The following is a 144,179-nucleotide window of genomic DNA, read 5'->3' as shown; positions in this document are numbered from 1 at the left end:
TTTCTTAATTGGGTATGCTTTGCTTATAGATCATTTTGGGTGCTGTTATAAAAATATTTCAAGTTGGTTTTGGTACTTTTTAGAATTTCTATGGGGAAAATTAATATTTTATTTTGACATTTTTATCTTATTATTTTCTACATGGGAAAACATATCTCTAACAATAGCCATATATTATCATTGCATATATAAGTACAATTTACCTCATGTTAAAAATAGCTAATACAGTTTTGTGATACTATATGTCCTTCTACCAGTATAATAACATACTTCAACCCTGGCAAAAGGGATAACAAACTTCGTATCATTATCAACAAGTTACAGTTCATGCTGTACTAGGAGAGATATGCCTTTCATTTCAGTCTATCTCAGAGGTCAGAAAACTCTGACATACTGTTTATTCATCTATTTGGGTAAATAAAATTGATACTAACATTCAGCAACGTATTGTCTTAGGTTGCTTTCATTTTATCCTGGAAAGGTGAGTGTTTATTACAGTGATTGCAGGGCTGGAAAGGTGTATTTGTTCTCTGCCTTTTGAAAGAAATACTGTCCCTAGTCTACTTCATGGGAAATCCTGTTCCAGAATCATATCTTAGCTTGTACATTCTTATTACAAGTTTATATCATATGTTGTAAATTGAATTTTTAGTCTATACTCTCTGAGATGATTATATTGCAGAAATTTATGAAAAACTATACATATATTTATTATTTACTTCAGGGGAATATAAAGCAAGTGGATAACAAGAGAGATATGTTGGAATATGACTGAATAAAAACATTAAATGTCAAAAGTAGTTGGGAAGCTCAGATGGCTTGTGTCATTTCAAACTGAAGCTAAGGGAAGCATCTATCACTGGATGCAAGCTTCCCTGGGAAACAAGTGTACTTTTGGAGGAAATGGTTCAATAAGCCAAGAGCAATTTGTGATGAAGGTAAGCATTTCATGGCTCTGGAATCCCTGGCAGCTCCTGAGAATAGGCACTTTAATCTTGAAGGTAGGTGTCAGAGACACATCACAGAATTCATCAAAGTAACTTTTAACATCTCAATGCATTTTGCATTTTTTTGTTCCCTATGTATACAGCAATTTTGTAAAGCTGACTGGTGCAATTTAAAGAAAATTACATGTACGTGAATAAATAATATATTTAAAAGAATTTATCGCCAGATTTTTCACAACAGTTCATTTTAAATGTTTAGGATGAAATTCTATCACATATCTTATTATTGAACTTTATTATTAAATAAGTTGAAATATAGCTTTTGTAAAAATCATCTGAGGTAACAGATAATAAAAATTAAATATAGTACATGAGAATGTTTCCTATTTTATACATTCAACTTCAGTATCTTTATTAAGTTACAAAGTTATGTCATAAATGAAAACTGTATTTTTGCATTGTATTGTATTACCAACTATCAATGACTACAGAAAAGTGATGTTGGACTGATGTACAAGCGTATAAAATTTCATACAAAATTTAAGTAGTTTTCTAATTATACAGTATGTTGAAAATGAAGTATAGAATTTTGGGGTGAGACAGGAGGGAAAAACTTGGAGAAAGCAAGTGTAGGGGTTACATTATTCACCAAGAAATGTACCCTTTATCTGATTGTGTATCTCTAACATCTCTGTACATCATTATTACAATAACAATAAACAAATTTTTAAAAAGAACAACATAAGATCACAATATATTTATATGACTATTTCCTTGATTAAATGATCACTTTTTTCATATGTACATTAATATAATTTTGAAGACATTTTATCCTACCCTTTCATGTCTTAAATATACAACATTTATGAAAAATTTACTTAAAGCTATGTGTGGTAACACATGCCTATAATCCCAGACTCAGGAGGCTGAAGTGGGAACAACACAAGTTCAAGAATGGCCTGGTGAATGTGAACTATCTTGACTCAAAAAAAGAAAAATAAAAAGATCGTTTGAACAATAAAAACAGCAAAACACAAATAGTAAGCTAGTACCATATCTCAGAGAAATTAAGACACATTTTCACTGAAAACTAATGAACCAAATGTCCAGTGTTTTAAGTCTTAATACTTGAAAAGAAAACAATCCTCATGACCTTAAAATGGTAAATAGTTATTATACATATATTCTATAAAACTATTATTCAACAATGAAAATGAACAAATAATAAATTCAAAAAGTAAATAAGATGAATATATAAAGAATTATGCTAAAGGAACCAATAATAAGGAATTTGAATATTAGTTGCTAAGTACTGGAAGAATGAGTAAATCACTGGCATTTTTAGATAATGCTAAGGAAAAAGAGTTCTTTGTTGTTGTAGTACTGTAGTGTTAATATCCTTGTTATAATATTATAATACAGTTTACGAGATATTACCATTAAATTAAATTGACTAAGGAGTACATATGATCTCTATATTATTTGGAAGAGCTTTCTATTTTACTATTATATGGACATATTATATAGAGTACAATACTAGAAGCAGTTAGAAACTAATTGTAAGAAGGCCTTGAGCTTTGGTCACATCTAAAGTAGTTTAAGAAGCAATCATTTAAGGATATACTCAGCAAGTTGTACTTAAAGGGTTTGTTGGTAGACTGATAAAAAGCATGAGGAAAAGTGTCAAAGAGAATCCTGATGTACCTGGATACCATTTTTAAGATTGAGTATCCTAGGAAGAAGTAAGATTTAGAATTGATATTATCTAGAGTTTAATTTTCTATGCATTTTCATAGAGATGCTTCCCAGATATACTAGTGGAGATAACAGTTAAATATATGACACCATCATTCACCTAGAATTAAACATATAAGCAGATAGATATATGAGAGTCTAATTCTGAATGGAGATTTGACTTGTAGATCAAAAATTTAGGAGGTTTTAGTGCATAATTAGCATTTACATCAGGACTGATGTCATGACTGAATGTTTTAGTAAGGCTGATCTTTAGGAATTCTTTGCAATCAGATTTCATAAGGTATTTTTTAATTAAAGGAATAAGTGACAATAAAGGAAGAAAACTCATTAGTTGATTTTCAACAGCGAAATAGTAGAGCATCATGGTAAACATAATCTGAAGAAGTTTCCCTAAGAAGGAGAGAGGGATAAAATAATCCCAGTGCTTATGAGTTAATAAGTAGGATAAAAACTGAGATGTGGCCTCAGAATTTGATCCTTGTAGGAGACCTTTGTCAGTAAAATTATTGCCATGATCAGTACCACAAAAGGCTAATTGAGTTGGTTTAATTGTCATACGAAGAAACTAGTAAGTTAAACAGAGAAATAGATTAAATCGTCAAGGTTAGGGATGAATGAACATTTTATTTTTAGATGGTTATATTAACATCAAGTCATTACATTTGGGAGAGGGTGAATGTAGTGCAGAGGATTAATTTTGTATGAGAAAAGAGAAATAATAATACAAGTGTTATTGGGTATAAGAAGTGGAGTTGTGACCTAGTACAGAGGTGGTTTGGGAGTAATAAGATAGATATAAAGATGACTCTTTTTCTTAGAGAAACAAAGAGAAGAGAGTGTTTCCACAGATGTACAATGTAGTAGCTGCTGTAGTGGGAAAATGAGAATCTGTCTTCTAAATTTCTATTTTCTCTGTGAATAAAAAGTAATCTCATCAATAGAAACTAAAAACCTTGGAATAGTTGGAAGTCTCAGAATAGAGGGAAAGATAATGAAGAAATTATTTCAGATACTGAGAGAATAAATTATACAGAAATAGTGAAAACTGCATATGACTATTATGTGGACACAGACTGTAGGAAAATCAAAGACAAGTTTTAAGAGAAGTTTTACCCAGCTTTATACAAGTATGGATGTAGTAGGTGCTATCTTGAAAAGACAAGCAAGGCACCAGTGGTTCATGCCTATAATCATAGCTACTTGTGTGGCTGCGACCAGGAGGATAGCAGGTCAAGGAATAACTGGGAATATATGTGACTACACTTTTCAATGAATAGCTGGGCACAGTGGCACACTCCTGTCTTCACAGTTATGTGGGAGCTTACAGTCAGTCTGATCAGAGCTGAATACTAGCCCATACAGAAAATGTAATGAGATTTCATCTCACCAGAAATAAACAGGGTATGGTGCTGTAAACCTAGCACCAGAGCTTTTAAAAAAAGCCTAAATTGGGCAAATCGTGATCCAGGCACACACTCAAGAAGCAAGTGTATATTCTCCAAAGTAACCAGTGCAAGAAAGAGCTGTATGCATCGCTCAACAGGAAAGTATCTTCCTGGCAATCATGAGGACTCAAGTTCGACTAATAAAAATGGACAAAATCTTGATGGATGTTCAGATTAAATGAATTTACAAATTTTGATCTTAGGTATGTGGGCACATACCTGTAAATACTAACACTGAGGAAACTGAGGCAGAAGACTCACAAATTTAAAGTTAGCCTGGGTGGTTCAGTAGGAACTTTGTCTCTAAACAAAAACAATATATCTTTCATAAAGATTTTGTTGTTGCCTATTCTGGACGCTGTCCTTGAGCTTTCTTTCTCAAGGCTACCTCTCTAACACTTGAGCCATAGCTCCACTTCGGTCTTTTTGGCGATTAACTGCAGGTAAGAGTCTCATAGAAAGAAATTATATAGGATTCAAGATATTCATACAGTGCGACCAAAGGCACACGTTCTTAGAAAACAATCACAGAATTTCAATAGCTATGTGCATATGATCCTATAAAATGATAATTATTGAAATGAACTCTAAGACATGGAGACAACAGCTTTTTCCTCAATTTTTTCCTTTGTCAATGGAAAATGTTGAAATACAGAAAAAATGATACTGACCCTCTTTGTGTCATAAATATGATGTGTCGCTGCTGTCATAAACTATTGTTAATCAATCCCATTAATAACATTTTAGTTAAAAGTGGCATCTGGTTTGAATTATTCATGATTTATTCATCTTTCCTGCTATAGGGTAAATATGATTATAAAAAGAAGAATTACAAGGCTTTGCCATGCAGAAGCTCTGCATCTTCATGCAATCCTATTGGTCCAAACTTTCTTTGAATTATGGTGTTTCTGTGTCTGTATTAAGAAGAATTCGGCCTGTGCCAAGGAGCCCTAGAGTTTCTCCTATTACTTCCTATAATGTTGTCAGGTGGGCTGCTTTGACTTTGAGGACTTTGATCCATTTGGAGTTAATTCTAGTGCAGGGTGATATATAAGGATCTAGCTTTAGTTTTCTGTAGATGTTTAACCAATTTTTGCCAGCATCATATAATGAAGAGGCTATCTTTCTTCCATTCTATTTTTTTAGCTCCCTTATCAAAGATTAGGTGGCTATAGGTTGGTGGGTTCATTTCTGGGTTTTCAGTTCTATTCCATTAGTCCTGAGGTCTGTTATTGTGCCAGTACCAAGCTGTTTTGATTACTGTAGCCTTGTAGTAGAGTTTGAGATTTGGTATTGATATTCCTCCAGCACTGTTCTTTCTGTTAACGATGGTTTTTGCTATTCGGGGTCTTTTATTGTTCCATATGAATTTTGGGTTGCTTCTTTTATTTCATTGGAGGTTGTAATATGGATAGGTATCACATTGAATTAGTAGATAGTCTTTGGAAGTATTGCCATTTTCATGATGTTGATTCTTCCAATCCAGGATCATGGGAGATTTTTCCACTTCCTAAGTTCTGCTTTGATTTCCTTTTTCAGGTTTTAGAAAGCCCACAGATTGGGAGAAGATCTTCACTAGCCATACAATGGACAAGGGTCTCATATCTAAAATATACTTGAAACTCAAAAAACTAAATCCTCCAACAACAAATACTCAAAGAAACAACTGCCCGATAAATAAGTGGGCTAAAGACTTAAAGAGTAACTTCTCTGAAGAGGAAATAAGAATGATCAATAGACACATGAAGAAATGTTCAACCTCTCTAGCTATAAAATAAATGCAAATCAAAACACCATTGAGATTCTACCTCACCCCAGTTAGAATGGCTATAATCAAGAACTCTAATAACAACAGATGCTGGAAGGGATGTGGACAGAAGGGAACCCTACTGCATCGTTAGTGGGAGTGTAATCTTGTTCAACCACTTTGGAAAACAGTATGGAGGTTTCTCAAAAGACTCCACATAGAGCTCTCCTATGACCCAGCAATCCCACTTTTGGGCATCTACCCAAATGATTACAAACAAGGCCATACTAAAGCTACCTGCACCACTACATTTATTACATCATTATTTAGCATAGCTAAGACATGGAACCAACCCAGATACCCCTCAGTAGATGAATGGATCAAGAAAATGTGATATATGGATCAAGAAAATGTGATATATATATATATATATATATATATATATATATATATATATATATATATATATAATGGAATTCTATGCCTGCATCAGAAAAGATGAAATTGCCCCATTTGTTAGGAAATGGAAAGACATGGAAAAGATATTAAGTGAAATGAGCCAGGCCCAAAGAAACATAGATTCTCTGGTTTCCCTTATTTGCAATAACTAGTACGTGTCTAGGACAAGCTGAAAGGCCAAAAGCTATGTACATATGATCATGTAAGATGATGTTAAGAGAAATGAATTCCAAAATAGTGACACAAATATCCTTATTCTTTCTTGTTATTGTCTCTAACGCATTTATTATGTGCCATGTGAGTTTTTTGTTTCTTTGTATGTTCCTCCCCCACGGTATAACCCCTGTTTTCACTGTATGTGATGTCGGTGCCCTGCATTTTGTATATAGGCTTCTCTAATTCAGGAAATGGAAGGAAAAAAAAAACAAAATGCTTAAATAAGGATACAGATTGATCCATTGTAACAATGAGATATACAAAACTCTGTTGAAAACGAACTTTACAAATTCGGTGGGGGAGGGGGTAGTTGTGGAGGTGGGAGGGAAGGGATGGGAGGGGGAAAACAAAGAAGCAGGCAACAGTCTCAACATGAAATGTACTCATTACCTTGGTCATGTAACTGTAACCTCTCTGTACAGCATTTTTACAGTAAAAATGTAACAAATGCATTACAATTCACGCAATTGCATTATTTCAAAAATAAAATGCATTCTACTTATTTTATCCAGCAAGCAGCAATGTTTCAGAATACAATATTACATATGGAAATTTTCAAGTCAAACAAGAGTCAGCATTTGCTATTCACTGATCCACCAAGTCATTCAGAGCAAACATGGTAGACAAAGATTCATATGTCCTGCTGAGTTAGTAGGATCTTACTGTTAGACTTCGCCAGAAAACCATACAAACATCCAGGCACAAAGGGACCCCCAAGACACCTTCTCACAAGCAAGGAGAAGTGTCTGGTATTGACTGAGGTGAATTATATAACCTACCAGGTTAGCATACAGAGACCTCAGTGTCGATGTTTGGACCAGGGGCTTCATCATGGCAGGTTAGGATTTATGGCTGCTTCCCAAGTGTCAGATAAGTGTCTTGCAGCTGCCCAGAATCGACGGTCACTCTAAGAGGATCTTGTTGCCTTGTATGGTTGTAACTGCCCCAAAGGAGTTCCATGTCAAGGTGAAGTGGGGTAGCTAATTATACTGCCTTTAACAAATGGACCCAGTGTTGCCTAAGAGAAGAACATGGAAAGCGAAGGGTATTGGGCTAACACTTAATTTGTTTTATACCAATGCAAGTGATACCATAATAGGGTGATCAGGCTGTGTAATTAACCCCAGTCTCTTATTTGAGCAGGCTGTACCTTGTTATTGCATAATGACCTACTTAGCTGAAGACATGCCTGTATTTCTGGCTTAATATTGCTCACTCAACACTCAGTACTTACAATAGCAATGATACTGTTAGCACAACCAGAAAATTACAATGTTTTCAGTACTGTGATGAAGCCTTTGCATTTCTTATATTTCTTATCTCATTAAATTCATTTTAAATTACTTTTTGGAAGGCATGTAGCTATCAATGTCAATTTATTTATCCACAATGCTGCTGGTCAATGTATTTAATTGTTAGACTTTTCAGATAAGTATGCTGTTATATACCAGGTGTAATGGTATAAAAAGAATGAACCAACAAGGTACTTTACAGAATACAGAATGGAAATTAACTTGGCATACCAGAACATTAGAACTTGGTGCTCAAATGGAGAAAATGAAATTTAAGTGGCAGGAACTAAGATCTTATTTTGAGATTATAGTTAAAGAATGAACAATAACTTGTTAAATTGGAAAACTTGAAACAGGAAATTGTGGTGAACAAGGTTTCATTTGCAAATAAACCAGGTGATATAAACAGAAAAAAAGCTAACAAAGATCTTTCACTAGGCCACTTGAATTCTATTTCTTCTTGCAGTCTCTGATGATCTGACACATTGTATTCAATTCCTGGCATTGAAATACCAAAAAGAGCATGGTTATTCTTGAGAGGAGGCTTTGTGTTATGGTGCTCACATACATGATAATCTAGGATCGATTCTGTGCACCACAAGAAAATAGAAGTTCAAAAAACCAAGTTAAGAGTACACAGATTTCCAATCTGAGCAAATCTACCATAATTTTTTTAAATTAAAGTACTAGAATACAACCATAATTGCAGATATTTTATTATTATCTAGGACGTATTTGACATGACCTTAAATAGCTGTGACACAAATCCTATGAACCAAAAAAAAAAAAACACCCTAAATTTGTGTTGCTTTAAATGATGGCACATATTTGTATTTCCAGGTATCATGGGTGTTGGGACAAGAGGATTGTAATTTGAAACCAGTCTGGAGCCTCATTTGTTAAAGGATGGGTTGCCTGCTAGTAGGCTTTGGAGAAGTGATTGGAGAAGGAGTATTCTAACATTATCAGTAGAGTAATTCATTAGTAAGTTAATATTGTGCTAGTATTACTAAAAGGTGGTAGAAGCCTATTAAGAGGAATTAGGTCACTGGGGATTTGTTCAAAAATTTTGTTGCAAGAAAACTTCTTTACTCTCTATTTGTGGACTGCCACAAGATTAGCAATTTTCCTCTTCCATGCTCTTATACCACAAAATGCTGGCTCATTGGTACATGAAACATGAAACAAAATAACAAGTATCTAAATGACTATGGACAGGAACTTCTGAAACTGTGAGACAAAATAAACTTTTCTTCATTTAGGTTTGTTTCTTCCAGGTATCTTGCTTTTGTGTCAAGGAGCTTGATCTTTGGAACTGAGTGCTGTCTCTGAGCATTTTAGTTCATGGCTTGCATTCTAACACTTGAGTTACAGCTTCATTTCCAGCTGTTTGATGGATATGAGTCTTATGCCCTTACCTGACTAGGCTGGCTTTGAACCATGTCTAACTATGAGTACAAGTGTGTGAGCTGTTGGTACCTAGATGTCTCAAGTATTTTGTGATAGCATTCAAAATCAAAATAACACAAGTATATTGAAGTATGGCAGGTGCCATATTGGCCACATGATAGGATCTGGTATCTTGTCTTCATGATGGAGGAGGGAAATTTCCCCAATCATCACTTGCCTCTTAGGTGATGTACATGCTCGGGGCCCTCGAGGCAGGAGCAGGCACTTGGCTGATATGTTACTGAACCTGTCAGTCCAGTGCCTGGGATTAGGAATTTCCTGTGGATCTGCCCCCTGCTTGGGCCCTAGATTATGCCATGCTACCCGTGTCTCTGTGATCATCTCCTATATCATGTCTCCTGGCTCGTCTCCAGTTATCATGATGTCCCAATTCAGCTTTCTATTAAAGCTGAATTGGATTGTTTGTATTGTTGGTATTGTTTTTGTTCTTTCTTTCCTCCTTAGCCTGTTTCCTAGCTGTGTTCTGTGTATTTGGGGGCTTCAGGCCTTTTTAACAACTGGCTGCCTGTAGCTTGCTAACTGTATAATAAAGACTCCAATATTCTATATTCCAAAATGTGGTTTCTAGGATGATTCACTTTACAAAAATATCTTCCAGGGCTGGGAAGGTGGCTCAGTGGTAGAGCGCTTTCCTTGCACGCATGAGGCCTTGGGTTCGATTCCTCAGCACCACTTAAGCATAAAGAAAAAAGCTGGAATTGGTACTGTGGCTCAAGTGGTATAGCACTAGCCTTGAGCTGAAGAGCTGAGGGACAGCGCCCAAGCCCAGAGTTCAGGCCCCATGACTGGACCCAAAAAACAAACAAACAAACAAAACAATATCTTCCTTGTTAGTATTTGATTTCAATATAGAGAGATACATCAGAATATTTGTAGGAAGTTGTAGACATTTTTGCAAGTAGACAAAGGTGTAGGAAAAATATTGTCACTGATAATAGAACAGAGAAAGCCACATCATTATGCTAAATTAACTATACTGTTTTAACGTGAACCTAAGAGAACTTTTGTCATATGTGTGTGCATGTACCAGGGACTGAACTCTAGGCCTTGCACTCTCACTTTGCTTTCTTGCTTAGAGCTGGAACACTAGCAGTTGAGCCATGGCTACAGTCTGACATTCTTACTTTTTCCTGGTTAGTTTAAATGGAGTCTTATAGACACATGCAGGTTTTGAACATCAATTTTTCTGTACTTACCTTACTGACTAGCTAAGATTTCAGGACTAAACACCACCAGTGTCCAGCCTAAGTAAACTTTTAAGGCTACTCTAAAAAAGATAGGAGGAAAATTTGTTTGCTGCAGTTTACTCATCAGTGTAATTTATGAAAGAACTAAATTTGTCAAAGAAGAAATAGGACATACATTTGTTTTCTAAGTCATACATAGTTTATGAGACTTATAATCCCTAAAGTTGAGTAATGAACCGCATGTACAGACTTGCTTGCCATACCATATAAATATAACAGCTAGAAACTGTATTTGCCTTTAGGCTAAAACAACAATAGCAACCACAAAAATGTTTTTCTAAAGAAAGTATATAATCATTTGAGGGGGAAGCATATCAAATTCCAAAAAGGTAAAAGAAGGAATAGACTGACTTACAAGTACACACTATTCTACAATCAAATTGATAGAAAAAAATGTAAGTAAGGCAGGAATATTTAAATCCTCCAAGTATTTTGCCCAACAGAATTGTTGAATTCCCCCTCCTGCACCAGCTTACTGATTTCTCTTTAGTCACCAATTTAAATGCTTTTCCTACCTAAATGTAACTCAGAGAGAGGCAAAGGACTTTATACATACATAATAAAATATACAAAACAACATTGAAATCTCTTATTTACGTCAACACGAATGGAACTCAAGGATAATGCTAAGTGAAATGAAGTAGAAACATAAAGACATACAACATCTTTTTTATATTCAAGGTGATGTACAGAGGGGTTTCAGTTACATAAAGTAAGGTAATGAGTACATTTCTTGTCATCTTATCATGACTCAGTTGTCAAAAGCAAATAATATCTATCTGACTCAAGAACAATTTGAAAATTGATCATAACAGCCTAAGACTCCAGAGGAAGGGAGAGAGAAGTGAAATGGAAATTAGACTATGAAGAACTTCTGGTTAGATAAAACTAGTTCTTATTTTTCTGTAGAACAGTGTGCTAATTGTAGTTCCAAATAATTTATAGTACATTTCAAAATACTTAGAAATATCCAAACATTTCCAACACATACAACTGTCTGAAGAGATGGAAATTCTATTTACATTGGTTCAATCATTATACATCATATAAAATTCTTATTATATATTACATTGAATGACTAGAATTATCACACTATACCTCTTAATTATATATGAGTATTACATTATTAACAATTTCAAAATTAAAACATAAGTAAATAAAAATTGAATGCTACAGAAAATCATCATAGTAAATGGATAAAGGTGAAATACATGCAATCACTGGAAAATAGTAAAGAACCAGATACTACATGTCTCCTAATGGTACTCAGTAACAAGTTGATAATATCATGTGCAAAGTACTATTGTCCCAAACTGGACTGAGTGAAATTGTTGTTTTATAGGTATTTGAATGTTAAACAACAGTAAGCATCTTTAGCTATCAAAATGAACAAATGTAGGAAAGAACTAGAGGTCAAGCAATATGATTTCTTCAGAACATATGGCTCAAAGAATAAGATAAAATTAAATACAGAATTTCACTTATTTTAAATGTACAGTGGTGAAAGGGACTATGTGGCTTTTCTTGTTCAGGGAAATCAACCATGAAAAGAAATGAGTCAGAGAAGTCAATAAATGTGAAAATTGTTGTGCCTTGAAACATGTTCCAACAAAACATGTTAAAGGACTTATTGTGAAACAGAATCTTTTCATATGAATGAGTTCTTTACAATGAATCCTAATATATGTCATAGTTTAAAAAGAGAAATTTAGATACAGGACGCACACAGAATGAAGATGCCATGGGATATATGGAGTCATACCGTCACAAATCAAGGAGATGTCAGGAGTAGGAGATTCCAATACATTGCTCATAGTGCCTTAATAGTCAGTGTGGCTCTTCCAATGCTCGCTTTGTATCTAATCTCAAAAAATACATGATATGACATTACAATTTATAGTTTAAGATGCACAGTTTATGATACTTAAAGCACTCTGAAGCAAATGACATAAATATTAACTAAAACTTTGATAATACTAAGAAATGATTTGTGGAACATGGTGGTGTGTGTCTGGTATTAATAATGCCCTTTTAGTCAAACAAATAAAAGCCTTCACTTTATGGCAATTCATGTTGAATTATTTCTAGATAGGCCCATCTAATGAATAGTTTTTTAATAACATTTATATGAGCATACATTCATCATACAAAGGGATTCCATTGTTACATTTCCACCCACATATTTAATATAAATTTGTCAATTTACTCCATTTAAGATAAATGTAGTCATTAAAACGAATGACAGGAATGTACAACTGGTTTTGCTAGGAGGTAAGTATTAATGAGAAGAAAGAGGGCAAAAGGAGAAAGTGAGGGTGTGAATATACTCAAAGTATACATAAGTATCAAAATAGAACAATGAAAACTGTTGGCTTTGTTTAAGAGGGAAGAATGGCAAGAGAATGGGTAGGCTTAATTTTAAAATAATTAAAATACAAAAAGGGTTTCATTCATGTGGTATTAAGTAGTGATTATTAATCCAAGTAATGGGTACCTAAACCTTTAATATACAATCGTATTTCCTTTGCCTTATTTTTAACACTTTCACAATACAATTAGAGAACATAAAGGTGATTTTGATGTAAAAATAGCCTCCTGCCATTAATATTGTTTCTATAGTATAAGGGATCTAAATAATCAAATGATATTCACTAATAACTAGGTTTTGTATTTTAGAATCCCTTTGATAATGTACCTAAAAATAATCATCATTGTAGAGAAGAACATAAATATGGTCCATGACCATGTAAGAATAATACTATAACAAAGTTTAGATGAGGAAGAGAGTAGAAAAGAAGTGTTCATGTGTCAATTGTTATATCATGGAAGTAATTGGCAGTGTGTGACAGAAAATAAACCATAGCATAAAGGTAAGATGCTTATTATTAGTGTGAACCCACATCTTGCTCATCTCTAACTCAGTTCTATAGAAAGTTATGTGTCCCAGACTTCTGGAATTATATGTAGCAGACAGTAAGTAAAGAGGATTGATATGTGTCAGAGTTGGGTTGGTGGATTTAATTAACAATCTTCCCTGATTTCTTTCTCTTTTATGGTGGGTTCTGAGGCTCTATATTAGAATAATTGTTATCTAAAATAGTAATATGTCCTTGATTGATTATAATTAATACAAACTTCATGAACTCTAATAGACATATAGAAGGAGTTACAAATAAATCTGTAATATTTTGAGTTACTGAGATTATGGACTAAGTTTTTTATTTTTTTTTAAATTCTAAGTAGTTATATAAAGGTGAATCCAATGTGTCAATTTATATGTACAATGTATCTTAATCAATATCATCCATTTGATTATTCTTCATCTCTCCCAACCAATTCAAACCCTCAAGTTAACTCATTCCAATTTGAAGTGTATTTTTACAGGCAGGTTCTATGCTAACACTGGCTTACAATAAGAGATACAAGTATTTTCTTCAATTCACCACCTAGACCACCAGAAGGACTCAAAAGATGGAAATTGTTCCTAGTGGTTGCATGCTCAGAGAATAGTTGGCAGAGTAAGGTTTGTAAATTGAGTATTTTTCATATTATTTAATACATTCTCCACAATTTCTTGTTTATATGTCTCTTTTTTGTGCCAGTACTAGGGCTTGAACTCAGGGAAGGGATACTGTCCTGGAACTCTCATGCTCTAGTTTTGTGCTGTAGCACTTGAACCACAGCCCCACTTTCAACTTTTTGGTACTTAATTGGAGATAACGACTCTCCTTCCCAAGCTGATTTTGAACCGTGATTGTCACATCTCAGCTTCTTGAATAGTATTACAGGCATGAGCCATCAACACCCAGCTTTATTTTTGTTTCTAATCCTCTTTCTTTCTTCTTATCATCCTTCTTCAACCTCTTTATAGTACGAGATTTATTATCCAAAAGAACCAGCAAAAAACATAACCAGAAGCATGATTTAAGGCATGGCTCAAGTACTAAGCACCAGCCAAACAATCAAGGAAGCCCAGTAAGCACAAAACCATGAGTTCACATTCTGATACTAGCAAAAGAAAAGAAGAAGAAGAAGAAACTGAAGTTCACAAATTCTACTAACCAGAAAATTACTTATGGACAAATTTAATTCTGCCTGTTCAAAAGCTCTAGTAATTTTTTTTACTATAATACACTATAGTACTTTAATATTTTTTGTTGGTAGTGGGGCCTGAACTCTGGACCTAGGTACGTCCCTTAGCTCTTCAGCTCAAGGCTAACGCCCTACCACTTGAGCCACAGCACCACTTCCAGCTTTTTCTGCTTATGTGGTGCTGAGGAATCAAATCCAGTGCCTCATGCATGTGAAGCAAGAACACTACCACTGATCCATCTTCTAAGCCCCTACCATAGTACTTTTGTGGTACCCTGAAATGCTAGTATGTGACTATAACTGTCTGTCATTGTCAGATAAAGTCATTTAATGTAAGTCTCTTAGTTTCTCTAGCCTCACTTTCCACATTTGGGTTACTAAAATGAGTAATTCATTGTGAGTAGTAATTCACTATCAACCTTGGCTTGGTGCTATCTCAAAATATGGAAATAAATGTAATTAGATTATCTTGTTGAGTGGAAATGAAATATACAAAAACAAGTATAAATGCATGGCAATAAGTCATGTTTATTTGTATCAAGCCCCTAAACAGTAATAAGATTTAAAGAATATAGACCTGATTTTACAAGCCCACTTGAAAAATGGGTTCTAATCAGAAGCCTCGTCTTTGTTATAGCTCTTATCAATATAATAGTGTCCAATGATGCTATTCCACATTGCTAGCATTTTTTTATTATCCACAATTAGTTAACTATAACTGTCATATAAAACATTCTTGGTCTCAAATTCAAGGAAGCCCTGAAAATATTTTACTTAGACTTTCTTCAAGGAGTTGATATGAAAATTTTTTGTCAAGATCCCCTTTGTCAAGGATGTATTCCCATTCAAAAAAGCTAGTAATATAATCTAATCAAAAAGAAATTATTTTCTCAATCTATAATAGATTCATATGGAAGTACAATGATGCTAGAAAGCTACAGAATTAAATCAACCTCAATATAGATCACTTAAAATATTTTTAACAATATACCAAGTAGCATAAGCAGTTAAGATGTCTAATTCAAATCTAAAATATTAGTACAGAACAAGTCACTTTTTAAAGATATAATAAAATCATTTTATAAAGAATTAGTTCTATCTATATTCACAGGGTGATAGAGAAGAATTTCCAGGAATAAGAAATTTTATGCCTGTTCTATGCATCTGCAAAATGTCAGAAATTTCTAGCCTGCCCACAAGCATATTCCAGCCAAGTTTTTCTCCACACTTTTTATGTTCTATGAATGAATAACAGATAAAATTTCCAAATGTCACCAAGCAGACTATCATTATGTATCAACATCCTCAAGCTAGGTTTTGGCAATAAATGTCAGGAGATATTTTTACGGGTTTAAAGCTTATCTGCAATCTGTAATGAGCTCATTGAAAGACCCATTATTTCATTATGTGAGAAGTATGGAGAGGAATTTTATTTCCACATGCCCACCTGTTAAAGACTGTGTCCTCCAGGGTTTGTGTCTCTGATATGGGGACATAAATATGAGAATGTACTATGCAAAACATTACTTTTTAACTTTATAAATTAATAACTTAATTTAAATTTCCAATTATCTCTTTTGTTTTAGTAGAGAACCCTGATAAGGTCGGAGTTTATAGATGTATAGACAAAGAAAATACATGTGTTAACAAGTAATTTTGCCGTAGGCAGCTCTAGCTATGATTTTCAAGTTGAGCCAATATCTATGTAGATTATATGTCATGAGAAATCTTAAAAATTAAAATTTAAAACACAAGAAAAAAATTTGATACCCACTCCAAATATTTCAATACCCTGTGGACTTTTCCCTATTAATCAATTAATATATTATATTAAAATGGAATGTGTAAAAAATTTTTTCATGATCCAGAAAAGAGAAATATAAATGCTTCAGAACATTTCATTATGATTGTTATTTTGCCATAGTATTTTAAAAGATATAATGCAAATTAAAGCTTTGGAACTTATTCTTTAAATACTCAATTCTCTGTTTTGTGTAATTTGAAATAGACCTATTTCAGACTATTATAGCCTGATATATATTATTTCATGGAAAAAAATGTTAAATCTCAGAAACATAGTTTCCCTTTGAACAAAAGTATTGTATACATTTCCTGGTATTATTGCTCTGCTTTTTTCTTATACAAATATTCTTTTTATATTAATATATTTTTATTGTAAAGATACTGTACAGAGGGGTTAGAGTTACATGAGTAAGGTAATGAGTATATTTGCTATCAAGAACTGCCACCTCTCCTTTGTTTTTCAGATACCATCCTTTCTCTCCCCACCTCCCAAACTCCACCCTCCCCTCCAAGTTGTAAAGTTTGTACTCAGCATAGTGTCTTGTACATATCATTGCTAACATGAGTCAACCTGTATCCTTATTTCAGCATTGTGTTATTTCGCTTCCTCTACTCAAATGAGACAAATATAGATACAAGATGCAGGGCACTAACATCAAATACAGTGAAAACAGGAGTAAAACAATAGGGGTGGAATATACAAAAGAAACAAAAAAATCACATAGTGCATTATAAGTATATTAAAACCAATAGCAAGAAAGATAACAGCTCTTGCATCCCTATCTTGGGGTTCATTTCACTTAACCTCATCTTATATGGTCATATGTACATAGCTTTTGTACTTTTCTCCTTGTCCTAGACATATACAAATTATTACAAACAAGGGAAACCATGGGACCTATGTTTCTTTGGGCCTGGCTTACTTCACTTAATATAATTTTTTCCAAATCTTTCCATTTCCTAACAAATGGGCGATGTCAATCTTTCTGATGGAGGCATAGAAATCATATATATATATATATATATATATATATATATATATATATATATATATATATATTACATTTTCTTGATCCATTCATCTACTGAGGGGCATATGGGTTGTTTGCATTTCTTAGCTATGGTAAATAAGGCTGTGATAAACATAGTTGGGCTGGTAGCTTTAGTAAGACCTTGTTTGTGATCACTTGGGTAAATATCCAGAAGTGGGATTGCTGCTGGATCATAGGGGAGCTCTATGTGAAGTCTTTTGAGAAACCTCCATACTGCTTTCCAGAGTGGTTGAGCAAGTTTACATTCCCACCAACAATGCAATAAAGTTCCCTTTTGGCCACATCCCTTCCAGTAACTGTTGTTATTAGATTTCTTAATTATAGCCACTCTAACTGGGGTGAGGTGGAATCTTAATGTTTTTTGATATGATTTTCTTTTATGGAAGTTGAACATTTCCTCATGTTTGTGTTGGCCATTCTTATTTCGTCTTCAGAGAAGTTTGTCTTTGTCTTTAGCTCACTTATTAATTGGGTGGTTGTTTCTTTGAGCATTGGTTTTTTGGTGACTTATTTTTTTGAGTTCTAAGTATATTTTAGATATGAGACCCTTGTCTGTTCTATGGCTATTGAAGATCTCCCAATTTGTGAGATTTCAATTGATCTCACTAGATATGTCCGTTGCCATGCAGAAGCTCTGCAGTTTCATGCAATCCCATTTGTCTAACCTTTCTTTGATTTTTTGTGTTTCTGGGTTTTATTAAGAAAATTTTGTCCTGTGCCAAGGAGCCCTTAAGTTTCTCCTATTCATTCCTGCAATGTTTTCATGCTATCAGCTTTTGCTTTGAGGTCTTTGATCAACGTGGAGTTGATTCTGGTTCAGGATGACATATAAGGATCTAGCTTTCTACAGGTGTTTAACCAATTTTTCCAGCACCATTTATCGAAATGACTTTCTAATATTTGAATTTTTTAGCTCCCCTATTGAAGATTAAGTGGCTATTGGTCTGTGAGTTAATTTCTGGGTCTTCAGTTCTAGGTCTGTTCTTATGCCAGTACCAAGCTACTTTGATTACTATGTCTTTGTAGTAGACTTTGAAATTTGGTATTGATATTCCTTCAGCACTGTTCTTTTTGCTAAGGATTGTTTTTGATATTCAGAGTCTTTTATTGTTCCTACATGAACTTTTGGATTGCTTCTTTTATTTCATTGAAGAATATGGTTGGGATATTGATGGGTATTGCATTGAATTTGTAGATACCTTTGGCAGTATTGCCATTTTCATGATGTTAATCTGCCATATAACAGAGCATGAGAGATTTTTCCACTTCATTAGTTCTGCTTTAATTTCCTTTTTAGGTTTATAAAGTTGTCATCATAGAGGTCTTTCACTTGTACAGTTAAGTTACCTCCTAGGTATTTTATTTTGGGGGAGCTATTTTAAAAGTACTTGCTTTCCTGATCTCATCCTTGCTCTTCTCATTGGCATATAGAAAAGGAATTGATTTGGGGGGTTAAATTTTATACTCTTAATTTTCCAGAGTTTCAGCTTGAGTAACTTTGGAAAGGAGTCCAAGGGGATCTTTAAATACAAGATAATGTCATTGGCAAAGAGGGAGAGTTTTACTTCATCTTTCCCTGTTTTCATCACCTTTATGTTTACATCTTGTATTATTGCTCTAGCTAGGCATTCCAATACTAAATTGAAGTCAAGTTGAGAGAGTGTAGATCCTTGTCTCATTCCTGAATTTGGAGGGAATGGCTTTAGCTATTTGGCATTATGTATAATGGGGGCTGTAGGTTTGTCATACACAGCCTTTTTTATATTGAGGAATGTTCCATTGATTCCTAATTTCTCCACAGCTTTCATCATACAAGGGTGTTGGATCTTGTCAAATGTTTTTTCTGCATCTATGGAGATAATCATGTGGTTCTTATCCTTGCTCTTGTTGATGTGATGAATTATATTAATTGACTTGTGTATATTGAACCAGCTTTGCATCCCTGAAATGAATTGTGTTTGATTGTGGTATATATATATATTTTTTAATCAGTTGTTGAAGTCGATTGGCCAGAATTTTATTGAGAAGTTTTGCATCGATGTTCATCAAAGAAATGGGTCTATAGTACACTTTCTTTGATAAGTTTCTGCCTGGTTTTGTGATGAGGTTTATGGTGGCTTCATAGAGTTTGTTAGTGAATTTTCAATTTCAATTTCATTGAAGAGTTGGAGGAGTATTGGAGGGAGTTCTGCTTTGAATGCCTTGTTGAATTGAGCTGAAAATCCAACCGGTCCTGGGCTTTTTTTGGGTGGAGATATCTTATTGCAATTTCTATTTCGATGCTCGATATGGGTTTGTTAAGTTGGTTTAAATCATCTTAGTTTAGTTTGGGCCTGCCAATATTTTCTAGAAATTCATCTATTTCTTCGCGATTCTCAAACTTATTAGCATAAAGGTTTATTTCCTTATAATGTTGTGAATCTTTGTTGTTTCTGTGGTGATGTTTCGTTTCTCATCTCTGAGTTTGTGTATTTGGGTGTGTTCTCTTCTTTTTCTGATAAGATTTGCTAACGGTTTGTCAATTTTGTTAATGTTTTTGAAGAACCAACTCTTTTTGTTGATTCTTGCTATGTTTCATTTGGACTCTAATTCATTTAATTCTGATTTAATTTTAATTATTTCTTTCTGGCTATTGGATTGGGATTTAGCTTGTTGCTTTTTTGCAAGGAGCTTTAGAGATCTCATTAAGTTGTAAATTTCAGATCTCTCCAATTTGTTGATGTAGGAACTAACAGCTATAAACTTCCCTCTAAGAAATGACTTTGCTGTGTCCCAGAAGATCTGGTAATTTGTTCATTTCTGTTAAATATCATGAATATTTGAATTTCCTTTTTCATCTCTTCCATGACACATTGGTGGTTCAACAGTGTTTTTCAGCCTCCATGTGTTACAGGGTTTTCCTTAATGACTTTTGGTGTTGAATTCTAATTTTATTCCTTTTGTGGCCTGAGAGAGTGTTTCTGAATTTGGACAGATTTGCTTTGTGACCTAATATGTGTTCTATTTTGGAGAATGCTTTGTGTGCCTCTGAGGCGAATGTGTATTCTGATGCTGCTGGGTATAATATTCGGTAAATATCTGTTAAGTCTAGTTGATCATCATATCTAGTTGTTTAGATCTGAGTTTTCTTTTTCGAGTTTTTGCCAGGTTGATCTATCCAGCAGGAATAGTGGGGTGTTAAAGTCCTCAACAGTTAATGTCTTTGGATCTATGTGCGATTTGAGGGAAGTAGTGTTTGTTGGATAAATTTGGGTGCTCTGTTATTTGCTAAATAGATATTTGAATTGTAAGATCTTCCTGAAGAACAGTTCCCATACTTAGTAAATAATGCCCTTCTGTATCTCTTCTTGTTAACTTTAATATGAAGTCTATTTTATCTGATATTAGGATTGCAACTCTCACCTGTTTATGGGGCCATTTGCTTGGTAGATTTTATTCCAGCCTTTCACTTTCAGAATATGTTTGTGTGGGAAGGCATGTCTCTTGAAGGCAGCAGATAGAAGGGTCTTGCTTTTTGATTCAACTAGACAATCTATATCATCTAATAGGTGACTTAAGTCCATTCATATTGAGAGTAAGGACTGAGAGGTGTTTGGTAGTTCCTGACATGGTATCCACCTCTTTGGGGTCTGTTTCTTGGGCTTTATTGTGCTCTTGTTGCTTTTCTACATGTAGGACATCTTAATTATCTTTTGTAGGGCTGGTTTGGTGGAGAAACATTGTTTCTTTTTTTTTTTTTTTTGCTGTGGAAGTTTTTATTTTTCTTCCATTATGAAGGAGTGTTTCGCTGAGTACAGTATTCTTGGTGATAGTTGTTAGTCCTTGACTGCTCTAAGGATCCTTTCCTCGGTCTCAATTGTTCCTTTGGGGATTACAATGTGACAGTGGGATGTCCTGTCATGGTCTCATCTAGTTGGGTTTCTACAGGATTTTTTTATCTGAATGAGCATATCTTTTTGCATGTTTGGGAAGTTCTCTGCTAGGATCATGTTAAATAAATTTCCAGGACTTTTAATTGCTGTCTTGGGGCCTTCCTCTACACCCATTAACCTGAAATTTGGCCTTTGAATGGTGTCTCCTAAATGTTGAATAGATCTATCATATTTCTTGGATTTGTCTTGAATACTTATCTGTTCTTTCTCTATAATGTATAGGATGTCTAAAACACCAGAGATTCCCTTTTCTACATGGTCTAACCTACTCTTAACTCTTTCTACTTTGATTTTTATTTCTGTTCCTTGTAATTGATAAGATTTGATGGCTTCAAGTTCTTTGTTGGAGCTTTGTTTTTGATCTTGTATGGACTTCTTTACCTCTTTAATGTGGTTTTCATTGTTCATTCTTAAATCACTTAGCTGATTGGTTATAATTTCATTGGATTCCCTTACCTACTGTTGGGCTTCATTCAGCATTGCTTTTGTGGCCTCCCTGGATTACTCCAGGTGTCTGAGTGCCTCTATTAATCTTTATTAATTCCATCCTGCTTGTACAATTCCTCTAATAATCTTTGATTAACCTTCTCATACTCATGATATTCTTGTATTAATCTTTGTTTGGCCTCATCATGCTCACGCATTTCCCTATCACACTCACACATTTCCCTATCTTGGTCACACAGAATCCTTTGCAGAGTTTCAGTCTTTTCATTCAGCACGTTTACCAGTAGTGTTTGTAGAGCATTTTGGGAATTCTCCTCTAGATTATTCATTAACTGCTCTGTTGCCAGATTATCAAGAGTGGGAAATGAGATACCTGGACTGGCCATTTTTTCTTGTGTTTTTCCAGCTTATTCTGCCCATTTGTCCAATGAAGCAAAGTCAATCCCAAGTTAGAACATTATTTTAAGGCAGGCATCAACCAGAGCCCTGTAGTTACACCGATTGTTTGACAAAGTCAAAATGAGTACAGATACAATCTAGTTTAACATATACAATCTAGTTCAACAACAAATATCTAGGGATCAATGGAATAAGAAAATCAAAGAAGGAGTTAGCAGACCAAAAATTAATAGGTTTAGGGAGAATTGTGAGGAGAAAATGAGATTAGAAGAATGAGGGTTGGGATAGGGAGAAAGGGATTATAACCAAGACCTAAATTCAGGTAAAGAAATAGGATAGAAGGAAGGAGAAGAGAGATACCAAAAAAGGAAAAATTAAAAATAAAAAATTTAAAAATCAAACACTTAAAAATTATATAAGTATAAATAAATAATACTAAAGTTAAAGGAGTTAAGGATGAAAATTTGTGAACTGAGTAATTGATATTTAAATAATGTGTGCACACAAAGAAGGGTAAGGTCTAATAATAGAAGATGGGTATATATCTGGGAATGAACAGAATAGCAATTAAGTAAAGGAAAAAAAGACCCAAAGGGAAAAGAGTAAAAAGAGAATTAAAGAATATCCTATAATGAAAAATGGGTGGAAAAAAAAATAGTTCTTTGATTTGTGTGTGTGTGTGGGGGGGGGATCCCCTGTGTCCATAACCAGTCTCTTGTTGTAGTCTCTGGTTTGCTTCTGGTGTTAGTTTTTCCTGTGGCTTGACTGGTTTCTTAAATCAGTTTGTTTTAGCAAGCAGAAGGACCCTCTCCCTTACCAGGGACTTTATGACCCTTCTCTCAGTCTAGTTCAGTGGGAGGGCAATATGTTTTGAGTATCACAAAAGAGGAAAATGACTGTTTCCTCTATCTATGAGTTGCTGTAATGGGGCTAAGTTGTGGGTAGGCTTGAGGCCAATTAGCAATCAGTAGCTTTCCCCTGAGGGGTTATCTACTAAGACACTCACACAGCCCAGACTAGAGCCATTCTCAAGATTTATGTGTATCGAGTTTTCAATTGTTTTTCTTTTACCTTCCAGGTCAGCTGTCTGTGCTACAGTGGAGTGGGGAAACCTCTGGCTGTTTACCTAGTGAAGAAAGTCACTCCTCTGTGGGGGTTGCTACCTCTGCCTAGGAAGGACAACTTTCCCCTGGGTGGAGCTGAGCCCTCCCAGTTCTGGTTCCTTTGACTTGTTGAATAGCTCCTATAGTCTTCTGGGCTAGCTGCTCTGGCTGGTTCTTTGTCAGTATTAAAGATGGAGTTCTCTGGTGGTGGGGGAGTTGCTACCTTCCCACCACTACACCTTGAGAAGGAATGAGATGTCTTGGGTGTACATATGCCTTTCTCTTGGTTTCTAGGATGTCCACCTTCTGTGGCTATCTGTGGTAAACAGGATGAAGATTTCTGCTCCTTATCAGTTCTTGCTGGCAGTGAGTAGAATCCACTCACAACGTCCTCTGGTGCCTTTGTCTTGGAGTTTCTCCGTTGATACAGTGCCTCAACAGCAGCCGCTGCTGCCAGAACCGTGGACACTGGCAAGTGTTCTTTTCTGTCTTAAGCAAGCTGCCTGAATTTTTCCTATCTGGCCAAACTCTCTGTACTGTGATGGCACACTTGATGTGACTCTTTATCTTTGGACTTTTCACTGGAACACTAAAACTGGTTTCTACATGAGAGCTTGTTTAGACCCCAGCTTCTGCCCCATCCTCTTACTCTGGTCTTTACTTACTGCTCTGCTTAAGTTTTAGAATTTGCAGCTTTATAATATAAATTATAAGGTAGCCTTTATTGATAGAACATTATTTATGTCAAAAATGTGCAAATACAGTTTCACCCTTGATTGCTTCAGATAATAAACTTGTGAATCTAAATAATTATCATTAGAAATATTCGTAGATAGCCAGGTGCTGGTGGCTTATGCCTGTAATCCTAGCTACTCTGGAGGCTGAGATCTGAGGATCATTGTATGAAGTCAGTCTAGGCAGGAAAGTCTGTGAGAGGTTTATCTCCACTAGAAGCAGATCTGTGTCTGATTTGATAGAGCATGCTAGACTTGAGCAAAGGAAGCTCAGAGACAGTGCCCAGGTCCTGTGTTCAAGCTCCAGGATTGCCACAAATAAGACAACTACTTTGATTCAAATTACTCTTTTTTATATAGCAACTTATATTAATTAAAATGCAAATTATATTAATTAAAATCTTACTTCTGATTTGTGATGTGCTACCTTTTAATACACAGCTAATTTTGATCAAACTAAAACAGAGAAATTTATTTGCAAACATTCAAATACAGGCTACAGCTGAGTGCCAGTGACTCACACCTGTAATTCTAGACCTCAGGAAGCTGAGATCTGAGGATCATGGTTCAAAGCCAGCCCAGGCAGGAAAGTTGGTGAGACTCTTATCTCCAATAAACCACCAGAAAACCAGAAGTGGCTCCATGGATCAAGTGGTAATGTGCTCACCTTGAGCTGAAGAGTTGAGGGACAGCACCCAGACTCAGAGTTGAAGCCCATGACCTACATGGGGGAACAAATAGGCTAAAAGATTTTAACTCCTGATGAAATTCGTTATAAAACAAAATAAACTGGTGAATTATATATGACGCTTCATACATCATAAGAGCATATTACTTTAGTAAGTGACATATCTCTAAGTACTCGTTTCCTTTGCATTTATGTTATATTCTCACAGCAAATAAAATCATAAACACAGTCTAAACTTTTCTATTATGGTAATATTTTTATAAATTTTATAATATTTTTGGTCAAGCATGGGCCTTGAACTCTGGGTCTGGGCTCTGTTCCTGAGTTCTTCAGCTCAAGTTGATAACTCTACCACTTCAGTCACAGTGCTACTCCCAGTTTTCTGGTGATTTATTGAAGACTCTCAAGGACGTTCCTGCCTAAGCTGGCTTCAAACCGTAATCCACAGATCTCAACTCCCTCAGTAGCTAGAATTACAGGCATGAGCCACCGGCTTGGCTAAATTTTATAATTTTATGTAATTTTAATGCTTTGAGTTTCACAGGTTGCTCACAGCAAAAAGTCAAATATTGATAAAACAACTTATTACTCAATGTAGACCTATCTCTTGTCTCATTGTTAATATAAATAATTTTCTCCCTTAGACTAGGAATAATAAATGTTAACATCAAAAGTTAAAGGTATCTTTTTGAATGGGTGACTATTTTGAAATGTTCTTTGAAAACTAAACTGAGATACATACACAAACAATTAGGAATGTGTGCATTTCCCAAATTAGTGTTTGCTACACAACTAATTGAAGATATAAGTATTTTAGCAATTTAATTGAATTATATGCATCAATTTATGTATGAATTTAAATATACACAAATATAAAAATAGATTTTTATTGTTATTGTAAAGGTGATGTACACAGGGTTGCAGTAGTGAAGTAATGAGTACATTACTTTTTGAACAGTGTTACCTCTTCCCTCATTTTAAAATTGCCTTTTCATTGGAGAAAAATAAAGGTGTTGGAAGATATTGATTATATTTTAGATGTACTCTCTAATTTTAAAATCTTAGTTAACATTATAAATTCTCCACTCAAGTTTGCTACTCAATTTTGAGAGAATCATATATTAATAGCTACATAGAATTCACATGATTCTGGATGCATGCTTAAGTACATTATGTAAAAATATAAATTGCACAGATAAATTCTAGTGCAAGTAGTAACAACAAATAAAATAGATGTGTTCTAGATCATTTATGATTATTATTATTATCAGTGTGCTACATATTTCAGCCTTTAAAATGAATTAAAATGAAATCTTGCTGGGTGCTGTTGGGTCACACCTGCAATCCCATCCATTCAGATGGCTGAGACCTTAGGATTGAAGATCAAAGCGAGCCCCAGTAGGAAAGTCTTTTTTTGGGGGGGAGGGGGTGTCAGGTCATGGGGCCTGAACTCTGGGCCTGGGTGCTGTCCCTCAGGTCTTCAGCTCAAAGCTAGCACTCTACTACTTGGGCCACAGCGCCACTTTTGGCTTTTTATTTTTCCGCTTCTGTGGTGTTGAGGAATCAAACCCAGGGCCTCATGCACGCAAGGCAAGCACTCTATCACTGAGCTACCTTCCCAGCCCAGCAGGAAAATCTTATTTCCAATTATGCACCAGAATATGTAGAAAAGGAGCTATGACTGAAGTGGTGTAGCACTAGTCTTGTGCAAGAGCAGGTCAGGGACTTAGCCCGCTATTGAGCTCAAACCCCAGGACTAACATCAATAACAACAAAAATTTTCTAATTGTTGAGTAGGAGATTATTAAGAAACTTATTTGAAATATCTAGTATATGTCTGAGTCAAGCAGAAAAGGTCAGATAAGTTGATGTTAGGGAAATGAACCCTAAGATATGTATTCAAATGTTTTTTTTTTCTTTCATGCGATTATTTCTAACACATTTATAAGATTATTTCTTTGTTGCTTTGTATGTCCCTCTCCCACAGTATAACCCTGCTTTCACTGTATTTGATGTTGGTATAATTTGTGGAGAGAAAGGGGAAAAACAAATCGTTTAAATAGGGATACAAGTGGACCCATTGCAACAAAGAGATGTGCAAGTCATTATGTCGAAAACGAACTTTACAACTTTGTTGGGGGGAGGGGAGGATTGGGTGGGAGGGTGGAGGGAGGATGGGAATGGATGAGAAGGGGAAACAAAAGAGGAGGCTACAATGCTTGATAAGAAATGTACTCATTATCTTTCCCATGTAATTGTACCCCCTCTGTACAGTATTTTCACAATAAAAAAAAGAAGTAGCAGAAAGCTTAATATTTTAAATTTAAAAAAAAATATTCGGACATGGGGTTAGCCTCTGGTTAAAACAACTAAAATGCTAGTATCACCAAATCAATCACTTTAATTTACATTTGCAACTTTTTTGATAATGTCAAAGTTAGATTCTTTTCCATTAATTTTTAAAGTAAATACTTTAAGACAAAGTCACATTTCTTTTCTTTTGACCATTTTAATTTCTTCCTACTTTGTGGTCACTGTTTGTGATGTTGCCTTAAGGCTACCTTACTGCTAAGGAAAAATGGGTAACATTTGGGTAGATTCCTGTCAATCTTGTCCCCAATTGACTAGTATTCTAAGTCAGACCTTCCTCACCAAAGGGTTTAATGCATTCCTTTTGCATAGTGTATGGTGTCTTAGGAACAAAAATTTGGACAGAAAGTTGAGTAATCAGAGAGCATTCATTATCTGCTTTTCCAAATATAAGTACCTCTAAGAATCTGAAAATTTGAGGCAAGAAAATTCAATGTTAACAACTCAAAACTAAGAAACATTTTCTGACTAAAATAGTCTTTGTCTGAAACAATGCAATTTGGAAACTTCATTGGTGGATAATACTTTATTATTTCTACCCTATAGAAAAATCATCTTTTAAAATTTCACCCTCAGGGGGCTGGGAAGGTGGCTCAGTGGTAGAGCCCTTGCCTTGCATGCATGAGGCCCTGGGTTCGATTCCTCAACTCCACATAAACAAAAAGAAAAAAGCTGGAAGTGGCATTGTGACTCAAGTGGTAGAGCATTAGCCTTGAGCTGAAGACCTGAGGGACAGTGCCCAGGCCCAGAGTTCAGGCCCCACGACCGGACCCCCCCCAAAAAAAATCACCCTCAGTATGTATCATCAAAAAATATTGTCTCGCAAAATAACCAATAGAACCAAAAGAACAAGGAAAATCATAAGTTTGGTATATAATTATCTGAAAATTTTTAAGTCTTCAAAGCCTCTTATTGGTGCTGGAATTACAATGTCTCTTGGAAAGCATCTAAAATTGCCATATTTGAAAATTTGACATTAACAGGGAAACAGTGTTGATCTAACAGTAGGGTTATTTTTCTTGTTATACATCATAACACAAAAGGGGAATGTTGATTGTCTTCTGGTAAGAAAGAATAACACTTAGGGGAAATATAAAAAAAAAACCTGCTAAATCTCACTTTTGTTTTGGTAGATTTGGAGATGAAGAAAGATATACTGTTAGTAGTAAATATTTAGTTATTTATATACCCACACTTCTTCTTTCTTGAACAAAATCCCAAAGAGAAGAAATATTTGTTAATAGGGTAAACAGGAAGCAAAACTTACACTATTCCAAACCCAAGGAACTATATATACAGTATTCAGAGAGTAGATACATAGGTTTCCAGAAACTTTGGTGTAATACAAACATATGGATCAAAACTGAAGAGGACAAAAGCCAAATATTATAATTTTTAAGGTACTATGTTCACCCCAGCAATACAGAAATGGCTAAATTACACAAGAAAACTGACCATGACAAGAGTAGCATTCACTAGTCTTTTTTAAAGAAAGCTGTACATGCCAAACAAATACACAAATATGGGTCTAAATCAATAATACCTCATTTAGACTAAAAATGATACCAGCTACTCTACAGGAGATATCAACTGAGGAATCTACATCGGCATTATAATAAGGATCACCTGAGCATTTATATTCATTCGCACAATAACAAAAGAAAGAAAATGAAGACAGGTAATTGAAATCTTATTAAATTACTTAAGTATTAATAGTAAACTGAAAATGTAATGAATATTAATTCCAGCATCCTAAACTAGCACAGACCCAATCTTATTTTTGTATCTACAGAAAATATTCATATGATTCTCTAAAATTACAGCTTTATTAGAAAATTTTGCTAAGTCTTGGTACAGAATTCCTTCTTGCCAATCAAGGGAAAAGGGAAACTTTTGTCCGATCTACATGATTACAAGCAGCTAGTCTTCCAAAGAATACTTAGAGATGGAAGATCTACATCCTGAATAGCAAGCAGACACTGAAGAAAAGGCTCATTATACTTCCAAGCTTGCTTGATTACTAGTGCCATGGAGGGGCTCCATATTAGAAAACTTACATTAAACCTGTTCAGCAGGAATTCAGAAGTTTCTATAATTTTATATACCCAAGGGCCAAAGATCCATCTCTCCTCTAAATTAAGGATTAGGATATCTTGAAAATTTGTGTGATCCCAGGAAACTAATTGTGACTTTGACTCAAATTCATGACCACAGATATATTTTGAGGTGAACATTGAAACCCACTTCAGAGGGAATAGAAAGGTGTTTACAATGTGGCAGCTTAGAGGTTGAGTTCTAGTAAGATGTAAACTGTGGGGAATGCAAACAGTGATGCAAGTACAGATAACTGCAAATAAAAGATGGCACATCAACATATACCTAAGTAAACTCTTTCAGACTTCTTTGGTCTAACAGGCTGGGAATGCGGTTTAGTGGTAGAGTGCTTGTCTATAATACATGAAGCCCCAGGTTTGATTCCTCAGTACCACATAAACAGAAAAAGCCAAAAGTGGCACTGTGTTCAAGTGGTCGAGTTCTAGACTGGAGTAAACAAGCTGAGGGACAGTGTCCAGGCCCTGAGTTCAAGCCCCAGGACTGCAAAAAATATATAGTTCTATAATTTAGGAGAGATTTATTAGAAAACACTGATACTGGTCTGGGAAGTGGGTTCAGTGGTTGAGTGCTTGCCTTGCACGCATGAGGTCTTGGATTCAATTCCTCAGTACTGTATAAACAGAAAAAGCCAGAAGTGGCACTGCCTCAAGTGGTAGAGTGTTAGACTTGAGCTGAAGAGCTGAGGGACAGTGCCCAGGCCCAGAGTTCAAGCCCCATGACCGACAAATAAAATAAAATAAAAAGTAAAGAAAAGGCTGATAGATCTTTCACCTTTCATATTGTACAGGCAATACATATCACGTGCCAGGAGATAAAGAGCTGGTAGGTTTACTCCGTACAAATAGTTTGATGGTAGCTTCTCCACTCATAGCTCTGGCAAGTCAAAATATGGGAAATAATTGACAGAAGTTCAGTACTTGAAGAAAGGCAGATTCAACCTCATCCTGAAAAATCCCCCACCCTCTTTTTTTTTCTATTTTGAGTTTCATATAGAAATCCTACTACTTGCTACATCAATAAAACTGCAAAAGAGAAGAATGCAGGGGATTAATGAAACAGCTTCACCTTCTTTCTTTCGAACAGTGAAGAAAATTTGATTTTTTGCCCATTTTATCATTATTTCATTGTAAATTTTGACTCAGTCTTTAATATCTTAAATCCATTTTCTTTAATTTTATTTTTTGGCAGTACTGGTGTTTTTACTCAGGGTTTCACATTTGCTTGGCTAGCTTGCTCTGCTGGCTCTCTATCAGTTGAAATACATATACAGCCTGGATTTTGGCTTTTTATTTTGAAAATAGATTCTACCTAACTTTACTGCCTTATCTAGCAGAATACTTTAACTCATGCTAGGAGGCCATTACCACTTTGACAACAAAAACAAAAAACAAAAAACGATTGCAAAATGAAAACCTAAATACTAATCTGCATATGCTGGAATCTTCCCATAAATTTTGTAATAGTGTTGGTGAAGTCTAGGACAACTTGGCTTACATAGTAAGAATAACAATAAAAAAAAGAAATAAACACTACTTCTTTATGAAAACATTCTAATTCACAACCCTGAAAAACACCAGCAATTCAAATTTAGAAGTTCATAGAAAGGGTTATATTCCACAATCAAGTTTATCAGAATGATAAATTGACTTAATATACTAAAAGTTAATATACAACAGCATGGGGAAAATACAGAAAAAATAAACCTACTGAGGTGATACAAAAAAAGGAGAAAACACCTCTCATGACTATCAGTAAGAGTGAGCTTAACTTAATAGTATTCTTAAAAAATTCATAGCTAACATACTAATTACTTGTGATAGAATTAAAGGCTTTTTACCTAAAATATGGTTAATTTCAGCAATATAAGCTCTCTCTACTGCAGTTGAACAATGTAGTCATTAAGGAATTAGATAACAAATGAAGCAAAATACTCAAGATTTAGAAAGAAAGATATAAAACTCTAGTTATTGATTAAATCTTGTACTTAGATAATCCTACCAGTTTGTTATAAAATACAAGAAACAAATGTTTTGTTCTTAGATTAGAAAATGTAATGTTTTAGGGCTGGGAAGGTGGCTCAGTAGTAGAGTGCTTGCCTTGTATGCATGAGGCCCTGGGTTCAATTCCTCAGCACCACATAAACAAAAAAAAAGAAAGAAAAAAGCCAGAAGTGGCGCTAGTGGTAGAGTGCTAGCCTTGAGCTGAAAAGCTGAGGGACAGCACCCAGGCCCAGAGTTCAGGCCCTATGACCAGACTCAAAAAAAAGAAAATGTAATGTTTTAAATGGTTTACTTTTCAAAATAATCTGAAGATTCAATAAACTGTGCGTTAAAACCTAGTTGTTATCATGGCAGAAAACATGAAAATGTACTTAAAATATAGGGAAATCCCGAACACTGGGTGATACGCAAACAATTACAAATGAATTAATAGAAGTCTAATAGACAACATGGAGAGTTCAGATAGTGTAATTCTTTCGAAAAAATGAAGTCTAAGCCTAACAAAATGAGTGTCAGGAAATGGCTACTTGGAGGAGGTGGGAGTGGGGCCAAGGGGTGGTACAGAAGAATCAAGAAGAGAAAGAAAAAGAAGACAAGATTTCATTATACACATCAGAAAATTAATCAAAATAATGGAAGAGGTGTGTCAAAGAATGTGAAAATGTTGAAGGGATGACATAGATAAATACATATATGCGTATGCTGCTTTGTTAAATGGTAAAAAATAATTCAATACAGATCCTATAAAATTAGGAAAAGTGAGGAGAGTGGGTTGGCATGTTTGGGTAAGAATATTGAAAGGGGTGACATTGAGATGGAATGTATTCATAAACTGCTTTGTTGAATTGCAACTCCTTTTACAACTACTTAAGGATAATAAAAATATTTTTAAAGAAGGAAGGAAAAATATGAAAATCCAGGGAATCCAAAATAGACACAACTTCCACAATGAAAAAGATAAGCTTACTTCACTTAATATATTTTTTTCTGTCTTTCTATTTCCTAACAAATGGAGCTATGTCATTCTTTCTGATGGAGGCATAAAATTCCATTGTGTATATATACCACATTTTCTCGTTCCATTCATCTACTGAGGGGTGTCTGGGTTGGTTCCATATCTTAGCTATGGTATATAATGCTGCAATAAACATAATCGTGCTAGTAGCTTTAGTGTGGAAAAGGTCAGATAAGTTGATGTTAGGGAAATGAACCCTAAGATATGTATTCAAATGTTTTTTTTTTGTCTTTCAGGTGATTGTTTCTAACACATTTATAAGATTATTTCTTTGTTGCTTTGTATGTCCCTTCCCAATGGTATAACCCCTGAGGTTGGTATAATTTGTAGAGGGGAAGGGAAAAAACAAATCATTTAAATAGGGATACAGGTGGATCCATTGCAACAATGAGATGTACAAGTCATTATGTGGAAAAACGAACTTTACAACTTTGGTGGGGGGGAGAAGCTTGGGTGGGGGGGCAGGAAGAGGATGGGAAGGGAAGGGAAAGGGAAACAAAGGAGGAGGCTACAATGCTTGATAAGAAATGTACTCATTATCTTGCCCATATAATTGTAACCCTTCTGTACAGTATTTTCACAATAAAAATAAAAATTTGAAAAATAGAAAAAAATAAGCAGGGATGAGAACTCATATATGTATAACAGAATCCTGAGTGATGTTGCCATATTCTATGTGAGTTGTAAACCTTAAAACATGTCATCAAATGCTGTGGAAAAAATAAAAGATAGCCTTGTATTTCTCTGTTTTCTATGGTTATTATACAGAAAAAAAAGACAGATTTAAAAATTTATTCATAAAGATTTAGTAGTGGCATAGATAGATGGATGATAGGTCCCTTTTTGTATGATTAAAGTTCATTTTGGCATGGGTGCCATGATATTTGAACAATAAAAATATTTTTGACAGATTATTATTTGAACCTGTTATTCATATATTAAAGACTGAGACAGATTTTTGTCATGTATCACATGAACAGTTAATTCAGAATGTTTCAATGAATTTAGCATAAAAGTAACAAGCATAAATGTGTTATTTAGAAATTTCTTTTAAAAATAAATCATTGTGTCTTTGGATTAAGGCAATATTTTCTCTAATATAACACCAAAACCATAAGCCACAAAAATTGATTAATTGGAGTTATCAAAGTTAAAATATATGTGTCTGGAAAAATGGCTTAGTGCTAGAGTGCTTACTAAGCATGAATGAGGCCCTGGGGTCAATTCCTCTGTACTATATAAACAAAAACAACAAAAAACAACAAGAAAAAATAAATATACATATATAACTTGGATGCACTCCCATGAAAGGGAAAATATGATCAACGTATTTGAGAAAATACTTGCAAATCAAATATAGATAAGGATCTAATATCTACAATGCCTTCAAATTCTTACATATCAAAAACAAAAGAAAACGCAATTGAAAAACAAATATTTGTATAGACATTTTTCCAAAGAATATAATATAGGCTATGAAACATGAATAATTTAGTTATACAATTTGTGGATCTATGGTAAAATACATAAATTCACATCCTTTGGTAAGTCATTATTAAGCATCTTAAGATTTCAAAAAGCATAGCAAGCATCTTTTCACAACGTTGTCCTAAGAAACTGTGCAATTACATATCAGTGAAGTTGGATTTCTGAATAGAATACTGAAAGACATCACTGGAATGAGAAAATAATTGTCTTTTTATTCAGTGAAATATACTTTGCTCAGAAGCAAGAGAGAAGTCTCTCTCATAATTCCTTGGTTAATATTGTACTCTACACCCTGTTCTGCCGAACAGCAGAATGCATTATCTTTAAATCAATCAGGACTAATTAGTCTAATTGGGTTTATAGTGTAGTTATTTTTCCTTAAGATACCTGTATGAGTTTGGTTAGGGAGATAGTTACTAATTAAGAATAAAGAAAGGATAATGGAACCTAGGACTGAAACTAACACTATCAGCTTGTTATTAGCTCCCTTTATCTCAAGATAGAGGAAATAGAAAATTGTCTGTATATATTTCTATATAATGACAAGGAAGGTGCTTAAGAATAATGATTTAAAAACAGATCTGGGAATTCATGGAATCAAATTTACTCTTTTTTTCGTTATATGTAAAACAGATTGTATAAAAGTTGAATACATTTTTACCTTTTCTGTAATAGAGAAACTCCTTCAAATGGAATCGATGAAAAAGTCAGTAATCTCATGAGACTGAAGGCCAACGTTTACAACTTGAGTAAAGGTGGAAACTGGAAAAGAAGATGTTCATTTCTAATGATTCTTTCTTCAAGCCGTCATACATTTGTCTTCATGTCTTCATGTCTGATTAATATAATATTCTCTCTAATACAACACCAAAAGCATAAGCCACAAAAATTAAGTTAATTAATTAATCAATCAATTAATTAATTGATTAATTAATGTATTTGAAGTGGGGCTTAAACTCAAGGCCTGGATGCTGCAGTCTTTGAGCTCTGTTGCTTACCAGTTTGAGCCCCATTTCCACTTCTTGTTTTTGAGTGGTTAATTGAGGTAAGAGTCTCATAAGGACATCTCTGACAGGACTGGCTTTGATCCATAATCCTGAATATGTAGGATTATAGGTGTGAGTCTCTGGTGCCCAGCTCTGCCATTTGTTTTTTTTTATTATTATTATTTTAGTTTTTCTCTTTACTTGTAGATGAGTATTTACCAGTATGTATTTGGAAATACCTTTGTTATACCCTAAAACCATCTCTAAGTTTAATTCTATATGATTTTTTAGTTTATATAGTGGTTGCATTTAGCTGCGAACTAGATTAAGAAATAGCTGAAAATGTGGTAACCACAATCTGTGAGTATGTTTGAAAGACTTCTTCCAAGGAAATTGGCATGAGTTGGTGGGCTGAGAGAAGAATTCAAAATTGTGAAATATGATGATATCCAATTGCTGGTGGCCTGAGAAAGGCAAAGGAATTCCACCTATCTACCCATCTCTCTATTTTATCTTTCAATCTATCTTGGACACTTAGAACTGAGATAGTCTTCACTTTCTGTCCTTGGACATCAGAACTCAACTTTTCTGACCTATGTACTCCAGGATTTATATTAGTATATCCCAAAGTGTTTTCTTTTTGTTTTTTGCTTGTTTTTGTTGATTTTAATAATACTGGGAATTGGACCTAGAGCTTGTATGCTAGAAAAAAATGTGTTACCACTTGTTCTATACCTCAGCCTATTTTTATTCTACATTTTTGACAACAATCATACATTTTTTTGCTTAGAATACAATCAAATTTATGATTCTCCTACCTCCACCATCTAAGTAGGTAGGATTATAGCTCTGACATCCCTATTCCTCAATTCTAGGCCCTGAGAATTTTCACATATTTTGGTAAGTTTCACATATTTAGACAGTTATATTGTCAATTTGCTTGTTTCTGAGGCCTTTGGATTTGAACCTAGGCGTGCTCTCTGATACCTTCTTTTTCTGGCTAGCAAATGATTAATTACTGGACTTCCCTATCTATAGCTATATGACTGCAAGACAGAATTTGCCTAATAAATCCTTTTTTAATTACTTACCTACCTATCTATATTCTAGTGGTTCCACCTTTTTGGAAAATCTTGAGTAATGAAAATATTTCCTACCCGTTTATTAAATTTTATGTTTAAATTATTGAAAAATAAGTGAAGTAGTTACTGTTTATTTGATTCTCTGAGGTCTTAAGAGTCATATTTCAAGCTAAATTATTTCTATTAGTATTTTAGTAATACAATTTTGAAAAGGTCTAGGGTGAGCATAAAGTTCCATCTGGATAGGATATATAATCAAAGACGTATTTAAAAATTGTTGGTATCATTTCAATGACTAAGTTCTTAATGAATTGCTTTATAATTCATTCCAATTAATTTTCAGTTGTCATTAGCTTCATTATATTTACTATTCTCTCTATAAAGTGCTTAATGATCTATAAACATTCACTGAAAATTATTAAGATGACTTTTAAAATAAACCCAAGTAAATAGGTATAAATCTTCTGTAGTAATTTACTCTTTCCCAATTGCTGTATATATAGATATATAGACATACATATGTGTGTAGCAATTTGCATATATATTTTCATATATATATATATATATATATATATATATGGTTCAACTTGGGTAATTGTCTCATGCTGTGTAGACATCTTTATAATATGAACAATTTGCAAATCTATAAATATATATTAACTATCCAATATACATATAAGATTCATTCTGGCCTTTTTTTGCCAACTTTATTCACTGGTAAATATATTTTAACCAATGTGAACAAATGTGCATGTGTTCTTGTAAGTATATAGAAATTGTAAGGAACTAGTAATGGGGAGTATAGCTAGGACTAACATGTCTATATTCTATATCTTCCATAGATATTGTAGCCCTTATGCAGAATTATTGTACCCTATTTAGTAGAAGATATGCATTTAGTTTTTATAGAAAACAATTTATCATATTTCATATTTCATTTATTACAGGCCTAAAGCGAACCTACTTAAAGTAGGAAGATCAATTTACATCCTTCATGTTTTCATTTTCTATCTTTCTCAGCAAAAAAATAAATTCCTGTGTAGAGTTATTAATGTCCTATTATTCTTTCAAGCCCTTTAAACAAATTTATTACACTGTAAAAAAATTATCTGGCATAATTTACTTTTTCTTGAAAGTAGACGCATACACAGCTAATTATTCTATGTATTCTTTATTTGACGTAGTTGTGCACAAGATTACAAACTATAGTTCATATATATATGAATTATGACTTAATTTCACTTCCCTTGTTACAGGAAATATTTCACTTCTATGGGAAACATAGTAAGCTTTTTATTGATTTGCACTACTGGAAGTAATGCCACCAAAGTGTATATTCAGTCCTGTCCAATACAGATTCATACACTAGCAAAACTTAGTAAAGTAAGAAAAATGTGATGGAAGTATGAGATTGCATAGAAGAGAGAGGAGTTACTTTGATTGATCTTACTAAATTTAGACAATTTCAGTTGAAACAGTGACAGAAAAAATGTTTTTTATTTATCAACTCAACGTAAAGTTCTCTCAAAGAACTCACCAGGGGAAAATATATCCCTCTGTCTTTTTTTACTGCATTATTTTATCCTCTACTCATCATTCTTCTCAAAGCAGAATATATTCATATCTTAATACATATATGAAATTATAATAGTCATTTGTTTCCTTTTTTTAACTTTGAAACTTTTGTTTTCATTGTTTTTTATCTTGTTCCATGTGGTATCAATTCCACATATGGCTTGTACAAATATACAATATTTACCCCAAATAATCAAAAGTGTAACTACTTTAGTTTAAAAATTATGTGCTTTGTATTATTTAATTAGTAATAATTTTGTATTAATAATTTATCTGTTTTAACACGTATATGTATACATACACACACACATCTATTCTAGATAGCTATAATTGGTTTGATTTCATGGTCTGGTTTACCATCCCTGTTATTTAGGCTACTTAGATTTTAGGAATTGTTTTATGCTTTTCAGATTACCAAGTATGTTTTTATGAGTTTTTCAAATAATCCTTTGTATAATACAATTTAATCTATTCTAGGCCTTTGTGCAAGTAAGATGATTAATTAGTTTCTTTCACCTCTTTCTGCTTTCAGTCTTGATTTTGATTATAATCCTTTTGAATAAATCGCAATATTGCAAGATTAAATTGCTCCGTGATTAGCGTTTGAGTGCAATATTATTAATGGTTTTTTTTTATAGTCTCTTTAAATAAGTCCACTTCTTTCCTTAAATTTTAGTTCGCAGGAGTATTCTCAGCACTAGGGACAGGCTGTCAGAGACTAATTTAAGAATGGAAAACAGGTAAGCTAGGAGGAAATAAGGAAAGGGAAAATGTAGGAAAGAGTTAAAGTAGGAGAAAGAAAGAGACCTAAAAGATGATTTGATGAAATTTAGGAGAAGGCACACATGAGTTGGTAATTAAGAGAACTTAAAAAAAAAGACAGGTAAATAATGGAAATAGAACTGTTTACAAGAAAGTGATGACAGATTCATTTACATATTTTGAGACATTATTTTAATTTCTAACAGAAAAAAACAAATACCCATTTAATTTATGGTATATTACAACCAGTAGGGAGAATACAAAGAGATGTTTTCAATGTCATTTGTATAAATATTATAAACTTTAACCTTTTCAGTAAAGAATTACCATTTTAAAAATTATCGTCAAGTTGATGTTCAGGGGGTTACATAGGTGAGGTAGTGAGTGCATTTCCTTTTTCTTTCTTTCTTTTTTTTTTTTTAATTGTGAGAATAACATACAGAGGGGTTGCAATTACATGGACAAGGTAATGAGTACATTTATCAAGCATTTTTGGCTCCTCCTCTGTTTCCCCTTCCCATCACTTACCATCTTCCCCCCTTCCCACTTCCCTTTTCCCCACCCCTCCACCGCCAAAGTTGTAAAGTTCGTTTTTCAACATAACCTCTTGTATATCTCATTTTGAAAATGAGTTCACCTGTGCCCCCTATTTGAATTTTTTTATTCCCCTCCACAAAGTATACCAGCATGAAATACAGTAAAAACAGGGGTTATATCGTGGGGGAGGGACATACAAAGCAACTAAGAAATCATCTTACAAATGTGTTAGAAACAATCTCAAGAACAAATCTTTGAATCTTTATCGTGGGGTTCATTTCGCCTAACATCAAATTATCTAACCATTCCTGCTTGTCTCAGACATATACTAGTTATTGCAAATAAGGGAAACCATGGGACCTATGTTTCTTTGAGCCTGGCTTAATTCACTTAATATTTTTTCCAAGTCTTTCCATTTCCTAACAAATGGGACAATGTCATTCTTTCTGATGGAGGCATAGAATTCCCATATATATATATATATATATATATATATATATATATATATATATATATATATATATCCCATTTTCTTGATCCATTCATCTACTGAGGGGCATTTGGGTTGGTTCCATATCTTAGCAATGTATATAATGCTGCAGTAAACACTGTTCTGCCGGTTGCTTTAGTATGGTCTTGTTTGTGAACATTTGGGTAAATGCCCAAAAGTGGGATTCCTAGGTCATAGGGGAGCTCTATGTGGAATCTTCTGAGGAACCTCCATACTACTTTCCAAAGTGGTTGAACAAGATTACACTCCCACCAAAAATGCAGTAAGGTTCCCTTCTGTCCACATCCCCGCCAGCATCTGGATTATAGTCATCCTAAGTGGGCTGAGGTGGTATCTCAATCTTGTTTTTATTTGCATTCCTTTTATTGCTAAGGAGGTTGAACAATTCTTCATGTATCTATTGGTGATCCTTCTTTCCTCTTCAGGGAAGTTTCTCTTTAAGTCTTTAGCCCACTTATTTATTGGGCAGTTGTTTCTTTGAGAATTTCTTGTTGGGGGATTCAACTTTTTGAGTTCCAGGTATATTTTAGATATGTGACCCTTGTCCATTTTGTGGCTAGTGAAGATCTTCTCCCAATCTGTTGGGTTTCTATTGATCATGCTAGCTATGTTTTTTTGCCATGCAGAAGCTCTGCAATTTCATGCAATCCCGTTTGTTCAACCTTTCTTTGATTTCCTGTGTTTCTGGGTCTCTATTAGGAAAATTTTGGCCTGTGCCAAGGAGACCTAGGGTTTCTCCTATTCCATTCTTTAATGTTTTCAGAGTGTCTATTTTGACTCCGAGGTCTTTGATACATTTGGAGTTGATTCTGGTGCAAGGATCTAGATTTGGTTTTCTACAAGTAGTTAACCAATTTTGCCAGCACTGTTTACTGAAGAGGCTGGCTTTCTTACATTCTATGTTTTTAGCTCCCTTATCGAATATTAGATGGCTATAGGTCTGTGGGTTCATTTCTGGGTTTTCAATTCTATTCCATTGGTCCTGAGGTCTGTTCTTGTGCCAGTACCAAGCTGTTTAGATTACTATGGCTATGTAGTAGAGTTTGAAATTGGGTATTGATATTCCTCCAACACTGTTCTTTCTGTTAAGAATTGTTTTTCTATTAAGGGGTCTTTTATTATTCAATATGAATTTTTGGATTGCCTCTTCTATTTCCGTGAAGAATGAGGATGGAATATTGATAGGTATAGCATTGAATTTGTAGAAAGCCTTGGGAAGTATTGACACTTTCACGATATTGATCCTTCCAATCCAAGAGCATGGGAGTTTTTGCCACTTTCTAAATTCTGTTTTGATTTCCTTTTTCAGGTTTGTAAAGTTTTCATCATAGAAGTCCTTCCGTTTTTTGGTTAAGTTAATTCCTAGGTATTTTATTTTTTGTGGGACTATTACAAATGGAGTTGCTTTCCTGATTTCAGCCACGATTTTCTCATTGTTGGCATACAGAAAAGCAATTGATTTTTGAGGATTAATTTTATACCCTGCTATTGCCAAAGTTTTGAATCAGCTTGAGTAATTTGGTTGAGGAGTCAGTGGGATTCTTTAAATATAAGATAGTGTCATCTACAAAGAAGGAGAGTTTTACTGCATCTTTCCCTATTTGGATCCCTTTTACATTTGCATTTTGTCTTCTTGCTGTAGGTAGTCCTTCTAATACTAGATTGAAGAGAAGTGGAGAGAGTCGACAACCTTGAGTCATTCCTGAGTTTAGAGAAATGGTTTTAGTTTTTCACCATTAAGTATAATGCTGGCTGTAAATTTGTCATATACAGCCTTTATTGCATTGAGGAATATTCCCTGGATTCCTAATTTTTCCAGAACCTTCATCAAAAAGGGGTGTTGGATCTTGTCAAATGCTTTTTCTGCATCTATTGAGACAATCATGTGGTTCTTATCCTTGCTCTTGTTGATGTGATGAATTATATTAATAGATTTTCATATATTGAACCAGCTTTGCATCTCTGAAATGAATCCTGTTTGATCGTGGTGTATGATTTTTTGGATGAATTGTTGAAGTCGATTAGCCAAAATTGTGTTGAGAAGTTTTGCATAGATATTCATCAAAGAAATGGGTCAATAGTTCTCTTTCTTTGATGAGTCCCTGCCTGGTTTTGGAATGAGGGTTATGATGGCTTCATGAAAAGAGTTAGGTAGTGAACTTTCTGTTTCAATATCATTGAAGAGTTAAAGGAGTATTGGTGTGAGTTCTGCATTGAAGGCCTTGTAGAATTCTGCTGTAAATCCATATGGTCCTGGGCTTTTCTTAGATGGGAGGTCTCTTACTGCTGTTTCTATTTCAGTGCTTGATATGGGCTTGTTAAGATGGTTTAACTCATCATGGTTTAGTTTGGCATGGCGATATTTGCTAGGAAAAGGTCCACTTCTGCCAAGTTCTCAAACTTATCAGCATGAAGGTTTGAGAATTATTCCCTTATAATGTTTTCAATCTTGGTTGTTTCTGTGGTGATGTTTCCATTCTCCTCTCTGAGTTTATTTATTTGGGTGTGTTCTCTTCTTTTTCTGATAAGATTTGCTAAGGGTCTGTCAATTTTGCTAATTTTTTAGAAGAACCAACTCTTTGTTTTGTTGACTCTTTCTATGGATTTTTTTTGGATTATAATTCATTTAATTTTGATTTAATTTTAATGATTTTTTTCCATCTACTGGATTGGGGTTTGTATTGCTGTTCTTTTTCAAGGAATTTAAGATGTCTCATTAAATTGTTGGTTTCAGATCTCTCTAATTTGTTGCTGTAGGAACTCAGAGCTATAAACTTGCCTCTGAATACTGCCATTGCTGTGCCCCAGAAGAGCTGGCAATTTGTGTGTTCATTTTTTCTTGACTGTCATGAACATTTGAATTTCCTTTCTAATCTCTTCCTTGACTCACTGGTGATTCAACAGTGTGTTGTTCAGCCTCCATGTGTTACAGGAATTTCTTTGGTGGCTTTTGGTGTTGAGTTCGAATTTCATTCCCTTGTGGTCTGAGAGAATGCAAGGTATAACATCAATGTTTCTGAATTTGGACAAGATTGCTTTGTGACCTAAAATGTGGTCTATTTTGTTAAATGTTCTGTGTGCTGCTGAGAAAAACGTGTATTCTGATACTCCTGGGTGAAATATTGGTTAGCTGCCTATTAAATCTAGTTGATCTATGCATTTGTTTAGATCTGCGGTTTCTATATTGAGTTTTTGCTGAGTTGATCTATCTAGTGGGAACAATGGTGTGTTAAATTCCCCAACAATTAGTGTCTTTGTATCTATGTGAACTTTGAGGGAAAGTAGTATTTCTTGGATAAATTTGGGTGTTCCTTTGTTTGGCAAATAGATATTTAGAATTGTAATATCCTCCTGAAGGAGAGATCCCTTAATTAGTATGTAACGACCTTCTCTAGCTCTTCTCAGGAATTTTAATTTGAAGTCTATTTTATCTGACGTTAGGATTGCAACTCCTACCTGTTTATGGGGGCTATTTGCTTGGTAGATTTTGTTCTAGCCTTTCACTTTCAAAATGTGTTTATTTTTATGGGCAAGGTGTGACTCCTGAAGGCAGCAGATAGAAGGATTTTGCTTTTTAATCCAACTATAGAGCCTATGTCGATTAATGGGAGAGTTAAGTCCGTTAATGTTTAGAGTTTGAACTGAGAGGTATTTGGGAGTTCCTGCCATGTTGTACACCTTCTTGGGGGCCTGAGGCAACTGGGTTCTTCCTATGGTTCTTGAATTCTCAGTTTGGGTGCAGTTTCTTGGCATTTATTGTGCTCTTGTTGGTTTTCTATAGGGAGGACAACTTTAAGTATCTTTTGTGGGGCTGGTTTGGTGGATATATACTGTTTCAGTTTTTCTTTGCTATGGAAAGTTTTTATTTTACCTTCGGTTATGAAGGAGACTTAGGCTGAGTACAGTATTCGTGGTTGATAGTTTTTGCCTTTAGAGCATGACATACATCATTTCAGGCTCTTCTTGGCTTTGTCTCTGCTGAGAAATCTGAGGTGATTCTAACTGGTTTCCTTTTATAGGTGTTTGATATTTTCTGCTTGACATCTTCAAGGGTCTTTTCCTTGGTCTGAATTGATCCTGTGTGGATTGTAATGTGATGGTGGGATGTCCTGTTCTGCTCTGGTGTATTTGGGGTTCTAAAAGCTTCTTGTATCTGAATAGGCCTATCTTTTTAAACATTTTGGAAGTTCTGTGCTAGGATCCTGGTAAACAAGTTTCCTAGACCATTAACCTTTGTCTCTAGGTGCTCTTCTACACCCAATATCATCAGATTAGGCCTTCTAATGGTGTCTTCTAAATGTTGAATAGATCTATCATATTTCTTGGATTTGTCTTGGATAGTTGTATGTTCTTTCTATATAATATATAAGCTGTCTTCAGTCTCTGAGTTTCGATCTTCTGCATGGTCTAACCTACTGTCAAAACTTTCTACTTTGTTTTTTATTTCTTTTCCTTCTAATTGGTCAGCTTTGATTGCTTCAAATTCTTTGTTGGAGCTTTGTTTTAGATCTTGTATGAACTTTATTTCCTTAATTTGGTGTTCAGTGTTTATTCGCAAATCTATTAGTTGATTGGTTATGGCTTCCTTGGACTCCCATTCCTTCTGTTGGGCTCCATTCAGCATTCCTTTGTGGTCTCCCTGAATTCTTTCAGCTATCTGTTTACGGGTTCCATGAATTCTTTTTTGATCTTTGTCTAGTTCCATCCTGCTCTCGCAATTCCTGTATTACCCTTCGATTAGCTTCCTCTTGTTCACGCAATTCCTGTAATTCTGACTGTTCACAACCTGCTAACACCATTCCACTCTTTCTCTTTGACTGTTCTCAACCTGCTCACCGAAGTCCTGTATCAATCTTTGAGTAGCTTCCTCACACTCATGAGATTCCTGTATTAATCTTTGGTTTGCTTCCTCTCGTTCCCTATCATGCTTACACTGAGTCTTTTGCAAGTTTTCAATCTTTTCATTCACCACGTTTACCATTAGTGTGCGTAGAGCTTTTTGGGACCTCTCCTCTGGATTATTCATTAACTGTTCTTTCACAGGTTTATCATGAGTGGGAGTTGAGATATCTGGACTTGCCATTTTTCTGGCTTGTTCTGCCCATTTGGTATGAAAGTAACATCAATTTTGTGCTAGAACACAATTTTAAGGCAAGCATCTACCAAAGTCCTGTAGTTGCACAATCAAAATGGCTGCAGATACAACCTAGTTCAACAAACATGATCTAGTCAACATCAAACAACTAGGGATTAATAGGCTAAGAACAGCAAAGAAGAATTTGGCAAATCAGAAATTATTAAGTTTATGGAGAAATGTGGGAAAAAATAGGATTAGAGGGATGTGGAGAGGTAAAAAGATGTGAATTTAACCAAGTCCTAATCTCAGAGAGGGAAATGGATTGGACATAATGATAGGAGAGAGATTTTAAAAATGAGAAAAATGGAAAAAGAAAAAATTTAAATTTAAAAAGTGAAACTCTTAAAAATTATGTGAGTTTAGAAAAGTGATATTGAGAGAAGGATAGGATGAGAGTAAGGGAGGAGACATGAAAAAGAAAAAAATATTCTTAAAATTAGTTAATTGAACATTATATATGTATAAAGATATAATAGTGCTATTAAAGAAGTTAAGCCTAAGAGGTTGTGAATTGAGTAATAAATTTCTGGATTGAACTTGTACACATGGGAGATAAGGTTTAATAATCAACGATGGGTATATATCTGGGAATGAGCAGAACAGAAATTAAGTCACACAAAAAAGAAAGAAAGAGAAAAATTAAAAGAATCAAAAAATAAATAAAAAGTACCAAAAGCTCAAAAGTGATAAAAAAGCACACACGCGTGCGTGCGCGCGCGCAAGTGTGTGCGCGCGCGCACACACACACACACACACACCCCTAAAATAAAGATTATGAAAGGAAAAAAGACAAAAAAGAAAAAAGAAACAGAAAACAATTTTTAAAAAAGTTAAAATTAAAAAATGGTACCAAAATTAGTATTTTGATTTTTTTTTTTTGGGGGGGTGGAATGGGAAGATCCTTTATCTCCCTTGTGTCTGTAACCAGTCTCTTGGTGGAGTCTCTTGTCTGCTTGTGGTGTTTTGTTTTCCTGTGGCTTGATTGCTTTCTTAAGTCAGGTTGTTTGAGCAGGCAGAAAAATGCTCTGATTGACCCAGGATTTTGTGATCCTCCTCCCAGGCTAGTTCAATGCGAGGGAGATCTGCTTTTAGTATCACAAAAGAGGGAGATGGCTGTTTCCTCTAGTTTGGAGATGCTGTGATGAGGCTAGATTCTGGGTAGAGTTGAGGCCTTTTGGCAAACAGTAGCTTTTCCCTGAGGGGCTAGCTCCTGAGTCACTCACAGAGCCCAGCCTAGAGCCATTCTCAGGGGTTATGTTTACTGAATTTCAATTGATTGTCTAGGATGCTGTAGGGAGGGGCAACCTCTGGCTCTGTTTACCCAGTGAAGAATGTCACTCCTCCGGGGGTGGAGCTTGACCTGCATGGGCTGGGTGACTTTTCTCTGTGTGGAGCTGAGCCTGGCAGGTCAGATCAGGTTCCTGTGACCTGCTAAATGACTCTTTTGTTTTCTTCCAAGGCCTTAGTTGGAACTAGCTGCTCAGCAGGGCCTTTGTCAGTATCAAAGATGGAGATCACCCTTGGTGGCTGGGAGGGGTGGCCTTCCCTCCTCTGCTCCTTGAGGAGTGAGGATGTCAGGGTTCTACTCACACCAGAATCTTGGTTCCTGGGCTTTCTCTGATCTGTGATCTGCAGGATGAAGATATCTGTTCCTTCTCAGTTCTTGTTGGTGTTGAGTCAAATCTGCTCATGTGCTGCATCTGGTGCCTTTGTCCTGGACTCTCTCTGTTGTAGGTATGGTGGCTATGGCTGCTGCTGCTGCAGCCGTATCTACCACAGACGCAGCTACCAGCAAATGCTCAGATCTGTCTCCTTTCCTGGATTTTCCCTCTCTGGCCAAACTCTCTGTACAGTGATTGCACACTTGTTGTGATTCTCTAGGCTAGGACTGTTCACTAGAACATTGAAACTGCTTTCTATGGGAGAGCTTGTTTAGCCTCTAGCTTCTCCTCTGCCATTTTCCTCCCACTCCCGTGAGTACATATCTTTACAAGCTTGTTACACCTTCCCTCATCTTTCTCCCTCATAATTACCATTAAAAACATTAAAGATTCTTCTTTGCTATAAATATACTATTTAACATCTGCATGTTCAACTGAATTTGAAAACAATTTATAACTTGTAGACATCTTCCATACCCATAAACTTTAAATTATAAATTGATTTTCTAATGTAGATTTTTGAAATTTTAATGAAAACTCTATTCTCTGAAAATGAAAATATGTACAGCCAACAATGACAAAGGAACTATTTATATTTATGAAAATAATATATGCTAGCATTTGAATAGATCTAGAAAGATACAAATAAACTTATTTGTAGAAACTGGCAAGAAGAAGATGAACCAAAATAAAAATCTTAGCAGAGAATTATTTGTTAAGGGAAAGGCTATGGAGGGACAAAGGGTGAAAAAGGCAGCAGTTGTACTCAGTAGAAACTTTATTGGAAATTAACTGTACAACAACTGTAGGCACAGAGATAAGAGGGAGAAACTAGGAAAAAATGAAGGAAAGGGTGACAAAAAAGAAGTTATACATTACCTGAATCATGAAATGGTAACATCTCTATACATCACCTTGATAATGACAACATCCCTTTTTGAAAACTATAAGAACTATGAAAACTTTAAAAAGTTAAAGAAAGAAATTGCAGAAGACACTAGGAAATGGAAAGACCTCCCATGCTCTTGGATAGGCAGACAATATAGTAAAGATGGTAATACTTCCAAAACTAATATACAAATTCAATGCAATTCCTATTAAAATCCCAAGGACGTACATCACTGAAATACAGAAAACAGTCCAAATATTCATATGGAACAAAAGACCTATAATAGCTAAAGCAATTCTAGGGGATAAAGACAATATGGGAGTGCTATCCATGCCGAACTTCAAACTCTACTACAGAGCTATAATAACAAAGACAGCATGGTACTGGCACAAAAACAGACCTGAAGAACAATGGAACAGAATAGAAGATCCAGAAATAAATCCACAGGCCTACAGCCAGCTGATATTCGACAAAGGAGCCAAAGACATACAATGGAAGAAACACAGCCTCTTCAACCGCTGGTGCTGGGAAAACTGGGCGGCCACATGCAGAAAACTAAAAGTGGACCCCAGTCTATCACCATGCACCAACATCAACTCAAAATGGATTAAAGACCTTAACATTAAACCTGAATCTCTGAAACTACTGCAGGACAGAGTAGGAGAAACACTTGAACTAATAGGCACAGGAAGGAACTTCCTGAACAGAGTCCCAGGGTCACAATAAGTTGGAGAGAGACTCGAGAAATGGAACGACCTTAAAATAAAAAAGGTTCTGCACAGCTAAATCTATTGCAACCAAGCTAGAAAAACAACCAACTAATTGGGAAAAAATATTTACCAGCTATATATCAGACAAGGGGTTAACATCCTGTATATACAGGGAACTCAAGAAACTAATCCCTCCCAAACCTAACAAACCAATTACTAAATGGGAAAGGGAACTAAAGAGGGACTTCTCAGATGAAGAAATAAAAATGGCAAAGAAACACATGAGGAAATGTTCATCATCCCTGGTGGTGAAGGAAATGCAAATAAAGACAACCCTGAGATACCACCTTACCCCAGTCAGAATGTCCCACATCCACAAAACAGCCAACGACAAATGCTGGAGGGGATGTGGAGAAAGAGGAACCCTATTATACTCCTGGTGGGAATGTACACTTATACAACCACTTTGGAAAGCAGTCTGGAGGGTCCTTAGAAAGCTAAAGATTGACCTCCCTTACGACCCAGTCATACCACTTCTAGGCATCTACCCTGAACAACAGGAACCAATATACAAGGACACGTGCACCTCCATGTTTATTGCAGCACTGTTCACAATAGCTAGGATATGGAAACAACCCAGATGCCCCACCACAGATGAATGGATCCAAAAATTGTGGTATCTATACACAATGGAAAATTGTGCAGCCATCAGAAATGACAAAATAATGGCATTTGCTGGGAAATGGATGTAGCTAGAAGGAATCATGTTGAGCGAGGTAATCCAATAGCAAAGAGACAAACCGTACATGGTCTCTCTGATAAGTGGATGATAAATCCAAAATGTTAGGTGATACGACAAAACTAACAGGACTTAAGAAACAAAGAACTCCCACTCATCTGGTTGAACCACTACTAAATATCCCCATGCTGCTGATCACATGTATTGTGTATAACATGTGAACACCATTATATGGTACAGACTGTGATAGACAATTTGCTCCAAGAAAGTTAGAATGAACTTGTGACTTTAAATGAGCATCATTATTCCACAATACTGTGAAATTCCAGAAATTATGTAATCACTTAATCACAATAAAAAAAAAAAGAACCTTGGGGAAGGTAGGGAGGGAGGGGATGGTAGGGGAAAAACAATGGAGGGGGTAACAATGTTCAAGAGGAAGTGTACTCATTACCTCACTCATGTAACTGTAACCCTCTGTATAGTATCTTTACAATAAAAAATCTACAAAAAATTAAAAAATAAAAATCAAGCGTGGTATCTTAAAAAGTAAGCTTACCTAATTATGCTAATTACGGTTTGTAAAAGGAAAATTTCACCAAATAATACATAATAGAAAGCTAACTTTCATGATTCTTGTTATAATTTTTAATTTTTAAGTAGTTATATAAAAGAGGTGCCATATAACAAACCAGTTTATGAATACAATGCATTTTTATCAGTGGCATGCCCTTCCACATTCTCACCCCTATTGACCCACCCCTTTCCTTACTTTTCTTAATTTTGTGGTATATGCAATGAATTGTTCCCCATCTCTTTCATTCTTCTAACCTTATTTCCTTTGCCTCTACTACTACCATCTTGAATGCATCCATTTCCTCGTGTTGATTTTTTTGGACTTTGAGTTAGTTTTTCTAAAAGATTATATTATTTGAGCTGTCCATAGAGTCATTTTAGTTAATATATTTGTAACCACTTACATACTGTCCACCTTTAAAAAACTATGTTTAGAGGGACGTTCTGTCTACCACAACTGAGGGAAACCATGCAAGTATCTGGCTTACTTAAAATATTTTTCTAAGTCTTTCCATTTCCTTAAAACAATAAAAAAGAAAGCATGTTGAAACGGCAACACTGATCAAGAATTAGTATATTCATAAACTGCTTTGTTGAATTGGGACTACTTTGTACAACCAATTAAATATAATAAAAATAGATTAGCAAATTCTATTATGTATATATACCACATTTTCTCGATCCATTGGTCCATTAAGAAGCATCTGGGTCAATACCTGTAATATTGTTTGTGTTCCACTATTTAAAGGCTCAGGAGTGGTATTGCTGGGTCATAGGGTAATTTTAGGGTTTTGTTTTTGTTTTTCTTTTTGAGGAACCTCCATACCTATGTTTCCTTGGGTCCAGCTAAATTCACTAAATATATTTTTTTCCAGGTCTTTCACTTCCTTACTAATGTTGGAACAACATTCTTGATAGAGGCCATATAATTGGGGTGAGGTGAAAACTCAGTGTTTTTTAGATTTGTATTTCCTTTATTGCCAGAAATTTTCAACATTTTTTTCATGTTGAACACTTCTGAGAAGTTTCTGAGTTATTAGTCCATTCATTAATTGTATTGTTGCTTCTATGGGGATATAATTTTAGAAGATTTAATTTTTTGAGCTGTAACTTTATGCTGGATATTTGGACACGGTGTCATATAAAGCTGGCAAAAAACGTTCTTCCATTCTTGGTGCTTTCTATTTATCTTGTTAGTTATGCCATTTTCCATGCAGAAAATTTTAATTTTATGTCAATCCCATTTATATGGATTTTTACTTAGAAATTTTCAATCTGTGTCCTGGAACCCCAGTATTCCCTATATTTTCTTATAATAGCTTCATGGTTTCAGTCATACATTGGGTTTTTTGATTCATTTTCAATCCATACTACTTCAAGGTAATATAGAAGCATTTAGTTTAAGTTTCCTGCATGTGGATATCCAGTTGTCAGTACCATTTATTCAAGGAACTGTTTTGTTTGTTCATTTTTCCAGCTTATGCTTTTGCCTCCTTTCCTTATTATTGGGCTGTGGGTTCTTTTCTGAATCTTCTGTTCTATTGATTGTCAGTCCTATTTTTGTGATGATATCAAACTGTTTTTATTACTCTGGCTTTGTGATAGAGTTTGAAGTTCGGACTTTTTATTCCAATACTATTCAGCTTGATAAGGATTGCAGGAATTCTAGAGCTACTATTTTGTTTCAGTCTGGTAGGATAAAATATAAATGTAAATTTGTTTAAGAGGTGCATTGAGTTTGGCTCTGGTGGCTCACACCTGTTATCCTAACTACTCAGGAGGCTGAGATCTGAGGATCATGGTTCAAAGCCAGCCTAGGTAGGAAAGTCCATGAGACTATTCCAACAAACCTCTCAGAAAACTGGAAGTGGGGCTGTGACTCAAGTAGTAGAATGCTAGCCTTGAACTGAATAGCTGAAGGACAGCACCCAGGCCCAGAGTTCAAGCCCCATGACTGACAAAAACGAATAAAGAAAAAAAGAGGTATATAGACCAACTCCTTATACAAAGCAAAATAGAATACCTTAAAATTATAGAAAAAGAAAAGTTATTCCCCAAATGGACAAAAACTTAAAGTTAGATAGGTTGAGAAAAATAAAATTTTAAGCATCATAACAATCCCTGTGAAGCTGATGACAATACAAATGGTGACTAAAGAAAATGATGATTAGTATAAAATTATTAATTATTAATTTATACAGGATGATAATAAAAAACTTATTCAGAATCAGATTAAGTAGAAAATAAATCTCTATGATAATCACTCTATATATAAATGAAACAATGTACATTTGAAAGTTTGATATTTAAGTAAAGTATTTTGAAAGCTGACAGACAAAGTGGTATTTAGAGACAAAAGTATTATATTTGGTAGTATTAACTATTGAACTCAGGAAATTCCACTTGCTAGACAGGAACTCTATTACTTGATCAATGAATCCAACCCAGACAATAGTATTTTAAAATGAATCAAAACCGTATTTCTCTTTGAAATTAAACAGTGACAATATTTAGCAATATAAATATGTTGTGCATTTTGAAATAGCAAATACAGTCTTTTTCCAGTGTCTTATCACAAAACATGATAATTTTGTTTTTGGTTAAAATAATTAGCTTGATTCATTCATTCTGCATAATATAAAAGTACCAAATAATCCTTGTGCTCCATGGTAATTAAAATGTTTCAAAATGTATTTTAAAATGGACCAAGTAAATTACTTTTAGAAACGTTGCTGATACTTACAACTATGTAAATCATATAACATGGTACTTTGTTTTTTATTTACTTTTTTTAAACCCAGGGGTCTCTTGTTCTCACTAAAAACTTGATTGCTCATGGCTGACATGCTATCGCTTGAGATATGGCAGAGTCTAGGCTTCTTTTTCTAATTGGAGATATAGTCTTGTAAATTTTTCTGTTTGGGCTGGGTTCAAATAATGATCCTCCAGGTCTCAATATTCGAAGATCAGAGCTATTCATACATTAAGTATATAATGTAACAGTGTCTCTGCATAAGTTTATTAACTACATATAACAATTAGCAGTTATGTTATAAATAGGTTTAAGTTATAATAGGATTTTAAAGATTATGTTCTTGACAAAAATATTTTCCAAATAAATAATAAAATTAAAAAATAACAAAATATAATGTGGAAACATAATATTTATTCTTTTATCACCTAAAGTATACTCTGAGCAACAATAAGATCTGCAGAAAAACAGTTGCACAGTATCAAGAAAAATATCTTACTAACTACTGCTCTACAGTCTATAATATTTATATGTTACAGTAAAATAAATGTCTTTAATTTAAAGTATGAAAATAAATCATTAACAAATTAAAAATTATTCAATTATAATTACATAACAGATGACAAATTTTTACTAAACTCCAACGATGTAACAGATTGTAGTGCATTGGAAAGAGGAGAGGAGTGCTGAATGAAAAACTAGCAAAAATACCTTCATTTATAAAGAGGTTGTATACTGAAAATGTATAATTAATTCTTCTCCAATTGAAATTATATATTCTCCGCATAATATAGTTACTTCTTTTTATGTGAGGACATGTTTGCTACCTTTTTAATCAATGTTCTTCTCCTCTTTTGTCCTTCCCATAATAAATTTTCCTGCTAACTCCATTTCTACACACTATTTTTAAATTATTTTACTTTATTGTTATTATAAAGGTGATACACAAATGGATTATAGTTACATGAGTCAGGTAATTAGTACATTTCCTTCTATACAATGTCTCCTACTCGCTCTCTCTTAGTCTCTGCTTCCCGTCTTCACCCATGAGTTTTGTAGTTTATTTTCATCAGTGTCCAGGGAGCTCCACTGTTGCCCTTTTTCATCTTTCTATTCTGAGTCCTGTACCCTTCTTACAACACTCACAAAAATACACACTTGAATGCTATTTTAGAGTTATTTTATTAGCATAGGTTAGTTTCACAAGGAGAGTTTCATTTTGACATTTTCTTTTATGTTTGCAGTATAACTCAATTAAACTCACTCTCTTCACCACTCCTGCCCCTTTCCACTTATTAAAATAGTTTCCACATTTCACTGTTCTAATTTCATTGATCTGCTTTTCATTTTATACGAGTATAAATATGAGATAAGGCTACAGCAATGCACATTAAATGATTTAATTCAGTTTCAACTGCTCAGAAAATATTTTTCACATTGTGTGTGTGGAGTGTGTGCATTTAAAGTTGTTTTTTTTAATCAAAGATAGACTATACATTTAACATTTAGAACATATCATTAAAAAGTAAAATAACCCCATAAGCAATGTCATAGTGCGTTATTTATGGAAACAAAATAAAAAATAAAATCTTTATTGACAACTATAAGAATAACTTAAAGAACACAAAAAGAAGTATACTGATATTATAATGGTGCTTGTTATTTACCTCTAATCTTAGTTCAGCAAAGACAAAAAGTAGTTTGAAAGAAAATATAAAAGTATGAGGATGCTACAGAAACTGCTCATCAAACGAACCAAATGTTTCCAAGACTTGTAGGTAAATGGTGATTAACAGGTAGGATTAGTGAGGCAGGAGGCACCAAGTGCAGGTGAAATCTCGATTTTTCTCATACTGCTTTCGTTCTGTAATTAAAACTCACTTTTCTAAGGAATAAGTTTAGAAACAGATTGTTCCTCATTACAATTTTCACCAAAAATATGGGTCCAGGGAAGAATTAGTTCACCCAGTTGAAGGGGCTGAGAATGTGTCCTGAGAGTGGTCTTGCCCACCCTAGCCTTATATTCGTCAGAAATTATGTGAGGTAGAGAAAAATCCTTTCTTACCATTTGGGAAACAAACTTTTCAAGGGCAGTAAAAAAAAAAACAACAGAAATGGTGCAGAAATGAATATGAAATTTGTTGAATTTACCTATGACTTCCAGGATATTGTTCTGCAGGAACGTTGATGTGTCATATATTTCACTAGAAAGTCACAAGCGTGGTATATCTTTTCATTGGTGTGCTTGTTTTGGCAATTCGTTTTCCTACAGGCCCTTCATTCAAACTATCTAAAGCTGTACTTATAATGAGAATCTCGCATCTAATTGTTAATAGAAATGGTGCAATTTGTCTCTATATTTAAGATCACAGTTGTCTATCATCTTGATATTTCCATAGTTCTATTTTATCATTTAGTCACTGTTAAATGACTGAAACTCACATAATGTAGCAGCATCGCAAATTGCAAGAATCTTTCAAACACATAAGCAACTTATGTGGAATTGACTTAAATAATTACATACACATACAAATATACACACACACAGTATATATTGCTACCTAAAAATCATAATAACCAAAACTGTAGCAACAATAACATTCGAATTATTATTTCTGTACAAATTTTCTAGCTGGGTGCTGTTGGTTTGTGCTTGTAGTCACAGCTACTCAGGAGGCTGAGGATCACAGTTCAAAGCCACCTCAGGGCAGCAAAGTTTGTGAGACTATTATCTCCAATTAAACACCAGAAAACCAGAAGTGGTGCCGTGGCTCAAAGTGGTAGAGTGCTAGCCTTGAGCAGAATAGCTCATGGACAGAACCCAGATCCCAAGTTCAAGCCCCACAACAACAACTGAAAGAAAGAAAGAAAGAAATAAGAAAGAAAGAAAGAAAGTGAAAGAAAGGAAGAAAGAAAGGAAAGAAAGAAAAAGAAAAGAAAATCATAAAATAAAAATTCTGATTAAGTTTCTCCTCTGTCAAACTTCTGCTTTTAAGTTTGATTTTCGTATAATTCCTGTCATTCTTCTACATATTTGTCTTAGAATTCCTACATTCTCTTTCCATTGGAAGATAATTGTTTTTAGAAACTGTAAATAGTTAAAATAGACTAATTTCCCCAGATTTGTAACTTTTCTAAACAAAACAGTGCATGTATATTATGTGAACATCTTTACTCTAACTTGGCTTTGAGACTTATTGTCATTCCTCCCTGCTCTAATATGCTGAAAAATAATAACTGAAAAAGGTAGATAGAGGCTCAATGCTGTTTTATCAAAGAAGCAGCTTCACTCTAGCAGCATCCATTCTTATTAAGTCTAGCACTGTTAATGTGGGAGGTTATTTGATACAGTTTATATTAAAAAATGATGTAAGTAGAGAATTGCTACTGAATTTATGACATCAGCAGAAGAGAAAATGTGATGTAGTTTATACATGTCAATGAAGTAAAGGCTTGTTCTTGTTCTACAGTAAATAAAACACAAAATTTCCAACGTTAGTACTTTTAACAGTCCTGGTGAGTAGAGCCTATCAGCTGCATTTTCTGTGCACTTATCACAGATAGGACTCTGATATCAACCTCTATTAGAGCATTAAATATAAATGCTTAGTCAACCCCTTACCATGATTTTTCCAAGAATAAAGAAGACAAATATTTGATACAGGAAAATCATGAGCTCAACATGTATGTGTTCATAAGCTTATGGTAAAATTTGATTTTCCTTACTTATTTTAAAATTTGAAATATGATGCATTGTGAAAAGAAACCATTCTTTTACTGGAAAGAATCGTGATCTGAATTCAGTGAAATTATATTCTTATCATTAGCATATTTTATACTGATTCCTTTGGGGAAAATTACTTAATTTAAACCTCAGTTTCCATACAAATCAAATGCAGTTGTTGACTCAATTTTTAATATCCATTTATATCTCATAATTTATTAACAAAAAGTGAAATTTTGATGGATATAGATTTTATTTCTGACACAAAACTTTACAACCATATTAATTACTTTAATCATTTTAGGCTAGTTCATAATATATTTGGTCCTCTGTTTCTTATCTATGAGTACAATATCATCTAAATCCAAGAAATATTTAGAGTTAAATTTCATTTAGTAGCATAAAGGTATTGACAAAAAATAGGTGTTCTATTCACATAGAGAAAAAAAAGCCAGAAAAAGGGAGAGAGAAATGTAATGTGCTTCATTGTGTACCTATTATTATTTAAATGGTTTGTCTTTCTTGAAATGATATGACACTAGTATGACCATAAACATCATTCCCCTAACTTTATTTTAAGGAATTAATGAAGTCAGTATCTCCTAGTTAATGTCTTAAAAAATTTTATTAATTTTTTTAATTGTCAAGGTGATGTACAGAGGGGTAACAGTTACATAAGTAAAAAGTATGTTTCTTGTCAAACTTATTACTCCTTGCCTCATTTTTCTCCTACTTTTGCTTACTCTACCCCCACTCCCAAAGTCGAACAGATAATTTCCAACATATTGTCATGTGTATATAGCTGTTGCATTGGATCCCCCCTTGTCTTTTGTCTCACAATTCAGTGGCTCCATTTCCATTCCCTAATTCAATTAAATGTATGTACAATACCAGGGTACCGAATCAAATACAGTGACAACAGAGGATATACTATAGGGGGAAGAACATTAAAAAAAAACAAAAAAACACACATAGTACATTAAAAACAACAACAAAAATCCTTCTTGTGTCCATGTCTGTGAATGCATTTCACTTAGCGTCATCTTATATGGCCATATGTACATAGCTATTGAGCTATTCTGCTCATATGCTAAGATTATCCTAGATGTATAGTAATTATTGCAAATAAGGGTAACCATGGGACCTATGTTTCTTTGGGTCTGGCTTACTCCACTTAGTATGTTTTTTTCTATATTTTTCCATTTCCTTATAAATGGGGCAATATCATTCTTTCTGATGGAAGCATAGAATTCCACTGTGTGTGTGTGTGTGTGTGTGTGTGTGTGTGTGTGTGTGTGTGTGTGTGTGTGTGTGTGTGTATCACATGTTGATCCATTCATCTACTGAGGGGCATCTGGGTTGGTTTAATGTGCGATATTTTATTTATTTATTTAATTTATTTTTTTGGTCGGTCATGGTGCCTGAACTCTGGGCCTGTGTGCTATCCCCCAGCTCTTCAGCTCAAGGCTAGTGCTCTACCACTTGAGCCACAGCACCACTTCCATTTTTTTCTGCTTATGTGGTGTTGAGGGATCCAATCCAGGGCCTCATGCATTAAAGGTAAGCACTCTACCACTGAGCCAACTTCCCAGCCCTTATGTGAGATTTTTAAAAGCTTATATTTCTTAGGAAACAAAAAATGAAAGGTGCCTTTTTCCATTCAGTAAGGAAAGCAAGGATGTGACTTTAGTAGCACTAACAGAAACTACTTGACTGCCAGACTTTTCTGGATAGCCAAAGTAGCATTAAATATACGGTTCAATTATTTGTAATTACAGGGACTCTAGAACAATGTTATATAAAATCTGAGGATTATACACCTTTTCTAGAGTATATAGATGTGCTTCAAATATTTTAACCATGCTATTATTCCATTTTGGTCTGAGATCTAAAACATTTTATAGAGGAAGCCATTTGTATCCAGCCATCACTGAATTAGATGCTTCTTCTCTGTAACCACATAACATCCCTGAAATGAAAGGGCATAATACCCATATTTACTACTGCATGGTCGGTATCTAAATATGTTTTTAATATAATTTAGAGAATATTTTGTAAGTAAAAACCAAATGTAGATGACAGATATGAACATAAATACATTAAGATAATTTTGCTCATCATTTTAAAACAGCATGGTGAAATAATTTTCAATTTTCTTCTTTTTATCTAAAAAGGATGCTGAGAAAAAGTTAGTTTTTACTGTAAAGGAGTATATAACAATGGAAAAAAAACTTAGGTAGGTAGATAGCAAAAAGAATTTCAACTAATCATTGGAGCATTTAGAGAGGAAGAAGAATATGCAAGTCTTGTTCAATTGTTTACATTTTCTGATCTATAAAAAGAAGACACAGATGAAATATTACTTTTATTCTCTAAAAGGTTTTATTTGTGACTTCAGATCTTATTATGATGTAAAATATTTTGAAAATAAAACTAATGAAAATCAAATTATCGATTTGTAAATAATCTTAAATTTTAAATAATTAAACAAAACAATATTTAAAAATATAATTTGTATAATTATAATTTTGTATAATTGTAACAGAATGATCCTTTATGATTTTATGAAAGCCAGATGCCAGGGGATCATACTTGTAATCATAACCACTGCGAATGCTGAGATCTGACTATTGCAGTTTGAAACTAGCCTAGGAATGTTATTACTATCTCCAATTAATCACAAAAAGACAAGGCTAGCATTGAACAAAAATGAACTCAAGGACAACACTCAAGCCTTGAGTTCAAGACCCAGGACTGGCACACAAACACACACACACACACACACACACACATAAATTGTATAAGGAAAAATTTCTGAGAACCAAGGAAAAGAATACCAGAATGTTTATCAAAAATGTTTAAATTAGTAACCAATCAAGAGAATCTATGCTTTCACAAAAAAAAAAAAAAGAGAGAGAGAGAATCTATGCTTTAAATTTTAGGAAAATGTGATAGGTCAATGAAAGAAATATTTAAAAGGTAATAGCTACTAGAAATTTTACACATAAAGAAATCTTTCAGCTGGTCACAATGCAGTGAAAATGACAGAAAGATACTTATCCATGAACTTCCCTATCATTTCCCTAGACCACATACTTCCTTATGTCTCCTATTTTTAACATTATTTCTATCAACAAATACTGTTTTGTCAACCTCCCAACATTTCAACTAATAGTGAAGGCTTAGATTATTCATTCTGGGCACAAATGAAGTTACATTACAAATACAAATACTAAAAAAAGTTTCTGATTTAGATATTTTGATCTTTTAAAGAATAAATTATAAAACATGCCACTCTTTGCTAGTTTATCAATTACTGTTATACAAGGAACATGTACTCATCCAGAAATTATATCTATTTTTTCTAGGAACTCGTAGTTACTTATTTGTAAGAAATATTCCTCTAAATATAATGTTAAATCAATTATTGATATGTATTTCTCCAAAAATGTTAAATCAATAAATTATTAATTGTTAATTGATCTTTCATAAACCAAGCAATGAGACTTTAAATTTTAGACAACCTAATAGAGTATAATATTTCTCTCAACGTTTTTCAGATGGGGATATAAGAGATCAGGAAAACATGCAAATTTAAACATTCAAATTCAACTTCTATTTTCTGAAAGCTGAAATAATATGAATATAAACCTCAGTGATTAATATTTTTATTCTTCCTGCATGTAGTGTCAACAGATACATTTTCTGATTTTACATATGCAATTGTATAATTCACAGTGATTAATAAGACCAAAAATACATTTATGTTGTTAACTAAATAAAAAATAACTGGTATTTGAGCTAATCTCATATTTAATCTCCCAAATCTGACATGTCTATTTCTATATCCCACAATTTTCACACTCCATCTTGTTGATAAGTTTTCTGCCAAATACAAACCTTCTGTTTTCCCTCTCATATTCAAAAAGACATCCAAAGCCAATACTTTAAAATTTTACCATTTAATATTTTGTTATTTGCAGTGATAGTATTAATGAAATAGAACTTGCAAAAATGTTTACTCAAAAATATTTATTAATTAGTTTTCTTTTTAGACATGAGTCAATCAGAAACCCTCACAAGTAGCAGCTTACATTCTAAAATACATCTCTAAACTGAATCTCTGGAAATTTTAATTTAGAAAAGGTCAGACAAGTCACTAAGAAACAAATCGCATTTACCTCGAATCAGAAAATTGTATCTGTCAGCAAGAACCAATAGTAAGAAAGTTTCTGGGATAAAGATATGAGTAAGTGTTCTGAGAAAGATGATGCATATCAAGCTTAAAGGAATCACATACTCTCATAAGACTGTAGTATAAGATAATAAAGATGAATGTAATATGAGATGAAACCATAATGATGAGCAGAGAGCAAGAAAATGAACTTTCTTGTGTATGATATTGTGCAAATATTCCTTCATTCTGTAAAATACAGGAAAGCATTGAAATTGGATGTTTAATCTACTAATGGAATTGCTATAGGGTGACTTTAAAGGTCCAATATACTAAAAGCTTGTTCCCTTGAGTGTGTACAAATTTGAGGAGGAAAGACCTATCCCAGTCTCTGTGTCTCACACTTGTGATTGTAGCTACCTTGGAGGTTGAGAAAAAATGATTGGGTTTTGAGGTCAATCTAGATACAAAAGTTTTAAGACCTCTACTCAAATCATAGCTGTGTGTGCAATCCTGTCATCTCAAGCTACACTTGGGTAGCTGACATTTGGAATATTTTGGTTTCAGGCCAGAAATGTCCTGTCTTGGTGGCGACTAGGATGCAGTGAGCATCAGAGGGGATAGGTGTAAGGACAAGTTAACCTTCCACGGCATATCTCCATCAATTCACTTCTTTCAAAGAGACTTCTCTAAATATATTGGAATAATTTAACCATGAAATTGACTAAACAATATAATAAATATTACAAAATAATTGATCAAAGTCAAGAAGAGAGAGAGACAGAAGCAGAGACCTCTCATACTTATAGATTAGAAGAATTAACTCTTATAATTTGTATAATATTATCCATGTTTTCAATACAATCTTCATTCAAAATACCAATTAATTTCTATAAAAATAGAAATAAAATAATAGGAACAAAGAAGCCTCAAATCTTTAGGGGCTGGGAAAGTGGCTCAGTGGTAGAGCGCTTGCCTTGCATGCCTGAGGCCCTGGGATCGATTCCCCAGCACCACATAAGTAAAAAGAAAAAAGCCGGAAGTGACGCTATGGCTCAAGTGGTAGAGCGCTAGCCTTTAGCTGAAGAGCTGAGGGACAGCACCCAGGCCACGTTCAGGCCCCATGACCGGACCCAAAAAAAAATTTAAAAAAAAACATTAAATCTTTAGCAAAATGAACAGAACAAAGCCAGAAGAATAGCAGTACTTTACCTAATGATACATTATAGGTATATATTCAGCAAAAGTGTATGGTGCTACATAAAACTGATGTATAGGTAAATGAAACAGTTTGAAGAACCCAGAAATAAACTAGAAATAAACTCATATATCTATAATATATTCATTGTTTTCAAAAGCACTGAAAGCCTACCATGGGTAAGGGCCAGCATCTTTAGTAAGTACTTTTGGGAAAGCTGAATATCCATATTCAGAAGTTTGGAACTTGATCTCTTTCATTACTATGTAGAGAACTCAACTGAAAACACATAAAAGACTAAAATTTAAGATATGAATATATGTAATTACATGAAGCAAAGCTACAGCTAATCTTCAAGACATTTTTATGGCAATGATTTTATTATAAGGCCCAAAATACACACATAGAAACGAAAACTAGAAAAATAGAAATATATGCAATTTGATGCTTTTTAGTGACTATGGAAAGAACAAAAAGTAGAGTAACAAAATGAGTAAATTTTGACAAACTAATAAATATTAGTACTTAGAATGTGTAAGAACTGAAAATATCAGGAACAAAATAAATATGGCAGCTAGAAAATTAGGAAACAATTTTTACAGATACTCCTCTTGTCATGTGTAGAGAACTGATGATATGGCCATATATTTTTGTGGTATGAAAAAATATATTCAACATTTCTAGTTATTAGTAAAATGAGAAAATAGTTATAATCAAAAAAGCAGAAAATAACTACTATTGTGGAAATTAAATCAACATTTGAAAAGATTACCAGCACACCAATATTTATTGCAGCACTAGTCAAAATAGCCAAGACAATGAATCAACAAAGATGTCTGTCAGTGAATGAATTTATAACAAAAATACAGTACACACACACACACACACACACACACACACACACACACACACACGCACACATATATATATAAATGACGGAATATTATTCAATCATAAAAGGAATAAAATCCTGGTGTTTGTAAGGCAAAATATTAAGTGAAATTAGCCAGCTTTATAAAGACAAATCACATGTTCTCTTATTTTGATGGCTAATTGTTTATTTCTATTAAATTTTATTGTCAAGGTGATGTACACAGGGTTTACAGTTACATAAGTAAGGTAGTGATTACATTTCTTGTGTAACTTGTTACCCCTTCCTCATTTTCTCCTTGATCCCTCCCCCAAACCCCCACAAGTGTACAGATCATTTCCAACATATTGTTTTGTAAGTATCACTGTTGCAATGTTTCCCCTTTTTCTTTGTCTCACCATTTTGTTGTTCCCCTTCCTTTCCCTTCCCTAGTTAAGATAAACATATATAACATACCCAAGGTACCAAAATCAAACACAGTGACAACAGAGTATATACCAAAGAACAAACAAAACCAAAAATCATATAGTACATTAAAAACAACAACAAAGAAAAACCTCTGTACTTCGCTTTGATAATAAAAAATAATAATTTACAGACAGCTAAGCAAGAAAGGGAGAAGTAGAATTATCTGCTAGCATTTAGCAGCAGATGACATGATCCTATAAGTAGAAAACCTTAAAGTCATCATAAAAAGTCTGCTAGAACTAATAAGAAAATTCAGAACAACTGCCCAATAAATAAGTGGGCTAAAGACTTAAAGAGAAACTTCTCTGAAGTAGAAAGAAGGATGGCCAATAGACACATGAAGAAATGCTCAACCTCCCTAGATATAAAAGAAATGCAAATCAAAACAACATTAAGATACCACCTCACCCCAGTTAGAATGGCAAAAATCAAGAACACTAATAACAACAGATGCTGGAGGGGATGTGGTCAGAAGGGAAACTTACTTCATTGTTGGTGGGAGTGTAAACTTGTTCAACCACTTTGGAAAGTAGTATGGAGGATCCTCAAAAGACTCCATATAGAGCTCCCCTATAACCCAGCAATCCCACTTTTGGGCATTTACCCAAATGTTTACAAACAAGACCACACTAAAGCTACCAGCACAACTATGTTTATTGCAACATTATTTACTATAGCTAAGATATGGAACCAACCCAGATGCCCCTCAGTAGATGAATGGATCAAGAAAATGTGGTATATATACACAATGGAATTTTATGCCTCCATCAGAAAGAATAACATTGCCCCATTTGTTAGGAAATGGAAAGACTTGGAAAAAATTATATTAAGTGAAGTAAGCCAAGCCCAAAGAAACATGTCCTATGGTTTCCCTTATTTGCAATATCTAGTACATGTATGAGTCAAGCAGAAAAGGTCAGATAAGGTGAGGTTAGGAAAATGAACCCTAAGATATGTATTCAAATTTTTTTTTCTTTCATGCATTTGTTTCTAACGCATTCATAAGATTATTACTTTGTTGCTTTGTATGTCCCTCCCCCACAATATAACCCCTGCTTTCACTGTATTTGATGTCTGTATAATTTGTGGAGGGGATGGGGAAAAACAAGTCGTTTAAATAATAATACAGGTGGACCCGTTGCAACAATGAGAAGTACAAGTTGTCATGTTGAAAACGAACTTTACAACTTTGGTGGGGGGGGAAGGATTGGTCAGGGGGTGGGGGAAGGATGGGAAGGGGGAAGGGGAAACAAAGAGGAGGCTACAATGCTTGATAAGAAATGTACTCATTATCTTGCCCATGTAATTGTAATCCCTCTGTACAGTATTTTCACAATAAAAAATAAATAAAAATTCAGGAAAAAAAAAAAGAAAATTCAGGAATGTTTTAGGATACAAAATCATCACATAAAATTAGGGATGCTTTTTTCACTTGTAGTAAAAAATATGTGAAAAGAAATTCAAGAAAACAATCTCACTTATAATAACATCAAAAGAATAACATAGAAATAAAAATAACAAAAAAATCAATTCAAAATAGTCCAATGATATATATTTTGAGTGGGGTATTTTATTCTTAAATAATTATTATGTAGTGGCCAAATGTTTAGCAAAATTATGGCATAAAGTTAAGTGGGCTTCTGTGACATGTTTGATGTATAGCTCAGAAGAGTTCTGAGCAAAGTGCTGAAAGTACTGCCTGCTTTCTCCTGATTGTTTATAATAGCAGAAGAAAGGAGAGTACAATGTGGAGGGAAAAAATTGTGAAAACAAATTGAAACAGCATATTAGAATTCTGGAAATAGTCTCTTCAGATGGTTAATACAATAAAAGAAGAAAAGTCTATGAGAAGAATGACATACAGGAAAGCTGAGTTTGTGCCTATACAACCTTTTACTAAAACTTTGGGAAGATTAAAAGAGATTAAGGATATGATTCAGATTATCTCAATCAAACTAAAGACTTTCCAAGAATCTAAAGCACCTTATCCCCCAGTTATCTGAGCAAAAGCTAAAAGTGGATTAGCAATTATCTTAGAAAGAGATGTGGACCTCTGGATTGAAACATATTAATTTATCTAATTAAATTGTTATTATTAACATTATTATTGTATAAGTAAATTATATAAACCTAAATATTGCCAGGTAAAGCTATCCTGTAAAGAAAGAGTACAAAATTAAACAGTATTGTTAGACTGAAAACACTACTAACAGTTGTTCTGTTAAAAAAGTTATTCCAATACAAAGTTTGTCACACTTTATAAAAAAAAAAAAAAGATAGATGACTAGACAGGCAAACCCAAGAATTCCAAGAAATAGCAAATACACCAATGCTTCCTAAGTCTAAATCCAGGGAAATAGCGAAGAGAAAAAGTGATAATTTTCATATCTGGAACTTAATCTAGAGCAGTCCATATTTGCTTGATTTGGTTTCTAGACTACTCAGACACAAGGCAATTGCTTATGTAGGCAAATAAACCCGGTGTCAAAAGTAAGCCAGATAGAAATTAACATAGGCTGCTTATTTTCCCTCAATTGTAATAACTAGAGAATGTTTAGTATATTCTTAACAAAGGATCACAATGGCTTAATTGCCATTGCACTTCATTTTGATAAACATCATTTATATGGTCATATGAACATAGCTGTTGAACCTTTGTGAGCCTTTCCTAATAATATTAAGGCAGGTGTGCTGGGTATACCACTCTTGTAGATGGGCTGAAATAAACTATATCAATATATATTTTTAAAAAGAATTTCCTTAATGTGTGATTGCCTAGAGTCCAGAATAATTTATCATGTCCAAATGTATTTTATTATATTTTACTCTTCAGTGTGTTCTCTTGAAGAAGTATAGACATATTCTAGTTACAAAAAATGGAGGGAAACCATGCAACCTATGCTTCTTTGGGTGTTGGTTCTTCGTCTGTATCGTGGAAGACGGACAGGGTCCAGGGAAAGGTAAGTGTGCTGCTCTCCCATTCCCTGGCCTCCCTTAGCCTTGGAGACAGTCAGATGCAGTGGGGAGTCAAGTCAAGCAGGAACTCGTTTATTATCACACAGCAAGCATTTTAGTGTCTGTGCCCAAGGAGAGTTTGGACCATCCCTCTCCCTGATGGCCTTGGGGTCCCTTGGCCCTGGGCTGCCAGTGCCTGGGTGATAGCTTCAGTCATTGCAGATGTCTGAACTTATAAAGCTAAAGCTAGTGATTGGGACTGGTGCTGTTGCATTCCCACATCCTGTGAGACCACCACCCATCTGCTCAGGGAACTCTCTCTCAATCCCACACATACCATGCCGTAGTCTGCATTCATCACTTCCCAAACCAGTAGCTTTAGAGCCTGTCCCAGTTACCTCACATCCCCACATAGCACATTTTAAAGCAAAAAACCACGTGGCATAAAAAGGGAGGAAAAGGAACCAAACAATCGCTGTAAAGGTCACCCTAACATGCGCCTAAGCTTTCTATACTTTCCCTGCTGAATGATGTATGCCATGCCCTAAAGACAAGCAACTGTCAATCAAGAATACTGTACCTGGCTAAACTTTCCTTCATAACCGAAGGTCAAATAAAAACCTTCCATAGGAAAGAAAAGCCGAAACAATGTATCTCCACAAAACCAACCCTACAAAAGATACTTAAAGATGTCCTACACATAGAAAACCAACAAGAGCACAATAAAGGCCAAGAAACCGCACCCAAACTGAGAATCCAAGAACCATAGAAAGAACCCAGTTGTGTCAGACCCCAAGAGGGTGTATAACATGGCAGGGACTACCAAACACCTCTCAGTCCTAACTTTCAACATTAACGGGCTTAATGCTCCAATTAAGCAACATAGATGGTCTAGTTGGATTAAAAAGCAAGATCCTTCTACCTGCTGCTTTCAAGAGTCATAACTTGCCCATGAAAACAAGCATATTTTGAAAGTGAAAAGCTGGAATAAAATCTACCAAGAAAACGTCCCCCATAAACAGGCAGGAGGTGCAACCCTAATATCAGATAAAATAGACATCGAATTAAAATTAATGAGAAGACATAAAGAAGGTTACTACATACTATTTAAGGGATCTCATTTTCAGGAGGATAATACAATTCTAAATATCTATTCACCAAAAGCAGGACACCCAAATTTATCCAAGAAACACTACTTTCCCTCAAAGCTCACATAGATCCAAGACATTAATTGTTCAGGACTTTAACACACCAGTATCCTCGCTAGATAGATCAACTCAGCAAAAACTCAACAGAGAAACCGAAGACCTAAACAAATGCATAGACCAAGTAGATTTAACAGACAGCTAATGAATATTTCACCCAGCAGCATCAGAATACACGTTTTTCTCAGCAACATATGGAATATTTTCCAAAATAGACCACATTTTAGGTCACAAAGCAAACTTGTGCAAATTCAGAAACATTGAAGTTATGCCCAGCTTTCTCTCAGACCATGAGGGAATAAAATTAGAAGTCAACACCAAATTCCGCCAACGAAAGTTCTGTAACACATGAAGGCTGAACAACACACTGTTGAATCACCTGTGGGTGATGGAAGAGATTAGAAAGGAGATTGAAATGTTCATGATATTCAACCAAAATGAACACACAGATTACCAACTCGTCTGGGACACAGCAAAGGCAGTACTCAGAGGTAAGTTTAAGTCATTATGTCGAAAAACGAATTTAACAGCTTTGGTGGAGAATGGAGGGAGGATCAGGTGGGGGGAAGAGAGGAGTATGGGAAGGGATAGGAAAGGGAAACAACTAGGAGACAACAATGCTTGATAAGAAATGTACTCGTTATCTTGCCCATGTAATTGTAATTCCTCTGTACGGTATTCTCACAATAAAAATAAAATAAAATAATAATAATAAAAAAGAGGTAAGATTATAGCTCTCAGTTCCTACATCAACAAATTGGGGGGAACTGAAATCAACGATTTAATGAGATATCTAAAACTCCTTGAAAATGAGCAGCAAGCTAAACCCCAATAGAGTAGATGGAAAATGAAATCAGAATTAAATGAATGAGAATCCAAAAAAATCCATAGAAAGAATCAACAAAACAAAGAGTTGGTTCTTCGAACAAATTAACAAAATTGACAGACCCTTAGCAAATCTTATCAGAAAAAGATGAGAACACACTCAAATAAACAATCTCAAAGATGAGAATTGAAATGTCACCACAGAAACAACCAAGATTCAGAAAATTATAAAGGAATACTTCTCAAACCTTTATGCTAATAGGTTTGTGAACCTGGAAGAAATGAACCTTTTCCTAGCAAATATCAACACGGCAAAAGTAAACCAAGATGAGTTAAACCCATATCAAGCAATGAAATAGAAACATCACTAAGAGACCTCCCATCCAAGAAAAGCCCAGGACTGGAGGGATTTAGAGTGGAATTCAACAAGGCCTTCAAAGCAGAGATCACACCAATACTCCTCCAACTCTTTAATAAAATTGAAAGAGAAAGTTCACTACCAAATTATTTCCATGAAGCCTTCATAATCCTCATCCCAAAAGCAGGCAGGGACTCATCAAAGAAAGAGAACTATAGACCCATTCCTTTGATGAACATCGATGCAAAATTTCTCAACGAAATTTTGGCCAATCGACTTCAACAATTCATCCAAAAAAAATCATACACCACGATCAAACAGGATTCATTCCAGGAATGCAACGCTGTTTCAATATACACAAATCAGTTAATATAATTCATCACATCAAAAAGAGCAAGGATAAGAACTACATGGTTATCTCAATAAATGCAGAAAAAACATTTGAAGAGATCCAACACCCCTTTATGTTGAAGGCTCTGGAAAAACCAGGAATCCATGGAATATTCCTCAATACAATAAAGGCAGTATATGACAAACCTAGATCCAGCATTATACTTAATTGTGAAAAAATAAAGCCATTTCATCTAAACTCAGGTATGAGACAAAGATGTGCACTCTCTCCTTTTCTTCAATTTAGTAGTAGAATACCTAGTTACAGCAATAAGGCAAGATTCAAACATAAAAGGGATCCAAATAGGGAAAGATGCAGTAAAACTCTCCCCCTCTGAAGATGGCATGATCTTGTATTTAAAGAATCCCACGGACTCCACTCCCAAATTACTCGAGCTGATTTGAACCTTTGGCAAAGTACCGGGTATAAAATTAACCCCCTAAAATCAATGGCTTTTCTGTATTCCAACCATGAGTATAGTACAACTGAAATCAGGAAACAATTCCATTCCTAATAGCCCCATAAAAAATAAAATACCTAGGAATTAATTTAATAAAAGAAGTGGAGGACCTCTATGATGAAAAATTTAAAAACCTGAAAAAAGAAATCAAAACAAAACTTAAAAAGGGGAAAAACCTCCCATGCTCCTAGATTGGAAGGATCAACATCGTGAAAATGGCAATACTTCCCAAGGCTATCTACATATTCAATGCAATACCTATCAATATTCCAACCTCATTCTTCAAGGAAATAGAAGAGGCAATCCAAAAATTCATATGGAATAATAAAAGACCACTAATAGCAAAAACTATCGTTCACAGAAAGAACAGTGCTGGAGGAATACCAATACCAAATTTCAAACTCTACTACAAAGACATAGTAAAGAAAATAGCTTGGCACTGGCACAAGAAGGAACCTCAGGACCATTGGAATAGAATTGAAAACCCAGAAATGGATCCACAGACCTATAGACATCTAATCTTCGATAAGGGAGCTAAAAAATAGAATGGAAGAAAGTCAGTAAATGGTGCTAGCAAAGTTGTTTAATCGCTGGTAGAAAACTAAAGGTAGATCATTATATATCACCTTGCACCAGAATCAACTCCAAATGGATCAAAGACCTCGTAGTCAAAGCAGACACCCTGAAAACAGTACAGGACTTCATAGGACAAACTTGATCTCCTTGGCACAGTCCGAAATTTCCTTAATAAAAACCTAGAAACACAACAAATCAAAGAAAGGTTGGACAAATGGGATTGCATGAAGTTGCAGAGCTTCTGCATGGCAAAGGACATAGCTAGAAAGATCAATAGAAAGCCCACAGATTAGGAGAAGGTCTTCACTATTCATAAAACGGACAAGGGTCTCATAACTAAAACATACCAGGAACTCAAAAAATTAAATCCTCCAACAACAAATCCTAAAAGAAGCAACTGCCCAATATATAAGTTGGCTAAAAACTTACAGAGAAACTTCTCTGAAGAGGAAAAAAGGATGGCCAATAGACACATGAAGAAATGCTCAACCTCTCTAGCCATAAAAGAAATGCTAATCAAAACAACACTGAGATACCATCTCACCCCAGTTAGAGTGGCTATAATCAAGAACTCTAAAAACAAATTCTGAAGGGGATATGGCCAGAAGGGAACCTTACTGCATTGTTGGTGGGAGTGTAAACTTGTTCAACCACTTGGAAAGCAGTATGGAGATTCCACAAAAGACTCAACATAGAGCTTCCCTATGGCCCTGTGCCACTTTTGTGCATTTACAGAAATGATCAAAAGAAGGCCATCCTAAAGCTACCAGCACAACTATGTTTATTGCAGCATTATTCACCATAGCTAAGTTATGAAACCAACCCAGATGTCCCTCAGTAGATGAATGGATCAAGAAAATGTGGAATATATACACAATGGAATTCTATGCCTCCATCAGAAAAATGACATTGCCTCATTTGTTAGGAAATGGAAAGACTTGGAAAAAATTATACTAAGTGAATAAGCCAGTCCCAAAGAAATATAGGTTCTTTGGTTATTTTTGCAATAACTAGTATATGTCTGAGACAAGCAGAAAATTCAGATAAGATGGTGTTAAGCGAAATGAACCCAAAGAGAAGGACACAAGTGATTTTTATCTTTCATGCTATTGTTTCTAACATATTTATAAGGTGATTTTTTGTTGCTTTGTATATCCCTCCCCCATGGTATATCCCCTGTTTTCACTGTATTTGATGTTGATATAATTTGAGATGAGGTAGGGAAAAAACAAATTGTTTAAATAAGGATACAGGTTGACCCATTGCAACAATGAGATATACAAGACTCTATATTGAAAAACAAACTTTACAACTTTGGTGGGGTGGGGAAGGAGTGTAGTCGTGGAGATTAGATGGCAGGTATGGTAGGGCAGAAACAAAGGAGGAGGCAACAATGCTTGATAAGAAATGTACTCGTTACCTTGCTCATGTAATTGTAACCCTTCTGTACAGTATTTTCACAATATAAAATCTTATTACAACAAACAAACAACCAAAGAAATGGTGCAGTGAGCATACTAGTACTGGTAGATTTAGTGTGGACTGGTTTGTGGCCAATGGATAAATACCCAGGAGTCAAATTGCTGGGTCATAGGGAAGCTCTTTGCTGTCTTTTGAGGAACATCCATGTTGCTTTGCAGAGTTGTTGAACAAGTTTACATTCTCACCAACAGTCTAGTAGCATTTGATTATTGGCACATCCCCATGATCACTATTGCTAGTTTTTGATAATGGCCATTCTTACTGGAGTGCAGTGGAATCACAATATTTTTTTTTTTGATTTGCACTTCCTTTATGGACAGAAATGTTGAACATTCTTACTTCTTCTTCTGAGAAGTCTATCTTTAAGTATTTATCCTGTTTATTAATTATGTTGTTGTTTCTGTGAGGCTTATTTATGGAGAATTTAATTTTTTATCTGTATGTATATTTTGGATATGAGTAGCTAGTATAGTTCATATATGTAGAAAACTGAAGATAAATCCTTATATATCACCCTTCACCAGAATTAATTCCAAATGGATCCAAGATCTAAATTAGTAATAGATACCATGAAAATATTACAGGAATGGGAAACACTGGGGATCCTAAATATGGGTCAAAAATTCACAAGTAAAAATCCAGAATCACAATAAATCCGAGGAACACTGGATGAATGGGATTGTATCAAACTGAAGAGTTTCTGCAAGGTGAAGGACATTATGGCTAGCAAGATAAGTAGCCCACAGAATGAAAGCATATTTATTTTTGGAGAGGTAATTGGGATACTGGTTTGTGACAACTTCTAAGATTAACTGGTAAAGTTTATGGTAAGAGCTTTCTGGGAACACAGTCTACAAAGAAGCAGCCTCTTCTACTTGAGTAGTAGAGTGGCCACAGAACAGCCATCAACCATGGAGCTTAATTAAAGTGCAACTGATTCTACTAGGGAAAAAAATGATCACAACCATTGGGTTTATCATTGTCCAGACAACCCTTATTGTACTCATGGGGTACTATTCAGACATTCCTGCTTATATCACCACTACTGGTGTGGTCTATTATTCATTAACATTGCAGTGTATGGTTTTCTATGTTCTTTTCTTTTGAAAAATTTTTTAAAATTTTATTTTATTGTAAAGATGCTGTACAGAGAGGTTACAGTTACATGAGGAAGGCAATAAGTACATTACTTGTTAAGCATTTGTAGTGCACATGGGCAGCAAAGATGGCGCTGAGAGGGGGTTGAGTGGGCAGAGCCCAATTTACTGTAGAGCACATGGGCAGCCAAGATGGCGCTGGGAGAGAGTAGAGTGGGCAGAGCCCAATTGATCAGTGCCTAACCAGCCTGTGAAGGCTCAGGTGCATGATAGGATGTGACCTTGACAGTGATTGTTTCCTCTTCCTCCCTTGCCATGCCACCCGCCCTTTTTGGCTTTAAAAAGGGCTGCTCTCTGTTAATAAATGAGTTTTCTACCTGCTGGATTTGGCTCCCCGCTGTGTTTGATTGTCTCCTGGGCTGAGGGAGGATGGGGAACGGGAGAGCGCCACACTTACCTTTCCTCGGACCCCATCCATCTTCTGTGGGATAAACGAAGACCCAACATCTGGTGCCCAACGTAGGGCCCGAAAGGAAAAGATACGGCCAAGGCTAAGCACTCTCTCTGGGTAAGTGAAACCCTAAATATGGGTAATGCTATATCACAGAAGATGGAGGAGGAGGCAACATTAGGCCTAGAAGGAGTACAGGAGAACTTGGGAAGTGAGAAGGAAAAGGAAAGTGTCAAATCTGATCGAGAACGCACTAAAATGTGCACAGTGGAACTCAAAACGAGGGTAAAAGTTACCCCCTCTGACCCAGCTGATACTGATGGTCCTAGACCCCTCTCTACTCCCCCTATTGGAGGGGAGGTACTGCACCCTATGAGACCTGCGAGAAGGACTTGCAAGACCCAAACACCTACCAACTTTCCATGGAGGGGCCGAGGGCAGGGAAAGTAACCTACCCGGAGACCTCCTCTGGAAAGGAAGGGCCACTCGAGAGCCCAGACTCTAGGCCACAGGATTCGCTTCCCAAGTGTATCCGGTCAACCTGGCACCAGGGGCTAACAGGCCCTTGGAATGGTATGCATGGGAAGCTAAGGATCTTAAAGAGCTCCACAAGGCGGTGGCGGAGGATGGCCCAAACTCTCCCTGGGCCCAGACCCTATTACAAGACATTGCCTATCACCCCGTGTGTCCCTAAGGACTGGATGGATGTGGCCAAAGCCATTCTTACTAGTTCTCAGTTTATTAAATGGTGTGCTTTCTTTAAGAAGGAATGCAGAATGCAAGCAGAGAGTAACGGGCAGGCTCAACCCGCAATACCTATTACTTATGCCATGTTAGCAGGGACGGGGGAAGCCTACTCCACCGGCGTCCAACAGGCTGCAATAACTGGCCCGTACTGTAACCAGGTGAGGCAGGCAGAACTTGCCGCATGGTACAAACTAGATGATGGGCTCACTGAGTCACCCATGGCAGGAGTGAGACAAAAACCGGGTGAGCCTCTACCTGATTAGATAGACCGAGTCCAACAGAGAATTTACTGCAAGCTGCCTGCAGGGAACCTCAGAGATCAGTTTGTAAAGCTGCTGGTCTGGGAAGGAATGAATGCAGACCACTGCATGGCCTGCGTGGGATTGAGAGAGAGTTCCCTGAGCAGATGGGTGGTGGCCTCATAGAATGTGGGAATGCAACAGCACCAGTCCCAATCACTAGCTTTAGCTTTACAGGCTCAGGCATCTACAATGACTGAGGCTATTGCTCAGGCGCTGGCAGCCCAGGGCCAAGGAACCACAAAACTATCGGGGAGAGGGACTTGTTTTAAATACGGGCAGGAGGGGCAGTTTAAGAGGGACTGTTTAGGGGGTTCCGGGAAAATGGTGGAGGAGAAGCTGGAGTCTAAGCAAACTCTTGCATAGAAAGCAGTTTTAGAATTCCAGTGAACAGTCCTAAGCCAGACAATCACACCAAGTGTGCCATCACAGGACAGAGAGTTAGGCCAGAGAGGGGAAACTCAGGCAAGGAGACACATCTGAACGCTTGCCAGCGGCAAGCTGTGGCATCGGTGGCGAGTGCAGGAGCCATACCTGAGCCACAGAGAGTCCGGGACGAAGGAGCCAGATGCAGCGGGCGAGCAGATTCTACTCAACACCAGCAAGAATGGACAAGGAGCAAACATCTTCATCCTGCATTTCGCAGACCAGAGACGACCCAGGAACCAAGACTCGGCGTGAGTGGAAGCCTGATGTCCTCACTCCTTCTCAGGGAGCAGAGGAGGGAAGGCCACACCTCCACCCCCAGCACTGGAGATCTCCATCTTGGATACCGACAAAGCTAGGCTAGCTCCAACTCAGGCCTTGGAATGAAACAAGTCTTTTAGCAGGTCACAAGAACTTAACGGCAGCGTGACCTGCCAGACTCAGCTCCACCCAGGGAAAAGTCACCCAGCTCAGGCACCAGCCCTAGGAGTGGCTTTCTTCACAGGGTAATCAGAGCCAGAGGCTGCCCCTCCCTCTAGCAGCCTTGACAATCAATTGAAAATCAGTAAACAGAAACCTTGAGAATGGCTCCAGGCTGGGCTCTGTGAGTTTCTCACAAACTAGCCCCCGGGAAAAGCTACTGTCTGTTGAAAGGCCTCAACTCTACCCAGAACCTAGCCTCATTACTGCATCCCCCTCTTTTGTGATACTCAAAGCAGATCTGCCTCCCAACAAACTAGCCTGGGAGGAGGATCGCCAAATCCTGGGTAAAACAGAGCATTTTTCTGCCTGTTCGAACAAACTGACTTAAGAAACCAACCAAGCCACAGGACCACAACCAGACCAGAGACTCCAACAAGAGGCTGGTTACAGACACAAGGGAGATACAGGATTTTTCCAACCCCTCCCAAAAAAAATCAAAGAACTTTTTTATTTCTTCTTTTTCTTCTTCTACTTTTTTTTTTGGTACCTTATATAAGAAATTTTTTTTTTCTTTTCTAAAAATTTTTAATATTTAATTTTTGCCTTTTTTGAAAAAAAATTGTTTTCCAGAAACTTTTTTTTCCTCTTACAATTTTTATTTTAGGGATACGAGAGTGTGCGTTTTTCTTTCTTTTTTGGATTTCTTTCTCTTTTTTTTATATTTTAATTATCTTTTTGGTTTTTTTTTTAGCTCTACTGAACTTCTCATCTTTTTTTTCTTCCTTTCTTATCCTTTCCACCTTCTCCTCTCTTTTGTTCTTCTTTACGTGACTTAATTTTGTTCTGCAAATCCTCAGATAAACCCATAGTTGACTATTAGACCTTATCCCCCATTGTGTACACACTTAATCCACAAATTTATTATTCAATTCAAAACCTCTGAGACTTAAATTCCTTAATAGCAGTACTACCTCTTTATACCTATATAATATTTTAAGCATTTTTATTTTTAAGTTTCTCACATCTCCTTTATATCCCTCCCCTTCTCTCAATATATTCACGTTCTTCAATGAATAGATTGTTTTCGTTTATCCATAATATTATTAATTTTTACTTTTCTATTTTTTCTGGTCTCTTTTCTTTTCCGTTTCCCTTTCTTCTTTTTTTCTCTCTCCCTACTTTCATCCTACCCAACCTATTTCCTGCTTTGAGATTAGGACTTAGTTAACTCTCCCTGAGCCTCCCCACATCAATCTATTCCTATTTTTTACCCACATCTCTCCCTAACCCTAATAATTTCTGGTCTTCCAAATTCTTCTTTGCAGTTCGTAGCCCATTAACATATAGTTGTTTGACGTTGAATAGATGTATCTGTTGAACTAGATTGTATCTGTAGACTATTGACTGTGCAAATTCAGACTTTGGTTGATGCTTGCCTTAAGATAGTGTTCTATCACAAAACTGGTACTATCTTCATCTCAAATGGGCAGAGTAAGCCGGAAAAACACAAGAAAAATGGCAAATCCGGGTATCTCAATTCCCAATCTTGATAATCAGGGAACAGAACAGATAATGAATAATCCAGAGTAGAGGTCCCAAATAGCTCTACAAACACTCCTGGCAAACATGATAAATGAAAAGATTGAAAGCATACAAAGGACTCTGTATGAGCGTGAAAGGGAGGAGGAGGCAATCCAAAAGTTTATACAGGAATATCATAAGCGTGAGGAAGCTACTCAAAACCTGATACAGGACTTGCGTGAGCAGCTTGAGAATACTCAAAGAGAAAGGCAGGAATGGCGTGAGCAGGCTGAGAACACCCAAAGAGAATTACAGGAATCCCACGAACAGGAGGAAGCTAATCAAAGAGTAATACAGGAATTGAGAGAGCAGGAAGAGAATACACAAAGATCACTAAAGGCATTCATGGAATCCATTAAAAAAGAGCTGAAGGAAGTCAGGGAGACCACAAAAGGAATGCTGAATGGAACCCAACAGAAGGAATGGGAGTCCAAGGAAACCATAACCAATCAACTAAGTGATTTGAGAATAAACACTTAACACCAAATTAAGGAAGTAAAGAAGTTCATACAAGATCTAAAACAAAGCTTCTACAAAGAATTTGAAGCTATCAAAGGTGACCAACTAGAAAGGCAGGAATTGCAATCCTAATATCAGATAAAATAGACTTCAAATTAAAATTCGTGAGAAGAGATAAAGAATGTCGCTACATACTATTTAAGGGATCTCTCCTTCAGGAGGATATTACAATTCTAAATATCTACTCGCCAAACAGTGGAGCACCCAAATATATCCAACAAACACTACTTTCCCTCAAATCCCATATAGATCCAAAGACATTAATTGTTGGGGATTTTAACACACCACTCTCCCCACTAGATAGATCAACTTGGGAAAAATTCAACAGAGAAACTGCAGATCTAAACAACTGCATAGATGAACTAAATTTAACAGATATCTACCGAACATTTCACCCAGCAGCATCAGAATACATGTTTTTCTCAGCAGCACATGGAACATTTTCTAAAATAGACCACATTTTAGGCCACAAAGCAAACTTGTCAAAATTCAGAAATATTGAAGTTATACCTTGCATTCTCTCTGACCACAGGGGAATAAAATTAGAACTCAACACCAAAATCCACCAAAGAAAGTTCGGTATCACATGGAGGCTGAACAACACACTGCTGAATCATGAGTGGGTCATCGAAGAGATTAGAATGGAAATTCAAATGTTCATGCTATTCAACAAAAATGAACACACAAATTACCAGCTCCTCTGGGACACAGCAAAGGCAGTATACAAAGACAAGTTTATAGCTCTGAGCTCCTACATCAACAAATTGGACAGGTCTGAAACCAACAATTTAATGATACCTTTAAACCTCCTTGAAAATGAGCAGCAAGATAAACCCCAATCCAGTAGACAGAAAGAAATAATTAAAATTAAATCAGAATTAAATGAATTAGAATCCAAAAAAACTATAGAAAGAATCAACAAAACAAAGAGTTGGTTCTTCGAACAAATTAACAAAATTGACAGACCCTTAGCAAATCTTATCAGAAAAAGAAGAGACCACACCCAAATAAATAAACTCAGAAATGAAAATGGAAACATCACCACGGAAACAACCAAGATTCAGAACATTATAAGGGAATACTTCTCAAAACTTTATGTTAATAAGTTTGAGAACTTGACAGAAATGGACCTTTTCCTAGCAAATATTGACATGCCAAGATGAGTTAAACCATCTTAACAGGCCCATATCAAGCACTGAAATAGAAACAGCAATAAGAGACCTCCCAGCTAAGAAAAGTCCAGGACCAGATGGTTTTACAGCAGAGTTCTACAAGGCCTTCAAATCAGAGCTCACACCAATACTGGTCCAACTCTTCAATGAAATTGAAAGAGAAAGTTCACTTCTGAACACATTCTATGAAGCCATCATAACCCTCATCCCAAAATCAGGCAGGGACTCATCAAAGAAAGAGAACTATAGACCCATTTCTTTGATGAACATTGATGCAAAAATTCTCAACAAAATTTTGGCCAATCAACTTCAACAATTCATCCAAAAAATCATACACCACGATCAAACAGGATTCATTTCAGGGATGCAAAGCTGGTTCAATATACACAAATCAATTAATATTATTCATCACATCAACAGGAGCAAGAATAAGAACCACATGGTTATCTCGATAGATGCAGAAAAAGCATTCGACAAGATCCAATACCCCTTTATGAAGAAGGTTTTGGAAAAATTAGGAATCCATGGAACATTCCTCAATACAATAAAGGCTATATATGACAAACCTACAACCAGCGTTATACTTAAAGGTGAAAAACTAAAGCCATTTCCTCTTAACTCAGGAACAAGACAAGGATGTCCACGCTTTGACTTCTCTTCAATCTAGTATTAGAAGGCCTAGCTGCAGCTATAAGACAAGATGCAGACATAAAGGGGATCCAAATAGGGAAAGAAGAAATAAAACTCTCCCTCGTGGCAGATGACATGATCTTGTATTTAAAGAATCCCATAGACTCCACTCCCAAATTATGCAAGCTGATTCAAAACTCTGGGAAAGTAGCAGGGAATAAAATTAACCCCAAAAAATCAATGGCTTTTCTGTATGCCAACAATGAAAAAAGTGTGGCTGAAATTAGGAAAGCAACTCCATTTGTAATAGCCCCACAAAAATAAAATACCTAGAAATTAACTTAACCAAAGAAGTGAAGTACCTCTATGATGAAAACTTTAAAATCTTGAAAAAGGAAATTAAAACAGAACTAAAAAATGGCAAAACCTCCCATGTTCCTGGATTGGAAAGATTAACATCGTGAAAATGGCAATACTTCCAAAGGCTATCTACAAATTCAATGCCATACCAATCAAAATTCCAACCTCATTCTTCAAGGAAATAGAAGAGGTAATCCAAAAATTCATATGGAACAATAAAAGACCACAAATAGCAAAAACGCTCCTCAACGGAAAGAACACTGCTGGAGGAATATCAATACCAAATTTCAAACTCTACTATAAAGCCATAGTAATCAAAACAGCTTGGTATTGGCATAAGAACAGACCTCAGGACCAATGGAATAGAATTGAAATCCCAGAAATGAACCTACAGATCTATAGCCATCTAATCTTCGATAAGGGAGCTAAAACAATACAATGGATGAAAGACAGCCTCTTCAGTAAATGGTGCTGGCAAAATTGGTTAACTACTTGTAGAAAACTAAAGCTAGATCCATATATATCACCCTGCACCAGAATCAATTCCAAATGGATCAAAGACCTCGAAGTCAAAGCAGACACTCTGAAAACATTACAGAATGGAATAGGAGAAACCCTAAGTCTTCTTGGCTCAGGCTGAAATTTTCTGAATAGAGACCCTGAAACACAACAAATCAAAGAAAGGTTGGACAAACAGAATTGCCTGAAGTTGCAGAGCTTCTGCATGGCAAAGGACATAGCTAGCAAGATCAATAGAAAGTCCACGGATTGGAAGAAGATCTTCACTAGCCATACAACAGACGAGGGTCTCATATCTAAAATATTCTTGGAACTCAAAAAATTAAATCCCCCAACAACAAGTCCTCAAGGAAAAACTACCCAATAAATAAGTGGGCTAAAGTCTTAAAGAGAAACTTCTCTGAAGAAGAAAGAAGGATGGCCAATAGACACATGTAGAAATGCTCAACATCCCTAGCCATAAAAGAAATGCAAATCAAAACAACATTGAGGTATCACCTCACTCCAGTTAGAATGGCAAAAATCAAGAACTCTAACAACAACAGATGCTGGAGGGGATGTGGACAGAAGGGAACCTTACTTCATTGTTGGTGGGAATGTAAACTTGTTCAACCACTTTGGAAAGCAGTATGGAGGTTCCTCAAAAGACTCCACATAGAGCTCCCCTATGACCCAGCAATCCCACTTTTGGGCATTTACCCAAATGTTTACAAACAAGACCACACTAAAGCTACCAGTACAACTATGTTTATTGCAGCATTATTTACCATAGCTAAGATATGGAACCAGCCCAGATGGCCCTCAGTAGATGAATGAATCAAGAAAATGTGGTATATATACACAATGAAATTCTATGCTTCCATCAGAAAAACTTGGAAAAAATTATATTAAGTGAAGTAAGCCAAGCCCAAAGAAACGTAGGTCCCATGGTTTCCCTTATTTGCAATATCTAGTATATGTATGAGTCAAGCGGAAAAGGTCAGATAATGTGATGTTAGGAAAATGAACCCTTAGATATGTGTTTAAATGTCTTTTTTTCCTTTCTTGCATTTGTTTCTAACGCGTTTATAATATTATCTCTTTGTAGCTTTGTGTGTCCCTCCCCCTAGTATAACCCCTGCTTTCACTATATTTGATGTCAGTGTAACTTGTAGAGGAGATAGGGAAAAACAAGTCGTTTAAGGATACAGGTGGACCTTTTCCAAGTCTGAAAAGTACAAGTTGTAATGCGAAAACCAGCTCTAAAATGTTGGTGAGTGCGGGGGGGGGGGGGGGGGGTGGAAGGTGGGGGGGATTGTGTTGGGGGGTGGGAGGGGAGGCTGGGAAGGGATGTGAAGGGTAAACAAAGGAGGAGGCTGCAATGCTTGATAAGAAATGTACGCATTGACCTGCTCATGTAATTGTACATGCCCTCTGTACAGTGTATTCACAAAAAAATAAAAATATAAAAAATAATAATTAAAAAAAAATAAGGAATTAAAAAAATATTAAAAAAAAAAAAGAGGGACTGTTTACAACAATCCCCAGCCAACCGGCCTGAGGGCAAACCGCCCCCTATACTCTGCCCCAGGGCCATGGAAGGATACAAGTTTGATTTAGATGGGAAGTGTTTAAACTTGGGGAGGGGCATCCTCTAGCTCCATTAACTCAAGGAGAAACCCCTTCTGCTGTGAGGCCCAGGCAGCCTCGAGGCCCATTGGACGTCCCCCTGGTGGACGGACTCCGCCCTAAAATGAGTATTCTCATAGGCAGAAAGAGGTTTCACAGCTTAATTGACACTGGGGCAGATGAAACCATACTGAGGGAGGAGGAAGTGCCCTTGGACTGGAAGCTTGCACCTGGGTCCCCGATATTGGGGGTAGGAAGCAACTCCCAGTCCAAAGAGACGGTTGTACTTTTGACATGGATTAGCCCAGATAGAGAACAGGGAAAGATTCGCCCTTTAATGGCAAAAAACCTCACTGCCAATTTACTAGGGCAAGACATGCTAAGACAAATGGATGCCGTGGTCACTACAGACCATAGAGCATCCTATGATGATATCCTGGATAGGAAAGAAGCACAAAGTCTTAAACAGGATCTAGAGGGAGTAAAGGAAAGGGATTTTTTTAACTTTCATAATTACCGAGAAGAACATAGGGGACCCGTTCGGCTGCACCCCCAATCCTAAAGGCAACTGCCCCCCGAGTACCTCCCATTAGGTGGAAGCCGGGAAGCCCAATCTGTGTGGAGCAGTGGCCATTGACCAAACCTAAACTTGAAGCGGAACAGATAAACCTCGGGCATATTCACCCTTCTATAAGTCCTTGGAACACACTCGTATTTGTTATTCAAAAAGCCTCCGGGGCTTGGCGTAAGCTCCAAGACCTACCTAAGGTAAATGAAAGGATGGAGCTAGTAGGAACGCCCCTAAGAGGCATGCCATGGATTCCTGCTATACCTTCAGAATATACCTTGGTTGTGATTGATATTAAAGATTGTTTTTTTTTTTCTATCCCTCTGCATCCAGATGACTGCGAGAAGTTTGCTTTCTCCATCCCTTCTCTTAATTTTTCCCAGCCTGATTGGAGGTTTGAATGGACGGTGCTGCCACAGGGTATGGCCAATAGCTCGGCCTTCTGCCAACAATACTTGGCCACACTTTTAGGGCCTGTGCTGGGTTCAGATACCTCCCTTGTCTATGCCTACATGGATGATATAATTCTTGGGCACCGAGACCCAAGCTGCCTGGGGCCTTCTGGCCCAGGTTCTTGCCATATTAAAAAAGGGGGGTTTTCCCATAGCCCTTAATAAAATTCAAAAGGTAGCTCCTTTTAAGGTGCTCGGGACCCACTTTTCCTTGACTAAGGCCAGCCCCCTTAAGCCTTTGCTGGATATTCCAGCCTCTCTCACTTTAACCCAACTTCAGAGTCTTTTAGGGGAAATCAATTGGCTGTTGCCATGGGTTTCTGTCCCTAAAGATAGTCTTGTGCCCTTATTTGCCCTGCTAAAAGACAGGACGCCACAAGAAGTTATTACAATTACAGACAGCCATAGGGCAATATTTTTGCAGTTCCAAAAAGCCCTGGATGAAGTTTCTCTAAAGAGGTACTCTATTAGTGAGCCCATTTCCCTTTGGTTGTTTGCAGGGGTCACATTAATATCTGCAGTTTTAACTCAAAGTGGGGAGCCATTAGAGTGGGTTCACACTCCCCTGGGGGGCACACCTCGGGTTTACTCTCAAGCAGACCAACTTGCAGATGCCATTGTGAAGGGAAGGACGCAAGCCCAAAGGCATTATGGCTTCGACCCTCACTCCATTGTTTTTCCTTTTCGGATGGCAGACGTTGAGTGGCTCACTCGAGCCAATGCTCTTCTTGCTCTCTCCTTGGAGGGGTTTCTAGGCCAAATTGACTGCCATTATGGGCTATCCAAATGGCCTGTCATGTTATGGAGACTTCCCCTCAAAATACCATCTCTATTTTCTCCTACGCCTGTTCCTGGAGCCCTCTATGTTTTTTACTGACGGACGTAAGGCAGGCTCTGCATATGCAGCCTTTGAGGAGCAACAAAAGACCCCAAGCCAACAAAGATTTCAACCTTGTCAAGGGTCAGCACAATGTAAAGAAATGCTGGCCGTAATTATGGCCCTTCAGGACATTCAAAAACCCTTTAATTTGTATTCTGATAGCCTATATATGATTAACTTGCTCCCTCATATTCCCCAGGCACATATTAAGCTGGATGACAACCCTATTTCCCCCCTTATGATTACCCTTAAGTTCCTATTAGAAGGGCGGGGAGCCCTTATTCATATTCAACATTTGAGAGGGCATTCAAATCTTCCTGGGTTTTTTTCCCTAGGCAATAAGTGGGCAGACAAGTTAGCTACTGGCCCGCAAGCATTAACGTTACAAGAGGCTACCTGTTTGCATAATTTAACCCACATTAATTGGAGAGGTCTTCAGCATAGATTTCCTCAGATTCCTATAAAGGACCTCAAAAGGATAGTACATACCCGTAAAACATGCCAGCCCTTAAAAGTACCCCAGTTACAACCACCAGGCATAAATCCCAGAGGCCTTAAACCTAACGTCCTCTGGCAAATGGATGTTACTCATTTCCCAGCCTTTGATAAGTTTAAATATATCTTTGTCTCTATAGATACCTACTCAGGAGCATGCTGGGCCACAGCACATACAGGAGAAAGAACTACACGTTCACAAGCACATTTTCTTCAATGCTTTGCCACCTTGGGTCTACCAGCACAAGTTAAAACCGATAATGGACCCTGTTTTGTTAGTAAAGTAATGTCAGAGTTTTTTGACAAATGGCATATTATTCATACTACAGGAATTCCCTATAATCCCCAAGGCCAAGTAATTATAGAAAGAAATCATCAATGTCTTAAAGAGCAATTATTAAAACAAAAAATGGGAGTTAGCCCCCATATACAGTTACAGATAGCTTTGTTTACCATTAACATTTTAAAATTTTCAAAAGGGGCAACTGAATCCAGATGTCAGAAGCACTGGGGACAACTAAACCCTAAGACCCAAGTGAAAGTCAGGTGGAAGGACCCCCTGACACAACAATGGAGAGGACCTGACCCCCTAGTTACTATGGGCAGGAGATTTGGATGCTTTTTCCCCATAGGGGAGTCCACTCCCATTTGGATCCCTGCCAGGAACCTTAAGTTTTTACCTATTTCCTCTATACAGGAGGATGCCCAACAATAAGCTAAACAAAAAACAAAACAAACAAACAAACAAAAAAAGGCAATGGCCGAGGCTTGTGTTTTTAAGAGAAAAGCCAGAAAGACAATTACTAACCATCCCCAAGGGCAACCAGCCCTTGAGAAGCTCTTGTGTTCTCTAACAATTGCAGATGGTGATACTCCAGCTGTTGGCTGTCTTGACTCCCAATCCTGGGAATGGCCCTATGGAATCTGCATCAACCTCAACAGGTGACCTGGGCAGTGATCAAAGCTGGCAATGCAGAAATCGTCAATAGCACCACAGAGAAGCTGTCCATTCGACCTGGTGGCCTGACCTTCATTTTGATCAGCACCCTATGGACTGTTTAATATTTTTGTAGGAGTTAATTATTTTAATGTTACCTGCTTTAATTGTTCTTTTACTAATTGCTTGTATAACAGCATTGAATCCATACTTATTGTTAAACAACCACCTTTTGTTATGCTTCCAGTTTATATCTTGTCCAACCCCACAGGCAAATAGCTGGATTAGAACAATCCCCACCTCTGGACTCTGAAGTGGCAAAGACTGCTATCCCATCCTTCACTAAGTACTAGTAGTGACATTTCCTGGCCTGGTAATATTTTTGCTGATGGTTTTTTCTATGCCTTCTTTGCATTATACGTGCACTGCAAAACTCTTATGAGCTTAGTCAGCCATTTACCAAGCTCCAAATGAATGAATTTCCTCCCGAGAGGAATTGCAGCCAGAGACAGGTAAGAGGGTGTGTCAGTCTGACCAACCTAAGACAGGGCCTTCAGCTTCGCTCTGAAGAAGTTCCCGATGAAGGGTAAGGCAGACAAGGCGATCCACCCAACCTAAGACAGATGGGTTCGCTTCTTTAAACAAAGATGGGGGAGATGATGTTGGGAGCCATTGGGAGCTGACAGTAAAGCTCAAAGGTCATCTTGACCCCTGTGCTAGCTTAAAGGCACGTACAAGGAACTGGCTTACTTAAAAGACACCGGGTGCCTAGGAATTAATTGAACTGCTTCGGACATTTCTGTGGTGGGACTGATGTTTATTACTGTGCTGGGTGGGGATGTGAGGTAACTGGGACGGGCTCTTGGATCATGCACAAGGGCCCTCCCTATCCTTGTCTGGCAAATCTCGACCCCCAGATTTGCCTGGAAACCCCTGGGTAGCCAATGCTATCCTTACCAATGTATTCCTGGTAAAATAATCTTTACAGAGGAGGGAAAAGAATAACTAACTGGGAGGTGGGTCTGCCATTAAAACCAAAAAAGGGGGAATCTGTAGAGCACATGGGCAGCAAAGATGGCACTGAGAGGGGGTTGAGTGGGCAGAGCCCAATTTACTGTAGAGCACATGGGCAGCCAAGATGGCGCTGGGAGAGAGTAGAATGGGCAGGGCCCAACTGATCTTTCGATCAGTGCCTAACCAGTCCGTAAAGGCTCAGGTGCATGATAGAGTGTGACCTTGACAGTGATTGGTTCCTCTTCCTCCCTTGCCATGCCACCCACCCCTTTTTGCTTTATTTTTTAAATTTAATTTTATTATTTTTTTTTGTGAACATACTGTACAGAGGGGTTACAATTACATGGGCAGGATAACGCATACATTTCTTATCAAGAATTGCAGCCTCCTCCTTTGTTTACCCTTCACATCCCTTCCCAGCCTTCCCCATTCCCCCCCACCCAATCCTCTCCCCTTTCTCCCCCCCCCCCCCGCACCAACATTGTAAAGCTCGTTTTCGACATGACAACCTGTACTTCTCATTGTTGCAACAGTTCAACCTGTATCCTTAAACGAAATGTTTTTCCCCATCTCCTCCACAAGTTACACTGACATCGAATACAGTGAAAGCAGGGGTTATACTGTGGGGGAGGGACATACAAAGCAACAAAGAGATAACCTTATAAATGCGTTAGAAACAAATGCATGAATGAAAAAAAAACATTAAAATACAAATCTAAGGGTTCATTTTCCTGCCATCACATTATCTGACCTTTTCCGCTTGACTCATACATATACTAGATATTGCAAATAAGGGAAACCATGGGACCTATGTTTCTTTGGGCCTGGCTTACTTCACGTAATATAATTTTTTCCAAGTTTTTCCATTTCCTAACAAATGGGGCAAGGTCATTCTTTCTGATGGAGGCATAGAATTCCGTTGTGTATATACCACATTTTCTTGATCCATTCATCTACTGAGGGGCATCGGGGTTGGTTCCATATCTTAGCTATGGTAAATAATGCTGCAATAAACATAGTTGTGCTGGTAGCTTTAGTGTGGTCTTGTTTGTAAAGACCTCGAAGTCAAAGCAGACACTCTGAAAACATTACGGAATGGATAGGAGAAACCCTAGGTCTCCTTGGCTCAGGCCGAAATTTTCTGAATAGAGACCCAGAAACACAACAAATCAAAGAAAGGTTGGACAAATGGGATTGCATGAAGTTGCAGAGCTTCTGCATGGCAAAGGACATAGCTAACAAGATCAATAGAAAGCCCACGGATTGGGAGAAGATCTTCACTAGCCATACAACGGACAAGGGTCTCATATCTGAAATATACTTGAAACTCAAAAAATTAAATCCCCCAACAACAAATCCTCAAAGAAACAACTACCCAATAAATAAGTTGGCTAAAGGCTTAAAGAGAAACTTCTCTGAAGAAGAAAGAAAGATGGCCAATAGACACATGAAGAAATGCTCAACATCCCTAGCCATAAAAGAAATGCAAATCAAAACAACATTGAGATACCACCTCACTCAAGTTAGAATGGCAAAAATCAAGAACTCTAACAACAACAGATGCTGGAGGGGATGTGGACAGAAGGGAATCTTACTTCATTGTTGGTGGGAATGTAAACTTGTTCAACCACTTTGAAAAGCAGTATGGAGGCTCCTCAAAAGACTTCACATAGAGCTCCCCTATGACCCAGCAATCCCACTTTTGGGCATTTATTTACCCAAATGTTTACACAGAAGACCACACACACCTTTTTGGCTTTAAAAAGGGCTGCTCTCTGTTAATAAATGAGTTTTCTACCTGCTGGATTTAGCTCCCCGCTGTGTCTGATTGTTTCCTGGGCTGAGGGAGACTGGGGAATGGGCGAGTGCCACACTTACTTTTCCTTGGACCCTGTCAGTCTTTTGTGGGACCGATGAAGACCCAACAAGCATTGTTAACCCTTCCCTTGTTGTTCTCCCATTATCCCTTCCCTTCTCTACCTCCTCCACTCCTCCCCACCCCTGAAGTTGTAAAGCTCATTTCCAATATACTGTCTTGTGCATATCATTGTTGCAATGGTTTGTAAACTCTAACCCACATGCGTTATATCCAAACAAAATAAAATATAATTTGACAAATTATCCTTTTAATGTTATGTTTTACTGTAGATCCTCAGTTCTTTTTTTTTAATTGTAGAGGTGGTGATGTACAAAGGAGTTACATTTAACACAAGTAAGGGAATGTTCACAACTATTTATAAGAAAATGCAAACTAATGCTTATTATCTTGCTCCATATAAGTCATTTTGTTTTACTACCTTTGATGCATTTCATTTAATGTTTTCGTGCAACATATATTCTGAGATTTTCAAAGACTTCTCTGTTAATTCTAATAGTCACTTCTGGCCTTCATCTTACATGACCTGACAATAGTATGTAAGAAAGTTGATAAGTAATTCCTCTGTTATTATCCATTTCCTTTTAGCCTTGATGGTCAATATCCAAATATTGCAGTGTTTTATTATCATTAGATTGCAGGGTTTTATTATCATTATATTCCCCACCAGTAAACAGGTAAGGAAATAAGTAAAGAGGAAAGTTAATGTAAGGTGACTAATCAAGCAAGTTTTCATTGTGCACTAGAAGAACTTTGTTCTACAGGGCAAAATGAGAGACATTCAAGACATTAGAGACAAAGATTATTGCTGTCCCACAAAATTGGTGAATGAGATGTAAATATTTGTCTATAAATTTTTAATTTAATTTAATTTTATTGTAAGGGTGATATCAGAAGAGTTACAACTGGTTTGGGGAAGGAAAGGTTAAATTCCTGGAACTTTCAGTATTTGCTGTATAAGAGCAAATTCAAATTTACTGTATAGGAAAGTATTTTTAAAATAATGGTATATAATTTTTTACCATTTATACTTGAGCAGGCATGCAGCAAAATGATAAATGAGAAAGGCATCAACTGCATCAGATATAATCTTGTAGTACAGTTCTAAGAACCTTTCTATTTTTCACCACTATATTATAGAAGCATGGCTATTCATGTACTCTTTTTGTTCTATTTACTTTTCACATTAAAAATAAAGCAAAATGAGTCTGAAAAACCCCGTTTTTAGAGTAAACAAGCAAAAAAACCCTCATTTGTCATTATGTGACCTATACTTTATTATCAATTGCTTATGCAGCTAATTGATAGTTAACAATAACAAAGACTCCTAATAAATCCCAGTTGGAAGAAAATAAAGTCTTTGAATGAGAAATTAGTCTAATATTTAAATTTTTGATATCTTACAACAGACAGGTTTAGAATGTACAATAAGAATTACTTATAATACTGGTGTTGAAGAAAAAAATGTCTATGTTTAGTTTATCATATTTTGACTATGTTTAGGGAATTGTTAAGGGTCATTATATGACCCATAGTATTCTTGAGCTATGTAACAACAAACCAGATTTAATTAGATTCTTAATTCATTGTATATTTTTCTTCAAAAGGTGATTTTCACAAAATCACACTCATGCTGTATCTCTGACCCATGATCATTTGAGCTTAAAAAAAAAAAAAAAAAAAAAAGGAAAGGAAAAAGGAGAAAATAATCACATGTTATTGCTGGGGCTTTCATTTATATAAAAAGATTTTATACAGAAATCAAAGTGGTAAATAATTTAGCAGTTGGATAAACTAAAGAGGATTTTCACCTAGAGCATTCCTTTGCCTCATCTTTTGATGTAGAGGCAAACAGGGATAAGATGAGAATTCAGTCAGTGTAACTTCCTCACTATATCCATAGTCAGCAGCATAAAATTATGTTTTTCAAATCCTCTATACTTTGCAGTCAGGAAAAAAATGAAAGAGAAAATATAAAGTAGTAAGAAATTAGATTACTTGTTCCAAAGAAAGTAGCCTAGAGGGGAAAAGTTTGCTTTATTTTTCAGAATTATGCCCAGCACACAAGATGAAAACAAAGCTACCTGCATTTATAGACTTCCTTCTTGTGAGGATAATTTTAATATTAAGAAAGTATATGTTTTGGAATTAATATTCAGTAATATTTTGTGTGTATCAGGGGGTTGGCACAGGGAAATAATGAAGGAATTTTAAAGAACAATGGGTACTTGACACTCTTTAGGTAGTTAGCAGCCTAATTTAGAAATTAATTGGAAGATTAAGTGGGAAATGTTCATTGCCAGTTTTAGAATTTATTTGAGTGCATTTTCTCAACCAGAGTACCTTGAAAAGATGAACAACTCTGAAATACATAAGTATGATCTCAAATAGATACAACATAGTATTATAGAGAATAAGATTTTAATTGTTTCTCTTCTTCCTGACACAATATAACACTTTTTTTGCTGCAAGTCCAAAAGCAAACAAATGAACAAATACAGATCTCTAAGATCTATTTTATCTAATTAGCAGAAGTTAAGTTTCTGTATACGTTTTTCAGTATTTACTCCTAAACATTTGATATTTTTAACCAACTCATTGAGGCTGAGACATCAATAGCAAAAATGAATCCTAAGTGGAGGTGGGGGGGGGGGAGAATCAAATGAATTCTCCAAATAATGAACCAAATAGCTCTGAAATATTTTTGAATACTCTGAAAATTATCTTTTAGTGGTGATATTCCATATAAATGAGGTAGCACACCTAACCCTAAACCAAATTTTGAAGAATGAAATGTGCCAGACGCAGGTGGCTCATGAGCCTGTAATCTTAGGTACTTAGGATCTGAGGATCATGATTCAAAGCCAGCAAAGGAAGGAAAGTTCATGAGACTTTTATCACCAATAATCCACCAGAAAAACTGAAGTGGCCTTGTGGCTCATGTGGTAGAGTGCTAGCTTTGAAATAAAGAGCTGAGGGTCAGCACCTAGGTCCAGAGTTCAATCCCCACGACCGACAAAAAAAAAAAAAAAGAATACAAAGCAACAAGAAGAAAAGACAAGAAATAAGATTAAGATATAAATGAAAAGCAGTGTCAATGAATTAGCTATAGGTAAAGCTATATATTTTAACTGAAGAGATGATTTGTGATTTATTTTAAAGTTGATTGTGAAAAGGGATATTTTTTCTATTGATGTTCTAAAATGTGTTTATGATTTGAGGTAGGCAACCAGTTCCTTCAAATTTGTCATGGTAAAATTGAAAAGGAAGCAAGAAAAATAATAGAAATAGATATATAAAGACAAAAATATCAAAGAATATAATACCTAGTCAAAATTCCACTATGAAAATTACAGTAAAAATTTGTTTATGGAAATTAAACACAGGCTTCTATATTACTCATAAGTGAAAAAAAGTGAAACATATAAATATTTGTGGCTAAAAATAACACTGTTGCAAGTAAAAATAACTAAATTATTGCAGAAAGAACATAAATTATCGGATATAAATGTTTATATAATAGAAAGAATCAGCAAATAACCGGCCAGGTAATATTTTCATTTCCTTAGGCCAAAAGATCTTTCACATATCTCTCTTCAAATCTCATTCAAGAAATTTATTCTAAAAATGCATCACCAAAATACAAGCACTTGAATGTGGCAAATCCAAAAATATTTTCTAGCAATTTAAATTTGAATTTCATAGCAATTGTGTTTTCAATTCAATCATTTTTGCATTTTTGTACCTTTAAATAATTAAACTATTACAAACCACAACAAAGCAAACACTTGACTGGATGTGGACTTGAAGTCATAATTATTATCCCTTGTAATAGAAGACACTAAAAAGTATTTGTCTAAATTTGAAGATATTATTTAAAAATATCCCTTCTGCAAAAATAACTTCACATGTCGTTTTTCTGCTTGTCAAAAAAGAGTCACTGTTTTCTACTTTTTCAAACATCTTATTTTTAATATTTTAGTATATTTTATTGTCAAAGTGAGGTACAGAGGGGTTACAGTTACATAAATAAGGTTATAAGTACATTTCTTGTCAAACTTGTACCCTTTTCCTCATTTTTCTCTTGCTTTCCCTCCCACAACGCACCCTCAAGTCGTACAGATAATTTCCAACATCTTGTCTTGTGTATATTGCGGTTGCATTGGTTCCCCAATTGTCCTTTGTCTCAATATTCTGTTTTTCCCCTTCCTTTCCCTAATTCAAATAAAGGTATATATATATATATATATATATATATATATATATATATATATATATATATATATATATACAATACTAGAGTGCCAAATCAAATACAGTGAATACAGGTGTTATATCACAAGGGGGAGAACATACAAAAGAAACAAAAAAATCAGTACTCTGCAATTCTTTTTCTTTTTCTTTTTGTCGGTCGTGGGGCTTGAACTCTGGGATTGGGCTCTGTCCTTGCGCTATGAAATTCTTTTTTTGTTTGTTTGTTTGTGTCAGTGGGCTTTTATTAAGATTAAAAAAAGAACAAAGATTTTACTAAGCATGTTTTCTAAACCTTATAAATGCAATAAACTCTGGTCCATATACACGTACATAAAACATAACACTTTCAACAGATATGGATCCACATTGGAGCATTTGCCAATTAACACAAAGCCAATTTCCCTTCCCCAGAAAGTGTTTCAAAATTTTAAGTTCTCACTTTTCCTTACCCAGTGGAATTGGTTCCTTGTGGCAAGGAATATTTGAATTTTCTCCCACTTTTTCTAAACAAAAATAACATTTTTAAGTTTATTCCAAAAAAAAGGGAAATGACAAAACAAAATCTCCACAATTCTTAACTCCTCTTTCCCATTTTAGATTTCTTTAGATATTTATAGTGTCGACAGTGAATTTCTTAGTTCAATGTTATGGTTTTTAAATAATATTTTATTTCCTTCATTAATGGAATTCATCTACTTAAAATTTTATTTTGGTTATATTAAACTATAGTTATTTTCTGTATCGCCATCATTTCTGCTACAAACTTAATTGTTTTAAGCATGAATATTCTTATTATGGCTGACTTTTATTCTTTGTGGGTTAAAATTAAAATAATGAAAAGGAGAGAGGTGCCATTGTGTTTGAAATTGAATATGCTTTTGTAATCATCCAAATTCAAATTAATTGATTAATTAATTAATAGAAATTAATTGAGTTTACATGGACCAACTCCTCACACATCTCTTACTGTGAAGTCATTTGGAACAGGACATAATAAGATCCTCTTGTTACCAATTCTTGGAGTTCATTTGGACACATTTTTCTATATGGTCATAAGCACTTATCAATTGTTTTCCCGCATTTGTAATAACTAGAATATATCTAGGGTATTCTTAGCAGAGAAGATTTTTAAAGTATCTATCAATGGTCTGTAACAATTTTCTCATGTTAATGAGAGTGTTAACCTAAGAAATCCTTTAGGAGAAATACCTACCAATGGATCATGACCAATCATTGCACAGATTCTGAGAAAACTGTTTCTGTTTCTTATCTGACTTTATTCTTTTCATTTTCTTTATGTTGTATCTCTGGTATAGATGATTTAATCTCTTTCTGCAAAAGGATTTTAGAATCATCAGCTTACAAAAAGGTGATAGTATCCTAAGAGTTGGCTTAAAGGATTTTTTCATTCAGATTTTAAAATAAAATTGCAATGTCCCCAATGAAGCTCTGACTTGTCTATTTATAAAACATACTAGGAGCAAGAACTTTTTAAGTTTCATTTTGCTTTGAGCCCTTAGTTTTGGAGGTTTACTGGAAAATTTTTAATAAGGGATAAGGAAAAATAATTGGTAGGTAAAATGTGTGCTGTTCTCTACTCCAGCCAATATAAAAATTCACTAAAAACCTCACCTTATGTCCTAATACTTGATGTTTAGTCTCATAATGTAGTTTTTGATCAGGCATATTTACATTTCTAAAAATGATTTCCCATTTGCCTTTCAACTCATAGCTGCAATGCCACATGTAATTGATTTTCGGAACTAAGAATTATTTTTTCTCTAATCCTTGTGTTGTGTATTTACCAAAAGAACAGGAAATCTAGGCTGTTAGAGGGTATCGTATTTACAATTTTGAAAGCTCTGAGCAATATTTTTACATACTTTTTTTAAGTTTCTGGAAAAAAAAATTAGTGTTCTCTCAATATATTTCAATGATATATAATATTTACCTATTTTGCACACTGGCTTATTTTGAAAATATACAGTTAGGATTAACTTTTTATCTGTAGCAATATCCTCCAAGAATCAGTAGATGATGAATTGAAAAAAATTTTCCTCAACAACCTTGTTCCCTCAATGCCATAAAATCAAAGCAAGTCTCAGGTTAAAATCTGTCACCTGTATAGGGACCAAGAAGCATACAATCACAAAATATAAAATAAAACAATCTCAGCTATATTTTATTTTAATTTTCTGACATCACCATGGTTGACATAATGATTCAGCTTTTGCTTATTAAGAGCACTACAGTCATATATGAATTGAAGTTTTCAGCAGAGACAGAACTAATACAATGGATGGTAGAATAAATGATTGAATGGATGGATGGCATAGAGAAGGATATAGGAAGGAATGTGAGAGGAGAGGAAGGGACAGGAGAATATAATGGCACATGAGAGATAAGAACAATACATGAAAGGAAGAAAGAAAGGAGGAAAAGAAGAAAGGAAGGAAGGAAGACAGGAAGGAAGGAAAGAAGTAAGGAAGAGAGGGAGGGAGAGAGGGAAGAAGGGAGGAGAGAGATTAACAAAGATTAAAAGTTTAAATTATTCAATGTAGATTCTCACTAATACAAAACTAAGGGAATGAGAACTAGATCAGATAGTAGATGATAATATTTGGTGATGTAAATCTCAAGTTTCCTTGCTATGTATATTGGCATAAAGTCATATTCCCATTATTAATGACTAAATTTAGTCATAATAGTAATCTAGTAATCTTAAAATTCAGTATTTACTTATATAACCCCACCAAAATCAAATGAACATTTTTTTTAATATTTTAGGCTACCAAGATCATTAAATTTTTTTTGGGGGGGGAGGGATCTGGTCATCGGGCCTGAACTCTGGGCCGGGTGCTGTCCCTCAGCTCTTCAGCTCAAGGCAAACTCTCTACCACTTGAGCCACAGTGCCACTTCCGGCTTTTTTCCTTTTGCTTATGTGGTTCTGAGGAATCAAACCCAGGGCCTCATGTATGCAAGGCAAGTGCTCTACCACTGAGACACCTTCCCAGCCCCAAGATCACTAAATTTTTATAATCTGATTATGTATATGTGAAAACAACCTCAAAATACATCCAGGTAATGCACATTTCATTCCATTGATAAATTGAATCCTCATTTATAACAATCAATATTTTATTAAATAAAGCCACCGTATAGTCCATGTATAGATAAACTTTTCCGACATGTTTTGTTTCTTAGCTTTTATGCTCTCCTCAAATTTTACTACACACTGAAGAGGTATAATAAAATTTAGGTCTAAATAAGGTAACAATTACTTAACAATCATGTCAGAGTTTGCTGCTGGCAAATATATCATCAGGTTGAGAACCTCTTTGGAACTGAACAGGTTGTACATGATAGTTTCCACCTAAGGAATGAGAAAAAAAAGAGTATTGTCTTTTGTATTACTTATTGTGTGATATGTTATATGTTTCTTACAAGTGTGATCATGTGAACATGCTCAATAGACTTATTCAGGCATCGCTTACAGTAGCTTTAGTGAAAAACTAGAAAAGAATATAAGAGATACGTACTTTAACCAAAAGCTAATGCTATGAGTTTAGGACTTTGTGAAAGTGATTTTTTTACTTGATTGATGGTGGTGTTGTATATTTTTTTCCTTGTTTGCCCATATATGTGCGTGTTAGACTTAAAATATAAAAAAAATGCAAACACAGGGTCATTTGTATACATATATGATCAAAATGACTAAAGTATGGTATACACAGGAGTATGATTGTGCGGCATGTAACCTCTTTGAACAATTAACAGTATAACCAAATGAACACCAGGAAGCTGAAACAAGTCTTACATCAGAAAGTGGCTCTAACAGGAAGGGGCAGGTGAATGAAAGGAGGAATGGTGTACGGATCAGTCATATGAGCCACTGTACATATGTGAAAATGAAAGCAGAAAAATTGACTATGTTGGTGGGTAATGGGAGAAATTGGAGGAGGGTATAATGATGGAATGAGTAGGTCTTCAAACACACTGTACATATATGAACATGGTAAACTAAATGCCCCCACCATACAACTATTTTAAGATGATAAAAATAAAATTGTTTTCCAAAACAAACTAGAACAGCTGATTGTCTATTTTGTTTCTGTCCATATATCATAAAATCACTTGCTAAAATATAGTTAGTTCAACTTTAAAGACTTTCCCTAAACCTAATTTGGAACACTTGTAAAGAAATGGAGAGATTTGGAAAAATAAATTAAGCAAAATTTTTGTTAATTGAAGTAAGTCATGCCCAAAAAGACAAATTTGCATGCTTTCCCTCATATGAAGGAGCTGTAATTAGCTGTAATTAGTTTATAAATGTATATACTTTTGCTCATTGGATGTTATGAAAGTATATAAAAACATAATGCTTAAAATATGGTAGATTCAAGAAAGAACTGAAATAGTGTAATTCCTTAGACGGACAAAGTCAAAATTCAACAAAATGAACACCAGAAAATGGGCAAAGAGTTCAGTTTAGTTGTGATCAAGTAGCGATGGGTAGATGAATGAAAAGGAAACAGGAAAAATATAGTGAAGAATTCGATGTATATCCTACAGAATTAAGAAAAGCAAAAGAAGGAGTTGAATGGGAAGTATGGGTGTAAATGTTGAAAGGGGTGACATACATTCTGTTCCTCTATTCTTTTGTTGAATGACAATTCCTTGTACAACTACTTAAGGATAATCTTAAAATGCAAACAAAAGAACTCCCATAATGGTGAGAGAGGTGACATCTGACAAAGATAAAAAAAATGCTTAAAACATATCATATCTGCATATACTTATTACTACACTGCATAATTCATGGGAATATATTACTCAGACCATTTACATAGGAATGATTTGCAATATTATTTAGTCCTGGTTTTTATACAAGATACACTGGATTTTAGACACAAAGGATAGTCTTTTTAAAAAAATTTTTAACAGTTTTAACAAGCTTCTTAATTGATGAGTATATACATACATTTGAGAATCATATTACTTGATATAAATATACCAATATACCATTGAAAATCAGATTGTATTTGTAAAATTTCTGCTTTCCATCTTCATGCTTCATGGGAAATATTTTTATTTTATTAGCATACATAAATTGTACACAGTCTTTCAATATGACATTTCATATATAAATACAATGTATTCTGTTCACTTCCTTCCCTCCATTTCTCTCCCTCCTATTCTCTCCCCTTTTTTGGAATAATTTCAATAGGTTTCACTGTTTTATATTTATAAATGGGTATAAAATACTTAGATCATATTTATGGGCTATTATTGTAGTACAGAACAACTCTCATTGTCAAAAGAAGTTTTGTAAAAGCACCTTTTCTACATCAATCCCTATTTGAGAAATGTAGCCTACTGCTCCCATTCCATATTAAAAAATAATAATAATAACTTTATCCTACCAAACAAAGGCTATCTTAGAAGCTACAATACTTATGGTGATTTTTATTTTGATTGAGTTAACACATTATTGTATAAAACAATTTAACATATTTCTCTAATTTTCAAAGAAAATGGCCCTGAGGATTTGAGACACAGGCAAATTTATACTGGAAATTAACAGAAGAAATATAACTTCTAAAGCATTATGTCACTTCCTGTAGAACACCAAATGAATTACAAGCTCACACCATGTCCAATATGGCTCATAATATCAGAAAAGTTAAAACATCAAAATATAGCAAATATTACAGTCTGAGCCACCAAAAAGGGAGGAATATAAAACAAAATTTGCCTGATTCAAAATTGTGAAGTATTACCAAATAATGCACTACATTTATTCAAAATTTCAATTTAACTTCATGTCATTCTATATTTTATTTTCATTTGAAAATAAGACATTTTCTAGCTATTTAAAATGTTTCAAATAGTCCTGTGCATTTGTAATTTAAGTATGAGAGCTTCAAATATGAGGTTGTAAAAAGAAAATAAGATAATGCACCTAAATGATCTATTTTGTTTAAGGCCACATGAAATCACTCAAATTAACCTTTTCAAATATTGAACATTATAGCTTTAGAGTAGATTAGATTGTTTTTAGAAGATAGTTTATTTGAGTGGCAGGTAAGATCAGGAATTAAAGCGTGTATATCATAGCAATCTGTTTTTTTAAAGACATTAAAAAAGGTACATATTTAACAGAAGGAGAATATCAAACTTATTTAAAGAGAATTTGAGGATTCTAAGTTTCACTTTTCAAGCCAGAAATATATTTTCCTTATTGATACAATTGTGGAAAGAATTTCTAAAGCACTACTCTTAGAAAAGTTTAGTTTATTCATATATAATACCTTCTCATCCATAAATTATTATGCTGAATTTAGAATTTAGTAAGGAAACATTGAATTACATTATTTGTCATATTTTATCTACATCTAATTGTTAACATTAATCACTGATTGGTTATTTGCTTAACCATGTAAGCTATATAAATGTAGTAGCTGAAGGAAAATTTGGAACTGAAGCAAAATGATAAGAACAATATTGAATCATTGCCATGAAGTTTAAAACCAAGCTTATCAAACAGAGAGCACATTAAACTGAGAAAAAAACACTTCAAAACAATATTAATAAACAATAACATATGATCATAAGCCAGTTTGGGTAATATGTTCAAGTATTATTGGAGATCAGAGAGAAGACGAAGGAATTTGATGTAGTCATAGAAATCTTTATAAAAGGAATTAAACCTTTCTTTAAGGTTTTGTTGGAATTTGAATGGGAGATGAATAGAGATGTTAGACTAGGCAAGAATAACAAGGAAAACAAACTGCAAGGAATAATATACCTGCAATATTGTGCTGAGAAGCAATAGGATTTCAAACTGGACTGTGCAGATTAATTTCTAAGGTCTGATGGAATCATTATCACTGTTACTATAGTAGCTTAAAGTAACACATTTTAATGAATATGGAACATATGGAAGTCTCTAGAAATTTAAGAGTGTCTTAATGTCATGTTGTAACTCACTTGAAAAGGACAGGTTCAGAGGAAATTAGTTAAGGAATATTGATAATTCCAAAGTGCCATAACATTATTAGAATTAGAGGTTTGACTTGGATCACATGAGCAAGATTGTCCCAATTATTACCAACCTGAGACATTTTGAATTTATACCTGATTATGCTGTAGCAGAATTAACTTGTCTAAAAATATTATTTCTCAGAGTTTTACTCCCTCCACTTCTTCCTTTGCTTTGTCAAAATTTTGAAAGCTATTTATGTTCTCTTGCTAATTATCTTCCTTACTTTCAAGCTTACCCTTGATACTCACACTCATCACAACTGTAATGATCCTCTTAAATGTTTAGGAATGAACGCTGTCATTATTACAATGATATTAAATACCATCCTGAAATCATAGTAATTATTTAAACTGTTTGAAAGCGGTGAAAGTATGACGTTCTCTACTACCTCTACATTCTCCACTCTTTGCATTTGGGCATCATATTATATTTTCAATATGTTATTTTCCTAACCTCAATCTAACTTTAAAATTTTCAAGTAAATAATATGCCATTTCTTTCTCACTTAGCTTCCAACCTTTTTCTATTTTTCATAATCATAATCTAAATAAATCATCTATTTGGCCATATAAGAAATTCCTAATTTATCCTTACTCTTTTAATTTTATTAGTAAGATCTCTTTCTAAAATGCTTCACCAATCTAACCTTCAAGCATTCTATAGTTACTTAGTGAAGGTTTTCCTCATTCCTGGCCTAATTTAGCCAATAAACCCTCACTGATCCACCCCTTTTAATATCTTTGATTTTATTTATATCTCACTCAAAGACTTCTGATTAAATCTGATCAGGACATATTTCAAATTCATTACTGTGACTGAGATAAGGTTCGTCTATCAGTGTCCTGAAACTTCCTTGTATGCCTACTCTAGCTTCTGGGAAACATAACCAAACACAATGTCCACTGGTTTTGCTCCCACATCATTTAGTAATTTTGCTTCATCTTGGTTTATTGTATTTAATGGTCTGATCTTCCTTGTTTTCCTGATAAAAGAAATATCCCAGAGCTAATTCTGTGGACTTCATTTTTCTCTAGTTATTCTTACTTCACATTTCTTCCCTTCTTTTTATTTCAAACTCCTATCTTGTCATCAAATTTTTAACATAAAAATGTTAGAATTTTCAGGTTAAAGTATGAGACCACTCAAACATTTTGTTGAAAGATATTTCTCATTTGTTTTTTTCTTGTTTTTGAGACAGTATGCTATGTAATCCAGGCTGGCCTCAAACTTGAGGTCCTTCTACCTTATTATTTTCTGTAACTGCTGGGATCACCACTACTAAGATTGACATCAGGACAGTTTGTCGAGTAAACTTATTTTCAAATTTATTTCATCCAGAGCCAGTAGTTCCCGATACCATGTTAAATGATGACAAATTATACAAAGAACACTGAGTTTTGGCAAATAAAAGAGAAAGAGTATTGATTAATCATCTACTAAGAACTTTACATTATAGTAAATTATTAACAAATGCTAGGTTACATAATTCTCCTTCAAAAAATATTTCATTTAAGTTTCTTCTTAGTGTTCTTTCAAATACGTTGCTTCATTAAAATAAACCTTCTAATTACATTAGATGGTTTTCCTCTATGGGTCAATCTTCAAGTCAATTTTGTTTTGTAAAGAATCATTCTCTAAAATTTTAGAAGTTTGTTACTATATTGTAATAATTTGTCATTTCCAAACAAATGATGAAATATATTCATGTATTATTATATCCTGATACTGTAGTTTCACACACAATCTAGTTATGAAAGCATGTTACAGCTTATTATGAGTTTAGTGCTTGAATTCACTTTTAATTAATTAAAATCTTAAAAATGTTACATAAATTACAGAGAAAAACAAAATCCCTATTACTAACAAGCAACACTTTTAGGGGGGATCCGGTGGTGGGCCTGAACTCTAGGCCTGGGCGCTGTCCCTCAGTTCTTCATCTCAAGGCTAGCGCTCTACCTCTTGAGCCACAGTGCCATTTCCGGCTTTTATTTTCTGCTTAAGTGGTGCTGAACAAGCAACATTTTTAGAGCCAATTACTGTCCTATATGGAGAAATAGAGATACTTTTTCCATTTATCGTGAGGAACTAGAAATTGAGATCTTATTGTTGTTAATAACATGCAACTAGTTAGTAGCAGAGGAAATATTTTAGATCAGGCTTTCATGACCCTTAGCTGTACTATTATAGTCTAGGATGTACAGCATTAGCCTAATTATCTATAGATGGTGTCAAGGTTTATTTTGAGAAATGACATACTTAGAAGTAGCTCTGAAAAGCTGCATTTTGAAAAAGAAATGAATATCAATTATTGAAATTTTCATTAATTAGGCTTTCTCTATGAGAAAATAAGCTTCTCCAAGGGAAGCTATACCACCTTAGAAACTCTTATCTGCATAGTCAGGTGGCCATTATTTCCCATATATTCATTCTCTTACCCTCACATCATTTGTCTTTACAAATCCCTATTATTTTCTGTAGTTCAAGACAATGCATTGCATTAAGTAATCTGACTTTCTATTGCTTCTTATGTCTTAGTAAGACCCTTATGCACACATGCACTTTAAACTGTTCTGTAATTATTTTTGCATTAGTTTAATCCATACTCCAGTCAAAGAAAACAGAATGGTAGAGAGAAGCTGTTTCCCCCTACCTACAAGGCCCAGCATACTCTTCTATGCTTAGGGAGGTACCTAGTTTCCTTATGAGTACTCAGTCTCATTTAATTTATCTAAAATTTCCTCAATTTATATAAAATATTTATTTCTATTTTCAGAGTGATATCTTCAGTAGGAAAAGAAATTGAAAAAAGAAAGGCAAGCAGACAGAAAGGAAGGAAGGAAGGAAGGAAGGAAGGAAGGAAGGAAGGAAGGAAGGAAGGAAGGAAGGAAGGAAGGAAGGAAAGAAGGAAGGAAGGAAGGAAGGAAGGAAGGATGGAAAAAAGTTATATAATCCCCCATTTTTTTTGTCAGTCATGGAGCTTGAACTCTGGGCTTGGGCGCTGTCCCTCAGCTCTTCAGATCAAGGTTAGTGCCTTATCTCTTGAGCAACAGTGCCACTTCTGGTTTTCTGGTTGTTAATTGGAGATAAGGATGTCATGAACTTGCCTGCCTAGGCCGGCTTTGAACTGCGATCCTCAAATCTCAGCCTCCTGAGTAGCTACTATTATAGGTGTGAGCCACTGGTGCCCAGCAAGTTATATAACAATTTATAAATTACATCATCTGAAAATGTCATTTTAAGATAGTGTAAGTCTGTAATCTTAGCTAATTGAGAGGTGGAGATCAGGAGATAACAAAATCAGAAGATTGAAGTTTGAGGCAGCCTGGGGAAAAAAATTTCCAACATTCTATCTCATGCAATGGTTACATACAGAAGTTTCCACTATTGCCCATCTACAGGGGAAGTACAATAGTCAAGGAAGTTGTACAAACCTATTATACTCAGCAATAGGAGTGCAAAAATAAGATTATAGCTTTGCAATCTGAGGTATAAATTGAGACCCTACCTCAAAAATAACCAAGGCAAAAAAGAGCTGGAGACATGACTGAAGTAGTAAAATGCCTTCCTTACAACCATAAGGCCCCAAGCTTAATCTCCAGCAATGGAAAGGTAAAAAAATAAAAATAAAAATTGTGCACAAAGTTTGCGAGAATCTAATTTATCAGAAGTGTTGATATACATCATCCACACACAGTCCCAGTATATACACACAAATGTATGACTCACCTTATTGAAGGATCCAAAAAAAAATACAATAGCAAATTAAAAAAAAATCTCAAAACTACTGACCTACTATAATATTAAGAGCTTTGAAATTAAACCCTGAATTAAAATATAGTTCAACTCTTGCTTCTTCTTTGTTTTTTTAATCTATTAGCACTGAATTTCCTCATTTATCACACAGAGATTTTCTTTTCTTTTCTTTTCTTTTTAACTATAAATAGAATTTCTGTTTTATTTGATTTCCCCTGCGGGTAACACTAATTGTATTCTTTGTCTCTAAAATGGCAAAACTAGAACATTAATTAGGTGAACATATTTTTAAAAATTTTTATTATAAAGGTGATATACATTGGGGTTACAGTTACATAAGTCAGATAATGAATGTGTTTCTTCTTGAACAGTGTGACCTCTTTCTTCATTTTCTCCCAGTTTTTCCCTGATGACACCTTTCCCCCACAAGTGGAATAGATCATTTTCAACACAGTGTCTAGTGAGTGTCACCACTGTATTTGTTCACTCTTTGTCTCACCATTTCTCACACAGGGATATTCTTTAAAATGCTTTTCAACAATTCAGGGGAACAAAAATGCTTTCAGTGTTTAACTTTGGCTACAAGGTATCCAGTTTCTGAGTATTTGAGTTGGTTCAAATTATAGAACATTGTGATTGGGAGACATTTGATATGTTCCTGCTAAACAAAAAAACAAGTTACACAAATTGAAATTCTGAGTGGTTTCCAAGATGCCTGTGCAAAACTCATGTCTGTAATCCTAGTCAGGAGGCTGAGATCTGAAGATCATGGTTCAAAGCCAGCCTGGACAAGACTCTTATCTCCAATTAACCACCAGAAAACTGGAAGTTGGGTTGTGGCTCAAGTGGTAGAGTGCTAGTTTGGAGCCGAACAGCTGAGGGATAGTGTGCAAGCCCAGAGTTCAAGCCCTAGGATTGACAAAAAACAAAAAAAGTTCACCTTGAAACAATTGGCAAATAAGCATTGCTCACATTTGAGAAATTCCAGATGAAACTAAAAAATGTATGCCTTAAAATTTGGTGACCCTTTATAGAAACTTAGGTTTGAAGTTGAATTGGAAGTATGATGATCTATTTGGGTTTGAAAGCAATGTTCTGTTAGCCATGATTAACTTTGTTTACAGCTTCCCTTGCTCCATTGTTCCAGTCAAAGCATGGAAGGCTGTGTTCGGAGTTGAGAAAATTGTTCATTTTCCTTCCCAGGGAAACTTACTTGTCTAAGTTTTCAAATCGTCTACATATTAGTGTTGCTTCCCCCAAGTGGGTTGTAAGAAAAATTATTTTGTTAAGAAAAATAAAATAGTAGAGTGTATGCACTTCTATATAACTGACATGTAGAATGCATGGTGATAATTCCAACAGCTGTAGAATAAAAGGTTTATGTGTGTGTGTTTGTGTTTGTGTGTGTGTGTGTACATATGGGTGCCACTACTGGTGCTTGAACTCAAGATCTGGGTGCTGTCCCTTAGCATTTTTGCACAAAGCTGATACTCTACCACCTGAAGCTTCCAGCTTTTTGGTGGTTAATTGTAAATAAGAGCCTCAAGATCTTTCTTCTTTGGATGCCTTTGAACTACAATTTTCAGATCTCAGGCTCCTGAGTAGCTAGGGTTATAGGTACAATCAATTGGTGCCTTACTTTGAAGAACGGTTGAATAAATTGAGATTTTGTAAATGTGGAAATTATCATTTAAAATGTAATATTTATGGCTGCAGGTGTAGCTCAATGATAGACAATAGCCAGGCATGCATAGAGTCCTGGATTTTATACTAGCAAAGACAAAATCAGTATCAAATTACAGTCATAAGTAAAAAGCTTGACTTTTTTTCCTGTGTGCCAGTCCTGAGCCTTGAACTCAAGGCCTGGCCACTGTCCCTAAGCTTTTTTTAAATTTTTGGTTTTTTTTAAATAAGTTTTTTTTTATTGTAAAAATACTGTACAGAGGGGTTACAGTTACATGAGCAATACAATGAGTACATTTCTTATTAAGCATTGTTGCCTCCTCCTTTGATTTTCCCCTACCATCTCTTCCCTAAGCTTTTTGGAAAATTTTATTTTATTTTAAAGATGCTGTACAGAGGGGTTAAAGTTACATGAGTAAGGCAATGAGTACATTACTTGTCGATCAACGTTACCCCTTTCCTTGTTGTTGTCCCACTATTCCTTCCCTCCTCCAGTCATAATTTTTTTTATTGTGATTAAGTGATCACATAAATTTCACAAATTTCATAGTCTTGTGAGATACTGATACTTAGTTAAAGTCACAAACACATTCTAACCTTTATGGGGCAAACTGTCTTTACTGTTGTCTATACAGTTTGTGAATTCTATGGGCTTTGACAATACAGCTATTTCTTCCACATCTGGTTATATGAACATTTCTTTCCTTTTGCTTAGTGTCAGCTGTCCCTCTTTCCCTCTCATTCCCTCCCGCCAATCACTGCCATTGAGTTGCTTAGTTTGTTTTGATCAATGTCCAGTGCAGTTATGGGTCCCACATTTCCCATTTCCCTCTCTTTCTTTGTCCTCCTAGTTTCCCTCAGATGTGCTCATATAGACCATATATATGGTTAGCGGCATTGGGTCACTTAGGTATGATATGGCAAGATGGCAAGATGAGTGGAGGTCCTTTGTTTCTTGAGTCTTGTTTACTTTGTTGTATCTCCTTACATTTTGGATTTAACATACATATATCAGGGAGACCATGTGGCATTTGTCTCTTTGCTCTTGGCTTAACTCACTCAAAGTGATTTTTTTTCTAGTTCCATCCATTTCCCTGCAAATGCTATTATTTTGTTCTTTCTAATAACTGCATATTTTGGATCCATTCATCTGTAGTGGGGCATCTTTGTTGTTTCCATATCTTGGCTATTGTGAACAGTGCTGAAATGAACATGGAGGTGCATGTGTCCTTGTATCCTTTTTCCTGTTGCTCTGGATAGATGGCTGTGTCATAGAAGAGGTCTATATTTAGCTTTCTGAGGAACCTCCTAATGGCTTTCCAAATTGGTTGTATTAGTATACATCCCCACCAGCAGTACAATAGGGCTCCTCTTTCTCTGCATCCGTTCCAGCATTTGTTCTTGGAGGAATTTAGGATGCGGGCCATTCTGACTGGGGTAGGGTGGTATCTTAGGGTTGTTTTTATTTGCATTTCCTTTACAACCAGGGATGGTGAACATTTCCTCATGCATTTCTTTGCGATTTTTATCTCTTCTTCTGAGAAGTCTCTCTTTAGTTCCCTTGCCCATTTAGTAATTGTTTTCTTAGGTTTGGGAAGTATTAGTTTCTTTTTTCCATATATATTTTTTATTGTAAAAATACTGAACAGAGGATAACAGTTACATGAGTAGAGTAATGAGTACATTTCCTATCTAGCATTGTTACCTTCTTTGTTTTTCCCCTACCATCACTTCCCTCCCTATCTCCCAACTCCTCCCTCCACTCCCAAAATTGTAAAGTTCGTTTTCAACATAGTGTCTTGTACATCTCATTGTTACAATGGGGTCAACCGGTATCCTTATTTAAGCATTTTGTTATTTCTCAGTAGATGCAGAAAAACCATTTGACAAGATCCAACACCCCTTTATGAAGAAAGCTCTGGAAAAACTAGGAATCCATGGAACATTCCTCAATATAATGAAGATTGTGTATGAGAAACCTACAGCCACCATTATACTTAATGTTGAAAACTAAAGTCATTTCTTCTAAACTCAGGGACGAGACAAGGAAGTTCACTCAATACACTCCTTCGTAGTATTAGAATGCCTAGCTAGGGCAATAAGACAATATGGAAACATAAAGGGGATCCACATAGGAAAAGATGAAGTAAAACTCTTCCTCTTTTCAGATGACATGATCTTGTATTTAAAGAACCCCATGGATTCCACTCCCAAGTTACCTGAGCTGATAGGAAACTTTGGCAAAGTAGCAGGGTATAAAATTAAACCTCAGAAATCAATGGCTTTCCTGGCTGCCAATAACAAGAAGAGCATGACTGAAATTAGGAAAGCAACCCTTTTTGCAATATCTCCACAACAATAAAATACCTAGGAGTTAAGAAGTGAAGGACCTGTATGATGAAAACTTTAAAAACCTGAAAAAGGAAATTAAAGCAGAACTAAGGAAGTTGCAAAACCTCCCACGCTCCTGGATTAGAAGGATTTACATCATGAAAAATGGCAATACTGCCAAAGACTTTATACAAATTCAATGTGAATACCTATCAATATCCCAACTTCATTCTTCAATGAAATACAAGAAGCAATCCAAAAAGCTATGGAAAAATAAAAGACCCCAATTAGTTTCTTGTGTTCCCTCTATATACTGGATATTAGGCCCTTGTTTGATATATTGCTGGTAAAAAATCTTTTTCCAAATTAGTTGGCTGTCTTTCTAGTTTGGTTGCTGTCTTTAGCTGTGCAGAAACTTTTTTATTTTAAGGGATTCCTATTTGTTGAGCCTCTCTCCAATTTGTCGTTACCTTGGAACTCTGTTCAGGAAGTTCCTGCCTGTGCTTATAAGTTCAAGTGTCTCTTCCACTCTGTCCTGCAGTAGTTTTAGAGTTTCAGGTTTGATGTTAAGGACTTTAATCCATTTTGAGTTGATGTTAGTTCATGATGACAGGCTGGGGTCTTCTTACGGTTTTCTGAATGTGGCCTCCCAGTTTTCCCTGCACCAGTAGTTCAAGAGGCTATGCTTCTTCCCCTGTTTGTCTTTGGCTCCTTGTCAAATATCAGCTGATTGTAAGCGTGTGGTTTTATTTCTGGATCTTCTATTCTATTCCACTGATCTTCAGGTCTGTTTTTGTGCCAGTACCAAACTGTCTTTGTTATTATGGCTCTATAGTAGAGTTTGAAGTCCAGCATCGAGATCCCTCCCGTGTTGTCTTTTTTGCCTAGAATTGTTTGGGCTATTCTAGGCCTTTTGTTGGTCCATATGAATTTTTCAACTGTTTTCTGTATTTCAGTAATGAATGTCATTGGGATTTTAATAAGAATTGTGTTGAATTTGTATGTCAATTTTGGCAGTAAAGCGATTTTCACTATATTAAGTCTGCTTATCCAAGAATATGGAAGGTCTTTCCATTTCCTGTTGTCTTGTATAATTTCTTTCTTTAGGTTTTATAGTTTTTATTAATAGTTCCTTTACATCTTTGGTTAGGTTAATTCCTAAATATTTTATTTTTGCTGAGGTTATTGTGCATGGGGTTGTATCCTTAATATCTTTTTCTGCTTGTACATTGTTGGTGTACAGAAAGGCAACTAATTTTTGTGGGTTAATTTTGTATCCTGCAACTTTGCTGAAGTGGTTTATAAGTTCTAATAGTTTGGGGTTTGAATTTTTGGGATCATGGAGGTATAGTATCATGTCATCTGCAAAAAGAGATAGTTTAATTTCTTCCTTTCCTACGCAGACCCTTTAATGTCTTTTCCTTCCCTTATTGCTTTGGCTAAGGATTCCAGAACGATAATGAAGAGGAGTGGTGAGAGTGGGCATCTTTGCTTTGTTTCTGATTTTAGGAGATTGGTTGTGGTTTTTCCACATTAAGTATAATGTTGGTTATTGGTTTGTCATATGTAGCTTTTATTGTTTTAAGGAATGTTCCTTTCTATTCCTATGTTCTCCAGAGCTTTTAATATGAATGAATATTGTATTCCATCAAAAGCCTTTTCCATGCCAATGACGGTAATCATGTGGTTCTTGACCTTGGATCTGTTGATGTGGTGGATTACACTTATTAATTTATGTATGTTAAACTATCCCTGTGTCTCTAGGGTGAAGCCTACTTGATCGTAATCAATGATTTTTTTTGCTGTTTCTAGAGTCTGTTGGCTAAAATTTTACTGAGAAGCTTCGCATCTGTGTTCATCAAGATTGCTCTGTACTTCTCTTTTTTTATTGGGTGTTTGCCTGGTTTGGGAATGAGTGTGATATTGGCTTCATTGAATGAGTTTGGGATAGCGCCCTCTGTTGCTATTTCTGGGAAAAGTTTGAGTATATGGATATTAGTTCCTATTTAAGGTCTTATAGAATTCTGTAATGAATCTATCTGGTCCTGGGCGTTTCCTTGTTCGAAGAATTTTGATTTCTTCCTCCATCTTACTATAAGATATTGGCTTATTTAATTAATTTATTTCTTCTTGGTTCAGTTTGGGAAATTCGTATTTCTCTAAAAATTCATCAATTTCTGCTAGGTTTTCTTTGCTTATTGAGTATAGATTCTGGAAATAATTCTTTATAATAGTTTGGATGTCTTGGGTATTTGTTGTAATTTTTCCCATGGAGTCCTTGATCTTACTAATGTGGGTTTCCTCTCTTCTTTTTTTAGTTTATCTTGACAAAGGTCCACCAATTTGATTGATTTTTTTCAAAAATAGAGCTTTTTTATTAATTATATTTTTACTTTTCTTAGTCTCTATCACAATTTCAGCTCTTATTTTGGTTATCTCGCTCCATCTAGTAACTTTAGGTTCAATTTTTTCATGCTTTTATAGCAGTCTTAGCTGCAACATAAAATTATTTACTTGGTCTGTCTCTATTTTCTTGATGTGTGCACTGACATCAATAAATTTGCCCCTCAGGACTGCTTTTGCTGTGTCCCACAGGTCTCTTTGTGATGTATATTCACTTTCATTGAATTGTAGGAACTTTTTAATTTCTTTTGTGATTCAGGTTTTGCTCAGAAGTGTGATGTTCAATTCCCATGTATCTGAGTAATTTCTATGGTATTCTTTGTTACTGAGAAGTAGCTTGATTCCACTGTGGTCAGACAGAATATAGGGGACTATGTCAGTTCTCTTGTGTTTGCTTAAATTCTTTTTATGAACTATGATATGGTCTATTTTGGATAATGTTCCATGGGCTGCTGAGAACATGTACTGGGTTGTTGTAGGGTGGAAAACTTGGTAGATATAAATTAATTCCACTTGCAATAAGGCATCATTTAATCATTGGCTTCTTTGCTAATACTTTTCTTGGTAGATCTGTCCTTTGATGATAGTGGGGTATTAAAGTCTCCTAGCATCATTGTACTTGAATCTATTTCATTCAGTAAGTTTGAGAGTATTTGTTTAACATATTTGAATGCACCAACGTTTGGGGAGTATAAGTTGATAATTTAATATCCTCTTCTTAGATTGTTCCCTGTATTAATATGTAGTGTCTTTATTTGTCTTTTTTTATTGATTTTAATGAACAGTTTATTATGTCATATCAGGATCACAATTCCTGCCTTTTTGCTGGGAGAATTTGTGTGGTATATCTTCCACAATCCCTTCAGTCAGATTTTGTTTTTTATTTTTGGCTGGGTTTCTTGAAAGAATAAATGGATGGGTCTTGTTTTCTGATCCAATCTGCAGTTATTTTTCTTTTGACTGGTGATTGACACTGTTAATATTTATGGTTATTATAGAGAGATGCATTTTGCTTCATGTCATTTTCTGCTTCCCTAAGTTTTTCTTTTTTTCTTTTCCTCCAGTGTTTACTAAATTGGACTTCTAGCGATATCTGTCTGATGTGGGTCCCTGATCTTCTTTTCTTCATTTTGTATTCCCCCTATTAATATTCTTTGAAGTGCTGGCTTATTGTTTATGAATACATTTACTTTTTTTTACTATTAAAATATTAGTCTCTCCATAGAATGTGAATAATATCTTCTCTAGGTATAACAATCTGAGTTAGCAATTATTGGTTCTCAGAGCTCAGATGATACTTTCCCAGGCTTTCCTTGCATTCAGTGTCTGTGTGGAAAGACCTGCCGTGATTCTTATTTTTTCCCCATTATAATATGGCCCCTTCTTTGTTTTCACTGCATGCAAGATTGTTTCTTTATTATTCAGATCTATCATTTTTACTATAATGTGCCTAGAAGTGTTTCTCCTGGGATCCAGCTTGTCACGTGTTCTGTATGCTTCTCTTATGTAGATAAGAACATCTTTATTAAAATTCAGGAAATTTTCAGTGATGATCTGGTTGAATAGGTGTTTCATTCCTTTATTCTGGTATTCCTCACCTTCATCCACCCCAATTATACAAAGGTTAAATTTCTATTTTTTATATTTTTTATTGTAAAAATACTGTACAGAGGGGTTACAGTTACATGAGCAAGGTAATGAGTACATTTTCTATCGAGCATTTTTGCCTCCTTGTTTATTTATCCCCTACATCCCTTCCCTCCCACCTCCATAACTACCCCCCCCCACGAAAATTTTAATGTTCATTTTTTAACATGGGGTCTTGTGCATCTCATTGTTACAATGGGTCAACCTGTATCCCTATTTAAGCTTTTTGTTTTATCCCTTTGAAGGTTAAATTTCTTGTCACTGTCTGCTTGTTCTTGGAGTTCCCTTAGATATAGTTTCAGTAACTTTTCCATATCTGTGAATTTTTTTCCAGTTGCTGCATTCTATCTTTCTTATCTGATATTCTAATTTCCATTTCATTCACTCTGCTAAATATGGCTTCGATTGTTGTTTGCATGGAAGAAATTAAGCTATTTATGACTTCTATGTTGGTTCTCAGAGTATTAATTCTATCTCTTAGTGAGGCTTGTATTGTATCTATTTTTGAACGCATCTCCTGTTTGAAAGCCTGGATCCCTTTTGGTATTTTATATTTTCTTTAAATTTCAGATCCATTTTTTGCTTTAATTCTTGAGTCATTGCCTCCAACATTTCTTGGATGTAGTATTTGTCTTCCATTCCTGTTTTGCTTCAACAGGGCTCTTCCCTGGGTGGCTGCTGGCCTGTGTGGGTGGCTTGCTATCCTGACTATTGATAAATCTAATTTTTCACTGTGACTTTTTGCATGGGAATTCAGGGATTATTGGGACTAATCCCAAACTCTGTTTTGGTCGATAGATGGTTGTCATTGCTTGGTTTGGGCTTGATTCTGGGATCAATTGATGAAGCTTGCTCTCGGCTCTGGGTTGGCTAAGAAAATTTGTACCTGGTCTCGGTTCTGTTTGGGGTGAGACCGACCTCCAGCTGCTAGTCTGACCCACGTCGGGCTCTCAGCTATAGGCTGAAGATCACCAGCAGTTCCTGCCTTCAGCCAAGGACTAAGTAGCCTAGATTGCTCATGCTTCCTCCTAGGGGTGCTCTTGGTAAGACCAGATGGGCTGTGTGTATTCTCCCAGTTGCTGGAATCTGGTAGGAGTTGCTGACTATAATTAAGTTTTGGTAGCCTGAGCTGTCAAATCCTCAGCCTAGGATGTATAGGTCAGGCTCTTATGTTATTTGGGCTTCTGATTCTCCTGCCCTGGAAACACAGGTTTTTTTTTTTTTTGTCATCATGAGCGTGGTTCCCATGGGGTGCAGTTTCCCTGCTTTCCCCCTCTGCTGTGGTGTGTGGTCAGCTTCTGACTTCAATCAGGATGAGTGGGTTTGCAGCTCAAGCACCTGATCCACAGGCCTGGCCCTGGCTCCTGGTCTGCAGCCTGGGACATGGTGGGTAGGCTCAGGGTGGACCTGTGCTGCTGGATATCCCACTCAGGGTACGCAGTCTGGGGTACACATTTCGTATTTCTTCTGCTGCTAGCTGCTGTGACCTGTGGGCACTATTCCTGCCTTGACCATTTAATCTCCCTCCCAGGAGTACCATTGCTCAAGCTCAGTGGGCTGAGTGTGCTCCATGGGCTGATGGGGCACTTGCATAGTTCCCAGTTTTAGTAAGACCTGTATTCCATATGGGAGGGGGAGGAGTCCAGGTCAAGCTCTGAGGATTAGCACCAGGACTAGTCTCACTTGGGGCAGAAAGCTGTCCCCTGTGAGGTACACACTTATCCTGGAACTTCTTGGGAGATCTCCAGTGGTGCTGTGGCAGATCGCTGTGTCTGTGCACTGCTGGTAACTGGTTGCCACTGACCTCCACATTCGGTTGAGATGATTTGTGGGCTACGCAAGGTGATGGTGGCTCAAGGTCTGTGTTTCACATTTCTTTGCCTCTGTTTATGTTGTCCTGTCAGCACTGAGGGCATTTTGCTTGCACTGGCCTCCTATGATCCTGGATTCTCAACTTTCAGGGCGGCTTGCAAAGCTGCTCCATTGGCAAGGAGTAGGGGCTCAAGCCAGCAATCCTAGCTCCTTGGCAGACAGAGATTGAGGAATTTTTGTTTGAGTTCAGCCCAGGCATAAAAATTTGTGAGATTCTCTATCAACCAGTTACTTGGAGTGGTGGTATATGCCTATCATCCCAGCAATATGGAGAAGTACACATATGATCATGGTCCAGGCCAGCTTAGGAATAAAAAAACACCCTTATCTCAAAAAGTAACTAGTGCAATGAGAGAGAAAGAGGGGGGGTGGAAGGACACACAGAGAGAGTGGCACTACTAGATATACAACTTCTTTTTATCTTTATACCAATTTAAAAAGTTAGCAATTGTAGAGGTCTTCTTAGAATCATGTGTCATGAATACTCAATAATTCAGAAAGCAATCATCTCTCATATGTCAAATGACATATAAGAATTATATACTAGATGTTAAGCCTTAATTTTGGTCTATTTGTTTATAATTAGATTCTGTTTTAGATAAAAATATGAGATATTCCAAAGAAATTTGACCTGTTCTAAAAATTGATTTATAGTGTTTCTTTTATAGGTCATATGCATGGATTGAAAGCTCAGTTCTGCAAGAGTTATGGTTCTTCCTTATACATCTTAACTTCTTTCAATTATCCATGTCAAAGATTAATTTCTAGGTCTAATTTTAATAATATTCAATACAATTCTTTGTAATAATGATTTCAATTCATGATGAAAACTTAAATCAGAATGGAATTTTACTTTGTCTACAGATCTAACAGATCTACTGTTACCCTTGAAGAATACAATTTAATAAATATCCTTTATCCAAAGTTCTCTTCTCTTGTGAATCTAAACTATAGAGTAAGTCAACTTAATTTTCACAGTGCTAAATTACAATGAAACACAATACAAGTTGATTTTTTAAAATTTAATTTTATTGTCAAGGTGTTGTACAGAGGGGTTACAATTACATAAGTAAGGTAATGAGGACATTTCTTGTCAAACATTGTTACTCCCTCCCTTGTTTTTCTCCCATTTTCCCTTGCCCCAACCTCACCCCCCCCACAAGTCATAAAGTTAATTTCCATAATATTGTCTTCTGAGTATCACTGTTGCATTGGTTTGCCCTTTGTCCTTTGACTAACCATTTTGTTGTTTCCTTACCCTTTCCCAGATCAGATAAATGTATATACAAGACACAGAGTTCCAAAATCAAATAAAGTGACAACAAGGGACAAACTACAGGGAAAAAAATGAAAGAAAAAAGAAATGACTTCACACAGAATATTGAAAACAACAACAAAGAAAAACTCTTGGTTCTATATCTTGGTGCTCATTTCAATTAGTTTTTTATATGGTCCTATGTACATAGCTATTGAGCTATTGTGATCCTCTGCCGGGACTATCCTAGACATATACTATTACAAATGAGGGAAACCATGGAGTCTATGTTTCTTTGAGTCTGGCTTATTCACTTATTTGATTTTCTCCAAGACTTTCCATTTCCGTATAAAGAAGGCAATGTCGTTCTTTCAGAAGGAAGTGTAGAATTCCATTGAGTATGTGTACTACATTTTTTTTGACCCATTCATCTACTGAGGGGAATTGGTGTTGGTTCCATATTCTAGCTATGGTAAACCAGAACTAAATGAATCAGAATCCAAAAAAAAAATGCACAGAAAGAATCAACAAAACAGAGTTGTTTCTTTGAAAAAATTAACAAGATTAACCCATAGCAAATCTTACCAAAAACATAGAGAACATACCCAAATAAAATCAGAGATGAGAATGGAAATATCATGACAGAAAACAACCAAGATGCAGTACATTATAAGGTCATATTCTGCAAATCTTTCTGCTAATAAATTTGAGAATCTGGAAGAAATATAAGAATTTCTAACAAATACAGGTTTATTTTCCTTTGCATAATATAACTTAAAGTTAGCAGAGTATAAACAAAAGATCCATTAAGTGGTATCCCCATTCCTAAGGAGAAAAAAATATTCTTCAAAAGTAATTGAATCATTTATATTGAAAGTAATGAAATTTGCAAGGTCTTTTTTTAGTATATATTTTTTATTGTAAAGATATTGTACTGTACAGAGGGGTTACAGTTACAGGAGTAAGGTAATGGCTGTTCGCATCCCTGCTAGGAGGAATGTAGTTTGTTTTCAACTAAAGCACCTTCAACATCCCAATACACTCAGCTCACAAATAAAGAAATTTAAGAAGAATGACTTACTTCATTTTCATTTAAGCAAAATATTTGAGCACTTCAACTACTTTACTAATCCCTGATAAAAGCAAGGACAAAAACTAGATCTTCTGACTCCTTATTATGGTCTGTTACTACAGAGTTGTGCGTTTAAAGAACATATTTCAAATTAGTCCATTTAACAATACCAGTTCTCACATGTTGTCAACCAAGTTATGTTTCTGTTGTTTTACAAAACTCTGAGAATTAAACTATTTTGTAGGATTTCTCCTAAGTACAAAATAGAATGAGCTTCTCTTTCTCTGTTCTTCTCTACCAACTAAATTATATATCTCCGGAAAAAAGAGGAAACTACCAAGGTAGGACTCTGAGAAGTAGTAAGAAAAAGAACTGGTTGAGGACTTACCTACTAAAAGTAGTAGAAGTACACTGATCTAGGGTTTTTTAAGTCTCCGTTATTTATAAGACCAAGGCTACCTATGACTGGCATTTCTTAACACTAAACCAAGCATAGAGTATTGAACTAGTAGAGTAATTTTGCCTTTTCAATTGTCATCAAGAACAATAAGCCAGCCTACATCTCTCACCAGTAGGACCAGTAGAGATTTGACAATAAACAGCCAGGGAAATAACATCCTTTCTCATCATCATAATGCCTATGACAGCACCCCTTGATTGTGGCCTGGAATAGTCTTGATAGAACAACATTATAGAAATAGAGAACAAATTATTGTTTGCTCTGAGTGAAGGACAGGTGAAAAGATGATTGATTCAGCTATGAAAGGACAAGAGGCTTATTTGTGGTATTCTATATCTTGATTATAATGCTAGCTTCTTGGTTGTAAACACTTTATTTCTTAAATCTGCATGTGAAAGCTAGGTATGGTGGTACAAGACTAAAAATCTCAAACTGGGTAAGCTTAGACAGAAGGCTCTCTAATACTAGGCTAATCGTGTCTATATAGCAAGACTCTATCTAAAGAAAGCAAATGAAAGAAGAATAAAAGAACTGCATGTAAATATATGTGTTTTACAAATTAATAAAATGCCACATAACTTTTTTTTTTCAGGTAAGGGATAGGTTTATTCATCATTCTGGCTGGCACCAGGACATGTTGGCCCTCCACTTGGCGGGGAAAGGCCTGGGAAAGACCTGGGAAAGAGCTAGGAAAGAGAGAGAGCTGGGAAAAAGAGCTAAGAGAGCTGGGAAAGAGCTGAGAAGGAAAGAGTTGAGAAAGAGCTGAGTAAGAGCGTCTGGGCCTTGGTTAGGCATTATCTAGGGTATGGGTGGAGAATGCTGTGGCCACCTCAAATTCAGAGGTGACCTCAGCGGATGCAGATGTGACCTCTTCCAGGTGTGCCAGTTGCCTAGGTAACACAGGTACTGGGTGGAGACTTTGCTTCCAGGTGATTGGAGTCTTCTCGCCATCCAGGAGCGGACCTTACATTCCAGCCTTTTAATGATCATTAAATAGGGTGCACATTCTCTCTGGCTACTTCTTGCTGACAAGGAGCATCGACATTAGGGGTAAAAGGCTGGAATTTGGTCCCCTCCCAGAGAAGGCAGCGAGCAGCAGCTGTCCCTTGGTGGCGTGAGTCCTTAGATGAAGTCTGGAGAAGTCTTATGAGGCATTGAGGGGCTGAAAAATACTAGAGAGCAAATAAATGGCAAGAGGAAGGACTTGGAACTGAAAAATGTTGATAGAAATGTCCCTAGCTACTTCTGACATCTGGTGACTAAGTAGAGGAGAAGTCAGGTAACAAAGGCAAGAATATAAATTCCTGTTCAGTTAATAGGTAGACAGGTATGAACACTAGATGGGCAGGCTTCTTACTGCTATTGACCTCCTGGCTCTGGTTAATTTTGAAAGGGCAGGCACAAAGTTACTGATGTGACATCATCTCTCTTACTCCTTTCCATGTTTCCTTGTTCCCCAGACTGGCTGAGTCTAGGTGCTCATTGCTGGGATGGATTGTCCCAGTTGGTATTCAAGGAGGATTGAACTCAAGGCCTGGGCACTGTCTCTGAGCACTTCTGCTCAAGGCCAGCACTGAACCACTTTGAGTTATGGTACCACTTGCAGTGTTTGCTGGTTCGAGATAAGGGTCTTGAGCTATGCTTCTAGCCTGGTTCTTTGCAGGTTAGTTGGGAGATGGAGTCTTAGGGATTTTTCAGCCCGGGCTGTCTTTGAACTGCATTTTTTGCCACAAAAAACCCTTTATTAATTGGAAAATTAAAGCAACAAGGAGATCAAGTAGAATAAGTAGAGCTTACCTGGTCCTTATCAAGAATGGCCAACAGATATTCTGAAATGACAAAACTCATTAGATGTGAGAATCTTAGCACAGATATGCCCAATATTTTAGAGTCATGTAGTTAGTATTAGAATACACAATACAAAACTAAAAGGCAAAACTCAAAACCTAAAATTTTGACAACAATGTTTAGACATCTTTGCTAACAAAGCACATCAGATGTTTGGGCCTCAGTTACCAGGGTCTGTGAATAGAGCAACTTGTTAGCAAGGCACGTTAGAATATATGGATGGAGGAGTAGTAAGCTTGGTTGAAGGTATGGGTCAGATGGGGCCAAACCCTTAACCCACCATGTGGCCAAGATGGAGAACTCAAGACAGCAAATTTCTGAAAAAAAAATGCAAAGAAAGCTTGAACAAATAGATCAAGCCTAGTTTGGCTAGCGTTTGAGAGGGAACCTAGAGGGGGTCCCCGGGACCCAGCCTGCGTCACACATTTTGGCACAAGCCAAAATGTTGTAGAAAAGAAAAAGGGAGAGATAAGAAAAGTTGGACATGAATGGCAGAGAGAGCAGAGAGAGCCTGAAAGTAAACAGACTTCTGACCATTTACCATTGCAGTGGCAAAAACTGTGTACATCTGAGAATGGCATAAAAATTAGGTGCTCTGGCTTTCCACAGAGCGCAGGAGACTTTTCAAAGGGGTTTCACTGCTCAGGCATGATTCGCAGCACCCCATTAAATGTGTATGAGAGTCAGTCTGGTGAGTGAAGGAGAGCTGACCAGGCAGAAGCTGTGTCCTGACTTCCCCCAGAGCCCTCTAGAGAGAAATGGCCAAGCCCCCCAAACCAAGCATCCTCAGCTTCAGAGGTGAATGGCCTTTCAGCTAAATGCTGTAGGAACTCTCTGGCATGGCACCACATCTGGACAGAGACTGAGCAACAGAAAACCATAGAAAGTAGTTTCACTCACCAGAGTAGAGAAATGGTGTGGATGTGGATGTGAAGGCCAGCAATGTTATTGATGCACTGTGTCCATAGTAGACAGACTGGATCAGAAAAAGCCTTCAAAACTGTGGGTATTCCTCAGAGCAAAAAAGGGGGGAAAAAAGAAAAAATGGAAAGGAATCCCACCTATCCTGACTTTAAGCCCTTCCCGGGTTTCAGCATCATTTATGTTAGGTTTTTAAAAAGAGCTGAGGGACAGCACCCAGGCCCAGAGTTCAGGCCCCATGACCGGACCCCCCCCCCCAAAAAAAAGAAGTAGCCAAGTAAGAACAGCACCATGCACGTGGTATTCAGGAAAGGGGTAGGATTATTCATCGTTCTGGCTGGCACCAGGCCATGTTGGCTCTCTACTTGGTGGGGAAAGGCCTGGGAAAGACCTGGGAAAGAGCTGGGAAAGAGAAAGAGCTGGAAAAAAGAGCTAAGAGAGCTGGGGAAGAGCTGAGAAGGAAAGAGCTGAGAAAGAGCTGAGAAAGTGCCACATAACTTTTTTTTTTTTACAAACATATATTCTTATTTATTTATTTATTTTTATTGTGAAAATACTATACAGAGGGGTTACAATTACATGGGCAAGATAGTGAGTACATTTCTTATCAAGCATTGTAGCCTCCTCCTTTGTTTCCCCTTCCCATCCCTTCCCAGCCTTCCCCCACCCCCCCACCCAATCTTCCTCCCCCCCAAAGTTGTAAAGTTCGTTTTCGACATGACAACTTATACTTCACATTGTTGCAATGGGTCCACCTGTATCCTTATTTAACGACTTGTTTTTCCCCTTCCCCTCCACAAATTATATCGGCATCAAATACAGTGAAATCAGGGGTTATACTGTGGGGGAGGGACATACAAAGCAACAAAGAAATAATCTTATAATTGCGTTAGAAACAAATGCATAAAAGAAAAAAAAACAGTTAAATACATATCTAAGGGTTCATTTTCCTAACATCACATTATCTGACCTTTTCTGCTTGACTCAGACATATACTAGATATTGCAAATAAGGGAAACCATGGGACCTATGTTTTTTTGGGCTTGGCTTATTTCACTTAATATAATTTTTTCCAACCCTTTCCATTTCCTAACCAATTGGGCAATGTCATTCTTTCTGACGCAGGCATAAAATTCCATTGTGTATATATACCACATTTTCTTGATCCATTCATCTACTGAGGGGCATCTGGGTTGGTTCCCTATCTTAGCTATGGTAAATAATGCTGCAATAAACATAGTTGTGCTGGTAGCTTTAGTGTGGTCTTGTTTGTAAACATTTGGGTAAATGTGGGAATGCTGGGTCATAGGGGAGCTCTATGTGGAGTCTTTTGAGGAACCTCCATACTACTTTCCAAAGTGGTTGAACAAGTTTACACTTCCACCAACAATGAAGTAAGGTTCCCTACTGTCCACATCCCCTATACCATCTGTTGTTATTAGAGTTCTTGATTTTTGCCATTCTAACTGGGGTGAGGTGGTATCTCAATGTTGTTTTGATTTGCATTTCTTTTATGGCTAGGGAGGTTGAGCATTTCTTCATGTGTTTATTGGCCATCCTTTCTTTTTCAGAGAAGTTTCTCTTTAAGTCATTAGCCCACTTATTAATTTTTAATGCAGAAAACTACAAAGCTAATTTGTTCAAGTAATAAATTAAAATTATAATAATATTTACTTAGTATATATATTATTTTTATTTTATTTTATTTTTTGTCAGTTATGGGGCTTGAACTCTGGGTCTGGGTGCTGTCTCTCAGCTCTTCAGCTTAAGGCTAGCACTCTACTACTTGAGTCACAGGGCCACTTCTGGTTTTCTGGTGGTTAATTGGAGATAGAGTCTCATGGAATTTCCTGCCTCGGCTGGCTTTGAACCACAATCCTCAGCTCTCAGCCTCCTGCATATCTAGGATTACCAGCATGAGCCACCTGCACTGGGCAGAATGTTTCATTTCTTTCAGTTTGCAGTAGTAATACTCCTAGTGCTAATCTTCATTATTCCTTAAGTTTTATTAGACATTGGCATCATTACAAAATAAAATTCTAATAACATTTTCCTTGGAATCTGAACATTATCATCATCCTGTGAAAAAAATAAGCAAACTTGTTTCCATTGGTTTGAGATGCTTAGAGTCAAAAGATAAAACAATTGTTAATCAGATCGCAGATATATACATAGTTTGAGTATTGGAAATGAGCTGCATGCCTGATGTTGGACAGAGCTAAACTCTAATTCACTAATGATTATTAAACATTTCTGAACACCATGACTCTTCTAAATAACATACACATTGAAACAACATTCAATTTCTTTCTCACAAGATTACTTTTAATATCAATCACAATTCTTAAAAATAATGATAGAACCACCAGCTTCTTTGTGGCTTTAAATTGGAAGGGTTTTTCCTATTTTGAAAACCTCAGAATACCCTTTTAAGGTTGTTTCAACCTGTGTTTCCTTGGACTGTGATTTTAATTAGTCACAAATAAATGTAATTTTGGGGTTTCAAACTAGGTTGATTTTATTCTCTACAATTCTTTGTTGGTGGTATTGTTTTCATTTTTGGTTATTATTTGGAAGCAAGACCTTACCATGTACTCTAGATTTGATTTAGATTCCAGATTCTCCTCTGTTAGTCTCCTGAGTAACAAGTAGTAAGCTACTATTCCTCTTCTCTATTGACACATTTTCTTCTTTGCCTTTTACTTACTTATTCTTTTTAAACTTATTTTTGTTGTTGTTGTTTAGTTTGTTGGATTTTTTTTGGCCAAGTTCCAATATGTCTCATTTGGGAAAATTGTTTACGATTAATCTATGCACAAATGATTTCTATATTTTGTGAATAAGTAGAATTTAATTATAGCATGTATTGTCATGTGTGCTTCCACATTCTTAAGAACACTCATCTCTCTGGAGCTGTGATTCTCAGTTGGAAATCATTTGACTCTTGTACTCCCAACCCACCAAGGAGAGCGATTTGAAAGTGTCTGGATTTATTTTTGATTGCCACAACTTCAATACTAAGGCTAGTAGCATATAGTGGATTAAGGCTAAGGAGACTGACAAGTATGGTAACATTCAGAGAATAGTCACTAACAAAAAGTATGTAGCTGGAAATTTCAACAGTGTTGAGGCTGAGAAAATTTGTCTTTAATTTCTAGCACAAAACTTTACCAGAGTTTTTCCACAAATAAAGCCTTTTTGTAGCAAAAGTTATTTATAGCTCTATATTTTAAATTACTTTAAAATATCTCCAATTGGTTGTTTCCAAATTTGTCTAAAATAATTGTGTGGGAAATAAAATTCACTTCTTTCTCCCAATCTCTGATGCATTTTAATATGTCAGAGACTGAGAGTGGAAAGAATGATCTAGCTCAGCCTCTTTGTTACCAAGATGGTGGCTTATACCTACCTATTTTGCTACAGTTTCTACTTAAGAACTTGGTTTCTTCATATTAAAAAGAATAAAACACATAGTGAGATTCTGCACCTACAATGGGAGGAAAAACATATCTCTAGAAGGATCCAGGTGGCCACTGAATTAGAGGTGGCTGAGAATTGACAGGTAGTAGGTAAGTGTACAACAATATGAGAAAAAATATTGTCCTTTGCCCTCTACTCATAGATAATGGCAGCAGTTTTGGACAGCTTTGAGTTTTGAGAATTTTGAGTTTTAAGAGAATTTTGTCATTACATCCTTAGATTATTGGAAAATGAAATTTAAATTTGTCTATTAAACCTCAGAGTTAGCTAATAAAATCAACTCTGATACAAATATAATGCAATCTCTATTGCCATTTTAATTTCTTCCCTAAATTTGTAGGCCCTTTACACAATTCCTTTTTTTCAATAGAATTTTACCACTGCAACCACCCAACTCTTCACTTTTACCTAAAATTTCTTTCTTATCCATCAAGAAGTGCCCCAGTTAACATTTGTATGGTACCTTTTATGGAATCCTCTGCCTAAAATTCTATGCAAGTCAATGAATTAATTCATTTTTTTTGGGGGGGGGGGTATGGTCATGGGGCCTGAACTCTGGGCCTGAGTGCTGTCTCTCAGCTCTTCAGCTCAAGGCTGAGCCACAGCACCACTTCTGGCTTTTTTATTTTTGCTTATGTGGTGCTGAGGAATCGAACCCGGGGCCTCATGCATGCAAGGCAAGCGCTCTACCATTGAGCCACCTTCAGAATTGTTATATGCTGAATGTTTTGTTTGACAATAGGATTAACAAGATGACTGATGATCAAGTTTGTCCTCAGGAAGCACACTGAATAGAAGAGACATACATGTATAAACAGCCATGCATTTTCATGAGGAAAAAAATGAGATCTTGGTATTTCAATATCCTAATTAATATTAACTAACGCAGGCATATTAGAAATCTTTTGAATTTTAAGATTGTCTCTGCTTGGAATGAGATTTAAAAAAATATGAGAAAAGGAGTTTTTCAGTCAGAAAACCAGTTTGGGGGAAAGAGTCCAGGCAAAGTTTATGAAATTCCTATTTGTGAAAATGATTAGACTCAGTAATTTCCAAGTCTTTTTTGGCATTAGACTCACTCAGTTTTTTTAAAACTATATATGTGATAATACTTAATCTGAAATCAATTAAAAATGAATTCTAAGGCTGGGAATGTGGCTCAGTGGTAGAATGTTTGCCTGGCATACATGATACCCTGGATTCGATTCCTCAGTACCAAATACCCAGAAAAAGTCAGAAGTGGTGCTGTGACTCAAGTGGTAGAGTGCTAGCCTTGAGGAAAAGTAGCTTAGGAACAGTGCCCAGGCCCTGAGTTTAAGCCCTAAGACTGGCAAAAAAAAAAAGAAAAGAAAAGAAAAGAAAACCCCACGAATTCCAGGGATTTGAGAGTTTTCCTACATAAAAATTAAAGCAAGCATTTTTATATATGTAGCCAATGGAATTATGTCAGAAGATACACATAAACACACACAAATATGTAATATATATTTTGTTACTTTTCACTCATGTTTTTTTCTGGTGCCTAAAGAAAGTGAACTCCCGTTTCTCATTTACTAAAAATGCCAGTTGGAGTACTTCCATACTCACTCAAAGCTAGCAGAAATAAACTGTTCTTGGCCAGGTATTAAGTTTTCCTCTGTATATAGTAGAGTGGCTGGAAAATTACATCTCCAGAAATACTTGCTTTAGAAGCCAAAGCATTTAGGAATAGGTTTGGGTAGGGATATACCCTGTTTCTCTGCCTGAAATTTATAAAATCTAAGCAACCCTTCATGACATCATAGCAGTTTACACTTCATTGGGGGAGAGGAGTAGAAATTGGCTGCAAAACTAACATTTATAAGTGATTTAAAACATTCTTACTGATCGCATTAGAAAAGTCTATAAATAGTCAACCATATTGTAGACACAAAACAGGTGAGATGAATAAATACCACAATGTAGAAAAACACATTAAACTTATATGGATTTCCTGATTAATACTCTTCTTTTGTCTTGAGAACTTTTAGGACTTAAGTTACCAACTTTGCATATAATTAAGTACACTTAGGTAGAGAACAACATTAATTTTGCAGTCATTAATTCTGAAAGATTGAAAAGCATGGCAGATCACCCAATCAATATTGTAGTTATTTATTTGGTCCTATTAAAGTTCCAGAATCCTCAAAACTTTATAATTTATTATGCAAATTTTTACATTTAAAAATAAATATATATAGTATGTCATGTGTGTGATGCACCCAAAGCAGAAATCATAGTAGAGCTTCAATATATGATTCTTAAAGATCCACCACTTTCAATAAAAATAATTTACCTTAAAATAACTTTTGCAAAAACAATTTTTGTAACATATATATTGGCACTTTACTCATTGATTTGTAAAGTAGTACATTTAGAAAAAGTATTTCCCTTTGCTTTTATGATGTACATATAATTATTGGTGGAAGTATAAACTTGTTCAACCACTTTGGAAAGTATTATGGAGGTTCCTCAAAAGACTACACACAGAGCTCCCCTATGACCCAGCCATCCCATTTTGGGGCATTTATCCAAATGATCACAAACAAGGCCATACTAAATCCACTAGCACAACTATCTTTACTGCAGTACTATTCACCATAGCTAAGGTGTGGAACCAACCCAGATATCCCCAGTTGATGAATGGATCGAGAAAATGTGATATATAGATATAGATATAGATATGCATATATATACATATTTTGTTGCTTTTGGTCAGTATTATTGAATTTTTTTCCCCTCTGTGTCTGAAAGCTTCACAATTTAGAATTTGTGTTATAGATCTGTCATGGTGTACATGTAATATTAATCACAATAAAGGTCACTCAGTGAAGACATTCAAGCAAGAAATTAGGGGTATTATATTCAAGGATATCTTCCTGAGCTATTTCTTGAATAATATCATCTTTTTGAATTTGCATTGTTTGTTTCTGGTTTGGGACAGGATGTTGCTATGATCCTCAGGCTGTTCACAGTCTTGTGTGTTGGTGTCCAGAGTAAAGGGATTGTTGATTTGACCTTATAAGTTCATAGCTTTTCTTGCTTACCATAAGATCTAATTTTTTTTTTTTTGGTCCGGTCGTGGGGCCTGAACTCTGGGCCTGGGCACTGTCCCTCAGCTCTTCAGCTCAAGGCTAGTGCTCTACCACTTGAGCCACAGCGCCACTTCCGGCTTTTTTCTTTTTGCTTATGTGGTGCTGAGGAATTGAACCCAGGGCCTTGAGCATGCAAGGCAAGCGCTCTACCACTGAGCCACCTTCCCAGCCCAAGATCTAAAATTTTTAAGTGCCAGATAATGCAGTAGTCATTAAAAATGCACTTAAAATGCAGAAGGCAATTCCAATTGGGCTCTAGTGTCTTGCTCCTTTATTCCTAGCTGTTCAGAAGGTTTAGATGCAGAAATTTTCCAGAGTTCTGGTTGCTTTTTAAAGAGTGCTTCCACAAAACTTGAGAGAAATACAATTTAAAGGAGTCTAAAGAATTTGCAGGGGTTTACTTAACAGCTGATAGCCAGGGAATTTGAGTTTAAAATTCAGGAGACTGTGTTATTATTGCTCATGAAATAGCCATTAAAATTAATGGATTTTAGGGGATCTGGCTTTCCTGTGGTCCATGGAGTTATGCAACATATACTGCATATTATTAAATTTGTAAATGTCCTTTGCAAACAAATCCACCATTTATATTTGAATTCATTCAAAATTTTCACTTAAAAATTTAGACTTTAAATATATATACAAGAAGTACACAAAAAGTGTGTTATTAATCATTTTGTAACTTTTAATCAAATGTATTCTTTTTATTTTCTAGTTTATGTACTTCAAAATTCTATTTCTTTCTTTACAAATTTTATTTTAAATTATTTTTATATTGTTTTCTTCTGGTTCTGGCAGCCATACCCAGAGTCTTAAATATGTTAGGCAAGAATTATACCTCTTAACTTTACCACCAGCCCATTGATAGAAATTATTATAAATCTCTACTTCATTATTTTTCCTTCTTTTATACTCTAATAATAAGTTATTAAAGATTATGAAATTTCTTCTGAATTGACAACACTTCAAAGTATGATATGAATATCCATCATTCTATATTTATATTATTTATACTTTTAATTTTAATTAATTAAAATGTAGGGAAGTTTATGTTGATTGTTTTGATGATTATTTTTTTTTATTTAAGTCTAATTTCCTATTAATTTGTATTTCCTTATTTTTTGATGCTTTTCCATTTTATTTGTATGATTTTTAACCTTTATAAATTTTAACCTTTGTAAATTTTATTTTGGGGGGGGGGGTTATTGTGAAAATACCGTACAGTGGGGTTACAATTACTTGAGAAAGGTAATGAGTACATTTCTTATATAGGAGTTTTTGTTATATAGTATAAAATATTTCAATATCTTACAAGTCTCCTGTGCTACATCTCATGCTATGTAAATTGGAAAGATAATTATGTAGAGGGTATTTAGAGCCATGGGAGTATATGATCTTCTTAATGAACTTAAGTGTAGAGATTCAAGAACAAAAATCATGTTTTAAATAAATTTTATGAGATTTAGGCACGTAAAAGATTATGAGGTGAAAGAAACCAGCCTAAGAAAAAACATTGGAATGAAATATGTAGCAAATAAGGGCAATCATGGAAACCTTATGTTATAACAGGTAAAGAGAGAAAACAATGTGTAGAGAATGGACTAAATTACTGTCAAACTAGCTGGGCACAGGTGGCTCACGCCTGTAATCCTAGCTACTCAAGAGGCTGAGATCTGAGGATCATGGTTCAAAGTCAGCCCAGGCAAAGAAAGTCCGTGAGACTTTTATCTCCAATAAACCACTAGAAAACTGGAAGTGGTGCTGTGGATCAAGTGGTAGAGCGCTTGCCTTGAGCTGAAGAGCTGAGGAACAGGGCCCAAGCCCAGAGTTCAAGCCCTACGACTGACCAAAAAAAAAAAAAAGAACTGTCAAACTATGTTAGTAAGTCAAATTATAGAATATCTTAATCCATTCAGGCTAATATAACAAAACGTCACAAATCTAGTGACTCATAAAAACAAATACATTTTTCTTAGTTGTTGCACATGTGAATCCAAGGTCTAAGCATCAATAGATTTGTTTTCTGGTTGGAGTCCATTTTCTGGTTTATATATGGACATATTTCTGCATTCTGTATTGGGAATATTGAGCTGGATTACATTTCTTAGAAAAAGACACTGGCATGATTTGAATATGGCTCGTTCTCTCTGAAATGTATGCTACTGTTTAATGTACAATTTGAGGTTTTTTTTTATTTTAGGGGGGTTATTGTGAAAATACCATACAGAGGGGTTACAATTACACGAGAAAGGTAATGAGTACATTTCTTATCAAGCATTGTTGCCTTCTCCTTTGTTTCCCCTTCCCACCCCTTCCTATATCCTACTCATATTATGAAGATATTTAATCACACTACGGTGTTTTAGGGGAAGTGATTGGTATTAGACAAATTTGCTAGTATGAAGCCCAATCAAGGTTTCTTTATAAAATGAGAGGGAAAGACACACACACACACACACACACACACACACACACGCACACACTCCTTATCTCTTATCATTTGGTGTCCTAAGGTACATTGGGTCTCTGCTAGCAAGAAGTCCATCATTAAAACTATTTACTCTCAGACTAGAACATGAGAGATATTAAGTTATCTTCTTTATTGTTTATCTATTCTGCTGCATCATTTTATTATCATCAAAAAGTGGACTCCTATCCAGATTCCTCATGATCCAAACATGGCTGCAAACAAATACTGTTTGGGGAGACATATACATTCAGATCAGTTTGTAGTTAAAATTGTAGAAGTCATGAGTCACCTTGACAAAATCAGTTTCTGCAGTGTGGTAAGGACAAAACATTGATTAGAACAAACTGTTGGAAATGAGAGAGAAATTGGAGAAAGGGATGAACAAGAGAAGAGAGAGATGAGGGAAGAGAGGCAAGGATGAAATGAGGGAGAGAAAAGTTATTTGATTTCTTAATAAATAGTATACAAAGGGGTTACAGTTACATGAGTAAGGTAATGAGTACATTTCATATGGAACATTGTAACCTCCTCCTTTGTTTTACCCCTACCACCCCTTCCCTTCCCACCTCCCTAACCTCCCCATCCCCCTCCAAATTGTAAAGTTCATTTTCAACATAGTGTCTTGTACATGTCATTGTTACAATAGGTCAACCTGTAACCTTGTTTCAGCATTTTGTTAGCAAAATATATATACAAGATGCAGGGCACTGATGTCAAAAACAGTGAAAACAGGGGTTATACCGTGGGGGAAGATCATACAAGAGAAACAAAACAAAAATCACAGTACATTTTAGGTACATTAAAAACAATAGAAAGAAAGAAAAAACAATTTATGTCCCTATCTTGGGGTTCATTTCACATAACATCATCTTATATGGTCATATATACATAGATTTTGACCTTTTCTGCTTGTCCCAAACGTATACTAATTATTGCCAATAAGGGAAGCCATGGGACCTATGTTTCTTTGGGCCTGGCTTACTTCGCTTTGACAGAACAGGGAGGGTGCATGTTCTAAGATCTCTATCCACAATAGTGTCTAACACATGGTAGAAGCTAAAAGTATCCGCTAGATTAATTAATGAATTGACCATATCTTTGAAGAGCTTAAATTACAATTACATCAACTTTTAGGTTATTTTATAATCTCCAATTGGGATAACTGAGAAGAAAATTTAATACTGCATGCCAAGCAACAGCTTCATGGTAGAAATGGATTTGAAAATAGCAGTTGAGGATAAATGGGGTTTTAGCCAATTTTTTTCATCAATGTGTATGGATTGTCTGCAACATTGGATTTCTTTGTGACATTTTGCTTAGCATGATGATCTCTAATTCTATCCATTTTAGTGAAGGAAAAAGTAAACATAAAAAAGCAAAATACTATCCTTTTGTGGTTCAATAAACTTTTTTTTGGCTGTGTATATAACTTTAATTTTCATTGTCCATTCATCCATTGATTGGCACTAAGGCAGACTCCTTAATTTTGGCTGCTGTTAATAGTATTGAAAAAAGTGGATGCATAGATATTGCTATTTTATATTTTTTTGTCTGTTCTGGGGTTTGAACTCAGGGCCTGTACACTGTCCCTGAGCTGTTTCCCTCAAGGCTAGCATTGTATAACTTAAGCCCTAGCTCTGCTTCCAGCTTTTTTGTTGTTGTTAGTAGGTTAGTGGAGATAAGCATCTACAAGTTAATCCAATGGCTAGCAAAAGACAAATAATAATACTTGGACACGATTAATTAAACAGCACTCTCAGCATTTCACAGTGAGAACAAAGGAGGATATTCTTAGAAGAGGATCACAATGACTCAATAGCTATATGTATATGACCATATAAAATTATGCTTGTTGAAATGAACTCCAAGAAATGGAAACAAGAGGATTTTTATTGCACTGTTTCCAGTTATTTCTTTTTACTTTTTTATTTCCTCTGGCTATTTATTTCCTGTTGTCACTATTTTTTAATTCTATCCCCTTTCGTATATAAGTTCCTCTGCTTTGGGGAGGGGAGGGGGACTTACAAAAATGATGAAATAAAGGGTGATACTCACTAGACAGTATGATGGAAATGAACTTTACAACTTGGGGGAAGGGTGTGGAGGAGGAAAAGTGGGAGAAAACAAGGGAGGAGGTAACACTGTTCAAAAAGAAATGTATGCATTACCTTACTTATGCAACTGTAACCCCTCTGCACGTCACCGTTATAATAACACTTGAATTAAAAAAAAAAAAAAAAAGAGTCTCAGACTTTCCTGCCCAAGCTGGCTTTGAATCATGATCCTCAGATATCAGCCTGCTTAGTAGCTAGGCTTACAGCCTTGAGCCACCCACTGGTCCCTAGACCTATTTTATTCCTTTTTCTCTCTGGTTTGGTCTTTTCTAATGGAATTTGGAAAAAGGTTTGAGCCTTTCTTATCTTTTTAATTAGTATTTATTAATTATACAATGTGGTTTTATTGTGATATTGTTATACATATATAGAGAGAATGTTGATCAAATTCAAACTCTTATTCTTTTTTATTCCCTGTGGTAATAATTTTTAATTAAATTATAGACTTAGATGTATATAAGCCATAATTATTTTGTTTTACATTTCTTGTCTATTCTTAATTAAATAATAATAGCTCAAAAGAGCTTAGTGAGAAGAGGTAAACTATGTTACAATGTAATTACCTAAAGTGCCTTCAATATTTATGTTTGATATACAGTATTAATTTTCAAATAATTATATCTATTTATGAGATGTATTGTTGTTCTAACTGAAATTGGTATTAATTTGGCTCTGTACAATTTGTGTACGCAAATATTTTTTCTTGAGTTAAAACAACTTTTTCTGTATGGAACTTATAGTAGTAAAGGTAATTTGTTTTACTTTAGTTTTTTTCATTCAAAGCTGGAGATCTAATAATGGACTTGCTGCATGTGATATGAGTGACCTACCATTGAGCTGTATTGCTAGCCCTTGTCTTTATTTTATTTTTTTTTAATTTTTTATTGTAAAGATACTATACAGAGGGTTACAATTACATTAGTAAGGTAATGAGTACACTTCCTATTGAGCATTGTTAACCCCTCCATTGTTTTCCCCCTACCATCCCTTCCCTCCCAACCTTCCCCGAGGTTTTTTTTTTTTTTTAATTGTGATTAAGTGATTACATAATTTCCCAAATTTCACAGTATTGTGGAATAATGATGGTCATTTGAAGTCACAAGTTCATTCTAACTTTCCTGGAGCAAATTGTCTATCACAGTCTATAACATATAATGGTGTACACATATACACCATACATGTGGTCAGCAGCATGGGGATATTCATTAGTGGTTCGACCATATGAGTGGGAGTTCTTTGTTTCTTAAGTCCTATTAGTTTTGTCATATCACCTAACATTTTGGATTTATCATCTACTTATCAGAGAGACCATGTACTGTTTGTCTCTTTGCTATTGGATTACCTCACTCAACATGATTCCTTCTATCTCCATCCATTTCCCTGCAAATGCCATTATTTTGTCATTTCTAATGGCTGCACAATTTTCCATTGTGTATAGATACCACAATTTTTGGATCCATTCATCTGTGGTGGGGCATCTGGGTTGTTTCCATATCCTAGCTATTGTGAACAGTGCTGCAATAAACATGGAGGTGCACGTGTCCTTGTATATTGGTTCCTGTTGTTCAGGGTAGATACCTAGAAGTGGTTTGACTGGGTTGTAAGGGAGGTCAATCTTTAGCTTTCTAAGGACCCTCCAGACTGCTTTCCAAAGTGGTTGTATAAGTGTACATTCCCACCAGTAGTGTAATAGGGTTCCTCTTTCTCCACATCCCCTCCAGCATTTGTCGTTGGCTGATTTGTGGATGTGGGACATTCTGACTGGGATAAGGTGGTATCTCAGGGTTTTCTTTATTTGCATTTCCTTCACCACCAGTGATGATGAACATTTCCTCATGTGTTTCTTTGCCATTTTTATTTCTTCATCTGAGAAGTCCCTCTTTAGTTCCCTTTCCCATTTAGTACTTGGTTTGTTAGGCTTGGGAGTGATTAGTTTCTTGAGTTCCCTATATATACAGGATGTTAACCCCTTGTCTGATATATTTCTGGTAAATATTTTTCCCCAATTAGTTGGTTATCTTTCTAGCTTGGTTGCGACAGATTTAGGTGTGCAGAAGCTTTTTATTTTAAGGTAGTCCCATTTGTCGAGTCTCTCTCCAATTTGTTGTGACCCTGGGACTCTGTTCAGGAAGTTCTTTCCTGTGCCTATTAGTTCAAGTGTCTCTCCTACTCTGTCCTGCAGTAGTTTCAGAGATTCAGGTTTAATGTTAAGGTCTTTAATCCATTTTGAGTTGATGTTGGTGCATGGTGATAGGCTGGGGTCCACTTTTAGTTTTCTGCATGTGGCTGCCCAGTTTTCCCAGCATCAGCGGTTGAAGAGGCTCTGTTTCTTCCATTGTATGTCTTTGGCTCTTTTGTCGAATATCAGCTGGCTGTAGGCCTGTGGATTTATTTCTGGATCTTCTATTCTGTTCCATCGGTCTTCAGGTCTGTTTTTGTGCCAGTACCATGCTGTCTTTGTTATTATAGCTCTGTAGTAGAGTTTGAAGTTTGGCCTGGATAGCCCTCCAATGTTGTCTTTATTCCCTAGAATTGTTTTGGCTATTCTAGGTCTTTTGTTTTTCCATATGAATTTTTGGACTGTTTTCTGTATTTCAGTGATGTATGTCATTGGAATTTTAATAGGAATTGCATTGAATTTGTATATTAATTTTGGAAGTATTACCATCTTTACTATATTAAATCTGCCTATCCAAGAGCATGTGAGGTCTTTCCATTTCCTAGTGTCTTCTGTAATTTCTTTCTTTAACTTTTTATAGTTTTCATTAAATAGTTCTTTTAAATCTTTGGTTAGGTCAATTCCTAAATATTTTATTTTTTGGGAGGTTATTGTGAATGGGGTTGCTCCGTTTATTTCCCTCTCTTCTTGTACATTGTCAGTGTACAGGAAAGCAACTGATTTTTGTGGGTTAATTTTGTATCCTGCTACTTTGCCAAAGTGATTTATGATTTCTATGAGTTTGGGGATGGAGTTTTTGGGATTGTGAAGGTATAGTATCATGTCGTCTGCAAGAAGGGATAGTTTAACTTCTTCTTTCCCTATGCGGATCCCTTTAATGTCTTTGTCTTGCCTTATTGCCCTGGCTAAGGGTTCCAGGACAATATTGAAGAGGAGTGGAGACAGTGGGCATCCTTGCCTTGTTCCTGATTTTAGTTGAATTGGTTGTAGCTTTTCCCCATTAAGTATAATATTGACTATTGGTCTGTCATAAATGGCTTTTATTGTTTTAAGAAATGTTCCTTCTATTCCTATTTTCTCCAGGGCTTTTAGCATGAATGAACGTTGAATTTTATCAAAGGCCTTTTCTGCATCTGTGGCGATAATCATGTGCTCTTGACCTTGGCTCTGTTGATGTGTTGGATTACATTTATTGACTTACCTATGTTTAACCATCCCTGCATCACTAGGATGAAGCGTACCTGGTCATAGTGTATGATTTTTTTATGTGTTTCTGGATTCTGTTAGCTAGAATCTTGTTAAGGATCTTTGCATCTGTGTTCATCAAGGAAATTGGCCTGTAATTCTCCTTTTTGGTTGGGTCTTTGCCTGGTTTGGGGATGGGTTTGATATTGGCTTCATAGAATGAGTTTGGGATAGTTCCCTCCTTCTCTGTTTCTCTGAAGAGCTTGAGCAGTAAGGGTATTAGTTCTTCTTTAAAGGTCTTATAGAATTCTGCGGTGAATCCTTATGGTCCTGGGCTTTTTTTTTGTTGGAAGAGTTTTGATAGCTTCCTGTATCTCATTGTAAGATACTGGCTTATTTTATTGGTTGAATTCTTCTTTGCTCAGTTTGGGGAACTTGTATTTCTCTAAAAATGTATCCATTTCTGCCAGATTGTCTTCCTTTAGAGAGTATAACTTTTGAAAGTAGTCCGTTAGAATTGTTTGGATAACTTGGGTACGTTTTGTGATTTTTCCCGTGGCATCCCTAATCCTGTTAATATGGGTTTCCTCTCTTCTTTTTTATTTTATTTATTTTATTTTTTATTATATTTTTAATTTTTTGTGAACATACTGTACAGAGGGGTTATAATTACATGGGCAAGATAATGAGTACATTTCTTATCAAGCATTGCAGCCTCCTCCTTTGCTTAAACTTCACATCCCTTCCTAGCCTCCCCCAAACCCCGACCAAAGTGTAAAGTTCGTTTTCGACATGACAACTTGTACTTCTTATTGTTGCAATGGGTCCACCTGTATCTTTAAACTAATTGTTTTCACCCATCCCCATCTCCTCCACAAATTATACCGACATCAAATATAGTGAAAGCAGGGTTTATACTGTGGGGGACAGACATACAAAGCAAAAAAGAAATAATCTTATAAATGTGTTAGAAACAAATGCATGTAAAAAAAAACATTTAAATACATATCTAAGGGTTCATTTTCCTAACATCACATTATCTGACCTTTTCTGCTTGACTCAGACATATACTAGATATTGAAAATAAGGGAAACCATGGGACCTATGTTATTTTGGGCTTGGCTTACTTCACTTAATATAATTTTTTCCAAGCCTTTCCATTTCCTAACAAATGGGGCAATGTCATTCTTTCTGATGCAGGCATAAAATTCCATTGTGTATATATACCACATTTTCTTGACCCATTCATCTACTGAGGGGCATCTGGGTGGGTTCCATATCTTAGCTACGGTAAATAATGCTGCAATAAACATAAGTATACTGGTAGCTTTAGTGTGGTCTTGTTTGTAAACATTTGGGTAAATGCTCAAAAGTGGGATTGCTGGGTCATAAGGGAACTCTATGTGGAGTCTTTTGAGGAACCTCCATACTGCTTTCCAAAGTGGTTGATCAAGTTTACACTTCCACCAACAATGAAGTAAGGTTCCTTTCTGTCCACATCCAATCCAGCATCTGTTGTTATTAGAGTTCTTGATTTTTGCCATTCTAACTGGGGTGAGGTGTTATCTCAATGTTGTTTTGATTTGCATTTCTTTTTATGGCTAGGGAGGTTGAGCATTTCTTCATGTGTCTATTGCCCATACTTTCTTCTTCAGAGAAGTTTCTCTTTAAGTCGTTTGCCCATTTATTTATTGGGCAGTTGATTCTTTGAGGATTTCTTGTTGGGGGATTTAATTTTTTGAGTTTCAAGTATATTTTAGATATGAGACCCTTGTCTGTTTTATGGCTAGTGAAGATCTTCTCCCAATCCGTGGACTTTCTATTGATCTTGCTAGATATGTCCTTTGCCATGCTGAAGCTCTGCAACTTCATGCAATCCCATTTGTCCAACCTTTCTTTGATTTGTTAGTTTCCAGGTCTCTATTAAGAAAATTTCGGCCTGAGACAAGGAGACCTAGGGTTTCTCCTATTCCATCCTGTAATGTTTTCAGAGTGTCTGCTTTAACTTCGAGGTCTTTGATCTATTTGGAGTTGATTCTGGTGCAGGGTGATAAAGAAGGATCTAGCTTTATTTTTCCACAAGTAGTTCACCAATTTTGCCAGCACCATTTACTGAAGAGGCTGTCTTTTTTCCATTCTATTGTTTTAGCTCCCTTATCGAAGATGAGTTGGCTATAGGTCTGTAGATTCATTTCTGGGATTTCAATTCTATGCCATTGGTCCTGAGGTCTGTTCTTATGCCAGTACCAGGATGTTTGATTACTACGGCTTTATAGTAGAGTTTGAAATTTGGTATTGTTATTCCCCGAGCAGTGTTCTTTCCATTGAGGAGCGTTTTTGCTATTCGGGGTCTTTTATTGTTCCATATGAATTTTTGGATTGTCTCTTCTATTTCCTTGAAGAATGAGGTTGGAATTTTGATAGGTATGACGTTGAATTTGTAGATAGCCTTGGGAAGTACTGCCAGTTTCACGATGTTAATCTTTCCAATCCAGGAGCATGGGAGCTTTTGCCATTTTCTAAGTTCTTTTTTGATTTCCTTTTTCAAGATTTTAAAGTTTTCATCATAGAGGTCCTTCATTTCTTTGGTCATGTTAATTCCTAGGTATTTTGTTTTTAGAGGGGCTGTTAAAAATGGAGTTGCTTTCCTAATTTCAGCCACCCTTTTCTCATTGTTGGCATACAGAAAAGCCATTGAATTTGAGGGTTAATTATATACCCTGCTACTTTGCCAAAGTTTTGAATCAGCTTGAGTAATTTGGGAGTGGAGTCAATCGGATTCTTTAAATACAAGATCATGTCATCTGCAAAGAGGGAGAGTTTTATTTCTTCTTTCCCTATTTGGATCCCCTTTATGTCTGCATCTTGTCTTATTGCTGTAGCTAGGCATTCTAATACTAGATTGAAGAGAAGTGGAGAGAGTGGGCATCCTTTTCTTGTTCCTGAGTTAAGCGTAAATGGCTTTAGTTTTTCACCATTGAGTATAATGCTGGCTGTAGGTTTGTCATATATAGCCTTTATTGTATTGAGGAATGTTCCATGGATTCCTAATTTTTCCAAAACCTTCATCATAAAGGGATGTTGGATCTTGTCAAATGCTTTTTCTGCATCTATTGAGATGACCATGTGGTTCTTATCCTTGCTCCTGTTGATGTGATGAATAATATTAATTGATTTGCGTATATTGAACCAGCTTTGCATCCCTGAAATGAATCCTGTTTGATTGTGGTGTATGATTTTTTGGATGAATTGTTGAAGTCGATTGGCCAAAATTTTGTTGAGAAGTTTTGCATCTATGTTCATCAAAGAAATGGGTGTATAGTTTTCTTTCTTTGATGAGTCCCTTCCTGGTTTTGGGATGAGGGTTATGATGGCTTCTTAGAATGTGTTAGGTAGTCAACTTTCTCTTTCAATTTCATTGACGAGTTGGAGGAGTATTGGTGTGAGCTTTGCTTTGAAGGCCATGTAGAATACCGCTGTAAAACCATCTGGTCCTGGACTTTTCTTAGCTGGAGGTCTCTTATTGCTGTTTCTTTTTCAGTGCTTAATATGGGCCTGTTAAATGGGAAAACTGGATTCTTCATATGGTTCTTCGATTCTCAGTTTGGGTGCAGTTTCTTGGTCTTTATTGTGGTCTTGTTGGTTTTCTATGTGTAGGACATCTTTAAGAATCTTTTGTAGGGCTGGTTTGGTGGAGATGTATTGTTTCAATTTTTCTTTGCTATGGAAGGTTTTTATTTGGCCTTCAGTTATGAAGGAGAGTTTAGCTGGATACAGTATTCTTGGTTGATAGTTGTTTGTTTTTTGGGTATGACATACGTCATTCCAGGCTCTTCTTGCTTTGATTGTCTCTGACGAAAAATCTGAGGTGATTCTAATTGGTTTCCCTTTATAGGTGATTAATTTTTCTCCTTGACAGCTTTAAGGATCTTTTCTTTGGTCTGAGTTGATCTTTTGTGGATTATAATGTGACGGTGGGATGTCCTATTCTGGTCTGCTCTACTTGGAGTTCTAAAAGTTTCTTGTATCTGAATAGGTCTATCTTTTTGCATGTTTGGGAAGTTCTCTGCTAGGATCCTGTTAAACAAATCTCTTAGACCATTAACTTCTGTTTTCTTAATTTGGTGTTCAGTGTTTATTTTCAAATCACTTAGTTGATTGGTTATGGTTTCCTTGGACTCCCATTCCTTCTATTTGGTTCCATTTAGCATTCCCTTGTGGTCTCCCTGACTTCCTTCAGCTCTTCATTAATGGATCCCATGAATGCCTTTAGTGATCTTTGTGTATTCTCATCCTGCTCTCTCAATTCCTGTATTACTCTTTGCTTAGTTTCCTTCCATTTGTGCCATTCCTGTAGTTCTCTTTGAGTGTTCTCAGCCTGTTCACGCCATTCCTGCCTCTTTGAGTATTCTCAAGCTGCTCACACAAACCCTGTATCAGTTTTTGAGTAGCTTCCTCACGCTCATGATATTTCTGTATAAACCTTTGGATTGCCTCCTCTCTCTCCCTCTCATGCTCATACAGAGTCCTTTGTAGGTTTTCTTTTCCTGCATTGACCTTTTGTTTGCCTCCTCTCTCTCCTTATCACGCTCATACAGAGTGTTTTGTGGGTTTTCAATCATTTCCTGCATTGACCTTTTGTTTGCCCCCTCTCTCTCTATATCACGCTCATACAGAGTCCTTTGTATGTTTTCAGTCTTTTCCTTTATCATGTTTGCCAGCAGTGTTTGTAGAGCTATTTGGGAACTCTCCTCTGGAGTATTCATTATCTGTTCTGTCCCCTGATTATCATGAGTGGTAGTTGAGATACCTAGTCTTGCCATTTTTCTTATGTTTTTCCGGCTTACTCTGCCCATTTGGGATGAAATTAACACCAGTTTTGTGCTAGAACACTATCTTAAATCAAGCATCAACCAAAATCTGAATTTGCACAGTCAATAGTCTGCAGATACAATCTAGTTCAACAGATACCTCTATTCAACATCAAACATCTATATATTAATGGGCTATGAACCGCAAAGAAGAATTTGGAAAACCAGAAATTATTAGGGTTAAGGAGAGATGTGGGCAAAAAATAGGAAAAGAGTGATGTGGGAAGGTACAGGGAGAGTTTACTTAGCTAAGTCCTAATCTCAAAGAAGGGAATAGGTTGGATAGGATGAAAGTAGAGAGAGAGAAAAAAAGAAGAAAGAGAAAGGGGAAAAAAGTGACCAGAAAAAATAGAAAAGTAAAAATTAAAAATATTATGCAGATTCGAGAACAAACTATTCAATGAACTTGAATATAATGAGAGAATGTGAGGGATATAAAGGAGATGTGAAAAACTTAAAAATAAAAATACTGAAAATATTATATAGGAATAAAGAGGTAGTACTGCTATTAAGGAATTTAAGTCTCAGAGGTTTTTGAATTGAATAAGAAATTTGTGGATTAAGTGTGTACACAATGGGGGATAGGGTCTAATAGTCAACTACAGATTTATCTGAGGATGTGCAGAACAACATTTATGTCACATAAAGAAGAACGAAAGAGAAGAAAAGGTGAAAAGGATAAGGAAGAAAGAAAAAAAATCAGAAGTTCAGCAGAGCTAAACAAAAAACAAAAAGAATTTTTTTAAATAAAAAAGAAAGAAAAAAAAAAAAAAAAGAAAAACGCACACACACATGTAACCCTAAAATAAAGATTGTAAGAGGAATAAAAGTTACTAGAAAACAATTTTTTTCAAAAAAGGTAAAATCTAAAAATTAAAAAAAGTTTTAGAAAAGAAAAAAAAAATTTATAAAAGGTATAAAAAAACAAAGAAGAAGAAGAAAAAAAAAAGTTCTTTGATTTTTTTTGGAGGGTTGAAAAAAATCCTGTATCTCCCTTGTGTCCGTAATCAGCCTCTTGTTGGAGTCTCTGGTCTGCTTGTGGGCCTGTGGATTGGTTGGTTTCTTAAGTCAGTTTGTTTGGACAGGCCAAAAAATGCTTTGCTTTACCCAGGATTTTGCGATCTTCCTCCCACGTTAGTTCAATGGGAAGGAGATCTGCTTTGAGTATCACAAAAGAGGGAGATGGCATTTTCCTCAAGTTTGGAGATGCTGTGATGAAGCTAGGTTCTGGGTATAGTTGAGGCCTTTCAGCAAACAGTAGCTTTTCCTGGGGGGCTAGTTTGTGAGAAACTCAGAGCCCAGCCTGGAGCCACTCTCAGGGTTTCTGTTTACTGAATTTCAATTGATTGTCAAGGCTACTAAAGGGAGGGGTAGCCTCTGGCTCCAATTACCCAGTGAAGAAAGCCACTCCTAGAGCTGCAGCATGAGCTGGGTGACTTTTCCCTGGGTGGAGCTGAGTCTGGCAGGTCAGGCTAGGCTCTTGTGACCTGCTAAATGACTCTATATTTCTTCCAAGACCTGAGTTGGAGCTAGCAGCTCCGCCGAGCTTTGTCGGTATCCAAGATGGAGATCCAAGATGGAGATGTCCGGTACTGGGGGGCGAGGAGTGGTCTTCCTTCCTCTGCTGCCTGAGAAGGAGTAAGGACGTCAGGCTTCTACTCATGCCGTCTTGGATCCTGGGTCATCTCTGGTCTGCGAATTGCAGGATGTTGTCTGCTCCTTGCTGGTGTTGAGTAGAATCCGCTTGCCCGCTGCGTCTGGCTCCTTCGTCCTGGACGCTCTGTGATTCAACTGCCGCCGCCACCACTCTCGCCACGGTGGTGGCAGCGGCTGGCAAGAGCTCAGATCTGTCTCTTTGCCTGGATTTTCCCTCTCTGGCCTAACTCTCTGTCCTGTGATGGCACACTTGGTGTGATTCTCTGGCTTAGGACTGTTCACTGGAACTCTAAAACTGCTTTCTATGCGAGAGCTTGATTAGCCTCCAGCTTCTCCTCCGCCATCTTCCTGGAACCTCTCCTCTCTTTTTTAATTAATCTTGCCAACGGGCCATCAATTTTCTTTATTTTTTCAAAGAACCAGCTTTTTGTTTGGTTAATTTTGGCTGTAATTTTCTGATTTTCTAATTGTTTAATCTCTGCTCTTAATTTGGTTATCTGACTTCATCTAGTAACTTTAGGTTCCATTTTTTTCTTGTTTTTCTAGCTGTTTTAATTGCAACATGAGATTATTTACTTGGTCTGTCTCCATTCTCTTGATGTAGGCACTGAGGGCAATAAATTTGCCCCTGGGACTGCTTTTGCTGTGTCCCACAAGTTTCTTTGTGAGGTGTTTTCATTTTCATTGAGTTGTAGGAAATGTTTTATTTCTTCTAAGGAGTGTGCTGTTCAATTTCCATGTATTAGAGAAATTTCTGCGGTATGCTTTGTTATTGACAACTAGCTTGATTCCACTGTTGTCAGATAGGATACAGGGGATTATGTCGATCCCTTTGTATTTGCTTAAGTTCCTTGCATGAACTATGATATGGTCTATTTTGGAGAAAGTTCCATGAGCTGCTGAGAAGAATGTGTACTGTGTTGTTTTAGGGTGAAATACTCGGTAGATGTCAGTTAATTCTGCTTGAAGTATGGCCTCACTTAATTCGGTAGCTTCTTTGCCAATCCTCTGGTTGGTTGACCTGTTCTTTGGTGAGAGTGGTGCTTGTCTTTGTTTATTAAAGCAAACTCAGGAATGTAATATATGAGTATAAAATTTTTGGTAAAGCAAACTCTGGAATGTAGTATATGAGTATAAAATTTTCCTTAATATTTTAGTGATTGGCATATTAACATAGTGTAATAGTCCTATACCTATGAACTTCAAAATGCAAAGCTAAATCTAATAATCAATTTTATGGCTTTAATTTAAATTACAGAGTAAATTTTCAAAAAACCATATTCTCACTCATTATTTTAAACTTAAGACCAATATATTAATGTGATATACTTTATCATATATATTCTCCACCTGAAACATATTCCAAGATTAGTACAAAATTTAAAAAATGAATAAATTCAGAAATAAAATATGCTTTATGATTTAGGGTTACCAGTCACTTTCATTAAGGTAAATTGGAATGTAGAAACTGAGACTTACAATCCATCTAAGACACAAAATAATTTCATAAAAACATAATTATATAGGAGAAATTTATATTATAGAAAAATTTCTTATTCATTAAACAAAATATAAAGTTTCCAAGGTTCAATATAATTATCTTTCAAATTCAAATTTGCAAAACTTCTTTCTTAGATTTTAAAAATTTTTCCCATTTTTTTTTAATTTTTCTATTGCTTAGGTCTGTTGAAATACTCATTTTTCCACTATTTCTCCAATGATACTTCTTACTATATATTGATTATACCAATAAACAGGTTTAATTGAAATAGTCATTCCTATTTATAAGATAGTTTGATATTCTTCTTCATTATCTTCTCTTATTGCCTTCATTCTTGATCCATATTTTTCCGTACTATACTCCCTTCTTCTTTCAGGTTTTCAACCTAGATTATACATATGAGATAAAATATCAAATATTTGTACTTTGGATAAAGAAAGTTATTCTTCAAAAGTTAACTTAATAATAAAGTTACACTTTAAAATACTATTTAATTAGGTATTCTTTGATTATGATAAAATGTACCACAGTTATGTAATATTAAATTTTTGTCCTATTTTTAAAATCAGTCACTTTTAATATATTTGAATGAGTAGTCAAGGAATTTTCTTCCAATTTCATCCCTATACCAACAATTTTCCCCAAATTTAAACTTTAGCTAGAACTGTATTCATGTACAGCAGTATAGTCTTTGTATAACAAGACACTCTAAATGAATAAATGTTTGGAATAAATTATTCCACTACTACTCCCTTGATCCATGCATTGTATGTGTTCTCTATCCCTGTAAGTTTTATCGTTTCTTGGAAATCATTCAGTTGAAAGCTCTTATTTATTGTACCCCTGAAAGAAATTCAGTGGATTGCATTCACATCCATGCCCCACCACATCTATTTGCCTTTCAAACAATTCTGCCTTAAAGAAATAATTTCATTCTGCTTTGGCATTGTTGTTTTTGCAAAACTATTTTGATGTTAGTTGCTAAAGCACAATAAGGCTGACTTTATTAGGTACCTTCAGAATAGGCACCTGAACAATGGAAATAGAATCTTACTGTATGGGTAGGGATCATGCGCATTTCTAAACACAGCATGAGTAAGTGGAAATTTATAGACAAGGAGAAAGGTGAGGATCAATGAATGGAGCTTAGTAAGAAGAAACAGCAAGTATAAGAGGAATCCTGCAACTGTACAACTTGGGGGGTGGGTGGAGGTGTTGGGGAGGTGGGGATGGAAGGGATGGTCGGGAAAAATAACAGAGGATGTAACAATGCTAGATAGGATATGTACTCATTACCTTACTCATGTAACTGTAACCCCTCTGTACAGTATTTTTACAATAATTATATATATATATATAAAGGGGAGAGAGAGAGAGAGAGAGAGAGAGAGAGAGAGAGAGAGAGAGAGAGAGAGAGAGAGAGAGAGAGAGAGAGAGAGAGAAACTACCCTTTCTCATATGGAGAGGTTTTTCCGCTACTTTCTTTGACTTTCAAATAAACTTATTCTATTTACCTTTAAAAAAAAAGAGGAATACTGGCTAAATTTTCCAAAGAATTCTCTTTCCATGATGATTAGATATTAACTAGGAGATAGAAAAACTTGAGAAACCAGTTTTGGATGGGTTTGCTAAACTGACAGCATATATCTTTTCTAAAACTGGATTTTTTCAGATGAGTAAATATATAAAACTGAGCTTGGCTCGAATCCAGGAACTTGACTTAAAATTTAGCTAATCACTGCAAAATCTATTATTTTACTATGTTCTGGTATTACTTTTAGTTGCTATTTAGAAAAATTAAATATATAGTCAATGGGTTTTACTTACCTTGTCCAGGGAGAGATTGGAATAAGATTGATAAAGGTTATATAACTGGGTGATTGATAAAGGCTTCCTTCAGCTTCCCAGTTTCCATGCAATCATATGTTCTTAAGATCCACTACTGAAAAGTAGTTTGAAATGTCTCTCAAGAAAAGAAGTTTCAGAATGTGAAAGTTTTGGCAAGGGTTTATTTTACTACAGCAGGTTAAAAAGAAATGAAGAAGAGCTAGAAAAATTGCCTGCTCCTCATGCAGAAAATAGGAGTTAAAGATGGAAAATGGTAACTGTAACCCCTCTGTACATCATCTTTACAATAATAATTTTTATTAAAAAGGTGGAAAGTGTTTGCTATCATCTATAGCCTTTATACTCTGTGAGCTGGAGGAATACAAATGGCCAGATGCCTAGCAATCCCCAGACATGAAATAACTTCCAGTCAGTAAATTGGATACAGGTGTTTTTCCAACCTGTGGAGATGTGTCTTCACCTACCCAGAAGATAAGAATAGGTGAGTTTTAAGGCTTTCTTTCCCTAATTAAGCTTCCCATCTTTTGATCTCTACCCATTCAGGGACTGTTTTCAGTCTTGTACTAGTTCAAAGAAAGGGCAGATTTAGATAGCCTGTTTATGTCTCCCTTTCTGGTAGATTAATGTTAAAAAGGAAGTATGATGAAACTGAAGCTTAGCTTATTATTTTGGTTTACTTCCTAGTTTCAACTTCAGAGACGTCCCCTTGATACTTGTTAAAAATACGTAATTTCCTTCATCTATCTATCCTATCTCAATTACATCCTCAGTTTTTTTTATTAATACACACATTTTGTATACTCATATTTAAAATTTAAATACCAAAAAGTCTCCAGTGGGGTTGAGACTAAAATATCTGATTCCCTATAAGGATATAGATTTGATTTATCTGCTCACTCTATCTGGGAACATCCTTCAGAGTTCGTGTGACTTACTGAGAAGACCTGACCTTTTGAAGCTTCATAATTCACGACTAGAGGTCAGCAGTCTTTCCCATGTTAACAGTTCTGACTCTGTTTTATTATATGTGCCTTTAGTGCTGAGCCATGAAAGCTACAAGAGGAGAAATGATGAACAGCCATAGAATTATAGTACCAAAGAGCTGGACTTCCCCTCTCAATGCAGAGGTGGTCCAATATGCCAAAGAAGTAGTGGATTTCAGTTCCCATTATGGAAGTGAGAATAGTATGTCCTACACCATGTGGAACTTGGCAGGTGTACCGAATGTATTCCCTAGTTCTGGTCACTTTACTCAGATAGCTGTGTTTTGAACATATAGAACATGATGGGATCAGTGTCCAAGTGCTTCCTTGCCATTCAAGAGCACCCAATTTTCAGAGCCAGGACTATGTGGAACTTACCTTTGAACAACAGGTGTATCCTACAGCTGTTCACGTTCTAGAGACATATCATCCTGGAGCAGTCGTCAGAATTTTGGCTTGTTCGGCAAATCCGTACTCCCTGAGTCCTCCAGTTAAGATGGGAGACTCTTTGGTCAGAGAGACCTACAAAGGTGAATGCTTACCAGGCTCGCCAGTTTAAACCTTGTATTTAGCAGATAAATTTCCCCACACATCTTATATGGCTGGAAGTAAATAGCTCTCTTCTAGATTATTACACTGAATTAGATGCAGTTGTGCTACATGGTATTAAGGACAAGCCACTGCTTTCTCTCAAGGCTTCACTTATTGACATGAATGATCTAGATGATGATGACTATGAAGACAAAGATGGTTGTGTAATTGACAGTCTTAGAAAAAAGTTTAACAGTGCTGCTCTAAAAGGAGGGCCGAATAATGGATATTTTGAAAAACTACCATATGAGCTTATTCAACGGATTCTGAATCATCTTACATTACCTGACCTGTGTAGATTAGCACAGACTTGCAAACTGATGAACCAGCATTGCTGTGATCCTCTACAATACATCCACCTCAATTTTCAACCTTACTGGGCAGAAGTAAATGACACTTCTCTAGACTTTCTGCAGACTTGATGAATTCTTGTCCAATGGCTCAATTTATCTTGGTCTGGCAATAGGGTTTTCATCTCTGTTGCAGGATTTAGCAGGTTTCTGAAGGGTTGCGGATGTGAATTAGTATGTCTTGAAGCCACTTCCTTAATGAAACCTGTTTGGACGTTATTTCTGAGATGTATCAAAATCTCCAGGACTTAAATCTCTCATCTTGTAATAAACTGCCACCTCAAACTTTCAACCACATTGCCAAATTATGGAGCCTGAAATGACTCATTCGTTATAGAACAAAAGTAGAGCAAACAGCACTCCTCAGCATTTGGAACTTCTACTCAGAGCTGCAGTACCTCAGTTTGGGCAGCTGTGTAATGAAAGAATACTATGACATGATAGCTAGCATGATAGGAGCTAAGTGTAAAAAGTTTCAGACCCTGGATCTGTGGAGGTATGTAAGAACATTATGGAGAATGGAATAACAGAGTTGGCTTCTGGTTGTACACTTCTGGAGGAAGTTGACCTTGGCTGATGCCCCACTCTGCAGAGCAGCACTGAGTGCTTCACCAAACTTGCACGCCAGCTGCCAAATTGCAGAAACTCTTCTTACAGCTAACAGGTCTGTGTGTGACACAGATATTGAAGAGCTAGCATCTAATTGTACCAGATTACAGCAACTGGACATATTAGGAACAAGAATGGTAAATCCAGCATCTTTAAGAAAACTGCTCGAGTCTTGCAAGCATCTCTGCTTACTTGACGTGTCCTTCT

The 144,179-nt window shown here is 35.7% G+C and overlaps 1 pseudogene; it reads left to right on the top strand.

Annotated features, from left to right (window-relative positions):
* Positions 1-65,047: 65,047 nt before the first annotated feature.
* Positions 65,048-144,175, top strand: LOC122107199 (annotated as a pseudogene).
* Positions 144,176-144,179: the final 4 nt, after the last annotated feature.

Source organism: Dipodomys spectabilis, unplaced genomic scaffold (assembly GCF_019054845.1).
Source record: "Dipodomys spectabilis isolate Male_0828 unplaced genomic scaffold, ASM1905484v1 ptg000048l, whole genome shotgun sequence".
Lineage (NCBI taxonomy): Eukaryota > Metazoa > Chordata > Mammalia > Rodentia > Heteromyidae > Dipodomys > Dipodomys spectabilis.
Note: the sequence above shows the minus strand (reverse complement) of the source record. Positions and strands in the feature narration are given on the sequence as shown.